This window comes from Lagenorhynchus albirostris, chromosome 5 (genome assembly GCF_949774975.1).
Source record: "Lagenorhynchus albirostris chromosome 5, mLagAlb1.1, whole genome shotgun sequence".
Classification (NCBI taxonomy): Eukaryota; Metazoa; Chordata; class Mammalia; order Artiodactyla; family Delphinidae; genus Lagenorhynchus; species Lagenorhynchus albirostris.
Genome location: NC_083099.1, coordinates 45323434 through 45467612, shown reverse-complemented (window position 1 = coordinate 45467612; position 144179 = coordinate 45323434). Strand labels below are relative to the sequence as shown.

The 144179-nt window shown below is 33.4% G+C and overlaps 1 protein-coding gene across 1 annotated transcript; it reads left to right on the top strand.

Moving 5' to 3' along the window:
- The first annotated feature begins 35282 nt into the window (after nucleotides 1–35282).
- On the top strand, nucleotides 35283–133901 carry SI (sucrase-isomaltase). Its single transcript, XM_060149214.1, has 47 exons — nucleotides 35283–35400; nucleotides 36250–36386; nucleotides 37999–38116; nucleotides 38408–38517; nucleotides 45264–45415; nucleotides 46607–46778; nucleotides 48211–48310; nucleotides 49254–49366; nucleotides 52368–52493; nucleotides 53364–53495; nucleotides 53583–53702; nucleotides 59837–59950; nucleotides 64542–64626; nucleotides 65565–65682; nucleotides 73014–73185; nucleotides 76402–76518; nucleotides 78424–78578; nucleotides 79433–79517; nucleotides 80283–80339; nucleotides 81473–81597; nucleotides 83536–83624; nucleotides 86036–86085; nucleotides 87048–87218; nucleotides 88957–89112; nucleotides 93965–94171; nucleotides 95498–95652; nucleotides 97045–97213; nucleotides 98851–98947; nucleotides 99037–99149; nucleotides 99236–99361; nucleotides 100857–100985; nucleotides 102098–102208; nucleotides 103890–103949; nucleotides 107399–107515; nucleotides 108795–108882; nucleotides 109788–109926; nucleotides 116491–116624; nucleotides 118124–118158; nucleotides 118246–118362; nucleotides 120832–120980; nucleotides 122791–122875; nucleotides 122959–123015; nucleotides 123620–123744; nucleotides 126449–126537; nucleotides 130369–130418; nucleotides 130656–130820; nucleotides 133833–133901. The coding sequence occupies exons 1-47, from the start codon at nucleotides 35283–35285 to the stop codon at nucleotides 133899–133901; spliced, it is 5478 nt and encodes a 1825-aa protein (XP_060005197.1).
- Nucleotides 133902–144179: the final 10278 nt, after the last annotated feature.

Below are 144179 nucleotides of genomic sequence, written 5' to 3'. Positions count from 1 at the left end.
CATGTTTATTATATAGTGTTTGTTGTACTGTTTTAATGTGAGGAAAGCAAATATTAGTTATTTCAAATATTCCAAAACAAATTGAAATTAAAGAATGCATGGAAAGGGATATATGCTCTTGACCAAAGCTAAAATATTTCAAGTTACTAATTTCCAGTCCATGTTGTGCTATTTATCTTTAGTTATCCTGAGGGTTATCTCCAAAACCCTATCTCCCACAAGAATCCAATACAAAATTAAATCCTATGTATTTTAATTTTCAAATTATTTTGCTAAATAATACTTCATTTTAAAGATATGGGAAAATTGTGTCATAAAAATGAATGATATGATGTTTCAAGCTTTTACCATTTTTAAGGAAGTTAAATGTTAATAAGTAACTCTAAAGTCAACATACTGTAAATCCCCAAAGTATGTAAGATTCTTTTAAGTTATATAATTATAACTACAATATTCATGTTAATCAAGAGCAATTTAAGAAAATTTATGTGTGTGCTTATCTTGTTATATTTCTATCAAGGAAATTCTGTTTGAAAATATACTCGTGAATAGGTTATTAAAATTAAGCAGACAACAGCTTTAGTCTTTTCTGTCTGTAACAATCTTATGTCTCTAAACAAATCATTTAAACTTTCCGAACCTCAGTGCCTTCATTGGCACTGCTAGGAGATAGACATTATCCTCATATTATAAATTATGAAAATTAAGTGTAAATGGCTTGTCACTTGTCAAGGACACAAAACCAAGAACTAACAGAGCAAAACCTTAGACTTAGGTTTGTAGCCTCAAATCCCATGACTTGACTGACTAGGACACACTGTCTTTCATTAAAATAAGGTTTTATCTTTGTGAGGTAAACTGAGACAAAGAGAGGTTAGAGTATTTATCCAAGATTATATGGTCAATAAATGTCAAAGCTGAGACTTGCATACAGAGCTTCTAATTCTGATTCTAGTTCTTTCTTCTGCACCAAGCTGCCTACCACAGTGAATGTCTCATGAAGTTCAGCGGGAGTTAGAAACAAAAGACTCTAAAAACAATGCCTGGTGTGTGTGTGTGTGTGTGTGTGTGTGTGTGTGTGTGTATTGTACATATATGTACCATATATATTATAAATGTACATCCAGTAGATCCAGCTTTTTTTCAAATTGTAATATATGTTCACGATGCATATTATACACACTATTTTGCTTCTTGCTTTTATTCTCTTGGAAGTCCTGACATAGAAGTCACTGTATATCTGTCTTTCTTTAAAATGGTTGTATAATATTCTGTTTTATATGTGTACCATAAGTTATTTAACTAGCCCACAATTTTTTCCCATTCAAGAATGTCTGCAATATCAAAAAAAAAAAAAGAATGCCTGTGATAAAATGTTCTAGGCCAATATATTTCAGAATGCAGGACTGGTTCTAATTTAGAACAGACTACAGACCTGGAGTTAAGGGAAAGAAGTGCTGACAGTCATGCTCAAGGTTTTAATTGGCCTTCTGCTATAACTATGCTTGGGAGAACACAAAAATCATTAATGAAAATGAATTATTAAGGCAAAAAGCTATTAAGGAAAAGAAAAATGGTAAGAATGTGAGTAAGAAGAAAGGACTGGAAAAGATACACAATTCTTTTAAAACAAAGATTACTTGGAAGGAAAAGGGATAGAGGAATTAGATCTTCAAAATGTTATAGGAAAGAAACATGCTTTGGGTTTTCCTGATGAATGGAATAAAATAATGAACTTAAAAATTCCAGTTTTTTGGTATTATAAACAAAACTGCAGGGAATATACATCATTTTAATGTATGCAATTTTATATGTATTAAGAAAAAGATCTATGGGTGTAATTGCTGGGTGAACAAACATATACATTAAAATTTTAATACATATTCCCAAAATTGCTGTTCACCAAGCTGGCACCAATTTCCTACCCAGCTGCACATATGAGAATGACTGTTTCCTACACATACTCCACCACAGTGTTTTCCAGTTATTTTATTGCTCAGGGGTGAAACATGATCTGGCAGCTTTAATTTTTATATGAGTGATTTTGAGTGATTTTGAGCATGTTTATTTTCTAAGAGCCATTTTTTTTTCTTGGTAATGTCAATTCATATCTTTTGCCATCTTTCAATTTGTCCGTTGGTCTATTTCTTATTTATTTGTAGGAACTTTTCATTCCAGAAAGTAAACTTTGGCATTTTATATGAATTCCCCAAATTTTCTCAATCTGTCTTTTAATCTTTTCTTTGTTTAGGCTGTTTTGAGCAAAGAAGATTGTTTATATTTTTATGTAGTTGATTTATCAATGTGTTTTCTTTATAGCTTCTGAGTTTTGAAATATACTTAGATGCATTTTCTACTCAGTTTCTATTTTTAAAAAGTAGAGGAGAATGATTAAGTAAACTTATTTTCTTCTAGTAATTTTATGTTTATGTTAAAAAATCAATTTATTTGAGACATTTTAGAGTAAAGGTGAGGTAAAAATCCCACATTTTGTTTTTCTCCAGGTTACTGCCCTCTTTTTCTAACACCATTTATGGAATAATCTTTTATTTCCCCACAGATCTGAAACAAAAATTCTAAGGTTCATAAATGCTTTTTTTTTTTAAATGTATTTTATAAACTATTTAAAGAGCTATCTGCCCTCTGTTAACCAAGTTTAGCACATGTCAGGAAGACATTGTAATACTTTCTAAGCCCTTGAGTTACCTTGGAAGCAGTAATGGACTGATTTGACCATATTCAGTTGTTGACTTAAATGTTTATCTAGTGCAACTTCTATAAACAAGATTTAGGTAATAATTCAGAGTAAAGAGAAAGGGTAGTCAGCAAAGGGAAGCGCTATCTATGAAAAATCTTGAATGTCACAGTCTTGAGTGTCATATGTTTTGCCAAAAGCCTTACTTTTGGTTTCAAGGTTCATAGGACTCACTGGCAAAATAACCACTCTACACTCAGTTAAATAAGAATTTAGAGAGAGTTTATTGAATTAACAAAGTTTGCAGTATACTAATTAAGAAAAGGATAGTATAACTAACTAAGAAAGAATAGTAAAGGCAGGTTTATACATCACCAAATTGGGGAAGCAGCTACATCCAGATCCAAGCAGCACTGGGAAGTCCCTTGAACAGCAATCTGGAGTCCCATTTGGGAAGGTCCCAGGCGGTGCATCCACCCCACGTGTGAGACTTCAGTTTGCCACTCGAAGGACCCCAGCTTTTAGCACCAGGCCACAGGCTGATGACAATCAACCTACGTGCAAGTTTGCAGCTCTGGTTATTGTCATAAATGGCTTGGTCTTAACTCATAAGTGGTGGCATGTTCTTGATCTCAGGGAGCTGGCCAGACCCTCAAGGTGCAAGAAGTCCCATGACTTACCCCCTGTTTTATCTAATGGTTTACAATGTGTGCTGGTGCCATCCCTGCTGGCCTGGGTGTAGCTCAGCAGTCTGGCATGCAGCCAGCTTTAGCATCATTGTCTGGTCAGAGAGAGGCCTAGTGCCACCTCTGAAGCCTGAACAAAACTACTTTACTAGCTTCCCCAACATCACAGTAGTACACATTTAGTAATTTATTTCCTGGCAAGAATCAATCATTAAAGTAAACATTATAGCTGGTATTTGGTATTTGTTATCACAGGCTTATCTAAATATGGATTAGTTTAGAATTTCTGGAGATGGTTGGGGAGTCTTAGATATATTTACAACTGTACAGACACTCCTGATCTGAAACAATATTTGTCTTTTTTTTTTTTTTTTTTTGCGGTACGTGGGCCTCTCACTGTTGTGGCCTCTCCCGTTGCGGAGCACAGGCTCTGGATGCGCAGGCCCAGTGGCCATGGCTTACGGGCCCAGCCACTCCGCGGCATGTGGGATCTTCCCGGACCGGGGCACGAACCCGTGTCCCCTGCATCGGCAGGCGGACTCTCAACCACTGCGCCACCAGGGAAGCCCAATATTTGTCTTTTACATGCATTTTTAATTATCTACTTAATTCAGAAAATTTTACTGCCCTGCCACATCTCCAGGCACCACAGTTGAGAGAGAAATAAAACATGCCTTAACAAAGTGCCTCATTGGAAACTAGTCCCTACTGTAACATGTGATTCCTGCATATACACTCTCTCTATCAAGCTGATATCCTTATAAATAAAAATGACCTGATGAACTCTGAGACTTCACCCAGGTAATTCAGATAGTTCTACGGAGCTTATTCGTGCCCATATTGTGCATGGACATGTTATTTACTGCTTAAAATATATGATAGGCTAAACTCCAGTTATTCATGCTTTCATGCTCTTCCACTGACTGTGTACATTGAACTGTGCCTTCCCCACCTTTAACTCTGGAGCAGTTGTTCATTTAATGTTCTTTTTTTTTTTTTTGATAAATTAAAATAATGAGAAAGGAATAGCACAGTGTTTTACACAACTAGGGAGTATATGTGAACTCCCTTTCTTTTCTATCCTCTTCTAGAAACTTTTTATTTCATAATAACAGATGTTTTACCTTACTTCAACAATTTGCTGTAATAACTCTCCTAATATGTTATTATCATTTTAAAATATTTTTATTACTTGAAGTCATTTTTTGTGGAAACTAGTTTTTAAATACAAATTCCTTTTTCCTTAAGAGCAAGGTAACTATAACACGACCTGAAATAGCCAAAGTATTTCAAGTAATTAATTATATTTCAAACAATATATTCATTTTTAATAAAAAGCAACCTAGAATCTCATAACATTGTACATTTTGAGTGATTAAATGATGATTTATGATATTTGTTTATGTTTTGAATGGTATTTTGTCTATGTTACATGACTTTCAGTCCTTTTCCTATGCAGGGTTACCTCCTTTTGATGGTTTTTCTTAAAATTCTTTTGCTGTTAGTGGCCTTGAAAGAGAAAATGTAGGCTCATGACATTTTTTTTTAACATCTTTATTGGAATATAATTGCTTTACAATAGTGTGTTAGTTTCTGCTTTATAACAAAGTGAATCAGCTATACATATACATATATCCCCATATCTCTTCCCTTTTGTATCTCCCTCCCTCCCAACCCCCATCCCACACCTCTAGGTGGTCACAAAGCACCAGCTGATCACCCTGTGCTATGCGGCTGCTTCCCACTAGCTATCTATTTTACATTTGGTACTGTATATATGTCCATGCCACTCACTCACTTTGTCCCAGCTTACCCTTCCCCCTCCCCATATCCTCAAGTCCATTCTCTAGTAGGTCTGTGTCTTTATTCCTGTCTTGCCCCTAGGTTCTTCATGACCATTTTTGTTTGTTTGTTTTTTAGATTCCATATACGTGTGTTAGCACACGGTATTTGTTTTTCTCTTTCTGACTTACTTCACTCTGTATGACAGACTCTAGGTCCATCCACCTCACCACAAATAACTCAATTTCGTTTCTTTTTATGGCTGAGTAATATTCCATTGTATATATGTGCCACATCTTCTTTATCTATTCATGTGTTGATGGACACTTAGGTTGCTTCCATGTCTTGGCTACTGAAAATAGAGCTGCAATGAACATTGTGGTACATGACTCTTTTTGAATTATGGTTTTCTCAGGGTATGTGCCCAGTAGTGGGATTGTTTGGTCCTATGGTAGTTCTATCTTTAGTTTTTTAAGGAACCTCCATACTGTTCTCCATACTGGCTGTATCCCTTTTCTCCACACCCTCTCCAGCATTTATTGTTTGTAGATTATTTGATAACAGCCATTCTGACCGGTGTGAGATGATATCTCATTGTAGTTTTGATTTGCATTTCTCTAATGATAGTGATGTTGAGCATTCTTTCATGTGTTTGTTGGCAATCTGTATATCTTCTTTGGAGAAATGTCTATTTAGGTCTTCTGCCCATTTTTGGGTTGGGTTGTTTGTTTTTTTGACATTGAGCTGCATGAGCTGCTTGTAAATTTTGGAGATTAATCCTTTGTCAGTTGCTTCATTTGTAAATATTTTCTCCCATTCTGAGGGTTGTCTTTTCATCTTGTTTATGGTTTCCTTTGCTGTGCAAAAGCTTTTAAGTTTCATTAGGTCCCATTTGTTTACTTTTGTTTTTATTTCCATTTCTCTAGGAGGTGGGTCAAAAAGAATCTTGTTGTGATTTATGTCATAGAGTGTTCTGCCTATATTTTCCTCTAAGAGTTTGATAGTTTCTGGCCTTACATTTAGGTCTTTAATCCATTTTGAGTTTATTTTGTGTATGGTGTTAGGGAGTGTTCTAATTTCATTCTTTTACATGTAGCTGTCCAGTTTTCCCAGCACCACTTATTGAAGAGGCTGTCTCTTCTTCACAGTATATTCTTGCCTCCTTTATCAAAGATAAGGTGACCATGTGCGTGGGTTTATCTCTGGGCTTTCTATCCTGTTCTATTGATCTATATTTCTGCTGTATGTGTCCCTAGGTCTGAAGTGGGTCTCTTGTAGACAACATATATATGGGTCTTGTTTTTGTATCCATTCAGCAAGTCTATATCTTTTGGTTGGAGCATTTAATCAATTTACATTTAAGATAATTATCAATATGTATTTTCCTATTACCGTTTTCTTAATTGTTTTGGGTTTTTTATTGTAGGTCTTTTCCTTCTCCTGTTTTTCCTGTCTAGAGAAGTTCCTTTAGCATTTGTTGTAAAGCTGGTTTGGTGGTACTGAATTCTCTTAGCTTTTGCTTGTCCGTAAAGGTTTTATTTTCTCTGTCGAATCTGAATGAGGTCCTTTCTGTGTAGAGCAATCTTGGTTGTAGGTTTTTCCCTTTCATCACTTTAAATATGTCCTGCCACTCCCTTCTGGCTTGCAGAGTTTCTGCTGAAAGATCAGCTGTTAACCTTATGGGGATTCCCTTGTGTGCTATTTGTTGTTTTTCCTTTGCTGCTTCTGATTTTTTTTCTTTGTATTTAATTTTGATAGTTTGATTAATATGTGTCTTGGCATGTTTTCTCCTTGGATTTATCCTGTATGGGACTCTCTGTGCTTCCTGGACGTGATTAACTATTTCCTTTCCCATATTAGGGAAGTTTTCAACTATAATCTCTTCATATATTTTCTCAGTCCCTTTTGCTCTTCTTCTTCTGGAACCCCTATAATTCGAATGTTGGTGTGTTTAATGTTGTCCCAGAGGTCTCTGAGACTGTCCTCAATTCTTTTCATTCTGTTTTATTTATTCTGCTGTGCAGTAGTTATTTCCACTATTTTATCTTCCAGGTCACTTATTCGTTCTTTGCCTCAGTTAATCTGCTATTGATCCCTTCTAGAGAATTTTTAATTTCATTTATTGTGTTGTTCATCATTATTTGTTTGTTCTTTAGTTCTTCTAGGTCCTTGTTAAATGTTTCTTGTATTTTCTCCATTTTATTTCCAAGATTATGGATCATCTTTACTATCATTATTCTGAATGTTTTTTCAGGTAGACTGCCTATTTCCTCTTCATTTGCTAGGTCTGGTGGGTTTTTACCTTGCTCCTTCACCTGCTGTATGTTTCTGTGTCTTCTCATTTTGCTTAACTTACTGTGTTTGGGGTCTCCTTTTCACAGGCTGCTGGTTCGTAGTTCACATTGTTTTTGGTGTCTGCCTGCAGTGGCTCAGGTTGGTTCAGTGGCTTGTGTAGTCTTCCTCATGGAGGGGACTAGTGCCTGTGTTCTGGTGGATTAGGCTGGATCTTGTCTTTCTGGTGGGCAGGTCCACGTCTGGTGGTGTGTTTTGGGGTGTCTGTGACCCTATTATGATTTTAGGCAGCCTCTCTGCTAATGGGTGGGCTTGTGTTCCTGTCTTGCTAGTTGTTTGGCATAGGGTGTCCAGCACTGTAGCTTGCTGGTCATTGAGGAGCTGGGTCTTGGCATTGAGATGGAGATCTCTGGGAGACTTTTGCCCTTTGATATTATGTGGAGCTGGGAGGTCTCTTGTGGACCAATGTCCTGAACTTAGCTCTCCCACATCAGAGGCACAGCCCTGATGCCTGGCTGCAGCACCAAGAGCCTGTCATCCACTCGGCTCAGAATAAAAGGGAAGAAAAAAAAAAAGAAAGAGGAAGATAAATAAAATAAAATAAAATGAAGTTATTAAAATAAAAACTAAAAAAAAAGATTATTAAATTTTTTTAAGTAATAAATAAAAGAAGAGAGCAACCAACCAAAAAAACAAATCCACCAATGATAACAAGCCCTAAAAACTATACTTAAAAACAAAAAAACGGACAGACGGAACCCTAGAACAAATGGTAAAAGCAAAGCTATACAGACAAATCCACACACAGAAGCATACACATACACACTCACAAAAAGAGAAAAAGGGGGAAATATATATATATATCATTGCTCTCAAAGTCCACCTCCTCAATTTGGGATGATTCGTAGTCTATTCAGGTATTCCACAGATGCAGGGCACATCAAGTTGATTGTGGAGCTTTAATCCGCTGCTTCTGAGGCTGCTGGGAGAGACTTCCCTTTCTCTTCTTTGATTGCACACCTCCCGGGTCTCAGCTTTGGATTTGGCCACGCGTCTGCGTGTAGGTTGCCTGAGGGCGTCTGTTCTTCGCTCAGACAGGACGGGGTTAAAGGAGCCGCTGATTCGGGGGCTCTGGCTCACTCAGGCCGGGGCGGGGGGAGGGAGGGGCACGGAGTGCGGGGCGAGCCTGCAACAGCAGAGGCCAGCGTGACGTTGCACCAGTCTGAGGCGCTCTGTGCGTTCTCCCGGGGAAGTTGTCCTTGGATCACGTGACCCTGGCAGTGGCGGGCTGCACAGACTGCCAGGAGGGGGTGGATAGTGACCTGTGCTTGCACACAGGCCTCTTGGTGGCTGTAGCAGCAGCCTTAGTGTCTCACGCACGTCTCTGGGGTCTGCGCTTTTAGCCGCGGCTCGTGCTCGTCTCTGGAACTCCTTTAAGCAGCAATCTTAATCACCTCTCCTCGCGCACCAGGAAACAAAGAGGGAAGAAAAAGTCTCTTGTCTCTTCGGCAGGTCCAGACTTTTCCCGGATTCCCTCCCGGCTATCTGTGGTGCACTAACCCCTTCAGGCTGTGTTCACGCCGCCAGTCCTCTCCCTGCGATCCGACCGAAGCCTGAGCCTCAGCTTCCAGCCATGCCCGCCCCAGCAGGTGAATAGACAAGCCTCTCGGGCTGGTGAGTGTCGGTCGGCACCGATCCTCTGTGCGAGAATCTCTCCGCTTTGCCCTCTGCACCCCTGCCCTACCCAGGTACGTGGGGACTTTCTTGACTTTCAGGAGGTCTGAGGTCTTCTGCCAGTGTTCAGTAGGTGTTCTGTAGGGGTTGTTCCACACGTAGATGTATTTCTGATGTATTTGTGGGGAGGAAGGTGATCTCCGTGTCTTACTCCTCCGCCATCTTGAAACTCCTCCGGCTCATGACATTTTAAAAGCAATTCATTTGGTCTTGTTGGCATTAACTTGAGTGTTGATGTTGTTGCAATAGTAGGACAGATTTTCTCCAAAGAAATAGCATGTACTCCCCCCCTTTATTGCACAAAGTGACCAACAGAATACTCAAAATGAATTTAATCTGATTTAATTGCACACTCTTATTTCTTGCCTAATGTAGGAAATAAATTTAGATGTTAGGTACCACAACAAAATGCATGTAGAATGAGGTTTATTTAAATTTATACCTCCCTACATCCAGCTTTATTGTTTTGCTTCTTTTCTTGCATTTATTTGTGTCCTACAGCTGATCTTGAAACCAAGAAAATGATGATTTAATAAATGAATATAGTATTTTTTGAAATAGGTTTCCATTCTTGATTTCTGGAGTTATACTTTAAGGACAAGAGGTAGTTCTGTATGATTACAATTCTCTTATTATTTGGTCCATATCAAGAGATTTGACTGTTGATGTCTCTACTCATTATAATATGAATGTACAACCCTTGTTTCTGATATTATCCCAGTCACATCTGACTGATATCTGTGGTGTTTCTAATCTATAAAGTGCTCAAACAATAGTAATCATCTTATTCAATGTCTGCTCCCTTTTGTACACCCCAGTCACCATAACTGCAAAACTTAACATAATTGTTAGTAGACATCAGTGGGCATACTATCAGTGGGGTGATAGGATTGAGGGAAAGGAAAGGGGTTAGTGAGCCAGAACTGATATTAGCATCCTTACAAAGGACAGCTATATAGAAAAAAGAATCTAGGAAAGAAGGAAGAGAAGTTCAAGTATCTGAAATTATTTTATCTACTTCAGACAGGTAGACGCAAAAACATTATTTTTATGACTATTCAAGAAATGTATGCAAATAGAAATACATACAAATAAGAATTTCCTAATTTTAGTCCTAGTATTTTATTCTGGAAGCAAGGACAGGAAGCGTTGAAAAACAGTTTGTCTGAGATGAAAAAATTAAATCTGATAGATCTTTAATTAAAATGAAACTTATTTTATAGATGAGAAAATTGAAGGGAATGTGAAATGACTTGCTTAGTCTCAAATTTAAGTATTCCATAGTTCAGCAAGAGATATCTCCCAGTCCAACATTCAGTTAGCCGTACAGGAGAGCAAGTTGCCATGAGTATGAGGTAGGGTGATATTAATTATCCCACCTTTATGCCAGTTTTAGAAGTAAACACATGGAAAAGCAACAACAACAACAAAATGAACCTCACTATTCTTGAAATGTTATGACATGAAGAAAGCATTTAATATCCCATTAATTAACCAATAATTTGTTCTCATTCAAGAGACATTTATTGAATGCCTACTATGACAAAACTCTTACATAACCTGGAATAAATATCAAAGGCCACTTACATACTTTCTTCTTTCTTCTATTGCCTGTCCTTTATCTTTGGCCAAAGATGAAAGTTATTTCCTCTTTTATAAATGTTTCTGTCTTAAACATGTTTTTTAAAATCTACATTCACGGAAAGTTTGGAAATATAAGGAAAATAATTATTGTCTATGCTTTCTTTGTTGGTTTTTTTTTCCTTTCTTCCAATTGATTGATCCTATTTCTAGGAAAGTTTGAGGGGTTTGATTTCCCTATTTCAGTTGAACTATTAGATATTCTCATGGACACTACTAATCACTTACTTCCTAAAACTAAGTGGAAACTGGCAGAAGGACTCCTGTACAACCACAGCTGTAAGGAAGATACACACATAATCAGGTAAGAAGGGGAGAAAAATGATCGGGTCAGGATCTGTGCCCCTGGGAGGGGACTCAGAGGAAAAGGGAAATTACACAGGTTGACACCCACCTTGGGGAGTGAGCAGCTCAAGCCACAGATTGGGCACCCCAGTCCTGGGGTCCTAAGTGGAGGAGACAAGCACTCTTCTCTGGTTGGAGGACCATTGAGACTAATAGAAGGCCAGTGAGAATCCTGGATTCCACTCATGAAGAGCATATGCACACTCACACCTGAGGCAGGGTGGAGAGAGGTCTGCTCTAGCAGCTATCTGGTTTCCCATGACTGCCCAATCACACACCTTAGCCAAAGCCAAGCAAATGCTCAGGCCCTGCTCACTCCACATCACAGCATAGCACTAGATATGGGATGGCCATGACTGGGGAAAAGACTCAACAGTGGGACGCAGAGATGACCCAGTCCTGGAACAAAGACTGGGTGGAGCAGCAGAGGCCATTGTTGATACTTACTCAAGCAACATATCAGAAGCAGCCCAGAGCTCTCACAGTGACCACTTCACCACAGCTTATCCCTGATACATGGCCAGAGGCCATGTGGGCCCCATCTGGCCTGTGGAAAAATTCCACAACAGGCTGAGGGAAGCAGAGGTTAGGGGCAGTGATTGACTGTGAGAAACAAAGGGGACTTGCACCCAAGACTGCGAGCAGAGCAGTGGGTGGCTGCATAGGCAGCTCATTGGACCTCTGTGGCCTACACAAGCTGAGAGCCCACATAGGTCTCACTTGTTTCTTCACTCACCCCCTGTGGGGCAAAGTTCTGGTACAGGGAGAGTAAAAAACACATAGTTAAAGGGAACAGAACCAGCTTGGGTCCAATCCTCAGGGCTTCTGCTGCAGCAACTTGGGATGAGACCCCACCCCTGATACAGCAGAGGGGAAGTGCCACCTCATACCCAGCTCCAGCTCTATCCCTTTCATCTCCTGCTCCACCTCCTATCAAGTTGATAGCTGCCAGCACACCCTGAGGAAGGATTTTACTTGCATCCAAATCATACCCAGCTCTCCCAGCAAAGGCGTTGGGCACACTCAGTCTGCATAGGGAGGCCCCCACATAAAATCAACTTTTTAAGACCACAATAGGTAAGTGTTTCACCTAAATTCGTAGAGGCAGAGAAAGGTAAGCAAAATGGAAAAGCAGAGGAACTACTCTCAATTGAAGGAACAGAAGAAAAGCCCTGAAAAAATAAATCATGAAACAGAAGTAAACAATTTACCAGATAAAATATTGAAAGCATAGGTAATAAAAATGTTAAATGAATTAAGGGGGGAAAATTGATTTACACAGTGAATACTTTAACAAGGAACTAGAGAATATAAAAAGACCCAATCAGAAATGAAGAATGCAATAGCTGAAATAAAAAAAACACACTAGAAGGAATGAATAGCAGACTAAATGATACAGAAAAATACATAAGTGGCCTGGAAGATAGAATAATCAAAATGACCCAATCAGAACAGCAAAAAGAAACACAAATTTTAGAAAATGAAAACAATTTAAGAGGTCTCTGTGATAACATTAAGTGTACAAACATTTGCATATTTTCTGTAGAAGGAGAAGAGAGAGGTGATCAAAAATGTGTTCGAGGGGGCTTCCCTGGTGGCACAGTGGTTGAGAATCCGCCTGCTGATGCAGCGGACACGGGTTCGTGCCCTGGTCCGGGAAGATCCCACATGCCACGGAGCGGCTAGGCCCATAAGCCATGGCCGCTGAGCCTGTGCATCCGGAGCCTGTGCTCCACAACGGGAGAGGCCACAACAGTGAGATGCCCACGTACCACAAAAAAAAAAAAAAAAAAAATGAGTTCGAGGAAATTATGGCTGAAAATTTCCCAAACCTGAAGAAAGAAACAAATATCAAGGTAAATGAAGCACAGAGGGTTCTGTGATGAACAGGATGAACCCAAATAGACCCCCACTCCAAGGCATATAATTAGAACAACAAAAGTTAAAGATAAAGAGATTATTCTAAAGACAGCACAAGAAAAACAATTAATTACAAGGGACTCCCCATAAGGCTATCAGCTGATTTCTCTGCAGAAACTGTGAAGACCAGAAGGGAGTAGCATGACATAGTCAAAGGGCTGACAGGGAAAAACCTGTAACCTAGAATAACCTATCCAGCAAGATTATCATTTAGAATAAAAGAGATAAAGACATTCCTTGACAAGCAAAAACTAAAAGAATTCATCAACTCTAAACCTATTCTAAAAGAAATGGTAAAATGTCCTAAGTGGAAAGAAGTAAGAATCTATAGGAAAGGGAAAATCCCACTTGGAAAGACAAATATATAGTAAGGACTGAAGATCGAACACTTAAGCCAGTACAAAGATTAAAAACACACACACAGGGGCTTCCCTGGTGGTGCAGTGGTTGAGAGTCCGCCTGCCGATGCAGGGGATGCAGGTTCGTGCCCCGGTCCGGGAGGATCCCATGTGCCGCGGAGCGGCTGGGCCCATGGACCATGGCCGCTGGGCCTATGTGTCCGGAGCCTGTGCTCTGCAGTGGGAGAGGCCGCGGCAGTGAGAGGCCTGTGTACCGCAAAAAAAAAAAAAAAAAAACACACACAAATTGTAAAAGCGAACCCCATCCTGTCTGAGCAAAGAACAGACGCCCTCCGACGACCTACACGCACAGGCGGGGCCAAATCCAAAGCTGAGCCCCTGGGAACTGTGAGAACAAAGAAGAGAAAGGGAAATCTCTCCCAGCAGCCTCAGAAGCAGCGGATTAAAGCTCCACAATCAACTTGATGTACCCTGCATCTGTGGAATACCTGAATAGACAACAAATCATCCCAAATTAAGGAGCCCTGTGGATGAAAGGCTCTTGGTGCTGCAGCCAGGAGTCAGTGCTGTGCCTCTGAGGTGGGAGAGCCAACTTCAGGACACTGGTCCACAAGAGGCCTCCCAGCTGCACATAATATCAAACAGCAAAAATCTCCGAGAGATCTCCATCTCAACGCCAGCACCCAGCTTCACTCAACGACCAGCAAGCTACAGTGCTGGACATCCTATGCCAAAAAACTAGCAAGACAGGAACACAACCCCACCCATTAGCAGAGAGGCTGCCCAAAATCATAATAAGTCTACAGACACCCCAAAACACACCACCAGACGTGGACCTGCCCACCAGAAAGACAAGATCCAGCCTCATCCACCAGAAAACAGGCACTAGTACCCTCCACCAGGAAGCCTACACAACCCACTGAACCAACCTTAGCCACTGGGGACAGACACAAAAAACAACAGGAACTACGAACCTTCAGCCTGCAAAAAGGAGACCCCAAACACAGTAAGATAAGCAAAATGAAAAGACAGAAAAACACACAGCAGATGAAGGAGCAAGATAAAAACCCACCAGACCTAACAAATGAAGAGGAAATAGGCAGTCTACCTGAAAAAGAATTCAGAATAATGATAGTAAGGTTGATCCGAAATCTTGGAGATAGAATGGACAATAGAATGGACAAAATGCAAGAATCAGTTAACAAGGACCTAGAAGAACTAAAGATGAAACAAGCAACGATGAACAACACAATAAATGAAATTAAAAGTACTCTAGATGGGATCAATAGCAGAATAACTAAGGCAGAAGAACGGATAAGTGACCTGGAAGATAAAATAGTGGAAATAACTACTGCAGAGCAGAATAAAGAAAAAAGAATGAAAAGAACTGAGGACAGTCTCAGAGACCTCAGGGACAACATTAAATGCACCAACATTCGAATTATAGGGGTTCCAGAAGAAGAAGAGAAAAAGAAAGGGACTGAGAAAATATTTGAAGAGATTATAGTTGAAAACTTCCCTAATATGGGAAAGGAAATAGTTAATCAAGTCCAGGAAGCACAGAGAGTCCCATACAGGATAAATCCAAGGAGAAACACGCCAAGACACATATATATCAAACTGTCAAAAATTAAATACAAAGAAAACATATTAAAAGCAGCAAGGGAAAAACAACAAATAACACACAAGGGAATCCCCATAAGGTTAACAGCTGATCTTTCAGCAGAAACTCTGCAAGCCAGAAGGGACTGGCAGGACATATTGAAAGTGATGAAGGAGAAAAACCTGCAACCAAGATTACTCTACCCAGCAAGAATCTCATTCAGATTTGATGGAGAAATTAAAACCTTTACAGACAAGCAAAAGCTTAGAGAGTTCAGCACCACCAAACCAGCTCTACAACAACTGCTAAAGGAACTTCTCTAGGCAAGAAACACAAAAGAAGGAAAAGACCTACAATAACAAACCCAAAACAATTAAGAAAATGGGAATGGGAACACACATATCGATAATTACCTTAAATGTAAATGGACTAAATGCTCCCACCAAAAGACACAGATTGGCTGAATGGATACAAAAACAAGACCCATATATTTGCTGTCTACAAGAGACCCACTTCAGACCTAGAGACATATACAGACTGAAAGTAAGGAGATGGAAAAAGGTATTTCATGCAAATGGAAACCAAAAGAAAGCTGGAGTAGCAATTCTCATATCAGACAAAATAGACTTTAAAACAAAGACTATTAGAAGAGACAAAGAAGGACACTACATAATGATCAAGGGATCGATCCAAGAGGAAGATATAACAATTGTAAATATTTATGCACCCAACATAGGTGCACCTCAATACATAAGGCAAATACTGACAACCATAAAAGGGGAAATCGACAGTAACACATTCATAGTAGGGGACTTTAACACCCCACTTTCACCAATGGACAGATCATCCAAAATGAAAATAAATAAGGAAACACAAGCTTTAAATGATACATTAAACGAGATGGAGTTAATTGATATTTATAGGACATTCCATCCAAAAGCAACAGAATACACATTTTTCTCAAGTGCCCATGGAACATTCTCCAGGATAGATCATATCTTGGGTCAAAAATCAAGCCTTGGTAAATTTAAGAAAATTGAAATTGTATCAAGTATCTTTTCCGACCACAACGCTATGAGGCTCGATATCAATTACAGGAGAAGATCTGTAAAAAATACAAACACATGGAGGCTAAACAATACACTACTTAATAACGAAGTGATCACTGAAGAAATCAAAGGGGAAATCAAAAAATACCTAGAAACAAATGACAATGGAGACACGACGACTCAAAATCTATGAGATGCAGCAAAAGCAGTTCTAAGAGGGAAGTTTATAGCAATACAATCTTACCTTAAGAAACAGGAAACATCTCGAATAAACAACCTAACCTTGCACCTAAAGCAATTAGAGAAAGAAGAACAAAAAAACCCCCAAAGTTAGCAGGAGGAAAGAAATCATAAAAATCAGATCAGAAATAAATGAAAAAGAAATGAAGGAAATGATAGCAAAGATCAATAAAACTAAAAAAAAAAATTGTAAAAGCAACTATAACTAAAATAAGGGATAAGGGATAAGAATGAAGTTTTAAAATATGGCATGAAAAACACAAAATCTAGGGGAACAGAGTAAAAAATATAGAACGTTTAGAAAGTGTGTGACTTTAAATGACTACCAATTTAAAATAAGTAGATATATAGTTATAGGTCAACATGTATGAACCCCAAGGTAACCACAAGTGAAAACCTACAATAGTTGCACAAAAACTAAAAAGAAAGGAACACAAGCATGCTACTAAAGAAAATCATCAAACCACAAGGGAAGAAATAAAAAGGAAAAGTAATGATCAGAAAAGAACTACCAAAACAACAAGAAAACAAGTAACAAAATTGCAATAAGTACATATTATCAATAATTACTTTAGGGGAGGAATCAACATGGCAGAATAGAAGAATGTATAACTCACCTCTTCCCACAAATACATCAAAAATACATCTACATGTGGAACAATTCTCACAGGAGAACTTACTGAATGCTGGCAAAAGATATCAGACACTCAGAAGTGCAAGAAAGATCTCCATGTAACCAGGTAGGACAAAAGAAAAAAAGAAAACAAGAATTGGGCCAGGACCTGTACCCCTGGGAGGGGGCTGAAAAAGAGGAAAAGTTCCCGCACCCCGGGAAGCCTGTTCACTGGTGGGGAGATCAGCTGGGACAGAAAGGGAGCTTCAAAGGCTTGGAGGAGAGTGCAATGGCCAGTTGGTGTCAGGCAGAACAGAGAGAGACTGGCACAGAGGATCCTTGCTACCTTGCTGCAATCCCCAGACCAAGACATACATCTGCTGGTACATGCAGGAGCTGGGTGTGGAACCTTGGGCTTTAGAGGACAGACCTCAGGAGAAGACTGGGGTTGGCTACACAGAGACAGCCTGATGGGGCTGGAGTGTGGTACAGTCCGCAACCAGGGGTGTACATGGAGGAAGCCTGGCCCTGCCATAGAAGTGAACCATCACTAAGGAGCACAAGATGGGAGAGTCAGGGTCTACCATAGCAGCCTCACTTTCGGAGTGCTCATGGCAGACGTGCATGGCCGTTGAAATCCCACTGTTAATGCACAAGTGAGGGAAGGGCTGGACCTGCCATGGCAGCCTCTTTCTCAGTGCTGCCTCTGTGAGCTCTGGGAGCAGGAAAATACATACTCCCATGGCTGGGAGAGGTCCAGCCTTAGCATCTGTGGGCTTTGTGGGACTGTACACACAGAGGAAGGGCAAGGGTCTAGGCTGCTTCCATAGCTCCCACAGCAGGTCCAGGTACTGTGCTTCTGGTACCTGACTTCTTCAGTGGATCAGTGTCTAAGGATCTCTGCTGGAAGCTTTGTGAACACAGCACCTGAGGGAAACCAGGGCAGATTACCTGCATTCCAACAGTGGAGGCGGAGACAGTGGCAGTGCCAACAGTAGTGTACTTTGTGAGCACACACAGGCAACACCATGGAGCACACTCCCCAGTGGACAACTCTGGCAAAGGAATACTCAGAGGCTCCTCTCCCAGTGGGAGCGATCCAGTCCCACCTATCTCACACTGTAGCCCAGAAACAGATCTAAGGGCTTCTACTCTAACAACTAGGGAGCAGACCTTGCCCCTGACAGGGTAGTGACAACCACAGAACAAAGAAGAGACCCCACTCAATAGCCAGTGCAGGCTCTGGTCACCACGACACCAGTCACACCCCCTATCAAGGGGATAATAGCCGGCACACACTGAGGAAAGAGATGGTAGGCATCCATACTAAAAACAGCCCTTGCACCAAAAATATTAAACCCACACAGGCCACACAAGGACATTCCCACATAAAAATAGCCCTCCAAGACCGCAGTAAATAACTGTTTATCCTAAACTCATGAAGTAAGACAAATATAAATCAAATGAAAAAGCAAAGGGACCACTCCCAATTAAAAGATCAAAAGAATTCCCCTGAAAGAACAAACAATGAAACAGACCTCTTTAGTCTAGTAGACACCGAGTTTGAAAAGGAGATAATGAAAATACTGAAGGAATTAAGAAGGGCTATTGATAGAAATGAAGGTGACTGTAAAAAGGAACTAGAAACTATAAAGAGGAACCAAGAAGTATTAAAAATCACATTTGCCAATGTGAAAGATGAGCTAAAGGCAATGAATAGCAGAATGAATAATGCAGAAGAACAAATAAGTCATCTGGAAGACAGAATAATGGAAATCACCCAATCGGGACAGCAGACAGAAAACCAAATTAAAAAAAAAAAAGAAACAACATAAGAGACCTATGGTGTAATATAAAGTATGCTAATCTATACATAATAGGGATCCCAGAAGGAGAAGAAAGAGAAAAGGGGATTGAAAATGTATTTGAAGGAATTATGTATGAAAACTTCCTAAACCTAAAGAAAGAAACATATCCAGGTACAGGAAGCACAGAGGGTCCCAAATAAGATGAATCCAAACAGACCTACACCAAAACAAAATGGCAAAAGTTAAAGATAAAGAGAGAATTCTAAAGGCAGCAGGAGAAAAACAAAGAGTTAATTAAAAGGGAAGGTGATTTCTTTGCAGAAACATAGCAGGCCAGAAGGGAGTGGCAAGATTTATTAAAGACCTGAAAGGGAAAATACTGCAACCTAGAATACTCTACCCAGCAAGATTATCATTTAGAATAGAAGGAGAGATAAAGAATTTCTCAGACAAGCAAAAACTAAAAAGATTACAGCAATACTAAATCTATCCTAAAGGAAATATTAAAGGTCTTCTCTAAATAAAAAAGAAGCAGGAATCTATAGGAAAGAGGAAATCACAATTGGAAAGTAAATCACTTAAATAAAGTACACAGATTAAAAAAGAATCAAAAAAATTTCTATGAAAGTGATGATAACCACAATGAACAGCAAAAGGATGAGCATGAAGATGTAAAAGAAGACATCAAAATCATAAAATATTGGAGATAAGAGTAACAAAATACAGATTTTTTTCCCCACAATGTGTTTGAGTCTATATGATTACCAGTCTAAAGCAGATATAGATATAGGAAGGGGTTAACATAGTTGAAAAACAGGGTAACCACAAATCAAAAACATACAATAGATTCACAAAAACCAAAAAGAAGAGAACACAAGAATAATACAAAAGAAAATGATCGAACCACAAAAGGAAAAAGAAAGGGACAAATAAGAAATATAAAATCAATGGGAAAAAAAGGTTTAAAATGGCAACAAATACATATCCATCAATAATTACCTTAAATGTCAGTGGTCTAAATGCTCCAATCAAAAGACACGGAGTGGCATATTGGATTTAAGAAAAAAAAAATCCTCCAATATGCTCCCTATAAGAGACTCACTTCAGGGCTAAAGACACACACAGACTGAAAGTGAGGGGATGTAAAAAGATATTTCATGCAAATAGAAAAAGCAAGAAAGCAGAGGTCAAAATACTCATATCAGACAAAATAGTCTTCAAAACAAAGGGTAGAAAGAAAGATAAAGAAGGACACAATATAATGATAAAAGGATCAATACAAGAAGAGGATATTACATTTGTCAACATATATGCACCCAATATAGGAGCACCCAAATGCATAAAACAAATATTAACAGACAAAAAGGGAGAAAATTATGGGAATACAATAATAGCAGGAGACTTTAACACCCTACTCACATCAATGGGCATTGCTTCAAAACAGAAAATAAATAAGGCAACAGAGATCCTAAATGATACGATAGAAAAATTAGACTTAATTGGTATTTTCAGGACATTGCATCCAAAAACAGAATACACATTCTTTTCAAGTGCACATGGAACATTCTCTAGGACTGACCACATACTAGGGCATTAAATAAGCCTCAACAAATGTAAGAGAATAGAAATTATTTCAAGCACCTTTTCTGACCATAATGGCATGAAACTAGAAAAAAAAAAAAAAGAAATGGGAGAAAAACAAATCCATGGAGACTAAACAACATGCTACTAAAAAATCCAATGGGTATACAATGAAATAAAAGAAGAAATTAAAAAATATGTTGAAGCAAATGACAATGAAATCACACCATACAAAATCTATGAGATGCAGCAAAAGCAGTTCTTAGAGGGAAGTTCATAGTGATACAGGCCTTCTTCAAGAAACAAGAAAAATCTTAAATAAGCAACCTAACCCACCACCAGAAGAATTAGAAAAAGAAGAATAAATAAAACCTAAAGTCAGCAGAAGGAAGGAAATAATAAAGATCAGAGAGGAAATAAATAAAATAGAGATTAAAAAAACAATAGAAAAAAATCAATAAAACCAAGAGCCGGTTCTTTGAAAGGGTAAAAAAAATTGACAAATCTCTGGTCAGGCTCACCAAGGAGAAAAGAGAGAAGACCCAAGTAAACAAAATAAGAAATGAAAGGGAAGAAATCACAACTGATGCTACAGAAATACAAAAACCTGTAAGAGAATACTATGAACAATTATACATCAGCAATTCGACAACGTAGAAGAAATGGACAAGTTTCTAGAAACATACAGCTCAGCAAAACTGGATTAAGAAGAAATAGATAACTTGAACAGACTGATCACTAGAAGTGAAATAGAATCTGTAAAAAAAAAAAAAAAATTCCCTACAAACAAAAGTCCAGGACCAGATGGCTTCACAGGTGAATTCAACAAAACATACAAAGAAGAACTCATACCGATACTTCTCAAATTATTACAAAAGATTGAAGAGGAAGGAACACTTCCAAAGACATTTTATGAAGCCACCATCTCCCTGATACCAAACAAAAAAACAAAGAAACTACCAAAAAAGAACATTACAATCCAAAACCTTTGATGAATATAGATGCAAAAATTCTCAATAAAATACTAGCAAACCGAATCCAACAACACATAAAAAACATCATACACCATGACCAAGTCGGATTCATCCCAGGACCACAAGGATGGTTCAACATATGCAAATCAATCAATGTGATACACCATGTCAACAAAAGAAAAGAAAAAAACCACATGATCATCTCAAGAGATGCAGAAAAATTGTTTGATGAAATTCAACCCTTATGATAGAAACCCTTATGAAAGTGTGTATAAAGAGAACGTATCTCAACATAAGGAAGGCCATTTATGACAAACCCACAGCTAACATCATACTCAATGGTGAAAAGCTGAAAGCCTTTCCTCTAAATTTAGGAACAGGGCAAGGATGCCCACTCTGACCACTTCTACTTAACATATTATTGGAAGTCCTAGCCACAGCAGTCGGATAAGAAAATGAATAAAAGTTCATTGGAAGGAAAGAAGTAAAACTGTCATTATTTTCAGATGACATTATACTTTATATAGAAAACCCTAAAATCTCCACCCCCAAAATATTAGAACTAATAAATGAATTCAGCAAAGTAGCAGGATACAAGATTAATATACAAAAATGTGTTGCTTTTCTGTACACTAATTGTAAACTATCAGAAAGAGAAACTAAAAAATAATCCGATTTGAAATTGCATCAAAAATAATTAAGTACTTAGGAATATAATTAACCAAGGAGATGAAATACCTGTACTCTGAATACTATAAAACATTGATAAAGGAAATTGAAGATGATACAAAGAAATGGAATGATATCCCATGCTCTTGAATTGGAAGAATTAATATTGTTAAAATGTCCATACTACGCAAAGCAATCTACAGATTTAATGAAATCTCTATAAAAATACCCATGACATTTCTCAAAGAACTAGAACAAATAATCCTAAAATTCATATGGAACCACAAAAGACCCCAAATTTACAAAGTAATCTTGAGAAAAATGAACAAAGCTTCAGGTATCACCCTCCCAGACTTCAGCCTACAAAGCTACAGTAATCAAAATAGCATAGTACTGGAACAAAAACAGACACATAGATCAATGGAACAGAAGAGAGAGCCCAGAATTAAAACCGCATACTTATGGTCAATTAACATATGGCAAAGTAGGTAAGCATGTACAATGTAGAATAGACAGTTTCTTCATTAAGTGGTGTTGTGAAAACTGAACAGCTGCATGTTAAACAATGAGATTAGAACATTTCCTCACACCATACAAAAATAAACTCAAAATAGATTAAAGACCAAATATGAGACCTGAACCCAGTAAAAACCCTAGAAGATAACATAGGCAGAACACTCTTTGATATAAATTGTAGCAATAATTTTTGGATCTGTCTTCTAAGTTAAAAGAAACAAAAGCAAATATTTTAAAAGTTAAATACAGGCCAATGTGTGGGGAAAAAAAGAAACAAAAGCAAAAATAAACAAATGGGACCTAATTAAACATAAAAGCTTTTGCACAGCAAAGGAAATCATCAACAAAAGGAAAAAACAACCTACAGAAAGTATAAAAATGTTTGCAAATGATGTGACTTACAAGGGGTTAATATCCAAAATATATAAACAGCTCATACAACTAAATATCAAAAAGCAAGTAACTTAATCATAAAATGGTCAGAAGACCTGAATAGACATTTTTCCAAAGAAGACATACAGATAGCTAACAGACGCATGAAAAGAGATTAACATCACTAACTACTAGAGAAATGCAAATCAAAACAACAATGAGATATCACATCACACCTGTCAGAATGGCCATCATCAAAATACCTACAAATAATAAATGCTGGAGAGGGTGTGGAGAAAAGGGAACCCTCCTACACTGTCGGTGGGAATGTAAATTTGTTCAGCCACTATGGAAAACTGTATGGAAATTCCTTAAAAACATAAAAATAGAGCTACCATGTGATCCAGTAATCCCACTCCTGGATATATCCAGAACAAAAACTCTATTTAGAAAAGATACATGCACTGCAATGTTCATAGCAGCAGTATTTACAATAGTCATGGAAGCAATGTAAATGTCTACTGACAGATGAATGGATAAAAAACATGTGGAATATATATATATATATATATATATATATTTGTGTATATAAACAAACACAATGGAATATACACAAGCACAATGGAATAATGTATATATACAAACAGAATGGAATAATGCACAAACACAATGGAATAATACTCAGCCGTAAAAAAAAGAATGAAATAATGCCATTTGCTGCAACATGGGTGGACCTAGAGACTATTATATCAAATGAAGAAAGTTGTTTCTCAAGACAATTTGGCCTTGTATAACCTGAATCCTGATAATAATTTGGGTTAAGTTCTTAATATCATTGTGTGGGAATACTTATCCTTTTTCTTAATGTTTTAAAAAATGTTTTAGTCAGAAATTAGTCAAGACAAATATTAGGTCTCCACTGAAGGCAATCTTTATGATTGGCTCATGTTATATAAAGGTTTTATTTTTCCAACAGGCTTCTTATGAATCATATTGCTTCAGTTTCAATTTTTCTTTTAGATAAACGTTCACTTTTTCCTCATTATCTTGATTAAAAATAATTTATGCAAAATTTTAATTCCTTCAATACATATAGGCATGAGTTAACATTTTTCCTGTAAAATACATCTTGGAATTCAAACTTAGTAGAATGTACATATCTCTAATTGCATCACTAAAATTTTTTCTTCACTATAAAATTTTAATTAGTAAATATTTTATTAACAATAAATTTATTAAATAAGGTAATTAAAAGAGATAATACACTATACATGATCTAACAGAAGTATATTATTAAGCATTATTTGTACAATTAAATGTAAATCTAATACTAAGGTAAACTGGGATATTTGTTGTATAGTAGAGACCAAGATAAACAATATTTCAGCCTGAAAATGGGTACATCTTGACCCTTGCTTGGCTTTTATTGTGGAGTGTTGTGTCAATCAAGTCAGGAGCTAAAGTGAGTTTGGATTTTGTTGTTCTAAGGGCACCCTAATTGTATCACAAGCTTCACATTTCTTTAGAGTCACCTTACTTTTGAATTGTCCTTACTTCAAAGGAAGGGAGGGGAAGTATTGGATTACAATGTATGTTCTCAGTGCTTGCTCCACCCTCAGCTTTAGGTCTTGCCTTTTCCTCTGTGCCTGAGAGAAGGTAAGCTGTCTCCATGCTCTTGATATCTTCAACTAACTGCAGAATTCTGTTTCCTGTATCTCAGTGGCCTTTAGCTAGGTTGGTGGCAGGGAATATTCTCTGTTGTTCTTGTTCACCCTCTATTTTGGGCAGTTACTGTGTCCCTGAGTCTCAGGCCTGGCTTTCTCAGTGATTCTGCCCCATTCTCAGATTTAGGAAGACATTTCTAATGGTCTGGGTCCAAGACATATTCTTGCCCCTTTCCCCAGATTCAACAGGTCTTCTTTACCTGTGCTCCAAAGATGTCAGGGTCTATTGCCTTTTTCTAGGGTCTTAAGGCCTTTGCTTTATAGGGGAGTTATGGAAGAAGGTGGAATATTATGCCTTTCTTGCTGTGGCAGCCATCCCCTTCCACTATGCCTGCCTCACCAGGGAGGATTTCCCAAGACTCTCCATCTAGTCCCCAGTCCTATGTTCGAAAAGAGCCTGTGAATAGGTACAAATTTCCCTTGTGTCTTTGTCTCCCAGGGTTATTCTCATGATAGCCACATGCAGCATCTAGCAGTTCATTACAAATTTTATCTGAATTCTCCTTACTGGTTTGTATGGCATTGGTGTCCATGTAATCTAGGTAAGCAAAAGTTGGGTCCTGTGTCTCCTTGCATTCCTCTAACTTAGATTCAAGTTACTAAACTTACCTGTAACCAACAACTGTCCAGCGAATTCAAGAAAAGTTGTGGTTTTTCAGAGTAGTCAACTTTTTTGTTGTTTAAAAAGTGGTAGCATTATGATCTTTCCAGATTTCCTTATTCCAGGCAGAAGTAAGAATCTCCACATTTTGAAGTGTAAGCAAAACAAACTTCTTTTTAAGAAATTGTGTTGCTAAAATTGACCTATCATAAAGTAGAAATTCTTAGCAACTCAGTGTTAATGGGCGAAGCTGATGAAATATGTCTTGGTGCAAGGAGTTTTCAGTTTCGTGCTAGCAACCTTGTGGCTATCAAAAGCATTACATGTTTTCTGAGTTGTTTTCCTCTGTTACTTGGGAAAGAGCAGAGCAGTTAATTGGATATGTGTATTATAGGTGACATGCAACACATGGACTTTTCCTGGATTAGAATTTCTTTTAATGCAATTCAAATAATGTAGTCCAAACCTAAAATTAACCCCAACTATTAGTTTTACTTTATATTTTAGGTATAGAGTCTCAGACATTCTGGAAGAAATAATTACAATATTAGTATTGTAAACTTTGTTTTGTATATTCTGAAAACATCAGAGAAGGTTGCTAATAATGTAAAATCTTATCTCTTTGGTCTGTTTTCTCATTTTAATTTGACAATTTTCCTATTGTGTCATAAAGAGTTTCATAACTTAAGCCTTTTGTACCCAGTGCAAAGTCTCACATACTTTATGAGGCAGTGATTGTAGAAATGGGAGTATCATTCATCACTTTATCCTCCTTAATGCAAAGTTGGCATTTAGTAACATATCAATTGGTTAGAATGGTCATAGGGAGGGTGAGTGGGAGGGAGACACAAGAGGAAAGAGATATGGGGATATATGTATATGTATAGCTGATTCACTTTGTTATAAAGCAGAAACTAACACACCATTGTAAAGCAATTATATTCCAATAAAGATGTTAAAAAAAAAGAACGTCATAAAATTCTCAAAATGTAGTGAATATGAATATTAGAGTTGGGCAGAATTTCTTACTTTAATGGTTGCTCATTAGCTTGGAAAACTTATGAGTTAAATGAGCTTTGAGTCTATATTTTCCTCCTAAAAACTTATATTTCATGAAACTATTTCTGATAGTGGTGAATAATAAAATGAATATTGGAAAATACCTGATATAATTTTAATTGAAAATTTTGAAAGATTACATCTTGGAGATGCTCACTCATTGGGGTACTTCATTACCTTCAAATAATTTGTATTTAAATTGATTTAAAATTCACTTTTAGTAATTGCCAACTAATAAATATTTTGTGAATTACATTATGAGTGAAGAAATGAGAAACTGAAATGTTTAGTCCATGTTTCACTGAGAAACTACTGTCATTGTTGAAGCCTTTATAGAATTAGAATTGGAAATTTGTTGAACACAGAGTTCTATGCAATTTTTACTAATTATTCTTAACAGTATAGTAATTACCTCAGAAGGATTTAGAAAGTTAAGTTTCTAATCTGGCTTCAGTGTTCTTATTTTATTTGCCAAAGAAAAATGGCTTTAATTCTCTAGTAAATATTTATTTAAAGTAGGTAAATCTCACAGTGCTAAGGGAATCAGATTAATTTTAGAGCATCCTCTAGTCACTTTAATTCTATTTTTCTTTATTGTTATTCATGGAACTACTATTGAAGGAATATATACATTAAGTAGCCATTCAAAAGAAATCATGGTCTGTTTACTTTGAATTCATTACTTAGTCTTTTTTATTATTAGCTATTTCCAATATGTGAATGAATATTCCATCATCAAAAAGTGGTTTTTCCTACAATAAATTCCCTAGAATCAAAATATGGAAATAGGGTCAAGAAAATTATTAATAAGTTGGAAATTTTAGGACTGTTTTCATAAACTAAATATCATTTTGATATTTGTATCATTTCAATGATATTTGCAATACAAACAATAATAATCAGAAAGATTATTTTCAGGCATTCATTTTTATTGTTCCATTTTATGTGAACTGCATAGACTGATATTACACAGACAAAATATTTTTTTACTATCATATGATTGAAATTTAATAATAGCAGTCTATCCTGTCGACTTTTTCCAGTGATGATTAAATGACAGATTTTGAAAATTAACTTACTAGGAGTTGTTTGAGAACTTATATTTGAAATGAACCAGCCCTTCCCATCCAAGTCACTGTTCACATTTCAAGAATGCAAATTTGACAAAAACAAAACCTTTCCCCCCAAAATAGCAAAGCATGAATAATAAAGTAACAATGAATTTTATTTCCTTTGGCAATCAATTTATAGTGATTCTATTAGTCCTTTTAAGATTTTATTATTTTTTATTAGTCCTAGATGTTTATACAGGGTATGTATGCATATCGTTTCCTGATTTGTAAAAATACTTGGCAATCTACACAACTGAAAGCCAGAGGAGGTAATAGGTAATACATATAGTCCAACTAGCAACCTCTTGATTTATAGTGGACACTCCTAACATTTTATCATTAGAATTCATAATTCAATAGCCAATTTCTATTCTTACCATCTGTATTGGATGTGTATTAAGTGCTCTAATAAAGACGGTCAAACCTTCACTGGTTCAAAGCAGATAGATTACTTCTCTGTCATTTAACATTTAGAGGAAAGTTAATGATAAGGTGATAGGTTCCTCTGGTTCACAAGATGATCCAGGAATTTAAATCTCTTCTAACTTTGTACTCCACTGGGGATAGATTGTCAAAGCTGGCTTACAGAACCACATGCTCATAGAAAGAATTAAATAGAGGATGTGGAGGGCAAGCAGTTTCTTCTTGAAAATGTAAGGTGGAAGTTGCATGCATGAATTCTGGTTTCATCTCACTGACTAGAATTTACTTACATCATCAAAATCAACATCTGAGAGATTGGAAAATGTAGTCTGTAGATATGCATGTACCTTAATAAACTTAGGGGATTCTCTGCCACTAAAAGAAGAAAAGAGAGAACACAGAGAAAATGAAAAATTGGCTCTGTTGCTGGTGATACTGATAAACAATGTTTTTAAGTAAACCGTATTGTTGTTGCAAAAACTGACTTTTGAGTGTATTACCAGTGATGTTCCCCAGCTCCATTTTGTTCTTCCCACCTCCTGAACAAGGATTAGGATATTTAATTGTTGAATTGCCCTCACTTCTGGACATTATCCAATCCAGACCTTGTCCCTCCCCCTTCTCTAATTTCTCTTTGTAGTCACTTAGCATAAGTCCAAATCCTATAATAAACCCCTCCCAACTTTGTCTGAGACACCTTTCCCTTCCTTGTTTGAATTCAGTCATGTTCCTGGTGGTCTTTGGCTGGTTGGCTTTGACAAGGGAGAATCGATATAGGTATACAATTGGTAGTCACTGCTATATCTTGCTTCATAAAATGTTGTGTGTACTATTGTGAATTAAGTAAAGGGGAGGAAGACATTGTCCTTGCTCTCTAAATGTTCTCAGTCTCATGTGGGCAATATAAGCAAGCATGGATACCTCTAATATGAGATAAACTAAGACAGTACTGTAACACAAGTATAAAATACACTGTTATGGAGGGGAATGGGGAGATATTAATTAATGCTCTTAAGGGCAAGTAGAAAAATTTGAATAGTCCCTTTGGAAGAAGAGTGATGTCAACTGACACTAGAAAGATAGGTTAAATTTATATTGAAGAAGGGCAATCTAGCTTCTGGACCAAATAAGCACAGATGTGAGTAAGAAAATAGAAGAGCGTAGTAGATGGATATGGCAGGAGTGTGGGTTGATTGAGGATGTAAGATGAAATGGTAGACACCAAATTTAGAGTTTTAAATATAAGATTAAGAAGTTTAGATCTTTATCTCCAGGCAATATGTGATACTGGAATACTGCCTTGGATTAAAACAAGTTGCATTATTTTGTTGGGAAGAGGTAGGTGGATACTTTAGGGAAAAGAGAGAGAATTAGAATATCTGGAGTCTGGAAGACAAGTTAAGAAAGAATTATAGTAATGTAGGTTTGAAGTTATAAATTACAGCAGCAGCAGTAAAGAAAGGATTGCATGTAAGATGTTGAGAGAGAAGCACTTGCAGAATTAAATGTCTACATATGATGCCAAACAAAAAGGAGCTGAAATTTTGAGCTTTCATGACTTGGAGAAAAGTGGAGATATTAAGACAGAGAGATAAACAATGCTCTTGATGGAAACAGTAATGAGTTCTGATTTAGATCTGCTGAAGATGAGTTATCTGGAAACTTGGGTCTAAAACTTAGAGGAATAGCCATATCTAGAGCTAAAAAAACTGGAGAGTCAGCTGTGCAATTTATCAGTGAGTGATTAGACTGGGATACCAGCACCGATCATGGTCTCTCTAATGGTGCTGGCCTCTAGCTCCGTACATTGTCCTCTAAATTCCTTTGCATTCAATGTTTCATATGTGTCTTAAAGCAGGAACCTTGGCTTCTCTCTTTGTATTTGTATCTACTCTACCTACTTCCGGCTTCTAGAGGTAACAACTCAAACAAATTTAACAATTCCTAGAACCTGCTTACATTCCTTCTCCTCTCCCCATGTGGCCATTTTCCATCTAGAGTTTTCATAGGCCTCTGAAAGAAATAGGACATTTTTGGTAATTCAGGTTTTTTTAGTACCTCTGCATCATCACTGTGAAAATCAGATTTTTCTCTTCTGTTGCATTCTGCTGGCCAGCAATACATGAAACTAGCATATTAAATCATATAACTTTTAACCTAAAGTGTATGTTTGATATACATAAGTTATACTGAAATACATACAGCAAAGTCCATGAAGAGAGTACTTAAATGTTCTGATTACTAAAAGTGTCAATCACCAGGTATGGTTTAATTTCACTCTTGGTTTTTACAACTTTTTTTGCCTATTGCCTACCCAACTCAATTTTTCTGTTATTTTACTTCATTAAGTTTTAACTGTTTGTACAATTTGTATATTAAAAAGTAAAATTTTTAAACTTATAATTGCTTTTAAAGAAAAACAATATATTTTAAGTTAAAATGCCTTCTTTCATTGCTGTATATAATTTCCCTATATCTATAATTGAGTACCCTTATATTGGGGTTTTGTCTAAATTTTCCTTCTAAGCAATTCATGAACACATTGCTTCCTTATTGGTGAGGTTAATGAATAGAACCAGATCTAGGGTGGGGGGATGTATGGAACAGAGGGAGCAAAAGGAATTAATCAAAGCAAAGCCCAGCTCATAGTACCAGAGAGGGAAATCTGGACACAAAATTGAAGATATAAAAATTTTAAATCACATGAAGCTTTTTAAATAGCACAAAAACTGTTACTTAAAATATGTCTACGCATAAAAGAAAATCTAAAAGATGACTAATTAAAACTTGACACAGATTTAGTTTCAATTCAGAGATGTCGGAAACTGGAAAGAGTATTTGCTCTTACTCCTAAAAAAGGGGAAAAAAGGTGGACAAACTGCTAATTAATTACTTTGTTTTGAAACAGTCAGAAAACTGAAATTGCAGGGAAAACAACTAACTTGAATTTTAAGGTTGATCCATGTTGTTGCATGACTCAATATTCATAACTCTTTACTGCTGATTAGTATGTCATTGTATATATATGCCAGGTGTTGACAGATACCTGAGGTATTTCCAGTTTGGGGAAATTATAAAGTTGCTATAAACACAGATGCCAAACATTTACAGTCAACTTGTTTATATCTATTTGCTGGGATTTTTACTGAAATTATATTGAATATATAGATCTAATTGTTAAGAATAAGAACTTAACAATATTGAGTTTTCTAATCCATAAATATGGTTTATCTCTCCATTTATTTAGATCTTCGACTTCTTTCATCAACATTTTGCTGTTTTCAGAATAGAGATTCTACATATATTTTGTTAGATTTATACCCAAGTACTTATTTTTCATACTATCATAAATTATCTATTTACTTATATCTCTCTAAATATTGGGCTGGCCAAAAAGTTTGCTCGGGTTTTTCCATAACATGAAAAACCCGAACGCACTTTTTGGCCAACCAATATTTATAGCTATATCTATTCTTTCTATCTACCTATCTATCTATATTTTAGTTTCAGTTTCCAGTCATTCTTTGCTTTTATGTAGGAAGATGATTGACTTTTGTACATTGACTTTATATGCTGTGACTTGGCTACATTCACATCTTTGTTCTAGAAGATTTGGATAGATTTAATGAGATTTTCCACTTGTATAATTATGTGCTTTGTGAATAGAGAGGAAATCACTTAAAATTTCTATTACATTGGATTTAGTTCTGCCTGTTGAGACTATTCTAGAATGATTCTTATCTTATTTCCATATCACTGCTCTTTGTATACTGGAAGTTCTCCTTTATATCTCCCCAGCGCTTAACAGTACTCCATACATCTGCTTCTTTTACTGTTTCTCTTTAAACTCATATTCAGGATACCTCAAAAAACAAGTCAATCTACTCTATGTGACCACATTATTTTAATATATATTCCTTTGAAAAGGTAGTGCCCAGATTATATGCAGCATTCAAGTACTAACTGTTTCAGAGTCAAATTGTACTCTTTGTGGTAGCAGAGCTGTAATAATGGTAATAGACTATGTAAGCATATATAATTCTCACAGTGAACCTATGAATAAGTATTTTTATTTCTAATTTGTAGATAAAGAGACTGAGGCTTGAAAAAATTAGCAAATGTGCCCAGAGTTTCTCAGGTATATGTGGTACAGCTGGTATTTGTACCCAAGTCTCTTACATCAAACCCTTTGCTCTTAAACATTATTCTAGCTTAAACCAGCAGTATAATTGATAGCACATTTTTTTGTGTATGAAATTGTATTTACACTATAATTTTTGATAATAAAATTAGTGCTATAACTAATAAATAGATAAATAAAATGTTGATTTTATTTCTGTATTACTTATTTATATAGCTCTACTTTTACCTTTCCTTACGGATTTTGTCAGTTCTTCAGCCTTAAGATTAATAATAAGACACAGGAGATAACTTATTTAATAATTGCCTTTTATGAAATATTATCTGCTAATTGTTAGTTTCTGCAAATGTTTTTCAAACCCTAGCTTACAAATATGTTTCCACTTTCCAGTGAGAGTTTGAATTTCACACAATGAGATAAAATAGTAATTAAAGCAACATCCAAATAGTAGAAGAAATACAATTTTGAAAAGAGAAAAAAACAATATAAATAAGTACTTTTATGTTCTTAAGCTAGCTCATAGCTTCCAGAAATCAAAGAGCATCTGAGAGCACAATTATTAATTAACTAGATTCCCAGAGAGAGATATTTACACAAGCTGTTTTCAGGGTTAAGGTTTTTTTAGATTGCACGTTAGCAGAAGTTTATTAAATACTGATAGGCTGGTGAGAGTGCAATAAAACATTATGAGTAGCTCAATTTATAGCTGAGCAGTTTTCCCTGATCATTACTTTGGCAGCCTTGCCCAACTCTGGTACAGCAGAGCAAAAAGACCAGACTAGGAAATAAGGTAAGTTTACCAATCATATGTCTTCGTTACTTTCGTGTTTCCAAGTAATTGTGTGTTCCTTTAATTCATGTTAGCAATATTCCTGTCTATCTGCACTTGTTTAAAATAGCAACTATAACATATTTTCATTTGCCATTTTAAATATATAGCCCCTTGTACTAAAACAGGAAAAAACATTTCTAAATTTCTTTAAAGAGAATATTTTCTTTGCCCAGCTCTTCATTAAAATTTTTGTCAGACTCAAGTAGAATCATAGCAAGTTTAGTTGAATTGCTCTATATAGATGAAAATAAAGATCAAAAATATTTTGAAATGTAAAGAAATACTCTATGTATGATTAAATATATTTTATTTAAGAAAAATATTTATGCAGAATAGAATGCTACATTTATAAAGCATTTAATCTTTTGTATCTGATCTTTTAAAGATCAGTCAAGTTAGCATCTAATAAAGTATTACTCATTTTGAAAATAAATATACAGAGAAAGGACATCAGTATATAATTTCCCCAAAAATATTTTGCTTAAAATTACTGTGATCCAAAATACGTTCACTGTAATTACCACCTACAGCATATGAACAGCTTTAGTACTGATCATTTATAAGTACTCATATGAATAATTTAATTTTGGTACATTAATTTTATTCTGATTATTTTAGCTTAAAGAGGGTTAGCTTCAGGACAATGTGCACTTTTTCTTAGATTTCCCTTAAAAGAAATGCATAATCCTTTTTATTGGCTTTTTGATCTCAAAGTGAAATTACTTTGAGTGATAGTTAAACTTATTTAAAGTGAAACATTAAATGCAACTGTGTTCTTTCTCACATAACATTGAGCAACTGGGTTTCATTTTCTAAACAGCTGCTTAGATCATGTAGCTTTATTTAAATTTAGCTTACATTCATTCAGGTTCTCTGAAGATTCCTGATGTAATAAACAGTTTACATATCTATAACAGGAAATCATATGCTAAAATTGAATGCTAATCTTTAAACATTCAATCATAAGGTATATTTTAAAAATTGAGCTTGTACTTATTCGATGTCAGACTCTGAACTACTTTCATGATTCTTGCTATTATGAATATAACAATCCAGTGGAGGAAATTAACACATGTTTAAATAATTGCAATAGATATACTATGTGCTATTGTAAAATGGGAAGAGGATAAACTCTGCTTCTGAAAGTAGGAAAACATTCACAGATGACATGGCACTTGAACTGGGCGTAAATTGGAACTAACCCAGAAGAGCAAATGTGGAAGAATTGAAGAAAGATTAAACAGTGTTTACTAAGAAGACATGTTATTCAAAAAAAAAGATATTTCATTGGTGGGGATAAGATAAGGGTATAATTCTGAAAATATTCTGGAGGTAGAATCAACAGGACTTGTTGAATAATTTAATGAGGTAGAAAGATATGAAAGAGGGAAAAGAAGTTTTTAGGTTGGAACAACTGAGTATGTGAGCTGACATAGATAGCTACAGGAGGAGGGACTGGTATGAGAGGGCAAAAAATTTTATTTTAAAACCAGCAATCCAATCTATAAGAGCAATTACTGTGAAAATTCTGAATTTCTATCTAGGTATATGCCATTGAATTAAAACATATAAAAACATAAAATACAGAAAAGCCATGGAAACTTAAAGACTAGGAGAGATAAGAGATGTATGGTCAAAACTAAGTTAAACAAATAAGTTTTAAGATAATTACTAGAGAATAGCTCTTTCCTACCTACATTTAGGCACCTCTGGATGCTAACTCAGATGCATAATGTTATCTGAAATGAATATATATTTTTGATATGAGAGTTTGGTATATTTTATTTGCTATTTAAGGGTGGAACTTGGAGAGCATGTAGTTTAATTTTTTTATTTTTTTAAGAAACAACTTCTAAATATATACCATATGTATGTGTGTATATATATATCTGTGTGTGTGTGTATGGTGTATATATATTTTACAACATTTTGTATTGTATTCTTTTATATAATTATATTTATTTTCTTTACCACATATTTATATTTATATTCTTTTCCACAATATCCTTATAAGAAAGCACTGTTGGAATTGGAGCACAATAGTTATAGTACGAAGAACTGGATTTCTTGATTTTGAAAAATATAATATTTTCTCTAAGCCTGAAGTTCCTAATGAGTAAAATATGAATAACAGCATCTCCTTCATACAATTGTTGTGGAATTAAGGAACATAAGGCAAGCATAAGCTTTCTTTGACTTGAAAAAATGTTCTAAAATGAGAGAGCAAGATGCACCTACTTGGAGACCTTTTTCCTTTTGTATTTTCATTTTAGTGTACTACTATAATGTGCATCACTAATTCATTCTTTTTACTTAAAACTGCATGTTTTGTTTACACTTTTGCCAATGTGCATTATTTTAGATTATAAACTGATAGAGCTGTCTGTGGCTCCGCTTGTGTTATGCTTAGTAGACAAAAAAACCAAATATGTATAATTTTATATTAATAATGGTCACTTATTGTAGTTGTATATTCTACATTTCAAACATATATTCCTTTTCTTTCTTTAGATGGCAAGGAAGAAATTTACTGGATTAGAAATCTCTCTGATTGTCCTCTTTGCTATAGTTACACTAATAGCTATTGCCCTAATTGCTGTTTTAGCAACTAAGACACCTGCTGTTGAAGGTAAATAATATTGAAAATACTTATTATAGTGAGGTTGAGATAAAGTTTACTACATAATAATAATGGATTTTGAAAAGTAATCTATATGAGATGAAATGCATGAAGAAAGGTCTCAGGTACGTTACACAATTACTCCAACTTTTTCTATCCATTATATTGCAGGTTTTTCAATGAAGCATCATTTAATTAAGGAATCTATGTGCTTTGATATTAATGGCCTTCCCCATATTGTGTTCCTTAAGAAATAGCAAAGAGGCAAAAGGATCAGGATGTTAATGAACAGTGGAATAATCATCTATAGTTACCAGTGAGGTTCTTCTAACTAGTAGGAAATCTCATTAGTGGGGTTTTGCTCTGGGTTTCAGACACCTGCAGGGAGGCGGGGGGGGGAAATTTAGGGGGATAATCTCTTTGTCATAGGCTTAATTTTTTTATTAAGAAGAGAGACGTTGTATGAGAAAAACAGGTAGCAGGAATGAAACAGGCTTGAAACGTTTATCTTTTTTTTTCTGAATATTTCTATCCATGTTTCTCCATTCTTCATCTCTAAAACACAATTTTTAAGCACAGTGGGAATATACATTTTGTTTCCTTTTGAATCTACCTCAAGACCTCCTGTGAATGTATTTTGATTCTCTGAAGGAACAGTCAACAGGGCTTTGACAGTTTTAAATATCATTTGGATCTTTCCCTTTTGGTAACTAGGACTTGAATTTGTGGGGTTTATTTAAATGCAAAGTTTATGTTAATTTTCATTATATATACATTTATGAATACTTTCAATGTATTTGTTACTTGAAAAATTAATTTAAAATGATGTTTTCTTTTATTGACCTTTTTCTTTCCCAGAAGTCAGTGGTTCTACTTCAACCCCTGCTACCATTCACACAACCACTGTGTATCCTGGTTCAGGAAAATGTCCAAGTGTGCTAAATGATCTCATCAATGAGAGAATAAACTGCATTCCAGAACAATTTCCAACACAGGTCTGCAACAAAAGCCTTTAATATTTTTATGAATAGATATATAGTATGATAATTATATCAAGATAATTATTTAATATTGGATCAATTCCATATTTTTAAAACTCTAGCCATTAATTAGGCTGCATTTCTTTTTATTGTATTTATGTATGAACAGATGAGAGATAATGGAAATTACTGAGCTTGCTTTTCTGTACTTCCTTTCAATTCAAATTAACAAGTTAATATTTTCCCATGCTTAACAAGCTATTGTTAAAATATAAATCTTCATGAAATTCTATCCTCTCCAATCTACTTCTTTAAAAAAATGTATAACCTTTGACAATATAGAACATTTGAGAAAGATATCTACATTCTATTAAAGTATTTGTGATGATAACATTAAGAATAGTCTGTGGAAAACAAAGTAACGTTGATTCTTCTAATTTTTAAAAATTATTTATTTTTATTATTTGGTAATTGGGGAGAAGGGGCTCAAATGGAGAAAATTAAGTGTAACTGAATGGATTCACATAACCTTGACTCTCCCTTGGTCTTCATAACTTGCATGGGATTAAAATGTCAATGAGTGAATTTGTGTGTGTGTGTGTGTGTGTATGTGTGTGTGTGTGTATGTATTCCCATTTTGCAATGTCTATATAAAAGTCACACATACTTTAGATTCTGTTAGGTAATGACCCTCCAAAATGCTCAGCTCCTATTTGCTCTCATTTGCAATATACATATTTGCATGTGTATGGGTGAATGCGTGTGTGTATGTGTACCTGATGCCATTTTAATTTGATGTTAAAAATAGGAGAGAAGTTAACATGAATACCATCAGCTGGTGAAAGTGGAGGCTTTTAACATTTTTTTCAAGACAAATAGCCAAGAAGAAAAAGCTCACAAGCATTCAAATTATGAAAACATGTCACACTAATAAATTTAAATATTAAATAGATTTTTGATTATACCAATGTTAACACACAGCACCACCATGTGACTCAACTTTTACTATAAACATATATAATTTTTCTTCCACTTCATATAAACTTTCCATATAGATCATAAAATTACTGAGAATTTAGTATTTTACTTTATTCATTGGATGTTGCAACAACTGGCACAAACTAGTTTAAATCATATTGAACTACTAATTTTCTGGAAATAACTACCTTAAACATTTGATGTAGACTTAAGTTTAGGGCCATATCTTCATCTTTATAGCCTCACTTGCAACTTGATACATCATTGGTACACAATAAATATTTTAGTTCTTCTGCATTGACTACATGACAACAGAATAGACTGTAATTATCCAGAGGGCAGGAACCTTTAAAATAACATGAGCTTACAATAATGTGTATTGCTATGTAAATTTGATAAATCACAACTCAGAACATCAGTCTCTGATAGGGTGTAATTAATTCAATTCATCAAATATTTATATTTCTTCCAAGTGAAAGGAACAAAAGGATAAATGATATTTTAGCACATTATATATTTGAAGAAATAAGATTTTTTTTTAAACATTCACTCAGACATTTATTGGAATGAGTGTATGTTTAAAAAGTAGAGATTGACCCATATGATATCAATACTAACCCCATGATTCCTTTAATAAATGTTTTATCAGACACTTTGTGCAGCTCGAGGTTGCTGCTGGAGGCCATGGAATAATTCTGTTATTCCTTGGTGCTTCTTCGTAGATAACCATGGCTATAATGCTGAGGGAACAACATCAACAAATACTGGTGAGAAGTGTTCTATCATGATGATCCAACATATTTTAAGTTGAATGAAAAAAGTACATTTAAAAATTTTCTTTGGAAAGATATCAAATAAAATCAAATGGGAAATACATACACAAAAATGTTCAATTTGTTATATTAAGGACATTTTTTGCATGATTGTATCTTCCAAATGAAAAAACAAAGTCATTATATGTGACAGGAAAGAAAATTAGAAAATGTGAAAATATTTAATACTTCTTAATCTTTGTAAATAAAGTCATAATTCATGCAAACATTTTTTCTTTCTTTAAGGACTTGAAGCCAAATTAAACAGGATACCTTCACCAACCCTATTTGGAAATGACATTAACACTGTTCTCCTCACAACTCAAAGTCAGACACCCAAGCGTTTCCGGTTCAAGGTTTGGTCTTTGAGATTTCTAAAGAAAAGTTATTAATAAAACACATTATGAATAGACTTTTCACCCCAACAAGACATTTCCCTCTTAATATTTATTCCAAAGCAAAGAACTAGTTTAGACTCTTTACTCCACTTCTCTGAGACTGTCTACTCAAATATAACATAAGAAATTTTTCTCTGGAAGTAGTTTTTGGAGAATTTAATAATATAGTCAATGTAAAATATTTGGTACAGTGTCCTGAGAATAAACACTCAAAAAACTTTAGTAATTTTTGTTATTCAACTAAACACTGTGATAAAACATTAGTTTAAAATTTAATTTGAGAAAGATGTTAATTGTTCTATATCAATGTGACACACTCTCTAGTTCTTTTTACTGATATCACTTCTAGTCATGATTTCTTTTTGAATTTTATTTTTTTTACACATCAGGTTCTTATTAGTTATCTATTTTATACATGTTAGGGCATATATGTCAATCCAAATCTCCCAATTCATCCCACCACAACAACCCTCCACCCCCACTTTCCCCCCTTGGTGTCCATACATTTGTTCTCTACATCTGTGTCTCTATTTCTGACTTGCACACCGGTTCATCTGTACCGTTTTGCTAGATTACATATATATGCGTTCATATACAGTATTTCTTTTTCTCTTTCTGACTTATTTTACTCTGTATGACAGTCTCTAGGTCCATCCACATCTCTACAAATGACCCTATTTCATTCCTTTTTATGAGAGTAATATTCCATTGTATATATGTACCACATCTTCTTTATCCATTTGTCTGTCGATGGGCATTTAGATTACTTCCATGACCTGGCTATTGTAAATAGTGCTGCAATGAATATTGGGGTGCATGTGTCTTTTTGAATTATGGTTTTCTCTGGGTATATGCCCAGTAATGGGATTGCTGGGTCATATGGTAGTTCTATTTTTAGTTTTTTAAGGAACCTCCATACTGTTCTCCATAGTGGCTGTATCAATTTACATTCCCACCAACAGTGCAAGAGGGTTCCCCTTTCTCCACACTCTCTCCAGCATTTGTTGTTTGTAGATTTTCTGATGATGCCCATTCTAACTGGTGTGAGGTGATACCTCATTGTAGTTTTGATTTGCATTTCTCTAATAATTGGTGATGTTGAGCAGCTTTCATGTGCCTCTTGGCCGTCTGTATGTCTTCTTTGGAGAAATGTCTCTTTAGATCTTCTGCCCATTTTTTGATTAGATTGTTTTTTATTTTTATTGAGCTGAATGAGCTGTCTATGTATTTTGGAGATTAATCCTTTTTTTGTTGATTCGTTTGCAAAAGTTATCTCCCATTCTGAGGGTTGTTATTATATTTTGTTTATAGTTTCCTTTGCTGTGCAATAGCTTTTAAGTTTCATGAGGTCCCATTTGTTTATTTTTGTTTTTTTTATTTCCACTACTCTTAAGAGTTGGGTCGAAAAGGATCTTGCTGTGATTTATGTCAAAGAGTGTTCTTCCTATGTTTCCCTCTAAGAGTTTTATAGTGTCCGGTGTTACATTTAGGCCTTTAATCCATTAGGAGTTTATTTTTGTGTATGGTGTTAGGGAGTGTTCTAATTTCATTATTTTACATGTAGCTGTCCAGTCTTCTCAGCACCACTTATTGAAGAGACTGTCTTTTTGCCATTGTATATCCTTGCCTCCGTTGTCATAGATTAGTTGACAATAGGTGTGTGGGTTTATCTCTGGGCTTTCTATCCTTTTCCATTGATCTGTTTTTGTGCCAGTACCATATTGTCTTGATTACCATAGATTTGTGGTATAGTCTGAAGTCAGCGAGTCTGATTCCTCTAGGTCTGTTTTTCCCCTCAAGATTGCTTTGGCTATTCAGGGTCTTTTGTGTCCATACAAATTTTAAAATTTTCTTTTTCTAGATTTGTAAAAAATGCTTTTGGTAATTTGATAGGGATTGCACTGAATCTGTAGATTGCTTTAGGTAGAATAGTCATTTTCACAATATTGATTCTTCCTATCCAAGAACATGGTATATCTCTCCATCTGTTTGTGTCATCTTTGATTTCTTTCATCAGTGTCTAATAGTTTTCTGAGTTCAGGTCTTTTACTTCCTCAGGTAGGTTTATTCCTAGGTATTTTACTCATTTTGTTGCAATGATAAATGGAAGTGTTTCCTTAATTTCTCTTTCAGATTGCATCATTAGTATAGAGGAATGCAAGAGATTTCTGTGAATTAATTTTGTATCTTGCAACTTTATAAAATTCATTGATTAGCTCTAGCAGTTTTCTGGTGGCATCTTTAGGATTATCTATGTATAGTATCATGTCATTTGCAAACAGTGACAGTTTTAACTTCTTTTCCAATTTTTATTCCTTTTGTTTCTTTTTCTTCTCTGATTGCCATGGCTAGGACTTCCAAAACTATGTTGAATAATAGTGGTGAAAATGGACATCCTTGTCTTGTTCCTGATCTTAGGGGAAATGCTTTCAGTTTTTCACCATTGAGAATGATGTTTGCTGTGGGTTTGTCATATATGGCCTTTATTATGTTGAGTTAGATTCCCTCTATGCCCACTTTCTGGAGGGTTTTTATCATAAATGGGTGTTGAATTTTGTCGAAAGCTTTCTCTGCATCTACTGAGATGATCATATGTTTTTTATTCTTCAGTTTGTTAATATGGTGTATCACATTGATTGATTTGTGTATATTAAAGAATCCTTTCATCCTTGGGAAAAATCCCACTTGATGTGGTGTATGACACTTTTAAGGAGTTGTATTCTGTTTGCTAGTATTTTGCTGAGTATTTTTGCATTTATATTCATCAGTGATATTGGCATGTCATTTTCTTTCTGTGTAGTGTCTTTGTCTGGTTTTGGTATCAGGGTGATGGTGGCCTCGTAGAATGAGTTTGGGAGTGTTCCTTCCTCTGCAATTTTTTGGAAGAGCTTGAGAAAGATGGGTGTTAGCTCTTCTCTAAATGTTTGATAGAATTCACTTTAACCATCTGGTTCTGGACTTTTGTTTGTTGGAAGATTTTAATCACAGTTCAAATTTCAGTGCTTGTGATTGGTCTGCTCGTATTTTCTATTTCTTCATGGTTCAGTCTTGGAAGCTTATAGCTGTCTAAGAATTTGTCCTTTTCTTCCAGGTTGTCCATTTTATTGGCATAAATTTGCTTGTAGTCGTCTCTTATGATGTTTGTATTTCTTGGTGTCCATTGTAACTTTTCCTTTTCATTTCTAATTTTATTGATTTGGGTCCTCTCCCTGTTTTTCTTGATGAGTCTGGCTAAAGGTTTATCAATTTTGTTTATCATCTCAAAGAACAAGCTTTTAGTTGTATTGATTTTTGCTATTGTTTTCTTTGTTTCTATTTCATTTATTTCTGCTCTGATATTTATGATTTCTTTCCTTCTACTAACTTTGGGTATTGTTTGGTCTTCCTTCTCTAGTCCCTTTAGGTTTAGGTTAGACTGTTTGAGATTTTTCTTGTTTTTTGAGGTAGGATTGTATTGCTATATACTTCCCTCTTAGAACTGCTTTTGCTGCATCCCATGGGTTTTGGATCATCGTTTTTTCATTGTCATTTGTCTCTAGATATATTTTGATTTCCTCTTTGGTTTATCCAGTGATCTCTTGGTTATTTGGCCACATGTTGTTTAGCCTCCATGTGTTTGTGTTTTTTACGTTTTAGTCCCTGTAATTGATTTCTAATCCCATAGTGTTGTTGTCAGAAAACATGCTTGATATAATTTCAATTTTCTTAAATTTACTGAGGCTTGATTTGTGACCCAAGATGTGATCTATCCTGGAGAATGTTCCATGTGCACTTGAGAAGAAAGTGCAATCTTCTGATTTTGGATGGAATGTCCTATAAATATCAATTAAATCTATCTGGTCTATTGTGTCATTTAAAGCTTGTGTTTCCTTATTAATTTTCTGTCTGGATGATCTGTCCATTGGTGTAAGTGAGGTGTTAAAGTCCCCCACTATTTTTGTGTTACTGCCAATTCCCTCTTTTATAGCTGTTATTTATTGAGGTGCTGCTATGTTGGGTGCATATGTATTTATAATTGTTACGTCTTCTTCTTGGATTGATCCCTTGATCATTATGTAGTGTCCTTCCTTGTCTCTTCTAACATTCTCTATTTTAAAGTCTATTTTATCTGATATAAACATTTCTACTCCGTTTGATTTCCGTTTGCATGGAATATTTTTCCAACCCCTCACTTTCAGTCTGTATGTGTCCCTAGGTCTGAAGTGGGTCTCTTGTAGACAGCATATATATTTGTCTTCTTTTTGTATCTTTTCAGTGAATCTGTGTCTTTTGGTTAGAGCATTTAATCCATATCTTTTAAGGTAATTATCAATATGTATGTTCCTGTTACCATTTTCTTAATTGTTTTGGGTTTGTTTTGTAGGTCCTTTTCTTCTCTTGTGTTTCCCAGTTAGAAAAGTTCCTTTAACATTTGTTGTAGAGCTGGTTTGGTGGTGCTGAATTCTCTTAGCTTTTGCTTGTCTGTAAAGCTTTGATATCTCCATCGAATCTGAATGAGATCCTTGCTGGGTAGAGTAATCTTTGTTGCAGGTTCTTTCCTTTAGAAAGAAAATAGTTTTTCTTTCCTTTCATCATTAAAATATATCATGCCACTCCCTTCTGGCTTGTAGAGTTTCTGCTAAGAAATTAGCTGTTAACCTTATGGGATTTCCCTTGTATCTTGTCATTTTTCCCTTGTTGCTTTTAATAGTTTTTCTTTTCCTTTAATTTTTGTCAATTTGACTACCATGTGTCTCGGCTGGTTTCTCCTTGGCTTTATCCTGCCTGGGACACTCTGCACTTCCTGGACTTGGGTGGCCATTTCCTTTCCCATGTTAGGGAAGTTTTTGACAATAATCTCTTCAAATATTTTCTCGGGTCCTATCTCTCTTCTCCTTCTGGGACCCCTATATTGCAAGTGTTGGTGCATTTTATATTGTCCCAGATGTCTCTTAGGCTCTCTTCATTTCTTTTCATTCTTTTATCTCTATTCTGTTCCATGGCAGTGAAACCTACCATTCTGCCTTCCAGGTAATTTATCCGTTCTTCTGCCTCAGTTATCCTGCTATTGATTCCTTCTAGTGTATTTTTCATTTCAGTTATTGTATTGTTCATCTATGTCTGTTTGTTCCTTAATTCCTCTAGGTCTTTGTTAAACATTTCTTGCACCTTCTCAATCTTTGCCTCCATTCTTTTTCCAAGGTCCTGGATCATCTTCCCTATCACTATTCTGAATTCTTTTTCTGGAAGGTTGCTTATCTCCACTTTATTTAGCGTTTTTCTGGTTTTTATCTTGTTCCTTCATCTGATACATAGTCCTCTGCCTTTTCATTTTGTTTCTCTTTCTGTGAATGTGGTTTTCCTTCCACAGGTGGCAGGATTGTAGTTCTTTTTGTTTCTTCTGTCTGCCTTCTGGTGGATGAGGTCATCTAAGAGGCTTGTGCAAGCTTCCTGATGGGAGGGACTGGTGGTGGGTAGAGCTAGGTTTTACTCTGGTCAGCAGAGATTAAAACTTTAATCCACTTGTCTGCTGGTAGGTGGGGCTGAGTTACCTCCCTGTTGGTTGTTTGGCCTGAGGTGACTGAGCACTGGAGGCTACAGGCTCTTTGGTGGGACTAATGGCGGACTCTGGGAGGGCTCATGCCAAGGAGTACTTCCCAGAACTTCTGCTGCCAGTGTCCTTGTCCCCATGGTGAGCTACAGCCACCCCCTGCCTCTGCAGGAGACCCTCCAAACCAGCAGGTAGGTCTGGTTCAGTCTCCTATGGGGTCACTGCTCCTTTCTCCTGGGTCCTTATGTGCACACTACTTTGTTTGTGCCCTCCAAGAGTAGAGTCTCTGTTTCCCTCAGTCCTGTTGAAGTTCTGCAATCAAATCCCACTAGCCTTCAAAGTCTGATTCTCTGGGAATTCCTCATCACATTGCCAGACCCCTAGGCTCAGGAGCCTGATGTGGGGCTCAGAACCTTCACTCTAGTGGGTAAACTTCTCTGGTATAATTGTTCTCCAGTTTGTGAGTCACCCACCCAGTGCTTATGGGATATGATTTTTATTGTAATTGTACCCCTCCTTCCATCTCACTGAGGCTTCTCCTTTGTCTTTGGATGTCGGGTATTTTTTTGGTGAGTTCCAATGTCTTCCTGCTGATGACTGTTCATTAATTAGTTGTGATTCCAGTGTTCTCACAAGAGGGAGTGCTGTAGTGATGATTGTAAAGAAATTAATTTCTGCTATTATTTTACCAAGTAGTTTATTAGTATCGTCTTTTGGATTTGGCAGTGAAAACACTATATCCTTTGTACATTACCTTTTAGCCACAATTTCACAAAAATTAAGATTTTATTTTAAACAAAATTCAAAATTCTTGCAGGAGTTTTAAGCAGGTGATCACTGAAATGTAACAAGGATAACTAAATTACAAAATCCCAGTATTCAAGAATCAATATGTAGTAATACTATCATTATTTTTTTATATTGGTCAATAAAAATTTTTATTTGATTTAGTACCATTATGACCAACTAATTCTATTAATTCTTTTACAATTTATTCTGTACATATCCATTCAGCAATATTAAAGTTAAGTTATGACTAGATTAATAGCTCATCTATAAAATTATTAAATTTATTATTTCGTGTTTAGAACTCACATTTAATACTTAGTTCAGAATTGAAAAATTAAATAACAGTTTTGAATCAAATAATGCTAATTTTTCAAAATCTTTGCAGATTACTGATCCAAATAATAGAAGATATGAAGTTCCTCATCAGTTTGTAAAAGAATTTAGTGGAACTGCAGCTTCTGACACATTGTATGATGTAAAGGTTATAGACAATCCATTTAGCATTAAAGTTTATAGAAAAAGCAATGATAGACTTTTGTAAGTAATTATTTTATATTAATAAAAGATTAAATAATTGGTCACTTTTATTATATTATCATAGAATTATGAAAGTCTTAATTTTAGGGCATTTTCAGAAAGATTAAATTTCCTTCCAAAAGAGGGTGGGTGTACATGTTTTAAAGATTATAATGTTAAAGGGATTTTAATTTCTCATGGAAGAAAGGAACAAGAACATGAATGAAAGTATAGAAATGGGGCCAACCAAAGTTGAAGGTGAAGAGCATCACTGATACAATCTAAGCCTTGTTTATATTTTTGCATACTTAAAACTCCTGTTGTATCTTTTCCCAGTATTTATCATATTCTGTTGTCAATTTGTAGCGTCAAATAGTTACTAAGCAGAGAGTGATGAATTTCCATAGTACAATTAGAGGATTTTTCATATATATGTATGAAATTAAATTGAGTATATATTAACATATAATAAATTTAAATTACTATACATATATTAATTTAAATATTACCTGAATGCCTTCATTATAAATGTATTTTGAGGGATACTTGTTGCAAAGAATTTAATAACTTTCAAGATTATAGCTCTTGAATCTCCAAGAAAGGTTAATTAAACAATTGTCAAGACTGAATCTCAGCAATTATTTTCTGTAAATATATTTTAATAACTTGTGATTGAGTTTATGTTAAATCACAAAAGAAATGCTGTTTAACATTTCTCATAGTATATATTTGATATGCATAAAACATATAACCTTTATGTTTTTGGAAAAATAATTTTGAACTTAATTTTAATATATATATTAGAGGTGCAGAAACCAGTATAGTACTGTATTTTAAAACTCTGTCTCTATAGCAAAGCAGAACTATGTCTGAAATTTGGCTCTGCTGCCTAACCTTGAAAACATGAATAAATTTGTCCAATTTGTGTCGTTTGTGAAATGAAATTTATAATGGTAGTTATGCTTTAGGATTTTGGTGAAGATAAAAGGAGAGAATGCATGTGAAGAATCATATTCATGATGATGAAACAAACTGTGTTGATGGAATTAACAAGTTCTGGTTATGGTATAAAATTCATGTGTTACTAAGAATTGATCACAGCTAAAGACTGACATATTTAAAATGAAATATTCTGGATGATAATATAGACCTGTATTTAGTAGAACATTTTATATGTTTCTAGCTCATTTATTTATTTATTTCATACTACAGGTTTGACACCAGCATTGGTCCACTGGTATACTCTGACCAGTATTTACAGATCTCAGCCAGACTTTCCAGTGAATATATTTATGGTATTGGGGAACATATTCATAAGAGATTTCGTCATGATTTATATTGGAAAACATGGCCAATTTTTACTCGGGATCAACTTCCTGGTGATGTAAGCTACTCTCTTTCTTGTTATAGATAAAATAGGTATATTTGAGGATAATTTTAGCCTATTTGAAACCATCATTTATTTGATGTCAGTGATACACATTCCAGAAGCTTGTTTACTTTAGAGGTGAGGATTGATATCAAAATCCTAAAATAAATAAGTGACCAACTGATTTTATGAATATTTAAAAAGATATTTCCAATTTATGAATGTTTTCTTTTGATTTTCACTTTTATACTTTATCATTCCACTCTTGTACTTAAACCTATCCAGGGTTAGTTATTGCACAAGAATAATTCCAAACACCTTGTTCTATATGGCTTCGTATGATATAGTGTCTGCCTGTCTATTGAACATCATGTCCTGCATCTATACCCACTTTTTCCTTTGCCATAACATATGATCATCTTTCTTAAGTTCACATATTTTCACAAGAGGTTGGTTCTCTTTGTACGTGCTAAACCTTGAAGTTCTTTATCATTTATACAATTCATTGATAGTTCGGTTGGTTTCACCTCATAATAACTTTTCCCAAACTCCTCCATGCAGAATTAATCTTTACTTTCTAACCCTTTATTCATATTTTAATATGATAACCATCACAGTGTATTATTTGTATATACATTTGTCTGTACTTCTAGAATATGTGACTCTTCGGGACAAAGACCATACCATTAAAAAAAACTCTTTTTTTATTCATTCATGATTGCTTTGAGTCAAATGTTAATGATTTTTAAAATGCTGATACTCTTTCATTCCTCAAAATGAATGTGAGTTATTGTTTTAAAGACCCTCATTTCGTACAAAAATATTAATAAATTTTGCCAATCTTTGTTTACAGCATCACTGTCTATAATAAACACCAGGCTAATAAATACCTCATAGCTATTTTCATACATCTTTCCTTTGAACTTCCATACCCAATCAGTCAAGAAGCCTTTCTTCTTTCACTTTTTAAGTTCATTTCCAATTTTCCTCCACCACTTCATCTACTCATCAGCTCTCAACCACTGTACTGCAAAAGTTCTATGAGGGTGGACATCATTTTGGAATTCCCTGCAATACCTTGGGCATACATGAGACATAATGGATAAGCATGCTATTACCCTATCACAGACAGCTTTATTTTTAAATTGAAGTATAGTTGATTAATATCTTATTAAAACTCATTTAATCATAATAAAACATAAAGGAAAGTAAATTATTAATAGTATAATATATAGTTATATATTTATATCTTAATGTATTAATAATTAAAATATGTTCAATGTTTTTTGTGCTACAATATTTCATATGGCACTTATATAGAGAAAATTGTTATAGGAGTATGGGAGTAAGTTAAATATGAAGAGTAAATTATAAGAATAAATTGGAATCAATAAAGTCCATTTTCAGTGTATAATCTTTTTATTTTAAATAAATTTATGCCTTATAGAATAATAATAATTTATATGGCCATCAAACATTCTTCATGTGCATTGAAGATACTTCTGGAAAGTCATTTGGTGTTTTCTTAATGAACAGCAATGCAATGGGTAAGAGTAATTTATCTGATAATATATTTAAATGAGACTTGAAATGTTTTAATTGCTTTCTTTATTCCAATCATAGGTATTGTATACCAGAGTAAACTTTGTTGTTACTGATTTAGAAGGTGAAATTATTATAAGCATGTTTTGTAGTTAGTGAGACATGGATTTTTGCATATCTGTGCTTCTATCTGGGGGAAAGTATGCTGTATTGTGATATTCGGGCACTTCATTTTCCCTGCAGAGGAACACTGAACACATCCATACAAATGAATATTCCCATTCACATAGCCTCATTTGTTAAGATAAGTTAATATGTCACTCCAGATAAAAAAGAGAAAGGTCTATATGGGTATACAAAGAAGGAAGAATGATTTTTTTTTAAGTTTATCATAATTCAAGTAGTGTAGAACCTTTTGTTTTTTAATGTTGTGAATAATGCAATACCTCAATTGGATAGGTGAATCAGTGATAGTAAAAACTACAAAAATTCAAGCAAGAACTGTATACCATATGGTTATACAGACAATTACTATGTCTTGCATATAGACAAATTAAAAACCTATGTAGTTTTTTTCTTAGAAATCAACATGTGATAATATGATCTTTCACAGAATCTTCAATTAAAATAACTAATTGAAATGCAATTTTGAAAAGAAATCTTTTTGTTGTAAAAAGATGGATCCTCTATCCCCTGCTAAGCAGTTTCTAGAGGAGCTTTTGCCAACATCTGTAAAAGGCAGCTCTGGAATATCCTATCTTAAACCTCATGTATGGTGGCATTCCACTTTTCTCCTATATTCTTATCTTAAATACCTTATCTTAATCATTTAAAAAAAACTGTAAAACTATGTGATTAATACAAAGTACTTTAAATAGACATTGCAATTATTTTATCATATGTACATGTTTACTATTTACATATGCTTCTCCAATTTTTGTTTTGTAGAGATTTTCATCCAGCCTACTCCAATAGTAACTTACAGAGTTACAGGTGGCATTCTGGACTTTTACATTTTTCTAGGAGATACTCCAGAACAAGTAGTTCAACAGTATCAAGAGGTGTGTTTCAGGTTTATTTTATAAATTTTTTTCTACCATACTTTCAAACATGTCTACATATTAAAATGATTTTAGCTAAGATATTTGAGGCCCCTTAGCTAAATATATTTTTAAACCGTACCATTTTTCAGATATGAGAAAGTGGTTTTTATTTTTGTTTTTGTTATACAGTGAGACACCTAGGTATATTTAGATGTCTACATTTCAGATATCAAGTGTTTTCTTGCTTCTAGGTAGGTGAGTTCAGTAGTTGGATTCCTTTGAGATGTTGCATATTAAATCTTTACTTATTCATGACCTTCTTTGGTGGGATAAAACAAAAGGAAGTATCTTATCTTCAAGTCTGAGGATACATAATGGACATATAGGTCATACATCCCTTTGATAAGAATCTTAGAGGCAAGTGAGTTATGAGGAAGCCTAGTGAAACTTGCTGTTAATGTACCATAGGTAAATTCCAGGAAAATTGGCTCTGACACTCAGGCTTAGAAGGACAGATATTGAAACATAGTCTGAAGTCTTAACTTCTTGAGGTTATGTCTAAACAACTCTCATTTACCTGTTAAATAGCATCTTAGTGTACCTGAGCCCAAGATGGACCTTAGAAAGTTGAGGAATCCAAGGCTTATTTTGAGCCTAATTCTAGACGTTTATCCCATGTAAATTGTTCTCCTGTGACTGTTAGTGTATATAATTTCTGGTGATATGAAAAATCATTTTTATAGATACAAGATTTAAGAATAGTGCCTATTTATAACATCTTGTTTTATTGATAAATCTCTTGATATATAAGTCCCATTTTCAAAATGATCTCAAAAGAGAAGCAATTACTATCAAAAACTTTAGTTAGAATTTAAAAACCTGAAATAAGTGTAGGTAGAGTTTTACACAATTGAGTAATTTACAATGTCTAGCAATTCCCAAATTGCTGTTCATAAATGTGAATTTCAGAAAGGCAACACGATTTACAGTCTCTATAATATGAAATCATGGTTATTATATACAGTTATCACACCATCAAAAGAGGGGACAGCACATTTTTGTAAGAATTTGATATTTTATTTGTGAAGTATTAGTTGGGATAGTTGTCTGTTACATACTGGGTAAAGTCTGTGGTCAGCAGTAGTTGAGTTTGAGTCATGTTTGACATGAGAATGCAGCATTCATGTGATATAGCAGTCCACTTGCATACATCATTTTATGGGCAGACTTGTAGAAGCTTGAATTTAAAGAATAAGATAAATGACTTGTATAGAATATAGCACTATTAATCACTGCTGCATTTCAATGGGGCTCAAATTATGTAGAGAGAAGCAAAAGAAACTACTTCTTGTTTGAAGAAAAACAAATTATCCTCTCTGTATAAATTAATACATTAGTGGTCCCAGTATGTCAACATTTAAAACATAATGCATTTGAATGACTAGATCGTTTCATAAGGTTTAAAGATAATATATACATATGAGGTATAAGATGAATAGTACATAAATTAATATAATATATAATAAAATATGTTTTATACACTTCTATGAAAATAAATTATGTGATACATATAATACATACACACACACAGAAATTTTAATCACATGTCCAAATCTTTAAAGAAGTTCAATGGAACATAAGGTGTTTATGAATAGAGTTTAAACATACTGAGTTTTGGGGGATTTTTATTTGATACCAAGTTTTTAAAAAATAATTTAATGCTTAAATTGAATAGAATACAATAACCTGAGTATTTTTTTTTATTTTTACATGCACTTTTTTTTAACATCTTTATTGGAGTATAATTGCTTTACAATAGTGTGTTAGTTTCTGCTTTATAACAAAGTGAATCAGTTATACATACACATATATCCCCATATCTCTTCCCTCTTGCGTCTCCCTCCCTCCCACACTCACTATCCCACCTCTCTAGGTGGTCACAAAGCACCAAGCTGATCTCCCTGTGCTATGCGGTTGCTTCCCCCTAGCTATCTATTTTACATTTGGTAGTGTATATATGTCCATGCCACTCTCTCACTTTGTCCCAGCTTACCCTTCCCCCTCCCCATATCCTCAAGTTCATTCCCTAATATGTCTGCGTCTTTACTCCCGTCTTGCCCATAGCACTTTTTAGACATATATGATGAAGAAATCATGGATCCAAAAAAAATGTATATTACATAAAAATACATATATATAAACATATATATATAAATACCTAAACCAAAGAAAACCCATCATGCCAAATAAGATATTTGTCTTAATGTAACCTAATACTTAGTTTTTGGTGAAAAAACTTAATATCAATTGCACTTATCCTTCCATGTGCAAAATCCTGTGCTCTGTTGTGAAGAGACACTGGTGCTCTGTTGTGAGTTTGCAGTGAGCCTGCTTGGGCCACCAGAGAGTGGGAGGAGAAGGGCCCATTTGGTCCTTGGTGGAGGGAAGAAACCAATGTCCTACATGGGAATATAAGTACCTTATGAAATAACTGCCTGGGATCCTTGTAGAAATATATTTTATTAATATTTTTGCAAACTCAGAGAGAAATAAGTGCCAAAATGCAAGGGAATAGAAATTGTATACTTTTAAACGTCATTTTTTTCTTATGTGATGATCATTCATTCATTCATTCATTTTGTTGCTACAAGAAGTGGGAGTATGGTGGGACAATTTTCTTTTTCTCAAATCTCTTTAATGCTATTATTTTATTCTCTTTTTTAACTTTCCACGCAGGGCAAAATATACTTTTGTAGATGCTACTTTTTTAAGTGCTACCTTTCTGATTTTTTAACACAAAATTAACAAAAGATGAGTGACAGAACATAAACTTGCTAAGTGTTTCATAACAAAATTCTAAGAGAATATCCAGGACACATTTAGAATGCAGACACAAAATCTTTGTTTAAAATATATAGTTAAACTCAAATCAATATTAGAGATGTAACAATAAGAAGCATATTAATATTTGTTTCTAATATTCGTTATTGAGACTAATTAAATATCCATTTACTTCAAGCTCATTGGACGACCAACAATGCCAGCATATTGGAGTCTTGGATTCCAACTTAGTCGCTGGAATTATAAGTCACTTGATGTAGTGAAAGAAGTGGTACGAAGAAATCGGGAAGCTGGCATACCATTTGTAAGTAGGATGAAGGGTTTGTGGGAATATATTTCAAGTTAAATGTTGTCATATAATAATAAGTGTAGGAAATTGTCAGGATTATCATATATACCATATAGATATAGATATAAATATAAATTATTAAGCTGCTTTTTTAATGATAAAGTACACATTATGTCCGTATGCAATGTATAGGCCTACCTGAATTTTGAGAACTGATTATGAGTTATACTACACTAGAACACATGTTGAAGTGTGAACAAAATTATAGTCAGTTTTTTAAATATACTTTATTTTTAGAGCTTATATACTTTTTAATGTAATAAAATTTTAATGTATTTTATGTAATGTGCAGTTTTGTTTTTTATACAAAGAACCCATATATGTACATATACATATATATATGTATATATATTGACCTAATACATACCCAGTGATCATAACTGAAACAAATGTGAATAATCATTTAATGCTTTTGTACTTTAGAATTAGAAAAACTAGTTTTATAAGCAATATCATTGTGTCTTTAGTGAAATAAAAGATATCTAAGTTCATTTACTTTTTTTTTTTTTTTTTGGTGGTATGCGGGCCTCTCACTGTTGTGGCCTCTCCCGTTGTGGAGCACAGGCTCCGGACGTGCAGGCTCAGTGGCCATGGCTCAAGGGCCTAGCTGCTTCACGGCATGTGGGGTCTTCCCAGACCGGGGCATGAACCCGTGTCCCCTGCATCGGCAGGCGGACTCTCAACCACTGCTCCACCAGGGAAGCCCTAAGTTCATTTACTTTTTAATCATTATATTTATAATATAAATTCTTTGGACTTAAAGGTTGAGGTGATTAGAGGCTTCTTTCAGTACTGTTTATTGAAATATACTCTGCTAATTTTCAGGATACACAGGTCACTGATATTGACTATATGGAAGACAAGAAAGACTTTACTTATGATCAAGTTGCATTTAATGGCCTCCCTGAATTTGTTCAAGATTTGCATGACCATGGGCAGAAATATGTCATCATCTTGGTAATAACTGATTATATATATTAATTTTTACTATTTACACCTTTGTAAATTAATTGATTTTCTATAGTTTCTTTTCTCAATTATTAGGACCCTGCAATTTCCATAGAGAAACGTGCCAGTGGAGCAGCATATGAAACCTATGAAAGGGGAACTGCACAAAATGTGTGGGTAAATGAGTCAGATGGGACTACAGCAATTATTGGAGAGGTAAAGCATGATATTCATTAAGTTTGTGTTGCTCAGATTTTCTGTTGTGCAACATCAAAGTGTTTCTGAGTGTGTGTGTGTGTGTGTGTGTGTGTGTGTGTGTGTGGTTTTATTTCCTTTCAAATCTGGATTTGATATTTAACTGCATAGAGAAATTTTAGAGGAAATATTTCAATTATCTCTAAAACAGTTTTTGTAGAAAGATAATTTTCAGTGACATAAACAAAACTAATGGTAAAAAATATGATAAATTATTTGGATTATTGTAAAATTCTGATCATTTGATGTAAAATAATTGTATGTATAAACTGAGTACTTAAATGCTGGGTAATAAGATTTATAGTGTACATCTTCACAATGAAATCATAAGATAGCTATGATTAAAATTATTACTTTACATGTGGAAAAAAGTGAATTTGAGAGAGGTAAGGTAACTTTCCTCATGTCAGAGAATTAATAAGGAGCAGTGTCAGGAAACAACCTAGCTCCAAAAGGCATAATTTTTAACCAGGACAAATATTCTTTTGGAGACAACTTTATAAGACATATCAAAAACTCATATCAGATAAAATAGACTTTAAAATAAAGAATGTTACAAGAGACAAGGAAGGACACTACATAATGATCAAGGGATCAATCCAAGAAGAAGATACAACAATTATAAATATATATGCACCCAACATAGGAGCACCTCAATACATAAGGCAACTGCTAACAGCTATAAAACAGGAAATTGACAGTAACACAATAATAGTGGGGGACTTTAACACCTCACTTACACGAATGGACAGATCATCCAAAATGAAAATAAACAAGGAAACAGAAGCTTTAAATGACACAATAGACCAGATACATTTAATTGATATTTATAGGACATTCCATCACAAAGCAGCAGATTACACTTTCTTCTCAAGGGCACATGGAACATTCTCCAGGATAGATCACATCTTGGGTTACAAATCAAGCCTAAGTAAATTTAAGAAAATTGAAATCAAACCAAGGATCTTTTCTGACCACAATGCTGATTTCCCTGAAATCAATTACAGGGAAAAAAACGTAAAAAACACAAACACATGGAGGCTAAACAATACGTTACTAAATAAGCAAGAGATTACTGGAGAAATCAAAGAGGAAATCAAAAAATACCTAGAGACAAATGACAATGAAAACACGATGATCCAAAACCCATGAGATGCAGCAAAAGCAGTTCTAAGAGGGAAGTTTATAGCTATACAAGCCTACCTCAAGAAACAAGAAAAATCTCAAATAAACAACCTAAGCTTACACAAAAGGAACTAGAGAAAAAAGAACGAACAAAACCCAAAGTTAGCAGAAGGAAAGAAATCATAAAGATCAGAACAAAAATAAATGAAAGAGAAACTAAGAAAACAATAACAAAGATCAATAAAACGAAAAGCTGGTTCTTTGAGAAGATAAACAAAATTGATAAACCATTAGCCAGAGTCATCAAGAAAAAGAGGGAGGGGACTCAAATCAATAAAATTAAAAATGAAAAAGGCGAAGTAACAACAGACACCACAGAAATACAAAGCATCCTAAGAGAACACTACAAGCAACTCTATGCCAACAAAATGGACAACCAGGAAGAAATGGACAAGTTCTTAGAAAGGTATAACCTTCTAAGACTGAACCAGGAAGAAATAAAAAATGTGAACAGACCAATCACAAGTAATGAAATTGAAACTGTGATTAAAAATCTTCCAAAAAACAAAAGTCCAGGACTAGATGGCTTCACAGGTGAATTCTATCAAACATTTAGAGAAGAGCTAACACCCATCTTTCTCAAACTCTTCCAAAAAATTATGGAGGAAGGAACTCTTCCAAACTCATTCTATGAGGTTACCATCACCCTGATACCAAAACCAGACAAAGATACTAGAAAAAGAGAAAATTACAGACCAATATCACTGATGAATATAGATACAAAAATCCTCAACAGAATACTAGCAAACTGAATCCAACAACACATTAAAAGGATCATACACCATGATCAAGTGGGATTTATCCTAGGGATGCAAGGATTCTTCAATATATGCAAATCAATCAATGTGATACACCACATTAACAAATTGAAGAATAAAAACAATATGATCATCTCAATAGATGCAGAAGAAGCTTTTGACAGAACTCAGCACCAATTTATGATAAAAACTCTCCAGAAAGTGGTCATAGAGGGAACCTACCGCAACATAATAAAGGCAATATATGACAAACCCACAGCAAATATTATTCTCAATGGTGAAAAACTGAAAGCATTTCCTCTAAGATCAGGAACAAGACAAGGTTGCCCACTCTCACCACTATTATTCAACATGGTTTTGGAAGTCCTACCACGGCAACAGAGAAGAAAAAGAAATAAAAGGAATAAAAATTGGAAAAGAAGTAAAACTGTCACTGTTTGCAGATGACATGATATTATATATAAAGAATCCTAAAATTGCCACCAGAAAACTACTAGAGCTGATTAATGAATTTGGTAAAGTTGCAGGATACAAAATTATTGCACAGAAATTTCTTGCATTCCTCTACACTATTCATGCAAAATCTGAAAGAGAAATTAAGGAAACACTCCCATTTACCATTGCAACAAAAGGAAAATAATACCTAGGAATAAAGCTACCTAGGGAGACAAAAGACCTTTATGCAGAAAACTATAAGACACTGATGAAAGAAATTAAAGATGATACAAACAGATGGAGAGATATACCATGTTCTTGGATTGGAAGAATCAATATTTTGAAAATAACTATACTACCCAAAACAATCTACAGATTCAATGCAATCCCTGTCAAATTACCAATGGCATGTTTTACAGAACTAGAACAAAAAATCTTAAAATATGTATGGAGACACAAAAGACCCTGAATAGCCAGAGCGGTCTTGAGGGAAAAAAATGGAGCTGGAGGAATCAGACTCCGTGAATTCAGACTACACTGCAAAACTACAGTAATCAAGACAATATGGTACTGGCACAAAAACAGAAACATAGATCAATGGAACAAGATAGGAAGCCCACAGATAAACCCACACACCTATGGTCAACTAATCTATGACAAGGAGGCAAGGATATACAATGGAGAAAAGACAGTCTCTTCAATATCAATAAGTGGTGCTGGGAAAACTGGACAGCTACATAAAAGACAGCTACAGTAAAATAATGAAATTAGAACAGTCCCTGACACCATACACAAAAATAAACTCAAAATGGATTTGAGACCTAAATGTAAGACCAGACACTATAAAACTCTTAGAGGAAAACGTAGGAAGAACACTCTTTGACATAAATCACAGCAAGATCTTTTTTGACCCACCTCCTAGAGTAATGGAAATAAAAACAAAAATATACAAATTGGACCTAAGGAAACTAAACTTAAAAGTTTTGCACAGCAAAGGAAACCATAAACAAGATGAAAAGACAACCCTCAGAATGGGAGAAAATATTTGCAAATGAATCAACAGACAGAGGATTAATCTCCAAAATATATAAACAGCTCATGCAGCTCAATATTAAAAAAACAAACAACCCAATCCAAAAATGGGCAGAAGACCTAAATGGACTTTTCTCCAAAGAAGACATACAGATGGCCAAGAAGCACATGAAAACCTGCTCAACATCACTAATTATTAGAGAAATGCAAATCAAAACTACAATGAGGTATCACCTCACACCAGTTAGAATGGGCATCATCAGAAAATCCACAAACAACAAATGCTGGAGAGGATGTGGTGAAAAGGGAACCCTCTTGCACTCTTGGTGGGAATGTAAATTGATACAGCCACTATGGAGAACAGTATGGAGGTTCCTTAAAAAACTAAAAATAGAATTACCATATGACTCAGCAATCCCACTACTGGGTATATACCCAGAGAAAACCATAATTCAAAAAGACACATGCACCCCAATATTCATTGCAGCACTATTTACAATAGCCAGGTCATGGAAGCAACCTAAATGCTCATCAACAGATGAATGGATAAAGAAGATGTGATACCTATATACAATGGAATATTACTCAGCCATAAAAAGGAACAAAATTGAGTCATTTGTTGAGATGTGGTTGGATCTACAGACTGTCAGACAGAGTGAAGTAAGTCAGAAAGAGAAAAACAAATATTGTATATTAACGCATGTATGTGGAACCTAGAAAAATGGTGCAGATGAACTGGTTTGCAGGGCAGAAGTTGAGACACAGATGTAGAGAACAAACGTATGGATGCCAAGGGGGGAAAGCCGCAGGAGTGTGGGGATGGTGGTGTGCTGAATTGGGCGCTTGGGATTGACATGTATACACTGATGTGTATAAAATTGACGACTAATAAGAACCTGCTGTATAAAAAAATAAATAAAATTAAATTAAAAAAAGAACTAAACTTTCTTTGGTTTATTTGTATGGAAATATGTTAATATAAATGTTTCAGATATTACATGAAATTCCTAAAAATCTTATATGTTCTGGTATAATGTTATAAGTCATAATTCTAGTTATTACCTTAAAATGTATATCTCAGAAATAACTAAATTTCCTTGTCAATTGCATTATTATGAACTTTCTTCAAATTTTTAACTGTGGTCATTTTTAAGTCTTTTGTCATTTAGAGATAGTTCTGGGTGTACTCTGTTGCTTTTGCAAAAGTGTTCCTATGAAAGGATTTCGTCTTCAAGGAATTCAAGGATAAGACTCTGACAAGTACAGGTTTCTGGTAACTGACTATACTGCTGAACTGAATGAATAAGCATTTTCAGAACTCTAATGGAAAACTGATGAATTCATAAAAGTGTGAACAAAAGATCAAGATAAAAAAAATTAATTACATGGGACTGAGTGAACTGATGAGGATGATTATAATTTTTGTGACTTTCTGCTTGAATAATAAAACAAAGGAACAAAAAAAAAACGTGATTCTGGATACATTGACTTGATAATTCCACTTCTGTTATTTAATCAAAGGAAATAAAACAGGAGAAAAATATCAATTTATAAAAACATTTTATTATTTACAATAATAATAATATTATTATTATATTATTTACAATAATTATTTACAATAATAAAGAATATCCTGACCATCACATTCATCAAAGTTAAAATTACTACTGAAAGTTTTCTTCAAATAATTATGAGCTCCATCAGGAAACAAAACACAATATTCCTCCCCATAATGCCCATTAATATCTCACAGAATACATTTTGTTATGACCTGTTCTATTGAATATGGACAGATCAGATAGCCAATATGCATAATTTGGATATAAAACAATATTATTTATCCCAATATATCTGAAATTGAATTCCTCTTGTTGAATGTCATTATTTTAAATAGTAAGTAAAATAATTTGAAGAAGCATAAATCATAAAGAGGTAACATAGTACATGTAGTGTTTAATAGCGTGGAATCAGATATGAGATTGCCTAGATTTGAATTCCTTCTGTACCACTTAGTAGCGGTGTGACCTTGAAAAACATCTCTGTTCATCACTTCTCCCATCTGTAAAATGGGTTTAATTATACTACTTACCTCAGCTGTAAAGTGATGATAAAATTAGTACCTATCTCCTAAAGTTCTAATGAAGATTTAATGAATTAATAACTAAAAGCACTTGAAACAGTCCCCAGCACACAATAAAAGTTATATTCACACTTGTTAAATAAAAATAAATACACAAGGAATACTTTTGCTTGAATTTCTTGGAAACAAATGTCTTTGGAAATTAACTAATGTAATTTCTTTTATCAGACAATGAATATATTATACAGTTTTTGTTTATTTGTTTTTTAACTTAACCCACTAGATGCTAAAAACTAAATTAGTGAAGTCAAAATAGCAACTGCATCCCATATTCTTATATTTTTCCCAACTTAAATGCTTCATGTTCTCGCTCTCTCTTTATTTTAACTATCAAAACTTTCCCTTAAATGAACTTTAAAGTAGACCTGAGATTATTGTAAATATAGATGGTGCATGGATCACATATACATAAAGAAGTACAATGTCATAACTTCAATAATTTTTTACTCTTCTTCACTCAATTTGATTTTTCATTAATTTTTGAATTTTCATTTATTTATGTTTCCTTTTATTTATGTATATATGTGAATGATCTATTCTTCCAGGTATGGCCAGGATTAACAGTATACCCTGATTTCACTAATCCAAACTGCATAGAATGGTGGGCAAATGAATGCAGTATTTTCCATCAACAAGTGAATTATGATGGACTTTGGATTGTAAGTGGTTACTTTAGACTTGTGATTTTGGACAATGAGCACAGAATTATTTTTCCATAAAAATGATTATTAAGTTGACAAAAATATTTTATAACATATTGAACATAAAAGTAATGTTCTTATATTTTTCTAGAATGTATAAATATCATACCTGTCATGTTCATGGGTCAGAAAAAGAATACAAACCTAAAACTGTAAATTGAGATTTTTCTTATCCAGTAATATACTTTATAGGATAAAGTTCATTTCTGTCACTAAGGTGTTGTACCTTTATGACTAATAATTTATGTTGAAAAGAGTTAACAAAATTTGGAGATTAGCCTATAGTAGTGCAACTTCAAAAACTTTTACTAAAGTCTGCAGTAGTCAAGCAATTGCAGCAACATGAACTTAAATAAGCTCTCAGCCTTTAGAAACTTTCTTTTTAGTAAGTTATTAAGTGGAACAAATCAAAATTAGCAATAGGTTAAGTGTTTTATCTCAAGGTAAACAACAACAACAAACAAATAATATCCTAGATTACTGGTAAAGTTATTAAAGGAAAACACTATTTTATTTTATTTTATTTTATTTTTTTGCGGTACGCGGGCCTCTCACTGTTGTGGCCTCTCCCATTCTGAAGCACAGGCTCCAGACGCACAGGCTCAGCAGCCATGGCTCATGGGCCCAGCTGCTCCGCGGCATGTGGGATCTTCCCGGACCAGGACATGAACCTGTGTCCCTTGCATCATCAGGCGGACTCTCAACCACTGCACCACCAGGGAAGCCCAACACACTAATTGTTAAAAGTTTCTTTGGATGAAGTTTTATATCTGTAGCTATTGATGCCTGCTGATAGGTTTATAATTTAGGGCTTCCTTACAGTTAAGGAAACTGTAACAATATTTGGGGAATGAAACTACTTGGTGATCCCAGAATTCTATATTTCAGAAAAAAATATGTAATAATCTTGAGCACAGAGAGAACATGAGGGATGTTTTTCAAAGGTATTACAACTGTACGGAATTTTGGAAGGAGAGATAATGGATATCTGGGAATAGTTAAATTTTTTGATTGTTTAGATCACAGTATCTCTACTTTCCTAAAGTTCTCATTATTAATTCAGTCATTATTTAAATTATTTATTTATTTATTCAATCAATTACAAGTGTTTATTTTGCATCATCATGAAAACGTGGAGTTGAGTAGAAGGTTAGCATAAGCCGTCAGAATTCCTATGAAGGTAATAGAATGAAGATGGAGAGGCTTTGTTATTTGACACAAAATCAGTGAGATTGCAGTGATGATACCTAGCTGCTGGTAGAAATAACAAAAAAAATTGCAATCTGCTCTTGCATTTTGTTTTTAATTCTAGCTCCAATTTCAATTATATTATTTAATTTAAATTAAAAGTACATTCTTTCCTTTATTTTTCTTTCATTTCTTTCTTTCTTTTTCTTGTATAGGAAAAATTTGAATCCATTAGAGCAGAGTTACAAGTATAAATTACATTTAGGGATAGTGAAAAAGAATCTGATTGTGCTACATATAGAGAATATACTTCATTTCCTACATCCATTGAAGACTGAAATACACGATTCATCTCCAAAGAGAGGGAGGGATGGGAAGAAGAGGAGCATCTGAGAAAAACAGAGTAGTTATGATACTAATACAGAAGCATTTTGACTAATGCTTATGATAACCAGTACGATCTCAAAGCTCACTAAATATCACTGAATTAATATATGCTATGTATAAGCAGTGAATATTCTACTTCTAGCTCTTACCTGAATAATTGCCAAACCCTACTGCTAGGTTGTTTCTCAAATTCTTTTTCTTTCTTCAGATTATTTTTTCTGACAGAATGAATATATAGTAAAGCAGCGTTATTTAACTGATGAAATTTTATTTTCATGTCAAATTTTTAGTTTTATAATTTTCTAGATTTTTAATTTAGATTCAATGCTAATGCTTTTAATTTTAAGTTTAAATATTACAATAATTTTGGGAAATGATATGAGCTTAATTGTAATTGAAAAAATAGATTTTTGCTTATAAACACACATTATGGTTGAATTCTCTTTTTTTGTATCATTCTTAAGATAATCTCCTAATATTTGAAAAATAAGAGCCTACTTTATTTGGTATAATTAAGACTAATGCTGTGATTTCAAAATAAGAACACTAGTATTTTTAAAATTCAAAGAATATTTTCATTTTTCTGAAAAAGTAAGCATATTTTTGTGATCATGTTGTTACTATGATTTTATTCTTTAAAATCTAACAAGCAGAATTCTTCCATAAAGAAGTCGAATAATTTAACATATAGTTTTGGGAAACTTAAAATTCATTGAGACGATATATCCAAACACATTCATATATCCAAATAACTGGGGGCTTAATTGGATATATTATCTGTACATTTTAAAGGATTCTTAGAAAAAAAATCAGTTATTTAAAAATTGAAAATAGGGTTATTTTTATTTAGATTTAGTTTAAAAGTGAAGTTATGAAATGCCACCAGATTTTTATACAGTTTTCAATAGATTTTAAAGAAATATTCCTTAAAATGGTATTGACAATTCCTAGAAATGGTCATTACTAGACTTGAGATGATTTTAATGATACTGTAGGAGTACTTATTACTATCAATCCATTGAGTCCTTTGTCTCATGACTTACGATGCTTGAATCTACTGGCTGTAATATTGACAATACTAATCAAATTCACTTTCACATGACATTAAATAAACATAACATCACTTAAATCCTTGAATAGGTTAGAGAAAAATATTTTCAGAATTTTGAAAGAAGCAAAAATACAAAATACATTAAAAGAGATACAAATAAATTCTATTAAATTATGAGTAGTAAGTTTAACCTATTAATAATATAATCTTGTCAAATAGACATTTTAATAAAAAATAATCAAATATTAAATGCTTTATTTGTTTTAAATATGGTTAAAATCATGTAAAAGTGATTAAATTTTATTTTGTTATTTTATTATTATATTACATTTATTAAATTCTTTTATTTATTCTTAAATTACATAAAATAAAGCCTATTTTGAGTGAGTGCTATAAGAGCTTGTGAATTTTATTTCAAGTTTGCAAATACTTAGTTCAAATAAAATAACATTAATTTTAGAGTTAAATGTTTTGCCCTTGCACTTCCTTGGTGAATATTATATACAAGAGGTAATAAAATGGTTTAGAAAAAGACTCTTAAAACTTAAGATAATGCAACTCAGTTCCATTTATGAGTTTCAGTAGTTGAAGCTGTTTTTGAATTTAATTCAGTTGGTACATTCATGAAGAAAAAATACTTAGGTTCATCTAAAATTATTGGCTGTACAACTGTAGTATCTCTTTGTATTAATTTTACTGAACATAGGACAACAAAATTGAATATATCAGGTCATTTTAGTAAAATAACCCCAATATGTACTTTAGAATAACTACATAATTGTCCTTTGTGGCTATTAAGAAAACAAAAATCTGTTTCACAATGAGAAATTTATTCTTTTCTCCCTTGAGCAGCCTTCATTTCTCACATTAATTCCATCTGGGCATCATTTTGATGGGAGAAGGGAAGAGTGATAAAGAGAATATACTTCTGAGGAAAACAAAATTAACAAGGGACTTGAATGAGTGTGATGCCTTTGTGAGAGCAGAGAGAACGTATTATAGAGATGTGGGAAATAAGGCTCAAAAATTCTTTGGTGCCATTAACAGAGTTGGAGAAAGACATACACATTTCTTGAGCATGTGTAGTATAATATATGATTTTATATGAATAATCTTTTTTAGTCCAAAGATTTTACTTAACTGGTTATGGACTAGAACTAGTAAACAGCAAGACAATACGGGGGCCTCAGTTTACAAGGCAAGAAAATCCATAAACACAATACCGCACAACTCTGACTCCAAGAGATGTTTAGGTCACTGGTTCTCATAATGTGGCCCAGGAGTGCTAGGATTCCCTGAGAGTCTTCCAAGGATTCAATAAGCTCATAACCATTTTCATTAGAATACTAAAATGCTCTTTGACTTTTTTCACTTTCATTCTCTCATGAAAGTGTAGGAGCTGTATACTAGGCAAAAAGTGTTGTGCCTAGCTGCTAGCAAGGCACATCATAGAAAATAGATAAATGCCAGCTGAAATTAATAAACTATGTTGAATAAATGAATGTGCTGGAAATATGTACAATGATAGGCTCACAGTGAGAAGACTGATACAACTATTTAGAAAAGACAGTTGCTTAATACTTGTAATGTAATATAATTAATGCTTTATATGTATAATTAAAACTAGGTAAATCACATACATTTTGGTTGTAAAAATCCTTTAATCCCACCTAAGATACCCTCTGTTATCTGGTATATACATTTATGAAAAAACAAATAATATTACTTTTCTCGCTATAATGACTTGTTCATGCTGGAAGTATTTTGGAATCAAGTAGTGAGAACAGTTAAGCAAGTTTGTTTGTAGGTTGGTAGCTTATATATGTCTTCTAAGATAAAATATTTACAAACAAGTAGAGCGTTTCTGCTTATATGATTTAGAATTACTTAAAATCTTCTGTTCTTTATCTTATATCCATTCAGGACATGAATGAAGTTTCCAGCTTTATTCATGGTTCAAAGAAAGGATGCAGTGACAACAAACTGAATTACCCAGCTTTTACTCCTGGTAAATTTCATTTAACTATCTCCTTACCATTAATTGAGAACAATTATCTTTATTTACTGCTAAATTGTAGCATATATTTTTAAATCACAAACTTTGATATAATTTTGAGACCCTGAAATAACTGTGGTATTTTGTTTACTTTTTTGTTTTATTTCTGGCCAAAATATTTATGTCTAAGAGAAGGAGCATGTTTTTAAATTTTGGTGTAGATTATTGATTTGTCTTTACCTCTGATGAACTGCCCATGATTAAATGATTAATGAAAAGAAACAAAATTTGTTTGAAATCATAATTTAAGTGATCAAAATTTTTCCTTGAGCACTTTGCTTTAAGTCTCTGCAGTTATTAGATGTACCTGATGTGAATAGTTACATCTCACTTATTCCAAAAAGCATGTTTTCATCATTAAAATCGGTAAAAAAAATTTCACCAAAGAAAAAGAAGTGCTCTGAGGGGAGTAGATTATTATAAGGACCTGAATAAAGATAACAATAATTATCACAGTACAATATAAGCCTGCAAATTAAAGCACAATAAAAACTGAAAAACAGAGATTTAAATGATTTGTTATTGTGTAACAGGTCTACATGTGTGGAATTATGTTATATTTAAATAAATTATAAAGCTTTCAAATGGGTCTATAGTTATACGATTTATAATAAATATATATATATTTATATATGCATATTAAAGTCTATTTTCTCCATGGATTTATTTATTACTGAAGTTAGGAAACAGGGTATTCATAATTGTAAGTGCAAATGTAATTGTTAATCAGTAAGAGTAAAGGGTGAAGACCCAACTGGAACTTAGCATAAGTTGTGTCTTTCATTACTTTTTAACTAAATATGGTATTACATAGCACATCACGTAAGGATTATAAAGTTTAAAATGGCAAAATATTCCTTAAGAAATTATTTCTTATATTTTTTTCTAAGATATTCTTGACAAAATCCTGTATTCCAAAACAATTTGCATGGATGCTGTGCAACACTGGGGGAAACAGTATGATGTTCACAGCCTCTATGGATACAGTATGGCTATAGCCACAGAGAAGTAAGTGCAATTTCACTCAGAAAGCCCTTTAATATTTATTGTCTAGAAACATATTTGGTAATTTACATATAGTGGAAAATAACAAGAGTAGGAAAGCAACAAAATATATTTTCATGGTGAAAAATTAGGGCATTAAAAGCATCGCCTCTTTTACTAATCTTCATAAATTTGAAACTTAGTTATCAAGAGCTACATGATATATGAATAAAACTGATTCTTTTTTAATTCATAAATTGAAATTTTCCTTCCAAATTTTGATTCAGTTTGGTATCTCTGAATATGTGCTCTAAGCATGAAATCCACAATTGACCTGAGAGAATGATGCTTCTAAAACAAGTCTTTATTTTTAAAAAACAAGAGTTTCAGGCTTCTGCACATGGGACCCTAAGCTGAGGTGTCAACACAGTTGTTTCATAGGAGGAACTCTGGTCTGAAGGGCCAGGTGTGAGGCCTCAGCATTGAACCCCCTGTGAACAAGTGAAACTAGGCTTAAGCACAAAGGAAAAGAAAAAGTTCTTGAGACCAGGAAATCCAAGATCAAGGTGCCTGCTGATCCAGTGTCTGAACTTGGTTCACACAGTTATGAAGGCTGGCAAGTCCAAAATTTCTAGGATGGCTCAGCAAGTTGAAGACCAGGGTCTTGGTGCTCCAGCCTGGTGTCAGGCTTGAGCCTCTGAGGTGAGAGAGCTGAGCTCAGGACACAGGACCACCAGACACCTCCCAGCCCCACATAATATCAAATGGTGAGAGCTCTCCCAGAGATCTCCATCTCAAAACGAACACCAAGCTCCACCCAATGGCCAGCAAGTTTCAGTGCTAGACAACCCATGCCAAACAACTAGCAAGACAGGAACACAACCCCAGCCATTAGCAGAGAGGCTGCCTAAAATCATAATAAGGTCACAGACACCCCAAAACACACAACTGGACGTGGTAGTGCCCACCAGAAAGACAAGTACCAGCCTAACCCAGAAGAACACAGGCACTAGTGCCCTCCAGCAGGAAGCATACACAACCCAATGAACCAAACTTAGCCACTGGAAGCAGACACCAAAAAAAATGGGAACTACGAACCTGCAGCCTACGAAAAGGAGACTGCAAGCATAGTAAGTTAAGCAAATTGAGAAGACAGAGAAACACACAGCAGATGAAGGAGCAAGGCAAAAACCCACCAGACCAAACAAATGAAGAGGAAATAGGCAGTCTACCTGAAAAAGAATTAAGAGTAATCATAGTAAAGATGATCCAAAATCCTGGAAATAGAATGGAGAAAGAAGAAAAAAAGTTTAACAAGGACCTAGAAGAACAGAAGAGCAAACAAACAATGATGAACAACACAATAAATGAAATTAAAAATTCTCTGGAAGGAATGAAGAGCAGAATAACTGAGGAAGAAGAACGGATAAGTGACCTGGAAGATAAAATAGTGGAAATAACTACCTCAGAAAAGTATAAAGAAAAAAGAATGAAAATAATTGAAGACAGTCTCAGAGACCTCTGGGACAACATTAAACACACCAACATTCAAATTATAGGGGTCCCAGAAGAAGAAGAGCAAAAGGGACTGAGAAATATATGAAGAGATTATAGTTGAAAACTTCCCTAATATAGGAAAGGAAATAGTCAATCAAGTGCAGGAAGCACAGAGAGTCCCATACAGTATATATCCAAGGAGAAATACATCAAGACACATAATAATCAAACTATCAAAAATTAAATAGAAAAGAAAAAATGCTAAAAGCAACAAGGGAAAAACAACAAATAACATACAAAGGAATCCCCATAAGGTTAACAGCTGATCTTTCAGCAGAAACTATGAAAGCCAGAAGGGAGTGGCAGGACATATTTAAAGTGATGAAAAGGAAAAACCTACAACCAAGGTTACTCTACCCAGCAAGGATCGCATTCAGATTCGACAGAGAAATTAAAACCTTTACAGGGGAGCAAAACTTAAGAGAATTCAGTACCACTAAACCAGCTTTACAAAAAATGCTAAAGGCACTTCTCTAGACAGGAAACACAGAGAAGGAAAATACTTACAATAACAAAACCAAAACAATTGAGAAAATGGTAATAGCAACATATGTATAAATAACTACCATAAAAGTAAATGGATTAAACGTTCCACCCAAAAGATATAGACCAGCTGAATGGATACAAAAAACAAGACCTGTATATATGCTTTCTACAAGGACACTGTTCAGACACATAAAGACTGAAAGTGAGGGGATGGAAAAAGATATACCATGCAAAAGGAAATCAAAAGAAATCTGGAGTAGCAATTCTCATATCAGACAAAATAGATATAAAAATAAAGACTATTACAAGGGGCAGAGAAGGTCACAACATAATAGTCAAGGGATCTATCCAAGTAGAAGATATAACAATCGTAAATATTTATGCCCCCAACATAGGAGCACCTTTATGCATAAGGCAAATACTAACAGCCATGAAAAGGGAAATCGACAGTAACACAGTCATAATTGGGGACTTTAAAACTCCGTTTTCATCAATGGACAGATCATCCAAAATGAAAATAAATAAGGAAACACAAACTTTAAATGATACATTGAACAACATGGACTTAATTGATATTTATAGGACATTCCATCCAAAAAACAACAGAATACACTTTCTTCTCAAGTACTCCTGGAACATTCTCCAGGATAGATCATATCCTGGATCACAGATCAAGCCTTGGTCAATTTAAGAAAATTGAAATCATATTAAGTATCTTTTCCGACCACAGTGCTACAAGATTAGATATCAATTAGACAACAAAAACTGTAAAAACAACAAAACAAAAAACCACATGGAAGTGAAACAATACGCTACTAAATATCCAAACGATCACTGAAGAAATCAAAGACGAAATCAAAAAATACCGAGAAACACATGACAATGAAAACACGATGATCCAAAACCTATGGGATGTAGCAAAAGCAGTTCTAACAGGGAAATTTATAGCAAGAGAAATCTACCCCAAAAAAGAAGAAATATCTCAAATAAACAATCTAACCTTACATCTAAAGCAATTAGGGAAAGAAGAACAACAAAAAAAAAACCTACAAAGTTGGAAGAAGGAAAGAAATCATAAAGATTAGATCAGAAATAAATGAAAAAGAAATAAGGAAAGATAGCAAAGATCAATAGAACTAAAAGGTGGTTCTTTGAGAAGATAAACAAAATTGATAAACCATTAGCCAGAGTCATCAAGAAAAGGAAAAAACTCAAATCAATAGAATTAGAAATGAAAAAGGAGAAGTAACACTGACACGGCAGAAATATGAAGGATCATGAGAGATTACTACAAGAAACTATATGCCAATAAACTGGACAACCTGGAAGAAATGGACAAATTCTTAGAAAAGCACAACCTTCGAAGATTGAACCAGGAAGAAATAAAAAATATAAAGAGACGAATCACAAGCACTGAAATTGAGACTGTGATTAAAAATCTTCCAACAAACAAAAGCCCAGAACAAGATGGCTTCACAGGCGAATTCCATAAAAACTATAGAGAAGAGCTAACACCTATCCTTCACAAACTCTTCCAAAATATAGCAGAGGGAGGAACACTCCCAAACTCATTCTATTAGGCCACCATCACCCTGAAACCAAAAGTAGACAAAGATGTCACGGAGAAAGAAAACTACAGACCAACATCACTGATGAACATAGATGCAAAAATCCTCAAAAAATACTGGCAAACAGAATCCAAGGACACATTAAAAGGATCATACACCATGATCAAGTGGGGATTATCCCAGGAAAGCAAGGATTCTTCAATATATGCAAATTAATCAATGTGATAAATTGAAGGAGAAAAACCATATGATCATCTCAATAGATGCAGAAAAACTTCTGACAAAATTCAAAACCCACTTATGATAAAAACCCTCCAGAAAGTAGGCATAGAGGGAACCTACCTCAACATAATAAAGGCCATATATGACAAACCCACAGCCAACATCGTTCTCAGTGGTGAAAAATTGAAACCATTGCCTCTAAGATCAGGAACAAGGCAAGGTTTTCCACTCTCACCACTATTATTCAACACAGTTTTGGAAGTTTTACCTACAGCAAACAGAGAAGAAAAAGAAATAAAAGGAATCCAAATCAGAAAAGAAGAAGTAAAGCTGTCACTGTTTGCAGAAGACATGATATTATACATAGAGAATGCTAAGGATGCTGCCAGAAAACTAATACAGCTAATCAATGAATTCAGTAAAGTAGCAGGATACAAAATTAATGCACAAAAATCTCTTGCATTTCTATACATTAATGATGAAAAATCTTAAAGAGAAATTAAGAAAACACTCCCATTTACCACTGAAAAAAAAAAGAATAAAATATCTAGGAATAAACCTACCTAGGGAGACAAAAGACCTGTATGCAGAAAATTATAGGACACTGATGAAAGATACTAAAGATGATACAAACAGATGGAGAGATATACCATGTTCTTGGGTTGGAAGAATCAACATTGTGAAAATGACTATACTACCCAAGGCAATCTATGGATTCACTACAATTCTTATCAAACTACCAATGGCATTTTTCACAGAACTACAACAAAAAATTTCACAATTTGTATGGAAAAACAAAAGACCCTGAAGAGCCAAAGAAATCTTGAGAAAGAAAAAGGAAGCTGGAGGAATCAGGCTCCCGGACTTCAGACTATATTACAAAGGTACAGTAATCAAGAGAGTATGGTACTGGCACGAAAACAGAAATATAGGTCAATGGACCAGGATGGAAAGCCCAGAGATAAACCCACGCACATTTGGTTACCTTATTTTTGATAAAGGAGGCAAGAATATATGTTGGAGAAAAGACAGCCTCTTCAATAAGTGGTGCTGGGAAAACTGGAGACCTACAGGTAAAAGAATGAAATTAGAACACTCCCTAACACCATATACAAAAGTAAACTCAAAATAGATTAAAGACCTAAATGTAAGGTCAGACACTATAAAGCTCTTAGAGGAAAACATAGGCAGAAGACTCTGTGACGTAAATCATAGCGAGATCCTTTTTGACCCACCTGGAGAAATGGAAATATAAACAAATGGGACCTAATGAAACTTAAAACTTTTGCACAGCAAAGGAAACCATAAACAAGACCAAAAGACAACACTCAGAATGGGAGAAAATATTTGCAAATGAAGCAACTGACAAAGGATTAATCTCCAAAATATACAAGCAGCTCATGCAACTCAATATTAAGAAAACAAACCACCCAATCCAAAAATGGGCAGAAGACCTAAATAGACATTTCTCCTGAAAAAGATACACAGATTGCCAACAAACACATAAAGGATGCTCAACATCACTAATCATTAGAGAAATGCAAATCAAAACTACAATGAGGTATCACCTTACACCAGTCAGAATGTCCATCATCAAAAAATCTACAAACAATAAATGCTGGAGAGGGTGTGGAGAAAAGGGAACCCTCTCACACTGTTGGTGGGAATGTAAATTTATACAGTCACTATGGAGAACAGCATGGAGGTTCCTTAAAAAACTAGAAATAGAACTACCATACGACCCAGCAATCCCTCTACTCTGCATATATCCTGAGAAAATGAGAATTCAAAAAGAGTCATGTACCATAATGTTCATTGCAGCTCTATGTTTAATAGCCAGGACATGGAAGCAACCTGAGTGTCCATCGACAGATGAATGGATAAATAAGATGTGGCACATATATACAATGGAATATTACTCAGCCATAAAAAGACATGAACTTGAGTTATTTGTAGTGAGGTAGGTAGACCTAGAGTCTGTCATACAGAGTGAAGTAAGTCAGAAAGAGAAAAACAAATACCATATTCTAACACATATATATGGAATCTAAGAAGAAAAAAATCGTTCTAAAGAACCTAAGGGCAGGACAGGAATAAAGACACAGATGTAGAGAATGGACTCAAGGACACAGGGAGGGGGAAGTGTAAGCTGGGACGAAGTGAGAGAGTGGCATTGACATATATACATTATGAAATGTAAAATAGATAGCTAGTGGGAAGCAGATGCACAGCACAGGCAGATCAGCTTGGTGCTTTGTGACCAACTGGAGGTGTGGGATGGGGGGGTATGAGTGAGAGGCAAGAGGGAGGTGATATGGTGATATATGTATACGTATAGTTGATTCACTTTGTTATACAGCAGAAACTAACCATTGTAAAGCAATTATACTCCAATAAAAATGTTAAAAATAAATAAATAACACAAAAATGACAAGAGTTTCGATTAATATATAGGTTTCTATGTATTATCTCACAAATTAATTCTCTAATGGAATGTCTTGCTTGTATATAAAAAAGGAGCATGATACAAAACAAAGGAAGGGGACAATCATACATTGATTGCCTATTCTTTTCCAAGCATAGTATAAGGATCTATAATTCTATAGTTAATAAAAACCAGATTCTGTGTCTATAAATTTAAAATTTTCTCATAATTAACTGTATCCAAATTTTAATTCAAAACCATATTTGGTCCCAGATCATACCATGATATCAGAATTTTATACAGTATCTTCATAGTGTTTGTTTACTTAACAGAGCATTATATGTCATGGAGTATAAGTAAATAAATTCTAGAAAGAAAAAAGAGCACTATAGTTCATATATAAGTAATATTATAGAAAAAGCACATGAGAATACTATTATACTTTTACTATGGTAGTCGATAACTTTAGATACTGAATTAAACTTTTGTATCTTTTTTCTGATTATTTTCCAATTATGGAAAAAATTTGTCAACAACATCGAGGTACCAATAGTGGTGAGATGAATAATGCCAATATTGGTGGATGAGGAACTTCTAAGAACAAAATAAAATGCCTGTCAAATATATTAGTTTTATTTCAACATTGCTTGATAATATTTGAAAATGCAGATATTAAGGTATAATTAACATCATTGAACCACAAAAATGTGTATTGTGTTCAAGTTCAGATTACTATATGTTGTATTGCAAAAATATTTTGTAGTGTAAAGAGATTTCAATGGGTTTAAATCATACATTTCAAAAACAAATATTGAGTGGATACAAAAAAGCACATGCTTAACTTGGTAAAGAATATTATTCAAAGTTTAAGTCTTTTCTAGAAGATTTGTTTTCTCTGTGTTTGATGAGAATGCATTTAACTAAGTAAATATTTATAGCTAAATACAAAATTAATATAAAATATTGATAAAATAGTTGCAAATATTATGGCTTGGCTCTAGGAGCTGTAATACATGCATTGAAATTAAGATTTTAGAATTTATAAAATCAATATTATTTTAAAGTAAATGTTATTTATTAATTTGATTTTGTTTTAGAGCTCTACAAAAAGTTTTTCCTAATAAAAGAAGCTTTATTCTCTCCCGGTCAACTTTTGCTGGATCTGGAAGCTATGCTGCACATTGGTTAGGAGACAATACTGCTTCTTGGGAACAAATGGAATGGTCTATTACAGGAATGCTGGAGTTTGGTTTGTTTGGAATACCTTTGGTAAGTGGTGTTATACCATGTTATTTATAAACACTGTAATTACAATTAATTTTGTAGTATTATCATCAATGATTTTCAGTAAAATGATTAAAAGTATGTGACAGAAAATTTAAGTCTTTATTCCTAGGGAATTTATGAGGAAAATAAGATTGTGGATGATGTCTATAACACTCAAGCCATTAGAATAGAAAAACAGAATGAAGAAAATTCAATCAAATCAAACTAATTCATGAAACAAATGTCAGTATAAACAAAGTATAGAAAAGCTTATATAATAAATATAAAGCACCAGAGAAAATGGTAGAGAAAAATCCAAATTTGGGATTGTAATAAAAGTAAATATCAAAAGTCTAGATATATTTAAAATACTAGACTGTCAGTTTAGGTTAAAAAAATAAAGCTCTTTCCTCTATTTAAAAGATAAAAAATAATGACAGAAAATTTTCAAATTTTTAAAGCAGAGAAAACTTATATATGCAATTCTAAACATAAGAAATTTGGTAAGTCTCTATATCAAGCAAAAACAAGAACTATGTAATGTTCATATTCAACACTAAAGAGTGTCATTATATAACGAAATAAATGTAAAACATTTAGAAAATTATAGTTGTTCATTTATTCTTTCATATTCATTGAACCAAATGAAAACCAAAAGCAAACCAACAAAAAAAAGCTAACACACACACACACACACACACACACACACACACACACATAGCATCTTGAATTTGGAAAGTAAAAAAACACATTACCAAATGATTCACCAAAATAAACTGAATGGAAATGAGAGGAAAACCTTAAAACTGAAAGCTAACAATTGTACTTCATATCAGAACTGTGGGATACCAGCTAAATTGGTATTTAGAAGAAAAATTTTGACCTTAAATGTTTAGATTATAAACAAAGAGTTGAATATTAATTAATGAAGGGCATGAATTAAGAAAATGGAAAAAGAAAAGCAGAATAAACCTAAAGATGTAGGTAATGAAAAAAAGAGAAGAAATGGATGCAATGAAAGCAATGTCTCTAGAGAAAAGTTAACAAAGTACAAAGGTGACTCTGAAAGTTTGAATAAAATAGACCAATACATGGCAAGTTTTGTGCAAAAAAAGAAGAAAAAAATAAGCAATGTTAAGATGTATTTCATCTTATACTATACAGTATAGCAACCAATTAATACACAATAACCAGGAGTAAATATTCAAACTAAGTGTAGGACTTTTTAAGAGAAATTTTAATAACTTAGTAAATTAAAGATATACCGTTTTCATGGAAAAGAAGTCTCAATATACTAGAGATATGCATTCTCCCCAAACTATTATCCAAATTCAGTGATATTCCAATTTAAACTATACAGGGAATTTGAAGAATATAAAAGATTATTCTAAACTTCATATGGAAGACAATACATTTAAAGAAGTAGAAAAGAGCACAAGTATTTGCCTTACCAAATAAAATAATAACACAATGATACTTAACTGTGAATATTCAAATAGATTAATATTGCAAAATAGGACATGGGCCCATACATTAATGGAAATCTGTTTAATGGTAGCACTATTACTGTAGATCAGTGAGGAAAGTATCAACCATTCATATGGACAATTGATTATCCATTTAAAAAATAAAGTAAAATGGCTTTCTGTCTCACCTCATACCCAATCGATGTGTGAAAATTAAACTTTAAACATCTTAGAAGAAAATATAAGTGGGTAACTTTATGACATTAGGTTAAGAGAAGAATTTCATAAACAGAACACAGAAGGCACAATTAATAAAGATACATTAATTTGGTTACAACAAAATGAAAACTTCTGTTCATCAAAAGTCTGTTTTAAAAAGTTAGAAGTAAAGCATTTCTACTACTGGAAAATTATATTTTCAATTCATATAACCAACAAATGATTAGTATTTAATTTGAAGAACCTACTATAAATCTGTAGAAGGTAAAAACAGTAGAAAAATTAGCAAAGGATATATACAAGCAATTCTATATAGCGAGAAACCCATATGGATTCAATAAAAATATGAAAAAAATTCTCAACTTTCCTAGTAATCAGAGAAATGCAAGTAAAAACTTTGGTAAGATACATTTAATATATATAGGTGATAAAAATTAAAAGTCTGAAAATATCAGAAATTGGCAAGAAAATGGAGCAATGGCAGCTTTTATGTACTGTGACTGTGCTTATAAATGGTAACAACCAGTTTTGATTAAACAATGTACATTTCCAATAAATCAGGAAAATAATCCTATATATATATATATATATACACATATATATATTACAGAATAAGACTACATTTTACATATTCACAAAGAAATCTATATAGACACTTCATAGAAGCATGTTTTATAGTGATGGGATCTCATACAATAGAGAACTACAGCCATATTAACATAATTGAATCTCACAAAAGTAACACTGAGAAAAAAGTGAAATACAGTGTAATGCATACAACATGCCATCTATACAAAGTTAATAAGCAATGCAAAACAATGTTATATATTGTTTATAGATACATATATACTATTTAGAAAAATAAAGAAATGCTTGTAAACAGTAAATATTGATAGTAAGTTAAGGATAATAGGTTTTTTGTTTGTTTGTTTTGTTTTTTTTCCCCCTCTGGAGGGTCCTTGAATGATGAGGAATGCAATTATATATGAGCATACATCTGGCAATTTTTTTTATACTATTTTACTCCTACAGTAATATATTATAAATAGGAAAAGTCAAATCATAGGTGGTGAGTTTTCGATTAAGAAGCAACACATTGGGCTTCCGTGGTGGCGCAGTGGTTGAGAGTCTGCCTGCCGATGCAGGGGACACAGGTTCGTGCCCTTGTCCGGGAAGATCCCCCATGCCGTAGAGCAGCTGGGTCCGTGAGCCATGGCCGCTGAGCCTGCACGTTCGGAGCCTGTGCTCTGCAACGGGAGAGGCCGCAACAGTGAGAGGCCCACGTACCACAAAAAAAAAAAAAAAAAAAAAAAGAAGCAACACATTTTAATAATACAATTTTAGCTTTATACATTCAATTAGTGGCAAGTAATGTGGCAAAAATGGAAAATAAACTTGACCAAGGAAGAGTATATGAAGACAGTAAAACAAAAAGATTGTTAGTGCAAATTAATCAGCTGAGGCATAAAATGTGATGCTCTGGGCAAATCTGAGAATCCTTACACTGTAAATAATAGATATATATGTTATTTAGGTTGGAGCAGATATCTGTGGATTTGTGGCTGAGACCACAGAAGAGCTTTGCAGAAGGTGGATGCAACTTGGGGCTTTTTATCCATTTTCCAGAAACCATAATGCTGATGGATATGAGGTAAATGCCTCTTGTTCTCCATGTTTCAAAATAAAACATAATTTTAAACTTAAATTTATATCTATAGAAGATCTGGTCTGAAAGTTTGTAGTATAATTCATAAAGAAGAGTTGGAAGTCCTCTTCTCAAGGTCTATAAATATTTTGTGTATATAAATATGATCAAATAAGGAAATCATGAGACATAGTCATAGCATAAATATTTTATTTAAGCCTAAAGCATATACACATGTGTTAAATCACAATATTTTAAGTTAAGGACAAAGCTTTTTGAGTCTGGATTCTTACAGTCTAACAATATAAGTTCAGGTAACTTTCATAAAAATATAATATACTATTAAGGATTTCCAGTTTTTCTTTCATTAAAGATACACAAGAAATTAAAGATACTTGCAAAGCAGTTTGAGGCCATAGTCTTTCTGTAATAGGTAAAACTGTAATGACAGGTGGGGAAAAAATAAAACTAATGCTTTTAAAACATGCATCTGAACTGAGCATTCAGTATGCAGTGAGCTCTCATAGGTATATTTCTCAAAGGGAATGAAGAAATTAGGTGAAAGCATTAAGTCAATTAAGTACATGTTGGTTAAAAATTATTCACTGTGCGCACACTGGGGCTTAATTCTCTTTGAGAAGAGGGACAACTACTCAGAGCTCAGCCTGGAAGGAAGTGTGATAGTACAGAAGTAAAAGATATAAATTGGGTATTTGTCACTTCCTAATCTGCCTAAGTGATGCTTCAAGAAATTTGCGTTCATGGGAGATCCTGATATGAATTACATTATAATTTGTGTTTATCTCTGTCCTCCAAAAAGCAGATGCCAAGAGACAATTAGACATGTTAGAGATTTATTGGTGAAGCACTTGTGGTAGATAAAGGAGAGGAAGCAGGAGAAAGTGGAGAGAGACTTCAGATCACAATTCAGGTGTGAACCAGGTGAAGATGAAGGCAAAGAAGGTTTGATAGGGAGAGTTATATACTTCAGCCCAGTTCTAAGGAAATTACAGTCCAGTAGGGAGTCCTCAAGGTAAAGTTGACCACTGGGAGACCCCTGTATCTCCCTGGAATGGGCCTGAATAGTAGTCCCACCTTGCTCATTGATTTCCTGGGAGCAGCCAAAGGGAAATGTGACTTTGTGGTAAATATGATGATGAATCTAGGGAAGCAGTAGCTGGTTCGCTCAGTTAATTTTGTTACCCATAGCAGGAAATCTAAGCAGGTTTGCTCACATCATTAAACCTTGGCTGAGAGAGTCAGCTAATCTAGCTTGGGCTCAGCAAGGAGGCTGTCCTTCAAGTTGCAAGCCTATAGGCTGGCCAGGCAGCTCTGTTCCCTGTATCCCTTGGCTAGCAGACCATTTGGGCTTATTGTTCTAATAGCAATGGCAAGGCACAAGGCAGCAAGTCCTCAGGCAAGCACATTTCCAGCCCTTACTTGAAGGTGTCACATGTAGTAAGACTCCATTGGCCAGAGTATGTCATATAGCTGAGCACAAAGCCAAGTGGTGGGGAAGTACAATCCACTGCTAGAGGTAGGTGCAAAGTCACATAGCAAAAGTTGAGGGTACAAGGAGGCATGAAAATTGGGACCAATAATTCAATCTACCACAAATAATAGAAGAGAAGAATGCTTTATTAAAATAGTTTCCATCTTCTCTAAGTATGTATATTTAAAAGGGAAATGTCCACTTTAAAATAAAGTTTAATTAATATATATATATATCCAAATGAAAACATAAAAGTTAGAAATTCATATCCTTTGATAATGAAATAGGAGTAATCTCAACTTTTTACAAACAAGGTAAAATGTATACATTTTGGTTTTCAAAAATACATTTAATGCTTCTATTTTAATTTTCATTCATGTTTTAACTTTCTTATTTCAATTCCTCTATTTATGCCACAGCATCAGGATCCAGCATTTTTTGGACCGAATTCTCTTTTGGTTAATTCATCAAGACACTATTTGAATATTCGCTATACCTTGTTACCTTTCCTCTATACTCTATTTTATAAAGCCCATATGTTTGGAGAAACAGTAGCAAGGCCATTTCTTCATGAGTGAGTACTGTGTTCAAGAATTTCAGTGTCTTTCAAATTATATTCAGACATATGAAAAATTAATAGGGGTAAATCAAGATGTCAAGTAAATTCTACTGCTTTTTCTTACACTTATGTAAATAAGTTGATTAACTGTGGAATGATAGTAGTAAATATAATTAATTTGGTGAATTGGACAAGATTAACCTAGAAATGTGAGAACTGCATAGAACTTAAAAGGAAAAAGATATGTGGAATAATTTGAGAAATTATATCAATAAGCAATATTAAATATAGAATACTGAAAACATAATCATGTATATATTGTGAAAAATCAACTAATTATAGATAGTGTATAGTATAGTTACAAAACAATGAATTGTGCTTGTCTTTGTACTTCTTGATCAAGGCAGGGACTTTCCTCAAGAAATGACTAAAGATCCTTTCAAATCCAAGTCAAAATGGGAGTTTATAAAGAAAAAAGTGTAAAAGGAGGAAAGTAGAATATGAAATATTTCTGGTACTTTATGGACCTATCTTACAGGAGAAAAATGAATTAAACAGAATAGTTGTTTATTACAGATAAAAAGGAGCCTTATCATATATGATGGATTTTTTTGAGTCCCAAATGAATGAATTTCCTCTCTCCCTCTCTCCCTCTTTTCTCCTCTCTCTCCCTTCCTTTCTACCTTCTTTTTTTGAGTATCAGATGAACCATAAGGATGTAATAACTATAGATTCAAAATGACATATCAAATAAGTAAAATTAAAGACAATAATTATTCCCAGGGAGAAACTTAAAACATAAACCAAATGAAGAATTTGGATAAACTTATTTTTTATCTTTGTATTGTAAATATTGTCATTGTTCTTAGGTTTTATGAGGATACTAATAGCTGGATTGAGGACACTCAATTCTTATGGGGCCCCTCATTACTTATTACCCCTGTCTTGAAACAGGTAGGATACAATTTTAATAAATTTATATTTTAATGGAAACTTTGTGTAATCAAATCCACACTAAATTACAAAACATCTGGGTAACAAATGTTACTCAATAGACTGCTTCAACCTGATAAGTGTTAAATTGAATTCTAAAATGCAGAAGAAACTGTGACAAATTATAAATATATTAAGTAGATTTATGCTGTTCAAATATATAATATGTACTGGGGAGAAAAAAGTTGTATAAAATTAGTATTCTTCTGAAAAGGAAAGCTTTATTTATGACATCAAATCAAATCTTATAGTAATAACAAGGAATTCTCATTCAAGTAGACATAGACATTGAAATTTTGCTATATTGTAAATAAAGGTGAACTTGAAAACCAGTGGATCATATGAAAATGCTGAAAAATAGTGGAATGAGTTATATGTTTTTTATCTGTTATTTAAAAGTGGAAATATACGGAAATGAATGTGTTCATACTCGCAATTACCATGTAGATTACAGCAATACAAATACAAATGCATGTATCCATTATTTTAGTTGCCACTTAAATTCATTTCATCTTTGCTTTAGGAATATTTTACATTATAATATCTAAAGCTAGTAAAATAGCCTTTTGATTACTATATATAGAAAATATTGGAGTATAACAATACAAAGGAAGTTTCTTTTCTCTTCACTATGAAAATCCAACTTAACATTTGATGTGATTCTCTTCCATTACATATTGAAGTAATATATATATATCTATATATAAATTATCTTGTTTATTTTAGGGAGCAGATACAGTGAGTGCATACATCCCTAATGCTACTTGGTATGATTTTGAAACTGTAAGTAACCTTAATATAATAATAGATCACAAGTACATATTGTTCAACATCTGTACATGGAAACAACTCCAAACACACAGCATATCTTTTTTTCAGTAGTTCTGTTATTATTACAAAAAATAATAATTCCAAATTTTAATAATGTGGAAGTCTGTGCGGGTGTACATTTTGTTGCATGTGAGAAAGTATATGTTTTGTTGCACGTGATTAATACGAAGTTATATTCTTTAGTGTAGAGTTATCCATTTTAAATTGTGGAAATAAAAGGTCAAGAGTAATTTTAAGGAGTAGTAACTTATTTTAATAATTTCCCTATTTTACATATTCATCTTATGGCCAGAAGAACTGAGTATTAAGCTAATCTTAAACATTTGTTTTTATAATGTATATTGTAATGTTTGGGAAAGATTTTCATCTCAATCTTGAAAAGGCAGCGTAGCAGGATTCATACACACGACCTATTTTTTTTAATTGACCAGGACCTTCTGAGAATATTTATTTTAAAGGAAAGTATTTTGTAATGCACTTATATTTGCTAAGCAGACCCTTTATTTTTATTTTTTTATTTTTTTGTGGTACGCGGGCCTCTCACCGTTGTGGACTCTCCCGTTGCGGAGCACAGGCTCCGGATGCGCAGGCTCCGGATGCGCAGGCTCAGCGGCCATGGCTCACGGGCCCAGCCGCTCCGCGGCATGTGGGATCTTCCCGGACCAGGGCACTAACCTGTGTCCCCCGCATCGGCAGGCGGACTCTCAACCACTGCACCACCAGGGAAGCCCAAACCCTTTATTTTTATAAGAAATGATTTTTTAAAAATTCTTTCTAGAGGCATGGTTAACTTTAAACCAAAACAAAGAATAAAAAATAGTGCTAATTAAGAATATTGTTAATTATTGTAGAAGAGAAATGGATTTCTCTATGTTAATTTTTTTTGTGAAACCAAACTTTTTACCCAGCTTTCATCAGTAAACTGAAAAAGAGTTTTCTTTAAAAGTTAGAAAATGACATGTTAATATTCACTAAGATGACATGAATTTCTCATAGTAAGAATTATTTCTATGTGTAATTCTTGTAAAATGGGGTTTAAATTCTTTACAATAATGAAAAAAATATTTTTATCTTCCAAATATTAGGGTGCAAAAAGACCATGGAAAGGACAACGTGTTGATATGTATCTTCCAGCAGACAAAATAGGATTACATCTTAGAGGAGGTTACATTATCCCCATTCAACAACCAGCTGTAACTACAACAGCAAGGTAAAATAAAAAGGCATTAACTGAAATCTGAAATATAATTCAAGTTTTAATGTTTCACATTTTTATTAAGAATCAAATATTGATATTTAGCTTTTTCACCAGAAGATATTTGATATACGTAAGGACTTCTTACATATAACCATCATGGTTATAAAAAGAAGAATCAAATTATGTATATTACTACAAACTTCTTGATTTAAAAAATAAGCATAGATTAGAAATTTATTTCCTATGCCAAAATGTACTGACATTCTCTAAAGAATATGTATAATTAAAGTTAATTGCTGATTCTTAATAAAAAATGAAGTATTAAGTAAGTTATATAATTGATTAAAGTGTCAGTTGTTACATATTTGTATTTTCAATACATAAATGTCACAATGTTTTTCTTTCAGCTAAAACGTTTTAAGTTAATAAATGAGGTAGATATTTTTGTTAAGTAAAGAACAAGATAGAAACTAAGTTGTTCAGTAAGAATAAATTTGAGAACTATTTAGAAAAAAAGCAGAAACTTGAAAATTCTAGTGCTTTATCTTGCAACATATTCATTCTGGGTACATGGACAGAATGTGTCATATTGAATCTATGCATTTCCCCGTATTCTACAACACCCCAATAGATATCTATTCCTTACTCTGCTGTATTTTCTTCATAACATTAAGAATATCTGGAATTATATTTTTACTTTTTCTTGTATGTAGTGTGTCTACTCCCCCAGACTATAAACTCCATGAAGGCAGAGACTTGACTTTTCACTGCTTTAGTCCCCAAACCAATAATAGTGTCAGCCTATTATGGAATAGGCTCCTGATTTTCTCTAAATATTTGTTGAAGGAACAAATTAATAAGTGAATGGATGTGTGTTAGTAACTTAATTATTTTTGTTTTCTAGAATTGATCACTTTCATATTGTAACTGTTTCATGACGATGTTCTCAAAATAATTGGTTATACTCTAGAGCTGTATTGAACAAGAGAAACATACACTTTGATGAGTGCATGTTGGAAGGAATGTATTCTGTATAGAGCAGTTACCTGGACTGTATAGCCTCATTTTAAAAACCTATAGCAATATATAACTAAAAAATATTCATCATGTTTCATTTCACATGATAGAATTAGCTTCATTTGTAAGACTATTAGAGATTCCACTTAGCATTTAAAATTTTATTTTATAGTGCTTTTCTTTGTTTTGTAACCTTGGTACACTGCAATTTAGGGTTAATGTGTATGTGGCAAATACATGTTGAATTGAGCAATTATAAGATATATTTAATTTTGTTGTTTGAATTGAAATATTTTTATACCGTTTCAATTTTGATGGTGTCTTGGCCCCCAAGAAATTCCATATTGTATATTTTTTAATTAATTTAATTAAGTAATTTACTTTTGGCTGCATTTGGTCTTCAGTTGCTGTGCGTGGGCTTTCTCTAGCTGCAGCGAGCGTGGGTGGGGGCTACTCTTCATTGTGGTGCATGGGCTTCTCATTGCAGTGACTTCTCTTGTTTTGGAGCACAGGCTCTATGCACACATGCTTCAGTAGTTGTGGCACGTGGGCTCAGTAGTTGTGGCTCACAGGCTCTAGAGAGCAGACTCAGTATTTGTGGTGCACGGGCTTTGTTTTCTCCCGGAATGTGGGATCTTCCCAGACCAGGGCTCGAAACTGTGTCCTCTGCATTGGCAAGCAGATTCTTAACCACTGTGCCACCAGGGAAGCCCTTCGTATTGTATTTATTCCTTTCATTTATTTTCTAAGCATATGAATTATTTTTCTCATTGATAAATTACTAATAAGTATAGACATGAATTTTATTAATATCAGTGTTCTCATGTGAATGCAGAACTCCTACAAGTCCCTTATGTTGAAATGGATTTATTTATAAGATATTTCACTATACATTTATTTTTAATCATATATGCACCCAAACTTACTTAACAGCCGAAATAACCCTCTAGGACTTATAGTTGCTTTAGATGAAGATAACAAAGCAAAAGGAGACTTTTTCTGGGATGATGGAGAAACTAAAGGTAAGTTTCAAAGTGATATGCTTTTAAATGTTCATTTTAATGATGGGAAATTTTGCCTTTATTATAAAATTAAACAAAAATATCACAAGTTTTAATTTTTAATTGCTGTTTTATATCTATCTTAAGATTTTAGGTTACTTTATGAAATTTAACATTGGTATTTAAATTATATATATTTAATTACAATATTTGTTTTTATCTTTTGGTTTATCATAAAAAGTCTTTGACAAATATAAATATCTTATTAGATTACGGTATAAAAATTAAAATAGTTAATAAATTCACAGATGTATAACTTGCATCCTATTTTCAACTATCTTATATGATTATAGTGGTTAAAACTAAAGTTTTATTACTGTAAAAGAAAACCAATATTAAGGCTTTAGTTAATTAATGTAGCTGGGGAGGGATAAATTGGGAGTTTGGGGTTAACAAATACACAATACTGTATATATAAATAGATAAACAACAAGGACCTAATATATAGCACAGGGAACTATATTCAATATCTTTTAATGAACTATAATGGACAAGAATCTGAAAAAGTATATATATATTTTTTTTAGGTATGTGTTTTATATATGTACGTATAAAAAATTATAGCTTACCTTCTATTATAGCTCACTACTTTTCAGATATATTAAAGAATGCCCTATATGCCTTTGTCTATAGTATATGAAACATCCAAATATCTCTAAATTAACTCCAAGAAATAGCCTATGTATTGGTGTGCTCTCTTACAATTTTGAAAATATGGAATCTATGAAAAAAATTCTGTTCTTTTTTAAGTCTTATCTCCTATGAATATGTAGATTACCACAATATATCTGCTCCACCTTGTCAGTTGATGGTAATTTCATCTCTGCAAGATGCCAAAAACTTTAGAGTTCACTCTTGTCTGTCACAACCTAGGAATTTCTCTTGGTTCCACCTTGATCTTGGTTCTCTCATAAACTCCACCATTATCATCACTACTTTTCATTTTAATTACTGCAATAGCTCCCTAACTGGTCTCTAGGTCAATAGCTCGTCAATCCCCCTTTTTTACATTCTATTTACCAACCAGCACGTAGAGTGATCCCTTTAAAAGATGATTCAAATCATTACACTTCTGCTCAAAACCCTCTATCAATTCTCCATTTTACTCAATTAAGAGCCACAGTCTTTACCAAGACCTAGAGCATTCACTATGTCCTTCACATTTTACACACACACGCACACACACGCATGCACACACACTGTGCCCTACCATTCTCCATTTCTCATTCTACGCCAGCACACCAGCCTTCTCCCTCTTTCTCAAATACCTTAGAGTCAAACACACTAGGGTGAGCTCTGCCCTGAGAATAGATTCAAAGCATTTACTACATAGAAATTCTGTAAGAGAGGATTGCAGCAGAAGTAAATTGTTTCGTAATCATCAGGTAAAGAATGTTGTTGAGATAATACCTCTATTGGTAGCATGTGGAACCTGATTTTAAGGTTATTCTCATTTCTCAGATTATATAAATATTTCCAAATTCATTCCTTTTTTCTACTTGCAAAAAATTATATTGATAATTTACTTCATATAAAATGGTTAAAAATATGGAGTTATGATTTAATCAGACATTTAATATGATATCTATATACTGAAGTGTGTTAAAAAGTTAAAATCAAAATTTTCTGAATAATCAATCAAACACAAGACAATAAAATGACCTTCAGTTTGGGTTCTGACTCTATTTTTATTTCCTAGGATTAAAATTTTAAGTAAATTAATGTTATTCAAAGTATTGTATATAAATCCTAGTATTCCCTTTATATTTTCCACTCTTTCTTCCTAATTATTTTAGTTATAATCTTTAGTTCCCTGTTAAAGAAACATGTTGATAAAAAGTTATGTTACATTGTTACATATATCATGCAGAAAATAATTGCTTTCTTCAATTTTTCTCATTAAAGTTTATTTGAAACTTTAATGTCTCCACATTCACTCATTCTTCAAATAATGAAAAAACACACTGAAAGATGTGAACCAAAATTGTGGTGTGCCATGGCTTCCCAAAATAAACTGAATGTTCCACAGTTTACTAAAAAGAGATAAAATATCATTCAAAAATAGTTATAATTATATATATTTTACTACAAGTTTGTGCTCTCTGAATTTCCAGAACTATTTTAGCAGTCCTTGAAAAATCAAACTGGGCAAAGATGCATTCACTACCTTTACTTCCTGGGAAAATAAACTACCAAAATAGTTTCATTTAAAGATAATTAAGAACCTTAATTTAAAAGAATAATCTGTTTAATTTGCTTCATTAATAAATAATATCTATTTTAAAAAATCCCCTGTGTTGTCTAACTGTAAAAATAAAACAGAATTTAACATTACACTTTGATCTGATAACTTTTTTTTTTCACCATTTCAGATACCATCCAAAATGGCAACTACATTTTATATACATTTTCAGTTTCTAATGTAAGCATTCTCCTTGAACACATAGCTAAATATAATACCTTGTTAATGTCTAGATTGTGCCTTTTGGAATGATGTTACATTTCTCTCCAGAAATCAGTGGAAAGAAACAAAATAAATTGTTCAATTTAAATTATTAAATTATATATGAATTACCTTAAATTTTTATATTTCAATGTAATAGATGAGTTTCTGTTGATGAAATTGATGCACAGAAATCTTCAGACTTCTTGTAGCACTATGTCTGGTTTAAGCAATACGTCCTGGGAAAATAATCTCAACATATTTGAAAATTTTTTAATATACCAATCACAGCAGTGACTGTCATGGATTTGGGGTGAAAATGAAAAAGCTATGCACAAGATTAAATTTTGAATAATTAGTAGCAATGCTTTTTGTAGAAGTTAGATTTCTTCATATATTCTTTTTTGCCAAAGATAATTTATTCTTCACCAATGAAGAGAATGAGAAGGAATATACATGATTTGCATCATGCATAATTTATATGTGAAAATAATTTTAGAGCATGTATAAAAGACAATTTTAAAGAGTTACTAATAAGTGTATTTATATAGGGTACTTTGATGTGAAGAGCTGTTGGGAATGGAGGGATAGATGATAGGTTCTTTTCTTATTATACTATATTATTAAATACCAAATAATGCTATAATTTAATACTAAATAATACTAATTTATTAGTATTATCAGCATAAATAAATTCTAAATTATGTGAGTTGTAGAACATTTTCTTAGAATTTTGGCTAATTCCTAAGCTTTCTTGTCTAGAGTTTTTCACTTAGCAATTTTCATTAAAGTATGTATTGGTTAATTATTTTTATTTAGTAAAAACTATAGTTTATACATTTTTAGAACTGTAAGATTTAATCAGTATAAATACACTTGTTATTTCTAATTTGTATCCAATGACCTTCTACTTGATATATAATATTATGTACATTTTTCAGAACAAATTAGATGTTATATGCACACATTCGTCATACCAGGAAGGAACCACTTTAGCATTTGAGACTATAAAAATCCTTGGGTTGATAGACACTGTTACAGAAGTTTCAGTGATGGAAGATAATCAACCAATGAGAGCTCACTACAATTTCACTTATGATACTTCCAACCAGGTAAATACAATCTTAAAATATTTTAGTTATCACACACTCTCATATTTAACATTATATAACCATTCAGGCTCTTGGTTTTGTGATTTTTTTTTTCTTCATTACATATCTTTCTTTTCTTTTCCTTTTGCTGGCAATATTCCATTTTAGGTTATCTCAATTTATGTTGAGATATCAACCTTAAGGTGAACTGATACTACTTCTCCCTCTCTATTTAATTTTATCTTGTGTATCACTTATGTATGCCTTTCTAATATTTTTTTTGATACCATTCTCCTACCCTGAACTCTTACCTACTGCATACGATAAAGAATCTAAAAGTTTTTACCTTCTCATTTAAGACTTCTTAAGGTAATGATTGAATCCATTTCTTCAATTCTCTCTACTTCTCCTTTCATGAACTCCCTTTGTCCTCAATATATCTTGTACTTCTCTTTCAAATTTTTGTTTACAGTCTCCCCTTCAAGTAGTCCCTTTCTTATCCTCATTCTTGCCTTGTTTAACAAGTGTACTAGAGAGGGAAAAGGAGTAATAGAATTGGGCTCAAATTGCAGCCCTGCCGTCTGTGCATTTAAACACAATAAATTAATCTCTCATTATCTCAGCTTCCTCATATGTAAAATGTCATATTTAATCATAATGTTGCTTCAGGTAAAAAATTAATTATTTAAAATGTTAGACAAAAATAATTTAAAACATGGAAGTGATATTTATTGGCATTTACTTTTCTACCATTCCTATATTCCTAAATATTAGTAATGTTAGCATAAATTCTAAATTGAGATGTAGGACATTTTCTTAGAGTATTTTTGTCTAGCTTCTAAATCCTCTGGCCCAGTTTTTCACTTAGGAATTTCCATAAAGATATGTATTGGTTAATTATTTTTTATTAGTAAGTATACTATAATGTATATATTCCTAGGACTATAAGAACTAATCAATAAATAATACAGACTTATTGAGAACTTTATGACTCTAACAAAGATTATCAAGTGGGCATAATACAAAATTGTTTTATTATATGTTTTTACAATCCCAGTTTATATCTGTTTCTATTTTTATGCTAATGTAAAGATTTACAAAGACACTTATAGATACATCTTTCTAATTCTCCTGTTCTTGGACACTATCCTTTCACTTTTTTTTCTTTTTGCATAATACCATGTTATCTCCTCTCTAACTTGTCCCTCAAATATTATAAGCAGTGGATAAAATTAGGAAAATAAATAAATAATATTCCCCTCCTCTGACTCTGGGAGCCTCCAAATCAATCAAAGTGGTCAACATTTTCTTCCCTTTTTCTTCATTGAGGGGACTACTATTTATTTCATACCTGGTATGCCCCAAGCATAATGCCAGGTGTTTTAAATTTCACAGATCATTTATTCATTATCCCCATTTTACAGGAGGAGGAAATTGAAGATAAAACAGAGTAGATAATTTCCCCAGATTCATGAGCATTAAGTATCAGAACTGAGAATTGAACACATCTGGATTTAAAGATAATGTTTTTTATCAGTATTCTATAATTTCTCATAGTTTTGAGAACTGTCTTGAGATTCTAGCTATTTCAGTGGCATGCCATGTTTTTTCTTTTCTATTCTTTCTTTTAGTATTATATTAAAATTATTAATGATTTGATTTGAAGAATTGCTGTGGGGTTGCTGCATTTTAAAAATGTTAAGTATTTTTAAATTGTCCAGTGGTCAGAAATATTTTAATGTTTTCTTTCTCTTCAAAGAATCTACTAATTTACAATCTCATGTTTAACCTTGGAAGAAACTTTACTGTTCAATGGGATCAAACTTTCTTGGAAGCTGAAAAGTTTACTTGTTATCCAGATGCAGACATTGCAACTAAACAACGCTGTGAAGAACGTGGCTGCTTATGGGAAACTGTAATAAGAATTTTAATTATTCAAGATAAGGCTTTCACATAAATGTTTCAAAGTAAACCGTATATATTATAATTTTAATTCTACAGCATATAAACTAAATTCAGCTAGAGAAGCATTTGGAATTTGAAATTAGGACTTCTAATAGATAATTTATCTTTATCTTAATTCTCCAAAGACATAATTTAGTAAAAGCCAGACTAAATGGATGTGTAAGTTGCTTTCCAGGCATTTTGGATAGTATTACTTTATTTAATAAACTAGAACTCTATTTGTTGCACTTTGTTAGCTATTAGTTGTGGCTGACTAGCTTAATTGGGCAAGGTATTATGCCAGTAGGGAGTAGTGTTTCAAAAGCATTGTCTCAAGTTATTAAAATTTCTGAAATTGATTGATGGGCTGTATCTGTTCCACTAAGAGGTGACAATTTCTGCCAGTAATTTTGGTCAAACTTTCAAGAACAGGGCTTCCCTGGTGGTGCAGTGGTTAGGAATCCGCCTGCCAATGCAGGGCACACGGGTTCAAGCTCTGGCCCGGGAAGATCCCACATGCCGTGGAGTAGCTAGGCCCGTGTGCCACAACTGCTGATCCTGCACTCTAGAGTCTGTGAGCCACAACTACTGAGCCTGCATGCCACAACCACTGGGGCCTGCACACCTAGATCCTGTGCTCTCAACAAGAGAGGCCACCACAATTAGAAGCCTGTGCACCACAAGGAAGAGTAGCCCCCGCTCACCGCAACTAGAGAAATCCCACACACAGCAACAAAGATCCAATGCAGCCAAAAATAAATAAATAAAATAAATTAATTAAAAGAAAAACATTTTCAACAACAATGATGGTCATTGATAGTAGACGTTTTTACAGAAAGGGATATGGGAAAAGTCCCCTCTTGCTACACTCATTTTATTTTTTAAATTCTGAACTTTTGGTTACATCATTGGGTTTTGTCAGCAAAAAAAGAAATTATTTCATATAATCAATAAATTAAATGCATGTGTTATAACACTGAGAAGAGTCTAGACACATCTGCCAGCAACTTCCCAGAAATGTCTGCACTTATATGAGGGAATATATAGAATCTCTGCCACCAGAGAAATGGCCCTCATTCCTCTCCATTGCTTGATGAAGTAGCATAATCTTTACCATTAGGAAAGTTTATGGAAGAATTGAAGAAAAGAAGTGAGGAGGAGAAATGATAATGAAATCAATAAAAGCCAAATAGTGAAGTATCTTTCCAATATGCCTCCAAAATCTTCTTTTTAAATTCCAACTCTTCATTCAAATCCATACCCATTCTCCATTGCATTCAGTGCATGGTCACTTACTCTCATTATCAACTGAAACTAACACAACCTTGTTAATCAACTATACTCCAATATAAAAGTTAAAAAAATGAATATAAATGATGGGTACTAAAGCTCCAATAACTTCTAATAAGAAAATGTGAAAACTTTATTTTTCCCATTACTATTACTATTCAACATCTTATAGATTTTTAAGTCAAACAAGTGAAGCTTTAACATTAGAAGTCCATTAAATATGATGATTTAGAAAATTTATGTTTCTTTAGACCATCCTGTTTATTCATTGATCCATTTAACAAATTCTTGAGAACTACTATGTTCTAGGCACTGTTCTAGATGAAGAAAATAAACAAAACCCTCTTCCCTGATAGAGTTTATATTCTAGTGTGGGAAAACAAATAGATAACCTAAAAAATTATGTTTTATGTTAGATAAGTATTATGGAGAACAATAAAGCAGAAAAGGAGAAGGGGGGGCGGAGAATGACAGTGGTGTTACTTTAATGATTGTACACAGAAGGTTTCTTTGAGAAGGTGGCATTTGTTAAAAGAGTTGAAAGAAAGAAAGGAAGGAATAATATTCCATAAAGAAAATACATCAACCTGAAGTACATCTGAAGTAAGAATGTACCTGGTATAGTCCACAAACAGCAAGGAGGCCATCGTGTCTGAAACAGAATGAGTGAATGGAAGAACAGCAGAAGATGAAATTATAGACATATGGGAACAAATAATGTAGATCAATTACTTAGACCATTTTTAGGATTGAGATTTTTACTCCGAGATAGAATACTTCTGGAGAGTTTTGAAAAGATGAATGAGAAAATTAAATTTCCATCTTAATAGGACCATAATGGCTTCTGTGTTGAGAACAGACTATTAGAAGAATAAGGCAGGGAAACCAGGAAAGAGGCTGTTACAGTAATCAAAATAAAATATTGGTAGATTGAGCCACAGTGGTAATGGTAGAATTAGTAATAAGTGTTTGACTTTTCTGCATATTTTTAAGATAAAGCCAAAATGTGTTGTTCCTTGATTGGATATAGAATATGAGAGAAGAGTAAAAATGACTTCAAGTTTTTGGTTTAAACAGCTGGAAAAAAGAAAGTTGATAGTAACAAAGATTGACAAAACTGTGCGGAAACGAACATGGAGGGAAAGAGTTAAGATTTAGACAAATTAAGGTTGAGGTACTCAGTACAAATCCAAGTGCAGTTTTCCGACTGTGAGATGTAAACTAATGAAACTGAAAATTTTATATCATTGGTAAGATCTAAAATTTAGAGTCAGCATATATACAGTGTTTAAAATCATGTGATGAGAGGACATCATCAAAGGAATGAGCTTGAATAGAAAAGGGAAAAGGTCAAAAACTAAACCCTGAATCATCCAACATTTAGACTCAGGGAAGTGATAAGGAACCAGAAAAGAGACTGAGAACAAATTGTAAAAGAAGTAGGTTGAAAACAAAGAAAATGTTGCTTCCTGTCAGCCAAGTGAACAAGGCATTTCAAGACAGAGAAAATTATCAACTGTGCAAATTATACTTATAAATCAGTAAAATAAGAACTAGAAACTGAAGTATGGATTTGGCAGCATGGAAGTCCTTGGTAACTATTACAAGAGAAATACTGATGGAGTGCTGGGAGTTAAAGCCTGGTCAGAGTGAGAATGAGATTCCAGTAAGAATGAAGAGACAAATTAGAGATAGTGAATATGGTGAACCTTTTATATTTTGCTCTAAGGAAAGCATAAAAAAATAGAGCGGTAATTAGAGAAATGAGTGAGGTGACAGTTTCTTTTAAGATGGGAGAAATCAAATTGGTTTATGCCATTGAGAATAACCAATAATAAGTGGAATATTAGTGATGCAGGACAGAGAATTGAGAATTGCAGGAGAAATGTCTTCATTGGCAAGGAGGCGTGGGATTGGGTGCACGAATGAAATGGTTCACCTTAGATAGAAGTGTAGACCATACATATTTTGTAACAGGAGGTAAAGAGGTGGGTGAGTAGTTGTGGTGTTTCATTCTGATTTTTCTCCCAATTGCTTTCCTTTCCATACTAAAATACTAACTAAAATCATTAGGAGATGATGAGAATAGGGAGGGTTTTTGTGATGGGAGAAAAAAGGAAAATGTTTTTCAGGGCAGTGTGATAGTGAGTGAACTAGGCAAATATAGTATGATTGATCTTTTGGACCCACTCTAACTTTTATGATTATATAAAGGGAGAGCAGTCTACATGATTGTGTGCATTTTTCAAGCCATTCAGCCACACAGTTGTAGGCACTGAGAATGTAGAGGATAGGTTTTTTTCCCAGCGTTGTTTTGCAACTGAGTGTAAGAAAGCAAGTGAGGGACATAGGGATTGAGATTATATGAAAAGGGGTGGTTTAGATGGGATTTATACAGTTTCCATAAATTAAATCACAAGATTATTTTCATCATAACTACAAAAAATAACAATGCTGATAAACTACAAAGAAAGATAAATGAGAAAACATAAAATGATAAAGGGAAAGTGATACTGGGCAGAAAGATAGCTATGAAGCAGACATATACAGACTTTCTAAAGTCGATCATTTTCCTGGTTCCATTGGCACTCGATTCCATGCCTTTGGAATGAATACTGAAGTATTCCTATCAGTTAAGGATTGCCTGAAGCTGAAGGTATCAGAGACCTAAAATCTGATTTGGTTAAACAAGACAGGATTTATTTTTCTATTACAGAAAAAAAATCCCAGGCCTAATATTCTGGTATCTAAATGTTGTCAATGTTCCCTATTTATCATTTGTCTTTCATCCACAAAGTTTTATTATACAATTACATATGCAGCATTCCAGGCCTGGAAGGTGGAAGAGCAAAGGCTATCCTAATTTAATCAGCTTATATCCTTTTCTTTTAAGGAGATTTGGCAGGGGGGTGTCACATACAACTTCCTCAAAAGAGACTGGGAAATATAGATGGGCACATTGCTTCTTCCAACAATATATTAATTTAATAAGAAAGACCAATTAGCCCTGATCTTTGGCCGCAGTTCCTATTATAATACTGGTAAGGATGTAATTAACCAATAGAAAGACCAGTCATGAAATAAAGAGTAATATACTTTGATTATAAGTAAAAGAGAAGAACTTTATATTCATGCCACTCTGAGGATTATTGTAGAGTCATTTTACACACAAAAAAAGGCAGTAATCAATAAGAAGTGTAAAAACAAGCTTGGGATCAAGAGTTATGAGTAATATACTTAATTATGTTCAGAGACAATACAATCATCTATATTCTGAATTGAAAAACTATGACATTTGATTGTTCTGCTCTACCTGTCTATCTTTAGAGTCAAAATATAAATATTCTAAACATTTTAGTACATGGTGTATCATGTTGCCTAATAGATATTTTGTGCTATGACTGCAATTTCATTTTAGTATTAAACAATAACATTTGTAAATCATACAACATGTGATTAACATGTCTACCTTATTATTTTTTTAAATATTACAATGCTTACAATTTCTGACAATGAACTTGTCTTGTTTTTAGGCTCCTTTAGGATCCAAAGCACCTGAGTGTTACTTTCCTAAAGAAGACAACTCTTACTTAGTCCAGTCAACTCATTACTCATCAGTGGGTATAACAGCTGACCTCCAGCTGAATACTGTAAAAGCTCGAATAAAGCTACCTTCTGATCCCATCCCAACTCTTCATGTGGAGGTGAAATATCATAAAGATGATATGCTGCAGTTTAAGGTATGTTTAATATAAACTATCTCAATGCATGATTCATCTCTCAAGACAGATTTTAAATAGATTTGGTGCTTGGATTTTTCATGTAATACTAAGGATTATTAACTGGGTTGATGACATTTTAATTCTATAAAGTAAAACTTTTTTTTTCCTACAGAGCTCATAGCTAGATGAACAGTAAATAAAATTTTTTGTTTTTGCTAGCTTTGTGAATAATTAAACATATAGTCGTGATTTTTTAGTTATTTAAATTCTTGATAAATTGATAAATCACTTAGAATTGGACTATGTTGGTTGTCCCATTAAAATAAACAAAACAGAAAAAAAAACACAATAGGATGCTTACTGTTTCCATTATTTCTTTTTAAACAGTGATCTGAATTTTCTGGCCAATGCAATAAGAAATACAAAAGAGATAATTTCTTTCAATAGTTACACTTAGCAATTATTTTTTACTTAAGAGCTCCAAGGGAATCCATTAAGAAAACTATTAGAAATAGTACGGACTCATATATGACAATGGAAAGCAATTTCAACTCATACAATCAAGAAAAATATTAAGACCCCACAAGCAGACATTTAACAGAAGAAGAAATAAAATTTGGAATAAAATATTGAAGTAATTATACTCGTTAAAAATAAAAGGAACTAAAGGCAAATACAAAGAATGGGAAAGCTAAATTTGAATAATCGTGTAGAAACTGGTTTATCCTCATCAGCAAGGAAATAAATGACGGTTTGAGAAATAAATGCTTTTTAGTTTAACATATAACAGTATTAGGGTACACATCTTAGTGAGAATATTAATTAGTACACTAATTCTGGAAAACAGTTTACCAATAGTTTATCAAGGATCCTACAAATGTTAGAATACTCTGACCTAATATTATCACTTATAAGTAATGTACTGAGGAAATAAAGACATGAATGAAGATAAATTAGCATTAATATTCATTGTAAGATCATATATAAGGCAAAAATATTGAAACAACTTTGTCTAACCATGAAGTGATAAATAATTTTGTGTATGCATATAAATGAATATTTAGCTTTAAAGTTCTCTTTCTGAAGATTTCTCATTGTATGGAAAAATGAATTATAAAACATTAAAACAGGTAAAATACAGTACATAATTTGAGTCCATTACATATCTATGTATGTGTATGGAATTCTATATAGATATATGGGCCATGGATACAAAATTAGGAATTATGATAAGAATTCTAAATATTCTTGTTTGAACCATTATTTAAATTAGTTAATTATATGTACCTAATATGTTGGCAATAAGAACTAAACATATCTGTTTTCATTATCTCTCTGTAATAGATTTATGACCCCCAAAATAAGAGATATGAAGTTCCAGTACCATTAAACATTCCAGCTACACCGACAAGTACTTATGAAAATAGACTTTATGATGTTGAAATCAAGGAAAATCCTTTTGGCATCCAGATTCGAAGGAGAAGCACAGGAAGAATTATGTAAGTGATTCAATTATTTGATATGAAGGATATTTTCACTGTGCTAGCATGTCATCACACCAAAAGTGGTTTTAGGTGTATGTATTAAATAATTTGGCTTATATTAACATTTAAAAACTAAAGTCAGCAAATCATTAACAGTTGGTGTAAAATTTTATTTACACTTTGGATGTGATGAATTTCATTATTAAATATCAAACCCATTCTTCTAATCAAGTTGAGAACAAAACCCAAGACTCCTATTGAAAAGCATGATGAGTGTTGTCAAAATAAGTAGTTGGAAATGTGTTATGTAAATATTTTATTAGAACCATTGAAATTGGAGTTTTTTGGTCCTGGAATTTGATAAAGTTAATACTATGTTTGTCAGGAATTGATGAAAGGAAATTAAGATATACACATATAGATATGTTTTTATGTCTAATGAATAAATATAAATTTTAAAATATTACCTTTTTTTGGTAAAAAGCTCTACAAACTACAGTGTGTTAAAAGACACTTCTATGTAATTTAAGCTTACCCTGCTATCCTTTACAAGATACTGTCACGACGTGTTCAGGTATTGTCAGTATGGGTACAAATAATGAAGAAAATTATGTTTATATTGTTTTAAAATTTTGTTGTTATGATAATAGTTTTGTTCCAAAGGATAAGAAGCAAAATGATTTTGTAGAAAATTCCTGATGCAGAGGCATTATTTATTGTTTTTCAGGAAGCATTATTCTTTAGTAAATACTTTTCCAAAGTCATTAATATAAAAATTTGAATATGTCTCAAATTTTTTTTAATACTTATGTTTCCTTTCTCTGCCAACTTTCTTTTCTTCTTCTTTTATCTTCTTCTTGCAAATGACGTTCTCTGTAACACATTTCTTCTGGATTTCTTCATAAACACATGGTTTTATAAATACAAAACAAAAGAAGAAGAAAATGATTGGGAATAGTAATAGAGTTTAGAATTAAAATATCCATTATACCTTATAGTTTATTTTGATATTGATTTCTTTTTATTCTATATGTAGTAAAAATTTACTGATTATCTCAAGGGAACAGGACAATAAAGGACTCTCAATTCCTAGGACATATATTATTTCTAGGTCATATATTACTGATAACTTTATATTAATTTTATTTTAAAAAGCAATATATGTCTAAAGACAAACATGTAGCCATAATATGATTATGAATATATGAAACATATTTTAGATATTCCTTAACTTAGCCAAAAAAATGTATTGGAAAAATTATCTATTTCCATTTGTATCTGGGTATGATAGGCCTATAGAGAAAAATACAATTGATTTTTATAACACCTAAGAAAGAATTACCATTATTATTTGTGATACTATTTGTATGTGTATACAGGAATAAAATTGTTTTCTTTTGTTTTCAGTTGGGATTCTCGCCTTCCTGGATTTGCTTTTAACAACCAGTTCATTCAAATATCTACACGCCTACCATCAGAATATATATATGGTTTTGGGGAAATGGAGCACACAGCATTTAAGCGAGATCTGAACTGGCATACTTGGGGAATGTTCACAAGAGACCAACCACCTGGTGTAGGTACCAATATTTGACCACCCCAAGTGGCAACTAAGACCATGATTCAGGTCCCAGCCACTTCTTTGTAGGCCTGTACTTAAATATTGAAGCAATGAAAGGGGGCTAGAGATCCCAAGAGCTGCTAGAGTGATTTTCTGAAAAACAAATGAAAAGTCACCATAAATTACAGGTGAACGTAGAGGATCAAATGGATAACATCATTGACTACAATGAGAAGTGAGGTTGTGACCCAATTCCTTACCCTCTCAACTGCATAGAAAGAACATTCAGATTCAGAATTCCCTGTCAAATACATGTTTACTTTCAGCTTTTAGAAAATAACTGGCTTCTCCTTGAAATTTTTTTCTACTCCTTAGATAAAGATTTGATGCTTTTTCCTTTGTTACCCTAAGCTGCAGTTGTGCATTTTTATGAGGTTATATTGCAAGTTACAGTTTTAGAAAATGTCTTTATATGTTCATATCACTTTTCCAATGTTTTGTCTTATTAATGGTGTACATTTCATGACTATTTAATACATTGCACAATTGATATAAACTATAATTATTCTAAACATATAATGGAAAATACATTTTAATAAAAATACTAGCTCATTTCCATTTTCACATGTGATGTGAACTTAAAGGATATATTCAGTATGAGATTATAAATGTGTATAATGTCATAACTGCTTTTTATTGTTAGGTGCTCATACAACTTTTATTTGTATCACAATAGTTCAGACTTATAAAGGCTGTTTTTCATTTATTCCACTTGAAATAATATGTTCTTCCAAAATTTACCTCTTTAAAATCCTTCAGGGACTTCCCTGGCAGCCCAGTGGTTAAGACTCCATGCTCCTACTGCAGGACATGGGTTCAATCCCTGGTCTGGGAAGTAAGATCCCACATGCCCTGTGGTGGGGCCAAAAAAAAAAAACCAAAAAAAAACCCTTCGACATTAGTATTGGCATTATTAAGTTAATATAACCTTGATTCTCAATATATAAATTTTCTTTCACATACTAATCAGTTACTGAGATTCAGTGTGTGTCAATGATATCAATTTGATTAGGGATCATCAACTTGTAAGCTTTGAAAGATCTTGACAAGATATTTCATGACCCTGAGTATAGATTTTCTATTCTGAAAAATGAAAAGATCTAGCTGAAAATGAAATTAAATGCTTTGTATATAAACAACATATTATTGTTTAATATGTTATCAAAATATTATATAAACTTAAATATTATCACATTAAGTACTTAAGGAGTTTGAGTACTTTGATCAGTTTAATCATTTATAGAACATTCTATTATTAAAAAAGAAGTACAAATTTATAAATGAATTAAGACACATAACCTGTGAAAAGAAACCCAACTATTCTAAAACCAATGGTTTTTTACATAAGTTAATGTGGCAGTATTTGTGAGTGTTACAAATTTGTATATTCATTCACATTCTCTAATGCAGTAATGCTTCAAATAATAAATTATTTTCTAAAAAAATGTGTTTAATTCAATCATAGTTTGTGTGTGCAATGAAGGAACATTTAAATTCCTAGGTTCAATCGTAGAGTGAATTTAAATATTACATTTACAAAATTCACATTCTATTATTATTTAAATATATATTATGTTTTTTTTTAATTTTAGTATAAACTTAATTCCTATGGATTTCATCCCTATTACATGGCTCTGGAAGATGAGAGCCATGCTCATGGAGTTCTCTTACTTAACAGCAATGCAATGGGTAAAACAATTTTTTTTAGTTTAACATATTTTATGTGACTTTAATAAAATAATAACAGATTAAAATGTAATCATATTTTGGACTTCCAGATGTTACATTTCAACCAACTCCTGCTCTAACATATCGCATAATTGGAGGAATCTTGGACTTTTATATGTTTTTGGGCCCATCTCCAGAAGTTGCAACAAAGCAATACCATAGAGTATGATTGCACATTTTAAAAAAATATAAAGTTTTTTAATAATATAAAGTCATTCTCTTTGTTCACAAATAATTTTTTTTTCAAAGGTAATCGGCCAACCAGTCATGCCACCTTATTGGGCTTTGGGATTCCAGTTATGTCTTTATGGGTACAGAAATACTTCACAAGTTGAAGAAGTATATAATGACATGGTGGCTGCTCAGATCCCCTATGTATGTATATCAATTTTTAAAACGGTGTTAAATATGTCATCTATAAAATCAGAATGAAATAAGCACATATACTTTAAAATTATTTTAAGCATTTGGCAAAAATCAGTGCTTGTTAGTAGCACCAAATGAATTGGATATGAGATTTTATTAGTAGTCTTTATCAGATGGATAACATAAAGGGATAATACCATTCCTTTTCCTTCTTTCTCACCTGTTCCATGACTGTGTGTTGTACTAAACAAGTCACTGTGCACTTGCTTTTCTCTCAGAAGCTTTGGGTCTCGTACGTAGTCAAACACATTTCTTCTCTTCTCATTAAATGAGAGTAAGAGTCCATAGGAACCTATTTCATCAACCAATGTGACAAATTACAGAAAAAGAATTCGAGGTGAAACAATTATTTTTGCCATGGAATAGACAATAGTTGTCATATTAGAATACAGAATTAGTGGGCTTGAAGAATATCTTCTTCCCTCAGTGTTTGGGAAACTAAATATTCTAAAGTATCCAGAAATAATCACTTCCTGTGATTTTTACTTTTTAGGAAGAGTAAGGAATCTCAGGGATCCTCCTGGTAACATCTAAACATTGAAATCTAGAATGCTTTGTATATAAGAACTCATTCTAAGAAGAGTAAGAAGGACCTTATTTATAAGACATCAGTACCTATAGCAGAATCCAATATATGGTTCCTGAATACATTATTATAGGGAAACTAATTGTTTAGGTTGATGATGTAGCAATACGCAAGTGAAAAAAATCTTTTAAAAAAGGAGATTTTTTCATTAATAGGTCTACTATGCTAGCCATATTTTTATAACACTTAGAAGAAGAAATTGTCTATTAACAGAAAATAATGTTTTAAAATGTTATTTAGGCCTAAATTAAAGATTTCATAAAGCATTTATTACTTTAAATATATTTGTAAATACCTACTTGTAAACAATATTTTGCTTATTTAAGCTTGGGCTGTTATTTCAAAAGTGACTTTGGTGGATAATAAAAAAATAATTTTATAATTATTGATGGATTTACTAATAATTCTTTCTTCCCCTTTGGCAATATTTGAATTATTTGAAATTATCCCATATTTGCTTTGTGTTTCCAGAAATAGAGCAATACCTATTTCTATATATTGTACAAAATTCCAAATTGCCATTTAATATAATTTCATAACCTCATAAGCCCTTTACTCCTGTGTCTTCCTATTTCCTTTGGAAATTATATAACAAAAGATACTGATATGAAAGAATTTGTACTTCTAAATCAAAATTACTATTTAATGAACTGTTAACAAAACAGAGCACTAACACGAACTTGCTCTTAGAATATTTTGCATCTATACATGCTACTTTTATTTCTTGAACATTACATTACTTGATTAATTCTCTTAGGAATTGAAACTTTCATATTGCTATTATTTTCATAAGTATAACAGAATGTGACAAACTCCCTCTATTGAATCTTACACCACTAAAATTCTTATACCTTTCAGGATGTTCAATACACAGACATTGATTACATGGAAAGGCAACTAGACTTTACGATTGATGAAGAATTCCGTGACCTTCCTCAGTTTGTTGACAAAATAAGAAGTGAGGGGATGAGATACATTATTGTCCTGGTCAGTGTTTATATTTTATATTCTATCTGAGCCTTATTATCTTAGTTTTGTTAAGATTTCTCTCCTGAACGAGGAAGGAAAAGGTGTTTCAAAATATGAAGTATGTAATTTTGGATTGTACTCCCAAATCTAAATCTTTCTTCCTTTAACACTTCATTTCATTTACATGGCTGCCACAGGCTACCTTCATTCTTTGGTGTATCCTTAGAGATTTAAGACTAAATAAAGCTGGGAATCAAAGGCAGTTTGTTTTCTAGTAATTACCCAAGCTACAGACTGGTCTCAATTTACAGACACTATCACAAAGTGATGATGGATTTTCTATTCCTATACAATTCTTAACTTATTCTCTGGGACTGCTTCTTATGCTTGTCATGTTTAAAAGTTTTCCTTCAAATTAGTGATTCAGCGGCTTCCCTGGTGGCACAGTGGTTAAGAATCCTCCTGCTAATGCAGGGGACACGGATTTGAGCCCTGGTCCGGGAAGACCCTGCATGCCACGGAGCAACTAAGCCTGTGCACCACAACTACTGAGCCTGTGCTCTAGAGCCCGCGAGCCACAACTACACTGAGCGTATGTGCCACAACTACTAAAGCCCACGTGCCTAGAGCCTGTGCTCCGCAACAATAGAAGCCATCACACTGAGAAGCCCATGCACCGCAACAAAGAGTAGCCCCCGCTTGCCACAAGTAGGGAAAGCCTGTGTGCAGCAACGAAGACCCAACACAGCCATAAATAAATAAATAAATAAATTTATTTTTAAAAGTTAGTGATTCAGTGGGAAGAATATTTCATCAATATGTTACAGAAAGCAAGGTAGGTAGCCAGAAATCCCATGGATATATAAAACCAAAGCAAAAAACACCTGTAATCTTGCTTGAAATCATAGCTAATACATTTTCAAAAGTTCTTAAATTTTCCTTCTAGGGAATTTAGAAGACAATCTAACTAGAACAAAAAAGTTTATGCCATCAGTCCCTTTGTCAGTCCATGTAAGAATACAATATAATGATAATCTAATAATGGAAAATTGTAACATTTTATTACAGCTACTCAAGTGGCTATACTTTTATACCATAGTTACCTGGATTGTATTTCATTTTAATTTTAGGATCCAGCAATTTCAGGAAATGAAACGAAGCCTTACCCTGCCTTTGAAAGAGGACAAGAGAAAGATGTCTTTGTCAAATGGCCTAACACCAATGATATTTGTTGGGCAAAGGTACTGAATTGATATCTTGAAAGAAAATAAGTATAAAAATACTATTTGAAAGTTTCTATTTAATTAAGCCACAGTTAAAAACATATTCAGAGGGAGAGATGTAATGACTTAATAGGTAATAAATAAAATAATACTCTTTGAGTTCAATCCAAATTATTAGAAACAAAGAAATAGTTTATATGTCCTATGTCCAAATACTATTTGTTTCATCTTTAAATTGTCTTTTTTTGTATTTCTTGGTACCTCTTGTGTTTTATTATAAAACTGGCATTAATAATATGGTTATTCACTATTCTATACTACATGGGTCATTTAAATGTTTGTACTTCTCTTAAAAACATCTCATCGATAAAAGAAACAATGTTTGTAAAAGCTATACTTATAGTATTCCTGACTTGAACAGGGAATATAATTCATTGTATTTCATTTAAGCAATAATATCCCAACCTGTGTATATTAGCACATTATAGAAAGCATCCTGATTTGGCTTATATATAAAGAGTAAAGAAAAAATCCACTAGTCATAACTAGAATGAAAAAAAATCCCATAATGGGAGATGTAATTAAATGAAATATGGGAGCCTTTTTGGATCTTGGACCAAAAATAGAATGTTAGTGATAAAAGTGGTGAAATTCGAACATGGACTGTAGATTAGTTAATAATATTCTACTAATGTTAATTTCTTGGTTTTGATAATTGTACAGTGGTTATAAATATGTTAATATTAGGGGAAGAACAGTGAAGTGTATAGAAAAACACTAGGTATAATGTTTGTGATGTTTATATAAGTCTGAAAATATTTCAGAATAAAAAGGTAAAAGTAAAATAGAAAAACTTATGTGATAAACAGTGAAAAATCATGTTTTAAGAAACATTACAGGTATACAGTACTGACTACAGAAAGGGATTTTTTTTCTTCTTACTTTCTCCTCATTTTATATTTTCTCATTCTATACATTTTCTCAGATTTCTACCTTTCAAGCACTATTTTCTATCAGCAACTAATTCCTTGTATGTAATTACAACTCTGTGGATTATTGACATTTTTATATGGGACTTTCTAATGTCTACAACATAGATTTAAATCCCAGAGCTTTTGGCCTGATTGAATTTGGGCTCTGTTCTGTGTTTGTGGTTGCGGTAGAAGAAAACATTGGTAGGCAGGGGGCAGGGGCTGGAGTAGGTATGTGGGAAAGAGGAGGATTTAGTACTAACTGCAAAAACCAAGAAGATATTTGCCTCAGCATGGCATCATCCAACTCAGGTCTTCAATTCCTTTCATATAAAAATATACTTTTTGTTTTTAGATTTTAATCCTGGAGTAATTATAGAAAGAGTTTTAATATACCACATTAAATTAAATTTAGAATATGCTTTTCATATTAATTCTTGACCAGACCTTTTGGTTACATGCATTGCTTGCAAAATCGCTACTGACCACAAAGGATGGTATTCTTTTCCTTATTTGCCCTACTAAAGAGGAGATTAATATGGAAAATGGGAATAGTTTGCAAATGATACATATACCAGAACACAAACTGAAAAAAATAATTGAAGGAATTACTGATCTGGGGATCTTGAGTCTGTAATACGCTTCTAAAACTATTACACTTTGTTTACAACAGTCATACCACACTGAATTTATTTTGAACTGGTTTCCCATTTCTTCTCTCTTTGTAGGTTTGGCCAGATTTGCCAAATGTAACAAAAGAAGAAAGTCTAATAGATGAAGCTGTTAATGTAAGTTTCATATTGATTAACTATTTAACTGAAAGAAATTCAGCACTGGGATTTAATGACGACTTTGACCAATAATTCAATTTTAATACTTTCCTTAAAAAAGTGATGGCTGGGGCTTCCCTGGTGGCGCAGTGGTTGAGAGTCCGCCTGCCGATGCAGGGGACACGGGTTCGTGCCCCGGTCCGGGAGGATCCCACATGCTGCAGAGCGGCTGGGCCCGTGAGCCATGGCTGCTGAGCGTGCGCGTCTGGAGCCTGTGCTCCGCAGCGGGAGAGGCCACAACAGTGAGAGGCCCACGTACTGCAAAAAAAAAAAAAAAAAAAAAAGTGATGGCTTATTTTCTAATTCTCTATATCAGACCATATTAAATCAGATTTATTTTTTTAAATACCAACATGTTTCAGTCACTCTATGAAGCAATTTTACATTTTATTGTATTTAATCCAAGGAACAATTCTTTTTTTTTATTTAATTTTTGTTTTGTAGTAAGAATGCTTAACATGATACTTACTCTTAAAATTTTAAGTTTAAGATATAGCATCCTTCACCCTAAGGACAGTGTTGTACAGCAGATCACTAGAACTTATTCATCTCGTGTAATTGACACTTTATGACTATTGAATAGCAACTCCCAATTACTCCTGGAACCCCAGACCCTGGCAACTACCATTCAACTCTCAGATTCTATGAGTTTGACTATTTTAGATACCTCATATAAGTGGAATTGTGCAGTATTTGTCTTTCTATAAATGGATGATTTTACTCAGCATAGTGTCCTTAAGGTTTATTCATGTTGCCCTGTATTGGAGAATCTCCTTTTTGAAGACTGAATAGAATTCCATTGTATATACCACATTTTCTTTATCAATTCATTCATCAACGGACATTTAATTTATTTCAATATCTTCACTCTTGTAAATAATGCAGCAATAAATATAGGAGTTCAGATACCTCTTCGAGATCCTGATTTTAGGTCTTTTTGGATAAATGTCCCCAAATGGGAGTGCTGGATCATATGGTAGTTCTATTTTTAATTTTTGGAAGAATTTTAATACTGTTTTTTTCAGTGGCTGCACCATTTTTCATTCCCACAAACAGTGTACAGGCATCCAGTTTTTCCACCAACACTTGTTTTCCCTGTTTTTTGGATAATAGACATCCCAACAGGTGTGACGTGACATCTCACTGTGGTTTTGATTTGCATTTCCCTGATGACTAGTGATGTTGAACATCTTTTCATCTATCTGTTGGCCATTTGTACATGTACTTGAGAGAAAAGTCTATTCAAATCTTTGCCCGTTTTCTAAGTGGGTTATAGTGTTTTCTCTATTGGGTTGTAGGTTACCTTTTCACTTTGTTGATTGTTTCTTATTCTGTGCAAAAACTTTTTAGTTTGATGTAGTCTCACTGGTCTATTTTTGTTTTTTTGCCTGTGCTTTTGGTGTCATATCCATAAAATCTTTGCCAAGACCATTGTCATGAAGCTTTTCCCTTATGTTTTTTCCTAGAAGTTTCGCAGTTTCGGGTGTTACGTTTAGGTCTTTAGTCCATTGTGGTTTGATTTTTGTCTACGGTATAAGATAAGGATCTGATTTCATTCTTCCACATGTGAATATCCAGTTTTCCCAGCACCATTCGTTAAATAGACTATACTTTCCTCATTGTATATTCTTGGTACCCTTGTCAAAGGTCAGTTGACTATACACATGTGGATTGATTTCTGGGCTCTTTATTCTGTGCCATTGGCCTATGTGTTTATTTTTATGCCAAGACCATACTTTTAATTACTGTAGCTTTGGAATATATTTTGAAATCAGGAAATGTGATGCCTTCAGCTTTGTTCTACTTACTCAAGATTATTTTGCCTATTCAAGGACTTTATGTATTTTCCAAATACATTGTAGGATTGTTTTTTATATTTCTGTAAAAGATGCCATTGGGATTTTGACAGGGGTTGCATTGAATCTACAGATTGCTTTCAATACTGTGGACATTTTAACAATATTAATTATTTCAGTTCATGAGCATGGATTATCTATTTTTCTGTTTCTTCTTCAATATCTTTCAGTAATGTTTTGTAGTTTTCAGTATATAAATATTTCGTCTCCTTAGTCAAGTTTATTCCTAAGTATTTTATCGTTGTTTGTTGCTACTGTAAATGAGATTATTTCCTTTCAAACAGTTTATTTTAGTCTATAGAGATGTAACTGATTTTTGCATGTTGATTTTGTATCCTGCAACTTTCCTGAATGTATTTGTTAGTTCTAATAGTTGTGTGTGTGTGTGTGTGTGTGTGTGTGTGTGTGTGTGTGTGTGTATTCTTTAGAGATTTCTACATATAAGATTACATCATCTATAAACAGGGACACTTTCACTTCTTCCTTTCTGATTAGGATGCTTTTCCCCCCCCCCCTTATTCATATCTAGTTATTTGGGCTAGGATTGCCAGGACTATGTTAAATAGAAGTGGCAAGAGTGAGCATCCTTGCCTTGTTTCTGATATGAACTAAAATTCTGAAAGTTTTTTTCTAAATGAGTATATTAGCTGTGGGCATTTATTATAGAGCCTTTATCATGTTGAGGTAATTTCTTTCTATTCCTAGTTTGTTGAGAGTTTTTATCATGAAAGAGTGTTGAATTTTATCAAATAGAGTTTCTGCATTGCTTATTGGTATGACCGTGTGATTTTTTTTTTTTTTTTTTGCGGTACACAGGCCTCTCACTGTTGTGGCCTCTCCTGTTGCGGAGCACAGGCTCCAGACGCGCAGGCTCAGCGGCCATGGCTGATGGGCCTAGCCGCTCTGCGCCATGTGGGATCTTCCCAGACCGGGGCACGAACCCGCGTCCCCTGCATCGGCAGGCGGACTCTCAACCACTGCGCCACCAGGGAAGCCCTGACTATGTGATTTTTATCATTCATTCTGTTGATGTGCTGAATCACAATGATTAATTTTTGTATGTTAAATAATCCTTGCCTGACAGGGAAAAATCCCGCTTATTCCTGGTGTATGAGCCTTTTAATGTGTTGTTGAATGTGATTGCTAATATTTTGGTTGAGGATGTTTGCATTTCTACTCATCAGATATTGTTAGGTTGTCTGAAACTAGAAATGCGTCCATTTCTTCTAGGTTATCCAGTCTGTTGTATAATTATTTATCATGGCCTCTTATGATCCTTTCTATTTCTGTGACATCAGCTGTAATTCTCATCTTCTCTTTTTTTCTTAGTCTAGCTAACAGTTTGTAAATTTTGTATATGCTGTCTATAAGAAACTCAGTTTAGATTTAAGGACACACATAGGCTTGAGTGGCTGGAGGAGAATCATACACATTCATTAAAGTTGAGATCAGGCTGCCTTCACTATCACTTGTGAATCTGACAGATAAATGTGTGACTGACTGGTCTCTCTTATGACTTTCTATATGTGGGTCTAAATTTTGTTTTTACAGGGTTCCAGAGCTCATGTAGCTTTTCCAGATTTCTTCAGGAACTCCACAGCAGAGTGGTGGACAAGGGAAATTACAGATTTCTACAATAACCAGATGAAGTTTGATGGCTTGTGGATTGTAAGTAAACTTCAAGAAATTTATATTTTAAGTTATTTATTGTGTATTGATTATGCAAAATTCTTACTAGATTTTAATAATGTTAACAAAGTATTCTTTATGAAATTAGCTCACTCATTTTTTCCATAGAACTTTCTTATGCAAAAGGCTGTTAAAATGCAGTTTTAACAATTCAGTTTAAGTATTTAGTTGCTTTTTCCTGAATATTAAAGTTGAATATTTTCAACTTGACCAAGAGACCAAAATAGTCTCTTTATATAATGATATATAAATGCTTATAAATATTTATTTTATTTTCATTCAATATAGATATGTCTCACACTCGACTGTCAGTCTTTGGTATAAGAAGTCATAAACTCTTACAGATGTAGCAAAATCATCTTCTAAATAATATCCTAATTTTAACTTTAAAATGCTGGCAATAAGATTTTTAATATAATTTTGAGATAGCATAAAAAGAATTTACTTTATCACAAGTAAATATTTAATACAGGAGTTATTTACATAATACTTATCTAGATTTTTGGAGGTGACATTTCTACTCTGCTGATTTTTCAATACGTATGCATTAATTTACTTACTTTTTTAATTAAAGAAACTTATAGGGGTGCTGTTATGTACAAGCCTTGAGGATGTAAAGTTGTATAAAGATAGTTTTTTTTAATTATATAAAGTTATGTACTATAAGGGATTCCATTAAATATATCCCCAATAATTATATCTTGATCCAGAAAAGATAACCTTTTTATGATGGAGGAATCACCTTTAAATGACAACTAATTTATATATTTATATGATGGTCCGTTTATATATGGTTACTAAAATTCTGAAATATGTACTCAATAGAGATACTCTTTGAAATTTTCTGTATTTGTAAACTATTATCTTGTGGTTTTAAAAACCACAAACCATTGTTTTAAAAAAATTGATACAAGGCTCCAGGGCAGAAATGGAGGGAAAGACATGGGGGAATATACACTATTATAATTTAATGTCTAGAAACATAGAAAACAATTCACTTTTATATAGATTTTATCTACAGAGAAAAATAGGACATTTTATGGTTTTCAAAAGGAGATGTGAATTGTAAAATGTTAAGAAAGACTGAGCTAAACTAAATGCTTTAGTATTGTTGAGATGCCTTATACTTTTGCTTTTTAGAATAGTAAAGTACTATTATTCAAATATCCTACTTTAATTTACTGGGTCTCTGAATTAGTTCTTTTAAGAAGATATGCCCTAAATTTGTTTTTTGTTTACTTTTCGTTCTCTTTTTAAGGATATGAATGAACCATCAAGCTTTGTAAATGGAACAACTACTAATCAATGCAGAAATACAGAGCTAAATTATCCACCTTATTTCCCAGGTACAATATTGCTGCTGTGCCTTCGCTGTTATCATGCTATTATTATTTATTAATCAGGTTTATATACCTTATGACATAGAGAACAGGATTCACATTTCCAATACTCACTACCCATCTACACACTGGACCACATCTCAACCCATTACCAATATCATCTAAATCATCTAACATTACTTCGAGAAGAAAACTCAAGAAACATGTTTTATCTATATGAATAGATTTCTAAATTTGAAGTTGTTACTTTGATTTTCTTAAGAATCTTCCCAGATGTGAGAATTCTAAATATTCTTTAAGAGAAAAAATTAAAATCTTTTATAAAGATTTTTGAAAGTTTTTCTTTATTAGGAAAAAAGTGAAACAATGCTAACAACACTTCTTTGGTTGTCCCTGACCTAGGAGGGAAAAGTACAGTCTTTCAACATTCATCCTCATGCTCTTATGTAGGCAGTAAACTGCATAAACAGTTACATCTAAAGTGATGGCAAAGCTCTGAAAATTTGCATCTGAAACTGAGAAAATATGCCAGGGCTTTATGTTAGCAAATGGATTTTTTTTTTAAATCTATTTAATCAGTATTTCTCATCTAAATGCATAAAATATAGTAGACTTTTCGGAGTACACTTACTTTTCAGGTTTTTATGAGTTCATGTTAATTAGTAACATTTTTATTATTGAATATAGTAAAATTATGCACATATTTTCCAGTCACAACTGTAATTGCAATCACATTGCAGACCATTTTTTCATTTATAATTAGCATAAACAAAGTGCACAAATGGTTGAAAAATCAGTAATATTTTCAAACAATGATTAATGTTTTGCCAAAATAATTTATAGTTACAATTTACATATTTCAATATAAGTTACTTTATAACATATTAATTTTTTTTATTAATTCTCCCCAGAACTCACAAAAAGAACTGATGGATTACATTTCAGAACCATGTGTATGGAAACTGAGCAGATTCTTAGTGATGGATCATCCGTTTTGCATTACGATGTTCATAATCTATATGGATGGTCACAAGCGAAACTTACTTATGAGTAAGCAATCTTCATAATCATCGTTTCTGACTCTTATTTTTTAGATATTAAATTTAATGTTACCTCTTTTGAGTCCTTCCCTGCTGACCTTATCTTACCTGGTCCTTCATGGCACTTAGAATAATTGTCTCTCTCTTTGTATCTTTGTTTTAAATTTTTATCCAATTCCCAAAAGAACCCTGAACCATTTTATTTTGTTCCCCAGTATGCACCCAGCTTATAGTAGCAAAATGCCTAACAAATAGTCAGTGCTCAAAGAATAATTTTTAATGAATAATTGAGTAAATAATATATAGTTTGATGTCACTAATTAAAACATGAAATCTGACTAAATCTGCTATTTAAATCCATTATTAGCAAAAAAGAATAAATGTCAATGACCTTAAGCTTCTTAAACGTTAATATCCATATTAAACAAAATCTTACATGAGGCTAATGATGATGGAATACAGGCCATTCTTTGAGTATCAAGTCTTTATTAACACTGTGCAATAAAATGTTCTACAATGATAGAAATGTTCTATAATTCTCTATTGTCCAATATGGTAGCCACTAGCCATATATGGTTGTTGAGCAATGTGGCTAGTGTGACTCAGGAATAGAATTTAAAATTTTATTTAATTTTCATAAATGTAAATTAAATAGCCCCACATGGCTAGTGGTCACTATATTACACAGTGCAGCTCTAGATCACTGGTTCTTAACTACACACTGTAATCAACTGGAGATTATTTTTTTTAATTTTTATTTTATATTGGAGTATATTTGATTTACAATGTTGTGTTAGTTTCAGGTGTAGAGCAAAGTGATTCAGTTATAGGTATACATATATATATTCTTTTTCCATTTAGCTTGTTACAGAATATTGAGTAGAGTTACCTGTGCTATACAGCAGGTCCTTGTTGGTTATCTATTTTAAATATAGTTCAAACTGAAGATTTTTTAATAAATGCTGATTTAATTAATCTGAACTATAACATAAGCATCTGAATTTTAAAAAATCCCCCAGGTGGTTCTAATGAGTATCCAGGGTTGAAAACCATGGTTCTAATATATGACGGAAGTTGGAAAAAGAATGAAAAGCATTTTGGAGTAAAGGGTATGGGTAATATTTCCTCACTTAGTGAAACATGCTTATCTTATTTCTAGCACCAACTTCTTTTTCAACCTAGAATATGTGAATTATTTAAGATATTATTACGTGAATGAATGACTACAGATTTGTTGACCAAATCCCAATGTAAGGGCACTAAGAACATACAGAAAGACTAAGGAATGTCAGCAGGACAGGAATAAAGATGCAGAGAATGGACTAGAGGACACAGGCAAGGGGAAGGGCAAGCTGGAACAAAGTGAGAGAGTAGCATTGACATATATGCACTACCAAATGTACAATAGATAGCTAGTTGGAAGCAGCTGCATAGCACAGGGAGATCAGCTTGGTTCTTTGTGACCACCTAAAGGGGTGGGATACAGAGGGTGGAAGGAGACACAAGAGGCAGGGGATATGGGGATATACGTATGCATATAGCTGATTCACTTTGTTATACAGCGGAAACTAACACAACATTGTAAAGCAATTTTACTCCAAAAAAGATGTTAAAAAAAAAAAAGAGTAAACAAACTGACAAAAAAACAAAATCTGTGTAATGTGATAGATACTACAATAGTGTTAATGAGAAACAAGGAGAGTGCTCAGCTAACTCTATCAGGAAAATAGAAGTGACATCAAAAGAAAAGTTATCATTTGAACTGATCTTGAAGAAAAAAAAGATATATGCTAGGGAGTAAAGGAAGGAAACTACATTTCACCAAGGCAAAGAAAGTAAATAAAATTTGTCATAAGCTATTTCTAGGATATCTATGGCCACCTAAACCATAATAAGTGCATTATAGCTTCTACAATTGGGATCTCTGGATAAGAATCATGGATTTGCTCTTTGTCGATCTGTGACAAGGATATGGTTGGCACACTTCTAGGATTTAATGAATGTGTCAGTATGTTACTAGACAATGCCAATGAATTTAAAATCTCCATGGAGAGAAGAATAATAGTCAATTAAAATATATTTGGCTAAGTGGAAATAAAACAATCCTGGTTCCTGGGAAATAAGGATCTGAGGTGAGGATGAATTTCCTTGTCTTGTGCTAGAATTTTGTGTTGTTTGACAATAACATCAAAATAGAGGCTCGTCAAGATTATAAATTCTTGCAGTAATTCAAAGTTGTGTATAAAGAGAAACTACTTTGGAGAAACAATGTCAACTTGAAAAAATTCGTAATAAATATTTTGTAATATAAAAAAAGAGTAAACAAACTGGTCTTCAATAATGCCTTTTTATTGGGACAAATGCTTCTTTAGTTAACCCTACTGGAGCATAATATTGGAGCACAATTATCCTCAGCTAACCTCACTTTACCATAAAGCTATAGATATTAAACATAACAAAAATATTGAGAAGTGAGTGATGAACTCTTTGGCAAAACTTATGCATCTTGAGATGAAAGTATGTACTTTAAGGAAAATTGGAAGAAAATATTTTTTTCATAGAGGGCAGTAAATTGAACTTCTGGAGCACATTACAGAATCTAGCATGGTTCCTGACACACTGTAGGATGTTTAGTAAATGTAAGTGAATCAATTTTTATCTCACCACAACTATCAAAATTATATAAATAAATTCAAGGCAAAAGTAGGTAAATTTCTAAATAGTTGATATACAAAGGTGTTTAGAGATGTTTGAGACCCATTTTTAACTCTTAAATAACATTATGAAGAAGATATCAGTACAATCTTCCAAAGAACATCCCTTTAATAATGTTAATTTTGCTCCTGTCCATAAAATTTTTCAGTAAAATTTAACCACATTTGTTGTTTAAGTTAAACAGATTAATAAATTTTAAATGTTGAGTTAAAAAGCCCAATTTATGCATAGCTATAGACTTTTTATATCTTTTAAATACTTTCTTACTATTTATTTTTTTCAGTTATATGAGAAAAAAAATTGTTGAACTCTCCTTCAGATATTTTAGAGATTAAATATAGTCATTATACGTTTAAGACCTTGACAAATGTAAAAGGATGCTATAAATAAATTATGTTTAAGCAAATAATGGAGAGTAAAGACTTTTTATCATTTGAGAAAACTGAAAGGATTAAGAGTGTAATTTATTTCTTAAGTTACTCAGACTGTACCATTTTATTGTTCCTTTCTGTGACTCATTTTCTGTTTTCAAAATTGGCACACATTTGACATTCACCTAGTTCTTGTTATTGTGCTCTTCACTTAACATGAAACAAACAACTGAAACAAGGAAAGAACAGAATGAGTGGATGCAGAAATAGGAGGTAAATAATCAGCTTGAAAGACTGCAAACAGTTTCATAGAAAAAACCTTGGAGATCAGTGGCAAATGAAGAAGTTTCATGTATAAATCCCATACAAAAAGTTTTCAGTCTTCAATTGATCTTTGTCTTATTTAAAATTCAATATTGTACTGAAATAAAGCCTATGCTTCAGATATAGGGAGAAATATATTTTTAAAATTTCAAATTGTGTGTTTAAATCTCAGATAATTATCCAAGGATTATACAGCTATATATTCCGTACTTTCATCTTCAACAATACCTTGAATGACTTTTGAGAGTACTACATATTTTTCATTAGAGAGAACATAGAAAAATCAAAATCTTTGACTCCCTTTGGAAGTTCAGGTTGTGTTAAGTATACAATTTTTAAGTAAATGCCCAAGATTTTTGTAATCTTAATTTAGAATGAAATAAAAATGTTAATAAATATAAGTTCTTTTCTCAGATATTCCTAGAGACTGGGTTATTTAGCAACTTGGAAAATTATGTTGCTTTTCGATGTTTAGTGAATCTAACCTGAAAAATAAGAGGGGCTTTTTTTTGGGGGAGAATTGTGTACTATAGGAAGTGACCTCTTCTTGCAATTTTTTTAACAAAAAATAAGACCGGTATAGATTAAAAAAAGAAAAACACTATACAGGTCATATATAATTTGGAAGTTTTCTTGGTTATAGCTGTAACTTTCTCTTAATTAACTGTTAGTAACTTGAAAAAAAATGGAATATGTGTCTCTTAGATATTACTTTCTGATTAATATGGCTGAGTTGAACATTGATATAGCTGGTATCAATGTTTAAAAAAGATTGAGATCTGAATCCATAAAACCATTTCCATGGTTTAGACTTTCACATTCTTCTCACTAAAGAAATCTCAAATTTAAGTTTTACTTATACACTCAGAAACAATGGAAATATTTCAGCTTACAAAAACTTGTTATCCAACTCTAAAACTGAAATTACGTTTTCTGATCTAATGGTGAGTCTCTTTGAGTTGTGAAACTGGCAAGTTACTATTTCTAATGGATAGTAAATATATAATACTAAATTTTTTGCTTTCTAAAAATATAATTCAAAAAAAGTCTTTAGTTTTCAAAGAGATTTTTTAAATAAACATTGAGAGAAACAATCCTGTATAACTTTCTCTTTTCTGAGGATTACGGTCAGTATTCTAAAATAATTTAATATCACCCAGTCAGAGACAGCAGTATTGGGGGTATATTTACCAATTGATTTCATCAGTAATTAAAAACAGTAGTCAACTTAATCATTTTGAAATTATTATCTTTAGAAACCATGACAAAAATAAAGATATTTATTTATTGTTAGGGCTTTAAACTAATTTTTTTTTCAGTTCAATATTCTCCTTTCACATAACCCACATTTGTAATCTACATGTACAGTTTTCTAAAAATCATTGTTTTCCTTTAGAAGGACTTTTTTTCCCAATAACATAAGATATTTTTATAACTTTTCTAATACTTTTCAAAAACTGCTCATGTAGACAATTATAAACATGTAATAAAAATGTTTCTGTAACACAATATTGAAATTCTTTTTATAAGCTAAATTTTCCAAATCAACTTGTAACAGAGAACAAACTGTATTATGGTTGAAAAGTGTTTCTTAAAATTAAATTAAGTTCATTGTGATTAACCATCTGTAAAGTTGGAGCATGATGGAAATGTCTACAAAATATTTATAGCTATGTAATTTTAAATTATAGTTTTAGTGGTGGCAATTGATTTACCAAATAAGAAATATTCTGTGAAGGGTTACAAAGGAGATTTTTCTAATGCAAGAGGTTAGATTTCCCTTAAGAGAAAATTGTTATGAAAATATTTTATGCAGAATTCTTCTCAATCAGAAATCTAAAAAGGCATATATTTGGTTATTAACTTAAAGCCTCAGTAAAGACTTTTTGCAAAAGTAAGACATAAGGCAGAAGAAAAGAACCTTCAAGAATATGTATTTCTTCTATGTAGAAACATTAAAGATTTGGGACAACTCTATCCTTGTAAATAATTTTTATATCAATTAACTAAAATGAATTTTCTTTACCAATTAACTAAACTTAAGATACAAGTTTCCATGAAGATTTCTAAACTGATCATCAGTTCTTCCATTCCCTATATAAATATACATTCATTTTTTGTTAAATGTCTGCAAATACGTGTGACATATGTTAAATATATTACTGATTCTCAATTGACTAGATCCTTTATATTTGTTATAAAAAATGAAGCAGTGAAGATCGTTTTCTTACATGATTTTTTTAAAGAGAGACATACAAGTAGGAAATTTTAAGTTAGCAAATACAATATTGTTTCTATTATCAACAGATTGTTCAATATATCATATATCTGTTTAACATATTTTCAGTTTCCTGTAATTTTGAGATATTCATGAATTCAAAAGTTTCTTAAGCTACTATTATATGTATTAGGTGTAAGGAATATAAAGAAGATTAAGTCAGTCCTTAACCTTAAGAATCTCAAGGTGTCATTTAAGAAGCTTTATGTATAAACAAATCAGTACAATTACTGTGGTCCATCTTTAACAAGGAAATGATTAGATACAGTTTATAACATGGTAATGGTTTACAAATCTGCCTAATTAAGTATTTGAAATATTTCCTCCTGATATAGTTCTCTAGTCCTTGTTCATATACAAATTATTTTAAGTAATATAAAAATAAACATTTTCTTTCCAATTAATATATATATATATGAATACTCCCTAAAACAGGGAGTATTATAGCAAATATTCTCTGCAGAGTAATATGAAGATTAAATGTTGACAAATTATAAATAAGAAGGGTTGGAGCAATTAATGGAGCCTAAATCTTTATAAGAGAACACATTTAAGTAGAATAAAATGTGTTCATTCAAAAACTTTCAATATAGTTAGTCGATTTGATAATATCAATAGTTGACTTGTATTCACTGAACCAATAAATAAAGGGCCACTTAGACATGTCACTGTGGAAAATGTTGGAAGGAAAAAAGATGTCCTTCATGCTTGTAAGGATTTTATAGTATAATGAGCAAAGATTCACTTATAAAGAGCTAGTCATAATAAGAGACAGCATAGACACCATAAATCGGATAGTTTTTTCTTTAATGAGGTGGTCCTAGGTAGAAATATCCAAAGAAAATACCTCATATAAAAACTCATAGATCCTCTCCATCTATATTAGTGCATTGCAGAAGGCAACTGGCAAAAGAGGAATTGTTATTTCTCGTTCCACATATCCTACGGCTGGAAGATGGGTAGGACACTGGCTTGGAGACAGCTATGCAAAATGGGACAATTTGGACAAATCTATCATTGGTATGTGAGTCACCATCTTTATCATTATTCTTTTAAATCTTCTATTAGGTAGTCACTTTTGCTAGTTCATATACTTTGTAAGTCCTTCTCTGAAATGTCCTTTTGGCATCATATTTTATGACAAACAGCATAATGAAAAGGCAATGGGCCAGAAAGCAGGATCTAGTTTATTTTGAGAAAATAATTTCATCCCTTTTGGTCTCAGTTTCCTTTTATGAAAGGGCAAGATATGGGAAGGATAACATATAGAGCTAAGAATAGAAATGCTTAGAAATTCTAGGTTCTAGGGAATAAGAATCACTCATAGATGCTAAAGTATGAAACATCTCAAACCAAATTTTGAAAGTTTTCTGACAATAGTTGGATAAAGAGTAAATGAAATATTATTTTAAAGAGAATATTTTTCTGTTTCATATCTAAACATAAAAATTCTTTACTATTTATATTAGGATTCAAGGAAAACAATCAATGTTTAGAAATATTCCTTTAAAAGAAGAGCTGGGAGGGGGCTTCCCGGGAGGGGGCTTCCCTGGTGGCACAGTGGTTGAGAGTCTGCCTGCCGATGCAGGGGGCACGGGTTCGTGCCCCGGTACAGGAAGATCCCACATGCCGCGGAGCAGCTGGGCCCGTGAGCCATGGCCGCCGAGCCTGCGCGTCCAGAGCCTGTGCTCCGCAAAAAAAAAAAAAAAAAAAGAAGAGCTGGGAATTCACATGCTTTCTATTTTATTAAAATGATCATTCCTCAGGAGATTTTTAGCTAATAAGGATAATTCAATTTGGTTCATATTATGAGACCTATGGTTAAATAATTACAGCATTTTATTTTAAAAATAAAACCAAGGAAGACTTCCCTGGTGGTGCAGTGGTTAAGAATCTGTCTGCTAATGCAGGGGACACGGGTTTGAGCCCTGGCCCGGGAAGATCCCAGATGACACGGAGCAACTAAGCCTGTGCTCCATAACTACTGAGCCTGCACTCTAGAGCCCACGAGCCTCAACTACTGAAGCTCGAGTGCCTAGAACCCGTGCTCCGCAACAAGAGAAGCCACTGCAGTGAGAAGCCCACACACCACAAGGAACAGTAGCCCCTGCTCGCCGCAGCTAGAGAAAGCCTGCACGCAGCAACGAAGACCCAATGCAGCCATAAATAAAAAATAAATAAATAAATAAATAAATTTTTAAAAAAAGGAATCACTAACGCTTTCTTCTCATACTATAATGTGTTCGTAACAGTTTTGTGATCTAAATGTGTCATCTTGAAAGTGTCAAGGAGGCATTATTAGAGTGTCTTATTTTTATAAATGTCATTAACATTATAAAGTACAAAATACATAAATTTCATGGGAAGAAATGATAGAAAAGTATATCAATAACCTGAAAAATGTTTCATTGAATTAGAGGTCAGTATTAGAAATAGAACATCTTCATAAATAGAAAAAAAACAAATGTCAAAATATATGAAATAGTGGCCTTCTATAATTTTTTTCCTAATTTTTTTAGGTATGATGGAATTTAGTTTGTTTGGAATGTCATATGTAAGTAGCTCTATTCCTTTTATCTTCATCACTTGTTAATATTAAGAAACAAACTATTAAAATTAATTAAATATAACTGTATTTTAGACTGGAGCAGATATCTGTGGTTTCTTCAACAATTCGGAATATCAGCTCTGTGCCCGCTGGATGCAACTTGGAGCATTTTATCCAAATGCAAGAAATCACAACACTGCATTTACTAGAGTATGTAATTACTGCATTTACTCTCATTCCTTTGCCCCACTAACCTTAAACGTTTTTGAATAGAATTCACCCTTCCTGGCTGATTTCCAGATGAATGTTTTGAATCTCTTTACATTTACTGACAGCATCTGAGCCCATCACTCTGAGAAGTTTCTGACTTGGGTTTTCTTTATACTTTGGGGTTCAAGACTTGGTTAGCTGGCATACTTACTGCTGTTCTATATAATTTTGAATTAGCCAGAAAAAAAAAATTCCTTCTGGAAATTATTCCAAACCTGGACAGAACGATAAAAAAAAATCAGTTTCAAATTAAATAATTAGAAAAGCCATTTAAAATCAATGCCCGAAATGGGCAGATTTAAAAAGCAAATGTTTTAAAAATGAGTTGAGAAACAGAAAAAAATAAAAGGAAAAGGGAATCATGGAAACTAATTTCTGAGTGGTGACACTGTTTACTTTACTATATACTTTACTAAACTGGAAGAACTTTTGGAGACAATAATAAAAATTATGAAAAAGTATAAACAATTGCAAGCAATATATAAGTAAGTGCTAAATTTTGTTATACTTTCAGTGAAGACATATAGAAGAAAGATAAATTATCAAAATGCACCTCATGGAAGAATTGTAGACAGAGCTGGTCTTTTAAGGATGGGTTCCAGCCATAGTAACCGAATGGTAGAGCTCATCATGAGTTTTGAATTCTTCATGTCACCCTGAGAAATTTTTTGTCAGAATAGAAGGGAGAATTTATATTAGAAAATGAAAAATAAAAATGAAAATCTATACAAAGTTAGAAGGCAGTATGGGACCACATTTTGGAAAAATTTGAAAGTTGGGCAATAGAGACAACTTGATGGCATAGGAATATTTTAGCAGGAAAACTTTATGTCAGTAATGAAATTCAGAAAGCTGTATTGTTGGGAGAGTAAGGCATGAATCAATAAAATCCTGAACAGGGATTCATTCAACAAGAATTCATTGAAAATCTATTATTTAATATTTACAAAATCCCTGCCCTAATACTTTATATAATGCAGGAATGATAGAGATAACAGATAATAGACAATTATATATATATATATATATGTGTATATATATATATATATAAAACAGCAGGTACAAATAAATCGTATGAGGGAAAACTAGAGTAAGCTAAAATGATAGAGATTTGTGGGTGTTCTGGTTTAGAAGGGATTCTCAAGGTGGTCCTCTTGGATGAAGTGGCATTAGCATTAGAGCAGAGACCTGAGTTGAGGAAAGCAACAAATTTACATATATGGGGAAGAATTCCAGTTCTGGGGAACAAGTGAAAGACTCCAAGATGTGAATGTGGCTGGAGCTTTTGAGAAGATGAAATGGGAGAGGGAAAGACTGACGAAGTACTTCTGAATAAAAATCTACAGAACTCAACTTAAGTTTAATTATGAGGTAATATAATTGAATTTAGGAATGTATGGTTTAGAATTAAATGCTTGTGTTTTATCATGTTAAAACTGAAATAACATCAACAAAGTCAGTATGCAACAGATACGATCTTTGCCTTTTCTAACTTGACTTTGAATCTAGTAACAGGATCATATTGATATATTGCTTAATATTTCTTGGACCATTGCACTTTCAAGGTTTTGCCTATTCTAACACTACTTGTACCAGTGATAGCAATGGGTCATCATTCAAACGTTCTTACTACTTAAATCTAGAAAAGTTGGAATCTTCATAGATATGATACCACTCTTAAGGGCTCTGCTCCTATTGATAACAACGAGAAAACATTGCAAGTGTTGCCCTCTGGAGTTATGTAGCAGCCTTGTTTTTTCCCTTGGTATAAATTAGAATGTAAAATACTAATCACTTTCCTTATTATTTTTTTTAGTCACTAAGTGCAATAACATTTTTTAGAAGCTTTTATCTTTCCAGTGTCAATTTTAGTCTTTTTACCTGGAGAGTATATTCCAGAGCAGACATGGGCATGTTCTTTTTTCTTATCCAACATTAATTAGATCCCCTCTTCCTCCTATACTATTAATTCTTTAGTACCATAACTTATTCATTTCTCATGAGAACACACAATGTGCAGGGTCACCATGATGGGCTCTGCATGTCTGTTTATTTCAATGCACTTACATATAGCATTCTGTTTCTCTCCTAGACTTTTCACCCTACATTGAGCATCACCACAGTTGACAATGTGTTTGTCACCTATTCAAATGTGAACTGCTCTTTACATATGTTCACCTAAATGAAATCAAGCCATGGACTTAATTTGCATTTTCTTATTAAAATATTAGTTATGCTTTCTCTTTCCACTGTATGAGATAGAAATAACTATTCCATAAGGTTTTTGTGATGTAGCACATGACAGTGAATTAAATTATGCCTTATTTTTTATTCTTCAAATATGTATTTGAAAATTATGATTTAAACAAGGACAACACCTTATGATACTTTCATTTTGCTTTGTTTCAGAGACAAGATCCTGCTTCCTGGAATGCAACTTTTTCTGAAATGTCAAGGAATATTCTAAATATTAGATACACTTTATTGCCCTATTTCTATACACAGATGCATGAAATTCATGCTCATGGTGGCACTGTTATCAGACCCCTTTTCCATGAGTAAGCACAATTTTCTTTTCCTATCACAGAGAGAGATAGCTTTCATTTAATTTACTTAGTAATCAGTTATACTGCCATATAAAACATTATAAATTGAAAACTTTTTCATTGTTATTTAAGTGTACATTTTGGGTTAATAAGCATTTACATAAATAAATCTACTAATAAACAGACTAATGTATGCCATTAAAAATGAAACACAATCAGTTTTTAAAAAGTAATAATTCTTAGGAATAACTATTGTATACCAGGTATTGTTTGAGAGAATTTACATACCTTATTACATTGAGTGTTTACAAAAGGTCTTGGAAATAAGTAATATCTCTAAATTATGGTTAACTTAATTGAAGTTTACAGCAGTTAAGTAAATCCACCATATACAAATGCCTGACTAAGAAGACCATCCAACTCCTCCTAGAGGTGTTCTAATTGGGTACCCTAGAACAGTTCTACCATTCTCTGTGACAATTGTTTTGGATTTACTCCTTGAAGCTCAAACTGATATATGACCAAATATTGAAATTCTATTCTATGGAGTATAGTTGCAAAAATTTTAGCCTGTTCTATTTTTAAGGCAAATACAAGCAATTTCTTATGGATGTTACAAAAAAAACCCCACACACATTCAACCATAAATACAAAAAAACCCTTGAAATAATCATGATATACTTAGCTTCTTGTGTGCCCTATATTACCAGAGTAATTGATTGGGGTGATTTGTTAGATTTCACTATTGATAAATCAGTAAAAAATAAACAGCGAATATTTACTCAAATTAAACAGTAGTAGCCAAGATAAAATTACCAAAATAATAAGTAGATCAATATGCCTTCTGTTCTAATAATAAAATATCCAACTTTCCAAAAAAAAGGGAAAAAAAATACTTCCTAGGTTCAAATTATCCTCTAGTAATTTATTACCGTAATCCCTTCTTTATTTCTGGTAACATTTTATTAAACTCTTTCCTCTTTTATTTCTAGAATTTTCCTCTTTGTCTTCTCCCTATTAACTTTCCAGAAGAGCTGGAGTATCAGCACTGGTCTGAGTCCCCAGCCAGAAACATTATTATTAACTATGCAGACTCTTGTCCTGCTGAGAACTTCTGGGTTTTTGTTCCCATAGGAAGTACATAGAGGAAGAACCCAGCAGTCCAATTTAGCATTAATCTCAGTTTAGAGTAAAACAAAACACAAACAAAAGAACAAAAATTAAAAATGTATACTTCCATTTCAATTAAAGAAAAAATGTGGACATTTAATAGTTGCAATTCTCAAACTATAAAAAGCAGATTTTGTTTTTTCAGCCATTTATATCTCAAACTCAGAAAAATATTAACAAATGGAAGAACATTTAAGGATTTATAAATTCACTATTCAGTTAGCTTAATTTACATAGGATGTGCAAACTCTTTTTAAAGTTACCAAATTAAGATTCTTAAAACACATTTGTCTCACACTTTTCTTCCAGAGTGTTTATAATTCTTGCTTCCTGGTTTGTTGATCTTCTACTAGACAAAGTTAATATTTGAATTTATGTGAGTTCTCTTCAAAGGAGATTTCTCACTCGGTCTTACACATCCATGGCAACTCTGTGCTTTGTTGGAAGGTTTAGTCATGGTCTAGATTTACTTATGAAGTATTGTACACTGCACACTGAATTCCAAGTGATAAAATTGTTTTTGATTTTTTATGTTTTGATTTTCATTTCAATCCACAAAAGTCCATACTGCAAAATGTGATTTTAATAATTATTTTATGGTATTCAGAAGAGATAAATTTCTTTGATTTAATTTTGTAAATATTTTGTCCAGGTTCTTTAATGAAAAGCCAACCTGGGATATATTCAAACAGTTCCTGTGGGGTCCAGCATTTATGGTTACCCCTGTATTGGAAGCTGTAAGTCCTACAACATATTTTTGTTCACAAAATAATTTTTCCATGGTTTATATGTTTTTAATGACTATGTCTTTAAATTCTAGTACGCTGACACTGTAGAAGGCTATGTCCCTAATGCTCGGTGGTTTGATTACCATACAGTAAGTAGTTAAGGAATTCTGGGGGATTGACTAAACAGAAATGGGTAACAACTTAGTTATAGCCTTTTTATTAACAACGTACTTGTTTTCCTTTCCACTTAAAAAGAGCAAGATATTTCTTGCTAATTATATCAGAATCAAATTAACAAACAGTGAAAGAGTTAATTTATTCTGCCATAGTTTCTTATGTAGTCATTGATTTATTTTACCAAATAAACGTGGAAATTATACAGTATACACAAAAAGGTCATTGCCCTTTATTAGGTATGCAGAAAGATCATTAAAAGTAATACAGTCCTTTAAAGAATAATGTATATGACAAATCAGGAATAACTTTTGTGACCCATCAAAAACCCATATATTTTCTTCATGTGAGCACCACAAAAACAAGCGGTGGTAAATTACTTTCAAAGCTATCAATAAACTATGGAATAAGTACATGCTTTAACAACATGAGTTCCTGAATAAATGTTTGTGGTTTTATTATTTTTTAAATTAAAAAGTATATTATTTGATTCTATAAATGTGCCCCCTCAAGTAACAATATTGCTGGTGATTCTGCTTCTTATTGTTTTGTTCTTTTGTCCAACGCTGTCATTTCCAGGGCAAAGATATTGGTGTCAGAGAAAAATTTCATACATTTGCAGCTCCTTTATATGAAATAAATCTACATGTCCGTGGTGGTTATATTCTACCTTGTCAAGAGGCTGCTCAAAACACATTTTACAGGTAAGTGAAGTGTTCACAGAACTCAGATTAGATTTTGAGAGAGAGCATGCTAGAATTGTCAAGAACCGGGAAAGGTCTGAGATTTTATCCTACTTCCAAGCTTACAGGTTAGCCTGCCACAGTTTCATGGATTCTGGGTCTGAGACAAAGGTCTTTCTTACTCTTGGCATAGCAAGAAATATGAGCTTCATGTTTGCTCCAGTTGCCCATGTCCCCCAAGTCTCATACGGGTGACATCAAGTGGCCCAGGTGGATACTGCCCACCCAGGAGGCTTATGTCACAGCTAAGGAAGGCAACGCTTTGGAAACTCAATCTTTTATAATAGGCTGTAAGCAAAAGCATCCATTCTTTGCTTTGAAGGCAGAAAAACTGTCATTGCTTCTGTATGCAAAATATGTAGAAACTTGAGAAACTCATGGAAAATTGTCCTCCAACATGATAGAATGTTTCCCCAACCAAAATACCAGTGGAAACTTAATGTCCTCTGTGTAAACATGCAAAGGTATTGATAAACGGATGTCTTATATTTTAAATGCCAGTCCCACGTGAGACCTCATCATTTTTTCTGAGTCTTTTTGGAAAGAAATATTATTTACTTTATGAAAATATGTTTTTTAAGTGAACTTTTCTGTGAGCTTTAAGCAAACATGGCTCAGAGGGCTTCTCTTTCCTTCCATCTTTTCCGCTCCCCCTTTTCTACCTCCATCAGTCCTGTGACACATACCCAGACCCACTTTAGTCTATGAAATGTAGATATCCATTGACAAGATCACTACTCCTTCACGCTATTTAAGTCCTCTGCTGTCTGCAGAAGAACCAGACCTATTTGTAGCAACCTTGTCCCATTTAACAATGAAAGGTAACTCAGATTTTCCATCCATTACCATTTATAACTGATCATCTGCTAAGACCCCTTATGTGATATTCTCTCCTTCACAGTCAACAACATGTCCTATTTCCACGGATCATGGGTCCATTCTGTCTCCTGTGACTGATGTAAGAGCAAATTTCTGAGACCAGTCATAGAGTCTATTTCCCCTGACTAAATTCCTGGCTTAAACATTCAGATTCTAGAGGACTCAGTTCTATTCCTCTTCTCATCTCAGGCTGTACCCACTCTTGTGGTGATCTACATGCTGACAGCCCCAGTTGGCATGAGTAGACTCTTTCTAGCTTCTGGAGCTACCCAGATCCATTTCTATCAATATTTTACCCTGATGTCAGTTGAAGAGGAGAAAAATGATTATACCTGAGAAATGAGAGTTTCATGGAGGAGACCATTCATAAGTTGTGCCTTGAGGAATCCTTATGTTATGAGAGACAAGTAGAGAGGCCATTCTGGGTGTTCTGGGTGTGTGTGTGTGTGTGTGTGTGTGTGTGTGTGTGTGTGCAGGTGGGTAAAGTAAATAAGATATTGGGTTTAGGTATACCGTGGACCTTTGAATAGCATGAGTTTGAATCACATGGGTCCACTTTTACATGGATATTTTTCAATAGTAAATAGTACAGTACTACTCAGTCCATGGTCGGTTGAATCTGTGGATGCAGAGGAACTGTGGATACTTGGATACACATTGTTCATTGGTCAACTGTATATACAAGGTAGAATGAAATTTGTGAAACTCTTTTAATCTTATTTTAAGTACGTTAGGAAATTGTGCGTTAAACCAGATTTTAATATTTCTAATAAGATCTACTTATCTTTTACCTCAGTGACTATGAATTGAAATGCATATATACATGCATGTTAAGACATGCCAATATCTGTACCTGGAAAATATAAAGTTGCTGTGGAGATTTGAACTCTAGATATTCTGGATATTTTAGAAGACTTCCATAGCAGTATAACCTTCAACACTTGTGATTGGAAAAGGCAGATAGCTAAGCATAATTTGTCTGAGAAATCCTTCCATAGCGATATGAGGCTGTCAAACCAAGTTTGCATACTGAGCATGGAAGCAGATATTTAGTTCATAGATAGGCCTATTGTAGGCACAAGCTTCGGAAGTACTGTCCAATCCAAGGAAAAGACTTGCAATTCTGGCTACTCTTCACATTCTTATTAACAATTGCCAATGATAATCAAGTGATTTATATATGTAAATGTGAGGAAAGCTTGAGTCATGTGAGATTAAAACATGCTATTGAAACAGCTTTATGTTTAATGGTCAATGACAGTATTATCAGAGAGAAGAATAAATAAATATATCAATAAACAATATGGTTTTAATTATAAATGAGGCCACTTCTGATTTGTTACAGTAGGTGAATCCTTGATGTCAAAGAAATGCATGATACGGGCTTCCCTGGTGGTGCAGTCGTTGAGGGTCCACCTGCCGATGCAGGGGACGCGGGTTCGTGCCCCGGTCTGGGAAGATCCCACATGCCGCGGAGCGGCTGGGCCCATGAGCCATGGCCGCTGGGCCTGTGCCTCCGGAGCCTGTGCTCTGCGACAGGAGAGGCCGCAGCAGTGGGAGGCCCACGTACCGCAAAAAAAAAAAAAGAAATGCATGATATTTTCTATTAAATATGAAGGATTTTATGGTTTATATAATTTCCATTAACTCATTAAAAAAGGAAAATCCTTTTATTTTCTTTGCCTAAAACAGTCTGTGTTCCTTTGGACACTTACATGGATGTCATATCATAACAAGAAATATGCTACTCTATAAACCTTGGTAAAATTGTATTTCTTTCTTATAGTCGAAAAAATTACATGAAGCTCATTGTTGCTGCAGATGATAATCAGATGGCACAAGGATCTCTCTTTTGGGATGATGGAGAGACTATAGGTAAGTGTTCCATTTAGGAGATAAATATAACTGGTAACATACATATTATCTCACATTACTTTTTTGTTACCTATTATTGTACTTTGGAAGCTGAATAAAAAGCCAATAATATTATTCAAAGCTTAAATAGTTGAATCAACTTAAAAAATAGACTTCTACATATTTAAAGACTTTCTTCTTATCCTAAATATATTTAATCCCTGTGATCAGTGTCTAGATGCCTAAGAGTTTTGTGTGGGCAGGGCTGATATATTGATCATCTTTGTAGTCCCAGAAGTTAGCCCAGTGCTGTTCACATAATAGGCACTCAGTATGTGTGAGGTCAACTGAGCTGAAAATCCATGTTCCCATGCGCACATATTGATGCACAAAGGATGCTTCTAAAACATGAGAGTTCAGAAACAAAACTCAAACTTGTTCTCTGTGCTTAATGGCTATAGCTTTTGTTTTGTTTTTGTTTTAATATTCAGCAGTTTTTTACTGAAAAGCTTAAAGATTTAAACTTAAATCTTTGTTTACTCCATGGCTACCCCTCAAAATCAGACTGAACTACTAAACTTTTAGCAGTGCGTGCTCTGCTACCTGGGATAGTTTGTAAAGAATGCATATTCTGGGACCCATCTAAATTCCATTAATCTGGGGAGAGGCCCAGGAATCTGCCTTTGAGTAAAATGCCCCCAGGTCATTATTATGCTGTTAAATAAACACTGTTAGAGGATTAGGTTTACTGACTGCCATTAGTAGTGCCAGCTCTGCTAGATGGGACTTCTGAGCATTCTCTTGACACAAATCTTTGTCTTAAAAACTAACATCTGTGTGGAGCTATAGGGCAGTTCACTGCAATTTAAATAAATTATCCATAGATGAGAGATTTTTCGTTAATAGCAAAGACATCTTTCATCTTTTCAGGTAAATCATAGTTAATATTCTGCAAACATAATAAATAGGAATTTATTAGTGAGTAAAGCATATCAGAAAGTGATATAAGAATCATATGATAATAAGCAAGACTCAAAAATAAAATTACCTCTTCCTAGTATTTTGTGATTTAGAAGGTGAAGAACTCAACTGCTATTAGTTAAAATCATATGTTTTCAGAGCCCTGAACTTCATTAATACATTAAGGGAGGTTCTAAAAAGTTTGCAACCTTTCTGCCTCACTGGGCCCGGCAAGAGGCACTTTGAATTTGCCTACAATTTCCCAGGGATGCAGAGTTGAGTTATACATAATTTGCATGCTTGTCTTGGGATATTTGAATCTTACTCTCTAACAAATTAGTTAATTCGTTTTAACAGGAATGGGGACAAAGCTTCTCTTAAAATTTTTTTTTCCAGCTCTTTCTATCAAACTAAGATAGCAGATGAAAGAACTTGGTATAACCTTTACCCTATGGAAGTTTCATGGCAGATTTTTTGTTTTATCACTGGAAAGTAACTGAACATAATTCATATATTTCTCTCTGTTCTCTTCATGAAAGCATACAAAATTGTTCTGGCCCATTACATCTACTTTTTTGGTTCTATTTCACAATCTCAGTATATTTGTTATAATTAAGTATAAAGATCTCAACTAATCCCCTGAAATTCCTTGAGTGAACAGCAAAAACAATACATAACAAATGCTTGGAGTCTCTGGATTTATTAGATCAGAATCTCCAAAGAAGTCTTCTCTCACAGCAAGCTTGCCAATCTACTCGATAAACTAGATGATATCTAAATGATTTCCTCTTTTAAGTACATTTAAAATTTACGGCATACTATTGAAATCTTAGAAATACGTCTTGGTGGGCTCCAAGGAGCTCCAGTTCTTTATGTCTCAGCACAGAAAGTATTAAATGAGAGGCAAAGTGATAGATAAGAAATGATTCATTAGAATAGGATGCTTGTGAGGTTTACAAGCAGGCAGGCAAGAGGGTGCCACACAGAGAACTTAGTGGGCTACAGTTTTATAATCAAAGGAAAAATGGGGAGAGGGAGAAGACCACCTTCTTCCTCATTCTTGAATAGATGTCAAGCTTCCTTCATGGGGCTGGGAAGTTTTCTGGTCCCTACATGGTCAAACCGGGACTGTCATGGCACAATGGAAATGAGCAAAAAGGCGGTAACATATACTAAAATATGGTAAATCATCTCAGGTTTCAGTATAATGTCACCTTTTCCTTATATTTTTGTTTTAGTGTGGTCAGAAAAGCATGTCCTAGGAATCATTAACTTACTGACCTCACTGGGCAGGATGTGGGTCTCATTCCACCATTGTTTTATTGTTTTGGGGCATGTCTCATGCTTATGCTGTATGGTTTTGTTGCTAAGCAAGCCTGCTTGATTTTGTGGTTAAGCAAACCTACTCTCTTGAGTGATCACTAACTTACAGGTTTTTTTCCTTTACTTACAATCACCTACTGGAATTAACTATTTAATCACCTACTTGCTCCCTTTACTCTGTCCCAATCACTATTATTTGTAGACACATTTTTTTCTCAAAAAAAAAAAGCAAAATAAACTTATTTTGAAATGTGTATACATTAAGTAAATTTTGACTGTTCTAGCTAATGAAATTGTAGCTTAGTAAAATATTAATTTGTCCTACTCATCTTAGTGAAATAGACATATGTCTACTCTGGACTAAGTTCATATGTGGTATCTTTCTCTTATTCATTGAAAACAGCAAAACAGCAAAACCGTTCATATCCTCTTAATAGCTTCACTTTTGTTTTCTTTTATCTCATTGATTTGTACTTTTAAAATTGCTCTTAAAATCTTAAGCTATAATTATATATTTAAAATTAAGACTAAAAATTTTGCCTCAAAATGCATATTAAATAAGCGATGTATACATTAATATATACAGAGAAAGTTTGGGGCAGAATATCATTTAATTTTAATATAGGCACAATTAGTCTCAAATTAAGCAATTTTTTTCCGAGAATTAATGAATATAATGCTGGCATGCATAAGTGGAAAAGAGAATTAAAATTTGTTACTTTTTCAGTGTTATCCTAATACTTGTTTTAGTCATGCATTTGACTCTACTTTTGCCTTTTTATCTTACACGTTTGTTTGGTTTTACATATGACACAATCATATAAGTCAGAGACAACTGGACATAAGTCTAGACTTGATAATAATTAGTTGTTTCACTTTTGGCCATGCATTTTTTTCTTTTCCTCTTTTATACAGTGAGAGTAATAATAATACATATCTCTTACAGCATTGTGATAAAGTACTTAGAGTAAAAAATACTAAATAATAAATTTTAGTTCTAAGATTATTTTTTAAACTGATTTTAAATTTGGCAAGATTACATCTTATTTAAAGAGCTGGGTATAAAGCCTGTGTTTTATCAGTTTGATTTCAGCTGACCTGAAATAATCTCTCACAATTGAATATTTTTCTCAAATGACACTAGGATAAGTTACCATCATGTTCTCTTTTCTTTATAATATTATTTTGTTGTCAGTCACTGAGGTGGCCAGTAGTTGTCCACGACTCTCACACCCAATTCTCTTTATTCTTACACTTCTTCAACCCTCCCAGAGCTGTGTGAAGGTGATTTTACATGTGCCACTGCGTTAGTGTTACTCTCCTACATACAAACAGGCACACACCAACTTACCCATCCATCTAGTACCCTCTCTGGTGACTCATCCTTTATATTTCAGTGCTCCTTGGACTGTGTTCAAATAAGATATATAAACTTAGAGAAGATTAAATATACATTGATGGTATTTGGTACCCTTTTACTGTGAAAGAAAAGCAAAATATACAGTACTAGTATTTACTATTGCTCTTCTTTGGAAATATAAATACATCACTCTTTTTTTTTCTCTATAGACACCTATGAAAGAGACCTATATTTCTTTGTACAATTTAATTTAAACAAGGTATGTAGTCACTACAGATCATTTATTTGCAATTGTGTTAAATAATATTTGAAGTTTTATGCTGTATTTTATATTTACATATTTTATATATATTATATAACATACCTCTTTTCAAATATATGAATAAACAATTTGCTATACTATGAGATACATTTTGGTTAACAGATATATGCTTTTTAAAGATTTAATTGCTTTTGCTAGATGAAGGGTTTAATTTCTTTTTCTTTGTCTTTATAGACCATCTTAACAAGCACTATACTGAAAAATAGTTACATAAGCAAAAATGAAATGCGGCTTGGGTACATCCATATATGGGGGAAAGAAAAGACTCCTGTTAGTGAGGTTAATCTCATATATAATGGAAATAAAGAGTCTGTTAACTTTGAAAACCCAGACCTGGAGGTAAGTGATGTAAGAAGACGTTTCTTTTTTAAATGGAGCTATTCAAAACGTCTACATGAATGTCTTGTATTTCTTAGCCCTAAAGAAACATAATTATGGGTCAACTATTGCTTCCTTGTTTATTTATTTTCATTAAACATCCATATCTATTTCCATATTATCATCCTTGGTAACATATAAATCAACCTAAGGGCATCTATTTTATAATTGTTCTGATATAATCAAAGCAAAGTTAAATTTGCATTAAATCTTTAAATCATTTTCATCCCTCAAAACCTAATACTTGGGGCTTCCCTGGTGGTGTGGTGGTTGAGAGTCCGCCTGCTGATACAGGGGACACGGGTTCGTGCCCTGGTCCTGGAGGATCCCACATGCTGCGGGGCGGCTGGGCCTGTGAGCCATGGCCGCTGAGCCTGCACGTCCGGAGCCTGTGCTCCGCAACGGGAGAGGCCACAAGAGTGAGAGGCCAGTGTACTGCAAAAAAAAAAAAAAAAAAAGCTAATAACCTTTCAAAACTAAAATGTTCACATTTGAACATTTAATATGTCTTAGATAAAATATACTTGAAAATCCTTGCAAAATTAATAGAACTGTCTATTAGCATCTATGAATAATTTGACATAGAGCTGTGTGAGCATATGATTTACACAAAGGAGTCAGGATTCTTATGTTAAAATCCCTTTGCTGCTAGTAACGAGCTTTTTATGTTGAATAAATAATTTCAGGACTTCTTTTTCCTTACAGTTAAGTAAGAATATGCAAGTAAACAACCTCTTAAACTCCTTCCAGTCTTAAATTCTGTGAAAGTAGATTTCAAAGAACATATATTCTAGAAGCCAGCTAACTGTTTAAAGTCTTTGATCCAAGTTTAAGGCTACATCTGCACTGCTAAAACTTTGACTGTGTGTACACATACCTGTTTGTGTTTAAAGTTGAATAAAAACAACTAGCTTTTTATCAACTAAACACTTTGGATGAATTTAACTTACAAAATAGCTAGTTGTTTTTCTGACTACAACTTAAAAAAATAGTAACTGTATCTTGGGCATAATTTTAGGTTTTCATAAATTGTACAAGATGTAAGAGTTGAACAACACCTGAGAAGCCATTTCTTCCAGTTGAAATTTAGCATCTATCCTATTGTTATTGCTGTTCTGTAGGCAATCAGAATTTCACCTTTAATATGCAACTATTTCTTAATTACTACTTTGGCATTAAAATACTTCGATTTCTTTAAATTCTATCAAGGTTGGAAAATTAGAGTTTTATATATTTAATGCCCCTCCATGGTAAAATAAAAGTTGATAACCCACCACCTCACCCCCATTTTTCTTCTTTTAAAATTTCACCTGTTTATAAAATTCCAAAGTAAGGGAATCAATGATTTAGTCCAGTGGTCTTATATGGCAAACTAAGAAACGGAATCTTTAAAAAGGAAAATTAATTCCTCAGGAATAAATAGTCAATGATTATCAATCATAATTAGAAATCAGTTTTTCTGAACAGCCCAATGTTCAATGAGATTAAAGAACACTGGTTTTCCTTACATTTTTTCTTGTTCTTATTTACTACAACAATGGTGAAAAATAAAGCTCACAATTTTTACTATAAAAGTAAACTAAATACAGTTAGCTGAACAAGGTCAAATAAGATGTTTTAACATATCAAGTATTATTTCAAGATAATTTCGACCAAATACTTGGCATAAAAAACACCACTTATAAAGAAAAGTTCATTCCACTGCTTTCAAACACATTCACAAAGAATTTTAAATATAAGAATAAATTTTTACATGGTTCATTATCTCAATGATTCCAAAAGAAGATATTAACTTTACTAACAAAGGAGTAGTCCCTTCTAAGTGTATTTAAATAAAACAAATATTTATGAGCATCTACTGTTTTCTGAGTTTTTATAGATATATGGGAAAAGGAAGGAGTAGTCAAATTCTTTCTCTATTTTGGTTGCGCTTTCCATGAGTGTAGAAATTATATGCAAAGGACATTTAATTGCTCTATCAATACAATTTTTAAAACACTTTCCTAGCAGCAATTATGCCTAGTTGCCATCTGTACAGGTATTAAAATCTATGTGAGGTACTGCTTGTTTTTCACTTTTGATATAAAGGAACTAAGTTAGGTTTTGGTGTAAGATGGATCAGTTTCAAACCTAATAGATACTAAAAAAAATTATTTACCTTTCAAACTCTTCTATTATGAAGCATGGGAAATAAATCCTAAGACGCTGTGCTTTAGTGAAGAATAAATTTTATAAATTCCCCAGTGAGTGTTTGGTATTTGTTTAGCAGTAAAGAAATGTTGGTTTTCTCCTTCTCTTGCATATTTGATGACTGAATTCAACTTTCTGAGCTAAGGCACTGAGAGTCATGTGAGTCTATTGGAGCAATGGAAAAATCTAATGAAATCGACATATTATAAAAAGATTACAGATGATTGTTTGAGTACAGTGGCTTAACTGGTCACCTCCATACTTAGTCCCTATATGGTTTGACAGAGATTCTCTCCAGTGAAAGAAAGTAACATGCACAATGAAATCATTGGCAATAAATTCAGCATGTTAAAGCCCTTTAAGATTGATGTAAAAGAAAACATATTTCTAAAATCTAAGTTTTGTCTCTAGATGACTGGATAATATTTGAGGGCGGAATACATAGAGATCTATGTAGTGCAGTTATGAATAACTGCATATTTAGGAGTCATGGAGAAAGAGTAAAGTAGTAGAAATAAGATAATTGGTTAATAGTCTCAGTTTTTAGTTGTATTTTGACAACCATTCTCCCCCTCTGAGACTTATTTTCATCATCTGTATAATGGGTGGGTTGGGTGAGACTATTACTGAAATGGTTGTGAACTCTCTGGAAAAAAAATTAATCAAAATGGAAAAGAAAAACAAGCTATACCTGTTTACTAATAGAGCATTTATTTATGGAATTAGTTTTTGTTAAAAAAACGGTTCTGGTTAAGCAATTAATTACCATTTTATTTTTTTTAGATATTAAACATTGATCTAAGACAGAATAACGTTACTCTAGATGAGCCAATAGAAATCAACTGGTCATGAAGATCACCATCAGTCCCAGCTGTCAAAGAGAAATTAACATCTGGATTTAAGTTTCACCATACTTATTTACTTATTCACCCTAATTATTTACCCTCTTCATTTATTTCTTATATTGTGTAAAATGTGATTTTCATAACATCTATCTAAAGTTATTGCACAGTGTACAATATTAATACTGATTTTATAATATTAATGTGGCTTTGATTCAATGTTTTAACTATTTAGAAGAATTTAATTGTTCTAGTTACTCTTGCTAAGTATCAGCTAAAACTGTATACTAGTTACTAAATATATATGTGTGTGTAATTAAGATATAATTAAAATAGGTGATTTTTAAATTAAGCAAAAGTTTTATGTAATTTTATATATTTTCTTCAGTGTTTAGTAGATTTGAGTTATGTACCAATAATTGTCATCAGATTTAATTATTTCTTAGTGTGTACATTTAATTAGAAAAGAGAAAATAAAATATATATAAGTACATACAGTGTACATTTTAAAAATTTTTCCAAAAGAAAATTGTCTTGGTTTGGATTGCTATAACAATTTACCATAGAATGAATGGCTTAAACAATAAATATATATTTCTCACAGTTGTGGAGCCTGGGAAGTTTGAGATCAGGGTACCTGCAGATTTGGTGGCTGGTGAGGTCCCTCTTTCTGCTTTATGGACAGCCAAATTCTCCTTGTGTCCTCACATGGCACAAAACAAAGAGAAAGGATGCAAGCTCTCTGATGTCACTTCTTCTGACACTAATTCCATTAATGAGGGCTCCACATGCATGACTGTGTATGTACCAAAGGCACATCTCCAAATACCATCACACTGGTGATTAGATATTCAACATATGAATTTGGGATAGGGGGACACAAACTTCAGTCCATAACAAAGTCCAAATTTCTTCTTCTAACTTTGCTTTATGGATAGGAGAATAAAATATTACTATCCTATTTAGTTAGTTGAATAAATCATCTTAGCTCATTCATTAAGGTTGGAGGACTAAGTCATGGCCTAAAATAGTAATCGTTGATATTTTTTTAACACCTAGGTTGCTTTGAATTTACTTAATCAACTAATATCTGTAACTTGATATAATTCTTTCCTAATTAGAATATTAGAATATTGTTATAATGAAATATTTAAGACAATTCATAACTCAGAATACAAGGACCAGGGAAAAATAAAATGATAATGATGGCTATAATCAAAAACACGAGAAACAAGTTTTGGTGAGGTTGTGGATAAAAGGGAACACTTGAGGACTGTTGGTGGCAATGTACATTGATGCCACCACTATAGAAAACAGTTTTGAGTTTCCTCAAAAAATTAAAAATAAAACTACCATATGATCCAGCAATTCCATTTCTGGGGATTTGACTGAAGAAAATGAAAACACTAACTCAGAAAAATATATGTGTCACCAATATTTATTGCAGCACTATTTACAATAGGCAAGATATGGAAACAACCTAAGTGTTCATCAATGGGTGAATGGATAAAGAAGGTGTGATACATATATACAATGGATATTATTCAGCTATAAAAAATAATGAAATGTTGCCATTTTTGACAACATGGATGGAGTTTGAAAGCATTGTGCTAAGGGAAATAAGTCAGAAAGAGAAAGACAATACCATATGATATCTCTTATATGTGGAATCCAAAACAAAAAGCAAACAAGCAAACAAAAAACTCATTGATATAGAGAACAGATTGGTAGTTGCCAGAAGCAGGGCTGGGGAATGGGAGAAATGGGTAAAGGGAGTCAAAAGATTAAATAAATAAATAAAATTAGAATATCGCTATGGTAACTCAGAATACAGAGAACAGGAAAAACAATAACGATAATGACAATAGTAATAATAAGTTTACTTCCAAGAAATATTATAACAATTAAGGGGAATTGACAAGCAAATTATAAATTAAAAAACCAGATGCTGAGAAGAAATCCAGTCATTACAGATGAGTTTATAAATGAGTGCAGCCATTTTTGGAGGGCAATAATGTCATTTGTATTCAGTAAAGTTGTTTGTATTTTCCCTTTGACCCAGGGTTCCACCTTGAGATATTCTCACAGATGTGCAAAAAGACGTATGTACAAGCATACTCACTTCTTATTGATGAAAAAGAAAAAAAAAATTGACTGCTGTCAGTTTAGAGTTAGCTTGGTCCTAAAGATTATGCTGTGGTGTTTTTCTGTGAAAATAAGTATTTTTCACAGAACACTTACATCAGACAAGTTCATCTGTAACCACAATGAAAAGACCACTCCATAAACATTTTGAGAACAGAAAACAATAGAAAGACTCTCCAAACCACAAAATACCAAAAGAACACCTGCTTCTCTAAGTTAATATGAGTGACTTGCTTTTTTTAATCAATTGCAGCTTTAGTCCTACTCCATTCCTTCCACCTCCAGAAAAATTAATTTAAAAAATAATTAACACAAAGGCATCAATTTTGACTATGGTATCAAAGAAGTGGAGATAGTGTCTATCCTGGTAGTTCTCCTAATGACAATATCCTATATGAGACCTAAGTCACTTTGCAAAAAGAAATTTTGGTCCTCATAATGAAATACTAGTTAAAAACATATCAGCTTTCAATATACACCTAACTGGTTCAATGTGATTATTACTAAAGCAATTGTTATTTTGTTTTCAATGTCATACTTTATATATGAGTGTGAAGGCTTCTAGGTATACATTTTAAAAGGGAATGATAAGTTACTTGCAGCTATCCATATAAAAATGACATTTCTATACTTTGTCTCCTAAACAACCTGAGGATGTCTATGCCTTTGTTCTATGCCACCACTATTTCTCTTTATAATATCTCTAATAGACCCACTAATTTTTCCTTGCCTTTTCCAGGCAAGGAAGAACTGACTTACCTTAGGGAACTTCAGGGTATCAAAACAACTTCCCCTATAATAGTATCCTATTGCTGTGTTAAAAAATTATTACAAACTTAGCAGCTTAAAGCAACTCAGATTCATTATTTCACAGTTTCCAAGATTTATGAGGTGGGTCGTGGCTTAGCAGGCTGCTCTGCTCAGGGTCTCAATGGCTGAAATCAAGAGTTGACTGGGTTGGGCTTCCCTGGTGGCACATTGGTTGAGAGTCCGTCCGCCGATGCAGGGGACACGGGTTTGTGTCCCGGTCTGGGAGGATCCCACATGCCGCGGAGCGGCTGTGCCCATGAGCCATGACCGCTGAGCCTGTGCGTCCAGAGCCTGTGCTCCACAACGGGAGAGGCCACAACAGTGAGAGGCCCGCGTACCACAAAAAAAAAAAAAAAAAAAAAAAGAGTTGACTGAGTTATGTTATCATCTTGAGACTACACTGGGGAAGAATTTACTTCCAAACTTTCTTAGATTGTTGGTAGTCTTTATTTCCTTGCATTAGAAGGACTGAGGACCTGCCTTCTTGGTAGTTGTCAGCTACAGGTTGCACTCAACTTCTAGATATTGCCCTCATCTCCTAGAGGCCACCCATAGTTCCTTGCCATGTATGTTTCCTTAACATGGCACTTAGTCAAGGCAGCAAGAAGAATCTCTGGAGTGAGTCTGCTAACAAAATAGAGCAAGGGTCCCCAACACCCGAGCCGCAGATTGGTAGGAATCAGGCCGCACAGCAGGAGGTGAGTGGCGGGAGAGCCGGTGAAGCTTCATCTGCTGCTTCCCCCTGCCACTCCCCATTGCTCTCATTACCACCTGAACCATCCCCACCCTACCCCTCCACCCCGTGCATGGAAAAATTGCCTTCCATGAAACCAGTCCCTGGTGCCAAAAATTTGGGGACTGCTGAGCTAGAGTATTGTATAACATAACATAATCATGGGAGTTACATCTCATCAAACTTGTCATATTCTATTTATTAAAGGAATTGAAAGGTTCTATTCACACTCAAGGGGAAGAAATTACACAAAGGCATGAACACCAGGAGGTGATGATTATGAAAGCCATCTTAAATTTTGTCTGTTCTATCCCCAAACTTACCCATGTGCCAAACAGAACACAATCAGACAGATAAAATAACTCACTATCAGAAATAAGGCTCCACCAAGGATTCTAAAAACACTAGACCAAAGACAATTACGTCTGTACCTGACAAACCATGGCAAGCACTATAATAATCAATTAACAATATTTACTGAGTATTAACTACACACAAAGATGTATAAGACATCATATTGGCATTTGGAACCAAATTTCAGGTGAAGACAAAAGATTAGCATGAACTGACAATCAGTCCCTCATTCCATAAAAAGCCAAACTATATTAGCAATACTAAAAAAAAAAAAAAGTTCAAAATGAGTATTAGACAAATGTCTATCAACAGATGACAATAAAAAAGATGTATATATATTTACAATGAAATATTACTCAGCCATAAAAAAGAATGAAATTTTGCCATTTGCAACAACAGGGATGGACCTGGAGGGTATTATGCTTAGTGAAATAAGTCAGACAGAGAAAGAAAAATACTGGATGTTATCACTTATATGTGAAATCTAAAAAATAAAAATAAATAAATAAATATAACAAAACAGAAACAGATTCATAGGTACCACAGAACAAACTACTGGTTACCAGTGGGAGTATGGATGGGGGAGAGGCAAGATAGGGTTAGGGGATTAAGAGGTACAAACAGCTATGTATAAAATAGGTAAGATAACAAAGATATATTGTACACCACAGGGAATATAGCCAATATTTAAATAACTCTAAAAGAAGTGCAATCTATAAAAATATTGAATCACTGTTGTAAAAATGAAACTAATATCACTTTGAACAACAATTACACTTTCATAAAAAAAAAGTATTCTGCAATTAAAAAATATTACACTAAATATGTAATATGCTTAAATTATGATTCTTTATCTACCCAAAATAACTTTATGAGATTTATGTTCTTGCCAGTGATACAGTATGCTGGAGAATGGAGGTTCCTTAAAAACTAAAAATAGAACTACCATATGACCTAGCAATCCCACTACTGGGCATATACTCTGAGAAAACCATAATTCAAAAAGAGTCATGTACCACAATGTTCATTGCAGCTTTATTTACAATAGCCTGGAGATGGAAACAACCTAAGTGTCCATCATCGGATGAATGGATAAAGAAGATGTGGCACATATATACAATGGAATATTACTCAGCCATAAAAAGAAACGAAATTGAGCTATTTGTAATGAGGTGGATAGACCTAGAGTCTGTCATACAGAGTGAAGTAAGTCAGAAAGAGAGAAACAAATACTGTATGCTAACACATATATATGGAATCTAAAAAAAAAAAATTGTACTGAGGAACCTAGTGTCAGGGCAGGAATAAAGATATAGACAGAGAGAGTAGACTTGAGTACACAGGGTGGGAGGGGGAAGCTGGGGCGAAGTGAGAGCAGCATCAACATTTGTACACTACCAAATGTAAAATAGCTAGTGTGAAGCAGCAGCATAGCACAGGAGATCAGCTCGGTGCTTTGTGATGACCTGGAGAGGTGGGATGGGGAGGGTGGGAGGGAGTTTCACGGCGGGGAGGGGATGTAGAGATGTATGTGTGCATGTGGCTGATTCACTTTGTTGTACGACAGAGACTAACACAGTATTGTGAAGCAATTATACGCCAATAAAGATCTATTAAAAAACAAATTTTTTTCTGTTTTATTTTATTTGTTTAATTTTTGAATTTTATTTTATTTATCGTTTTAGACAGCAGGCTCTTATGAGTTATCTATTTTATACATATTGGTGTATACATGTCAATCCCAACCTCCCAATTCATCCCACCACCACCACCACCCCCGCCACTTTTCCCCCTTGGTGTCCATACATTTGTTTTCTACATCTGTTTCTCTAAAATAAATAAATAAATATTTTTTTTAAAAAAGAGAGAATATGGGGCTTCCCTGGTGGCGCAGTGGTTGAGAGTCCGCCTGCCGATGCAGGGGACGCGGGTTCGTGCCCCGGTCCGGGAAGATCCCACATGCCGCGGAGCGGCTGGGCCTGTGAGCCGTGGCCGCTGAGTCTGTGCATCCAGAACCTGTGCTCCGCAGCGGGAGAGGCCACGACAGTGAGAGGCCCGCGTACCGCAAAAAAAAAAGAGAGAATAGTATAGACTGGAGGTTTAGAAGTGTTGTCCCCTAAAGAACCCTAACATTTCTGTAGAGGTTTCTCCAAATAAACGAAAAGAGAGATTTAGCAGGCCAAGTCCCCTAGCCCATTCTCACATTACCCATGTTAGCTCTGGTATATGTGACTTATGCACTTGGCTACCCAATAAGCTAAAGTCGGGCATCAAACAGATTTGAGTTTGAATTCTAGTTCCAACATTTAATAGTGTGATGTAGAATGTGCTGCATAATTTTAGCTATCCTCATTATCCATACATAGTGATTAGTGGCTACATTTCAGATCACAAAGTTATATATATGATGTAGAAAATACATGGTATTCACGATCTTCCCTAGTGATTCACAAAATCAATGTTACAAATCTGATTTAAGGGCTAAGAAGAGTAACTCGGTGATGATTACATCAAGGAGGATTTGCAGTAATACAAAATAAAATAGCCCATATCTTTAAAAGTCATATATTTTATATTTTAAGCCCCTCTTCAGTCTATTATCTCCTCTCTATTTTTGCTCAGGTCACCATTGTTTCTAACCTGGAAACACTTTTTAGACGCTCTTAAATATTTATTATTGCTTCCACTCTCATCTCCTCCAATCTTTCCCAGTTATAACATACTACAAAAAAAATCTAAGATACAAATCTTATCATTTTATTTTCTTTAATGATTCCCCTCAAATAAAATCCCAAACTCTTACTAGCAAATAAAAGGCTATAACTGAATGGGGAAAAAAACCTGTAAAGTCCTACTAAACATTTTAGACAGATATACCTTATTTTTGATAAAGAGGTTTAATTTTAACCTAATCTCCCACCCTCATTTTGTTTCTTCCCCACCTCATTACCTAGAATGTTGCTTCTTTCTGTCTTATTCTTTCAACAAACTCTTGTTATCATATTATAGCTATGCTTCACTGACAAATTAATGGGCAGATTTTCTAACTCCTCAAAGCAAAATTAGTTCTCTCTTCCTTCAAGTTTCCATAGTATCTCCTGTATTACATTACCTTGCAATGGAAATTGGCTATTTATACCATCCAACTAGATTATGACCTTTTGATGACAAAATACAGGGATTGATTGTTGGCTTTTTTCCAATGACCAATACCTAACTCTGCACACAGTAGTAGGTGTTAATAAATGTGCTGAATAAGGAAGAAGAAGAAGGAGGAGGGAGAGGGAGGGGGGGAGGGGGAGGGGGAGGGGAGGAGGAGAGGGTGGCCTGGCAAATTGATGGCAGCATCTTTCTAGACAAGCTACCAGATCTGTGAGTTTTATATTCTTTTCTCCCTGCTTCTCCTTTCAGTTGCTTGCCTCATTGCTGGTAATGAAAATCTTCATTGACTTCCTAGTATTAATTTCACTGGGATTTATGTTTAAAGAAATTATCTTATTATATATGTATTACACAAGTTTCCATTATTAAAAAAATAATCTGTACTCTATATTAAAAATTCCCTTAAATGATTTGACATTGAAAAGATTAGAACAACATAAAACAATAAAAGTAAAAATGATAATGATGTGGAAATTAAGTCTGAACTATGTAAATATCATGCACATTTCTGTTTTCCTCTAAATTTGTTCCCCATATGCAACATGAAATTAAATCATATCTAATGTAGTTTCCTCTGCATATTAGATCATTCAAATGGCAAGTCTGTATTTGACATAAATAGAAATAGTGGTTGGTGGGTGATAAATTAGAAAAAAGTACATAAGATTTTTAATAAGTTAAAAAAAATGGCTTTTTTTTTTTTTTTTGTATGGATTGAGAAAGTCATTCTAGGTGAGGAGAAATCCAAGAATAAGGGAGGGACAAGCTAACTGGTACCAAGCTCTCTGCAAAGAACAAAATATATTTAACTTAGTCTATCTGAAGTTAATATTTTTACTTACATCAAAGGTGTGAGAGCAGCTGCACACTGCACACAGAGGACTCTCTCCCTGGGAGAGCTTCTGGTTTAACTAGGTGGAAAATGTTGAAACATCTTTTGAGCAGTTGAAAGACTGCAGAGGAGATTGTGGTGCTTTTATCTTTTGTCATTACAATTTTTTATGAATGCATGTTTCAAAATTAATACAATTTGCATAATATTAGGGGAAATGAAATATTATTTTATTAACCCATACGTTTTACTTTTCAAGATACAACTCTTAGATTCCAGAGTTTGACCATAATGACAAACTACTCAATAAACAAATCATCTCATAATCTCTCTTGAGAGCATGTATAATATCAAACATACATAAACTGAGTACTATAGTTTGCAGTTGTTTGTTAATATGTTCTTAATTTTTATATCTTCCAAAACATATCTTTTTATCTTTTCTCAAAATTTAAATATTCTTCTCCTTATATTTTCTTTTAATGAAGTTGTTGTATTTTCTATTCCAAGCTCAATTAAAGTTGGAGAAATTATTTGAAGTGTGTTCTTTTATAAAATTCTTTTTCTTCTGCTTCTTGTCTATTTTTATAGCTCCTATTACATTCTTAGGTATTTCAGCTATTCTCTGAATAGCTGGATATAAGTTTGTTCCTTTTTAAATTTGACAAATCATGTAGGACTTGAAATTATCAGCCATTTGATCGAATAATTATTTCCTTAATTACCCAGGTCTTTCACATTTTGTTCCTGATGTGTGTTACTGCCATAGCTGACTAAGCTTTTTCTCCTATGATATATGTTATTCATGTCTCTTAACGTCATTTTAGTAAATATTTTAAAGCTCTTTGATATAACTTTCTGTTTACTATGAATATGAATGTTGGTTCATTTTATACATGAATATTAACTGTATGTAGTGACCACACATCATTTTACTTTAAAATGAGATTGCAATAAAATAGGTTAACTGGTAACAAAATACACATATTACTTTCAGTCCCTTTATCACTTTGGACTTTGTAACTTATTATCAACTAGTATTTCATTTCTCAGCAGTAAGTTTGGGAAAATATTATAGCTCACTTAGGTGAAATCCATACTTGAAATATATGAATATGATGTAATATTCAAAAAAGTCACAATACATGATTTGGGAAAAATAATTATCTAGAAGTACAATAAGATTAAATAGCATTTATCATACATTTACTCTTAAACTTCATCTGATGTGGTAGTATAAGTGTGAAAGTTATTATCAATACACAGAAGTTATGGTAATGTAAATCTTAAGAATTTGGAAGTAAGATGTCTCTGAAATCAACATGCAATGGTTCAGAGCAGAAATATGTAAATTAACCTTAGAGGTATTCCACATTGCCCAAAGGCTCACTACATCCTTTTCCCTTCACAGGTCTTTACTTCTCTACCTCTTTCTCATTCTCTGAACCATTCCGCCTTCACAGTCAGTTAATGCCCAGATCTTCAACTTCTCCAAATATTCCCTCAGCACATTTTGTTGTCCTTAGCTGAAACTTGTCTGATTCCCCCACGGCACTGCTTTTCTAGCTATTTATTACTTCAAGCTTCAGCAATCTTAAACTCCAGGCCAGGTTTCTACCATGGGCTTCACATCTGCATATTCAACTCCCTCCTTTTCAGTAGTTTCTTGGACATCTACAAGCACCTCAAATGTGAACTTTTCAAAACTGAACTCATGATCTTGCCCACCTTCTCAACTCCACTTTAATTGCCAAGCTAGCTCTTCATCCACTCCTTCTCTCCTCAGAATATGACCCCACCATTCACCCAGTAGTTCATGCCAAAATTTTGGGGGGGATCATTTTTGACAGTGATTTCTCCTTTACACCCCAGAACTAATATGTCACCAAATTCTGTCGATTCTAGGTCCTAAATTCTTCTTTCTGCTCTTTATCTCTCCAGCTACCAACATAGTACAAGTCATTGTTATGACTCATCTGGAATACCACAATAGCCTATTAATTACTCTATCTTCCTCAATTTCCTCAATTCTTTCCCTCTCCCTATCTATCCCCTTTACAGAAGCCAACATGTTTAATAAAAACAAGAATACAATTACGTTATCCTCATGCTTACCCACCAATGGCTTCCCTTTACTCTTGGGGTGGAAATAAAGCCTTCACATGAGCCTTCCTGATAATGGTGTAGTTCTCCATACTTACCTTGTGTCACACTATCCTTTACTCTCCCTGCTTCAATTATAGTTACCTTCT

Coding starts and splice junctions, on each gene's coding strand:
- SI (XM_060149214.1), top strand. CDS start 35,283: ATGGCAAGGAAGAAATTTACTGGATTAGAAATCTCTCTGATTGTCCTC. Junction 46,779..48,210: donor GGGATCAACTTCCTGGTGAT/GTAAGCTACTCT, acceptor TATGCCTTATAG/AATAATAATAATTTATATGG. Junction 94,172..95,497: donor ATGATATGCTGCAGTTTAAG/GTATGTTTAATA, acceptor TCTCTGTAATAG/ATTTATGACCCCCAAAATAA.